General features: G+C 40.9%; 10 protein-coding genes across 19 annotated transcripts in view; 4 read left to right on the forward strand and 6 right to left on the reverse strand.

Annotated features, from left to right (window-relative positions):
* Positions 1–4,810: 4,810 nt before the first annotated feature.
* Positions 4,811–14,354, reverse strand: melk (maternal embryonic leucine zipper kinase). The gene is made up of 18 exons (XM_031728175.2): positions 14,214–14,354; positions 13,878–13,989; positions 13,683–13,768; positions 12,579–12,695; positions 12,101–12,244; positions 11,932–12,000; positions 11,267–11,359; positions 10,917–11,015; positions 10,691–10,759; positions 10,280–10,378; positions 9,547–9,633; positions 9,305–9,436; positions 9,019–9,180; positions 8,192–8,477; positions 6,272–6,365; positions 5,939–6,095; positions 5,700–5,803; positions 4,811–5,602 (listed from the first exon to the last, which is right to left on the reverse strand). Exons 2-18 carry the CDS (start codon positions 13,954–13,956, stop codon positions 5,425–5,427), a joined length of 2,055 nt encoding a protein of 684 aa, XP_031584035.1. The 5' UTR covers positions 13,957–13,989; positions 14,214–14,354; the 3' UTR covers positions 4,811–5,424.
* A 4,587-nt stretch (positions 14,355–18,941) lies between these two features.
* Positions 18,942–30,125, forward strand: adamtsl7 (ADAMTS-like 7). Of its 3 annotated transcripts, none has more exons than XM_031728140.2 (12): positions 18,942–19,089; positions 19,768–19,897; positions 20,068–20,243; positions 20,465–20,570; positions 23,201–23,377; positions 23,776–23,905; positions 24,808–25,030; positions 25,889–26,062; positions 26,184–26,357; positions 26,443–26,622; positions 27,272–27,416; positions 27,753–30,125. In XM_031728140.2, the coding sequence occupies exons 1-12, from the start codon at positions 18,955–18,957 to the stop codon at positions 27,905–27,907; spliced, it is 1,905 nt and encodes a 634-aa protein (XP_031584000.2). In that variant the 5' UTR covers positions 18,942–18,954; the 3' UTR covers positions 27,908–30,125. The 3 variants fall into 3 exon arrangements, with proteins under 3 accessions (XP_031584000.2, XP_039469821.1, XP_039469820.1); XM_039613887.1 differs by having other exon boundaries at positions 23,228–23,377; XM_039613886.1 differs by having other exon boundaries at positions 19,771–19,897.
* Positions 29,403–59,991, reverse strand: ptpn9b (protein tyrosine phosphatase non-receptor type 9b). Its single transcript, XM_031728176.2, has 13 exons — positions 59,888–59,991; positions 57,566–57,709; positions 56,639–56,728; positions 56,249–56,373; positions 55,708–55,813; positions 55,416–55,526; positions 54,461–55,323; positions 54,249–54,345; positions 53,930–53,999; positions 51,784–51,862; positions 51,518–51,668; positions 33,531–33,738; positions 29,403–32,159 (listed from the first exon to the last, which is right to left on the reverse strand). Exons 1-13 carry the CDS (start codon positions 59,918–59,920, stop codon positions 31,936–31,938), a joined length of 2,301 nt encoding a protein of 766 aa, XP_031584036.1. The 5' UTR covers positions 59,921–59,991; the 3' UTR covers positions 29,403–31,935.
* Positions 59,992–61,619: 1,628 nt separating this feature from the next.
* On the forward strand, positions 61,620–79,628 carry polq (polymerase (DNA directed), theta). Its single transcript, XM_039613883.1, has 35 exons — positions 61,620–61,900; positions 62,035–62,134; positions 62,212–62,675; positions 62,768–62,997; positions 63,631–63,807; positions 64,012–64,142; positions 64,245–64,401; positions 64,738–64,849; positions 64,951–65,152; positions 65,229–65,370; positions 65,537–65,683; positions 65,966–66,178; positions 66,282–66,424; positions 66,629–66,818; positions 67,099–67,241; positions 67,434–67,627; positions 67,977–68,101; positions 68,604–68,847; positions 69,472–71,017; positions 71,101–72,712; positions 72,877–73,017; positions 73,107–73,309; positions 73,848–74,055; positions 74,133–74,326; positions 74,435–74,563; positions 74,700–74,874; positions 74,988–75,111; positions 75,836–75,936; positions 76,063–76,145; positions 76,223–76,324; positions 76,409–76,520; positions 77,165–77,289; positions 77,386–77,521; positions 77,639–77,745; positions 77,822–79,628. Exons 1-35 carry the CDS (start codon positions 61,833–61,835, stop codon positions 77,933–77,935), a joined length of 8,394 nt encoding a protein of 2,797 aa, XP_039469817.1. The 5' UTR covers positions 61,620–61,832; the 3' UTR covers positions 77,936–79,628.
* uba6 (ubiquitin like modifier activating enzyme 6) lies at positions 78,259–89,304 on the reverse strand. Of its 2 annotated transcripts, none has more exons than XM_039613884.1 (32): positions 89,263–89,304; positions 88,703–88,795; positions 88,458–88,552; positions 88,342–88,370; positions 88,129–88,223; positions 87,268–87,379; positions 86,645–86,725; positions 86,420–86,542; positions 86,119–86,242; positions 85,786–85,889; positions 85,602–85,664; positions 85,136–85,212; positions 84,948–85,014; positions 84,673–84,816; positions 84,386–84,532; positions 84,226–84,306; positions 84,060–84,137; positions 83,789–83,970; positions 83,475–83,580; positions 83,290–83,379; positions 83,094–83,174; positions 82,863–82,991; positions 82,712–82,763; positions 82,526–82,589; positions 82,378–82,447; positions 82,223–82,294; positions 81,997–82,120; positions 81,654–81,847; positions 81,355–81,482; positions 80,738–80,825; positions 80,521–80,615; positions 78,259–80,190 (listed from the first exon to the last, which is right to left on the reverse strand). In XM_039613884.1, the coding sequence occupies exons 2-32, from the start codon at positions 88,741–88,743 to the stop codon at positions 80,049–80,051; spliced, it is 3,078 nt and encodes a 1,025-aa protein (XP_039469818.1). In that variant the 5' UTR covers positions 88,744–88,795; positions 89,263–89,304; the 3' UTR covers positions 78,259–80,048. The 2 variants fall into 2 exon arrangements, with proteins under 2 accessions (XP_039469818.1, XP_039469819.1); XM_039613885.1 differs by lacking the exon at positions 89,263–89,304 and adding an exon at positions 88,903–88,921.
* A 1,836-nt stretch (positions 89,305–91,140) lies between these two features.
* On the forward strand, positions 91,141–94,064 carry grhprb (glyoxylate reductase/hydroxypyruvate reductase b). Its single transcript, XM_031747078.2, has 9 exons — positions 91,141–91,384; positions 91,840–91,973; positions 92,055–92,127; positions 92,289–92,405; positions 92,519–92,607; positions 92,708–92,812; positions 93,096–93,231; positions 93,615–93,745; positions 93,835–94,064. The coding sequence occupies exons 1-9, from the start codon at positions 91,212–91,214 to the stop codon at positions 93,954–93,956; spliced, it is 1,080 nt and encodes a 359-aa protein (XP_031602938.1). The 5' UTR covers positions 91,141–91,211; the 3' UTR covers positions 93,957–94,064.
* An 803-nt stretch (positions 94,065–94,867) lies between these two features.
* Positions 94,868–103,751, reverse strand: LOC116325960 (zinc finger and BTB domain-containing protein 5). Of its 5 annotated transcripts, none has more exons than XM_039613846.1 (4): positions 103,680–103,751; positions 101,434–101,647; positions 100,487–101,347; positions 94,868–98,908 (listed from the first exon to the last, which is right to left on the reverse strand). In XM_039613846.1, exons 1-4 carry the CDS (start codon positions 103,694–103,696, stop codon positions 97,751–97,753), a joined length of 2,250 nt encoding a protein of 749 aa, XP_039469780.1. In that variant the 5' UTR covers positions 103,697–103,751; the 3' UTR covers positions 94,868–97,750. The 5 variants fall into 5 exon arrangements, with proteins under 5 accessions (XP_039469780.1, XP_039469779.1, XP_039469782.1 ...); XM_039613845.1 differs by having other exon boundaries at positions 103,665–103,699; XM_039613848.1 differs by having other exon boundaries at positions 103,390–103,699.
* Positions 103,752–103,859: 108 nt separating this feature from the next.
* polr1e (RNA polymerase I subunit E) lies at positions 103,860–109,246 on the forward strand. Its single transcript, XM_031747044.2, has 12 exons — positions 103,860–104,098; positions 104,332–104,435; positions 104,518–104,594; positions 104,675–104,760; positions 104,877–104,932; positions 105,017–105,161; positions 105,254–105,364; positions 105,538–105,634; positions 105,722–105,852; positions 105,944–106,025; positions 108,641–108,772; positions 108,962–109,246. Exons 1-12 carry the CDS (start codon positions 104,023–104,025, stop codon positions 109,125–109,127), a joined length of 1,263 nt encoding a protein of 420 aa, XP_031602904.1. The 5' UTR covers positions 103,860–104,022; the 3' UTR covers positions 109,128–109,246.
* fbxo10 (F-box protein 10) lies at positions 109,184–116,399 on the reverse strand. Of its 3 annotated transcripts, none has more exons than XM_039613844.1 (11): positions 116,065–116,395; positions 115,096–115,725; positions 114,136–114,960; positions 113,807–113,956; positions 113,365–113,501; positions 113,065–113,135; positions 112,799–112,951; positions 112,336–112,686; positions 111,934–112,241; positions 111,630–111,817; positions 109,184–110,592 (listed from the first exon to the last, which is right to left on the reverse strand). In XM_039613844.1, the coding sequence occupies exons 2-11, from the start codon at positions 115,678–115,680 to the stop codon at positions 110,412–110,414; spliced, it is 2,949 nt and encodes a 982-aa protein (XP_039469778.1). In that variant the 5' UTR covers positions 115,681–115,725; positions 116,065–116,395; the 3' UTR covers positions 109,184–110,411. The 3 variants fall into 3 exon arrangements, 2 of the variants coding, with proteins under 2 accessions (XP_039469778.1, XP_031602899.1); XM_031747039.2 differs by having other exon boundaries at positions 111,934–112,244; positions 116,065–116,389; XR_005613471.1 differs by having other exon boundaries at positions 110,456–110,592; positions 112,059–112,244; positions 116,065–116,399.
* Positions 116,400–136,901: 20,502 nt separating this feature from the next.
* The window catches only part of LOC116326003 (C-X-C motif chemokine 10-like), a 4,147-nt gene continuing 246 nt past the window's right edge, over positions 136,902–140,802 (reverse strand). The window contains exons 2-5 of the mRNA XM_031747090.2: positions 140,444–140,660; positions 140,156–140,273; positions 139,983–140,069; positions 136,902–138,150 (exon numbers count right to left, since the gene is read on the reverse strand). Coding sequence (XP_031602950.1) covers positions 138,138–138,150; positions 139,983–140,069; positions 140,156–140,273; positions 140,444–140,492 — 267 coding nt within the window. The 5' untranslated portion in view covers positions 140,493–140,660 and the 3' untranslated portion in view covers positions 136,902–138,137. The remainder of the gene's footprint in view (positions 138,151–139,982; positions 140,070–140,155; positions 140,274–140,443; positions 140,661–140,802) is intronic.

Genomic DNA, 140,802 nt, shown 5'->3' on the forward strand with positions numbered 1-140,802 from the left:
AAGCTACAAGTGCTAAAAACTAAAGAAACCAAATGAAGAACCTATTTCAGTGGGTCCTAATCCAGAACACACTGACCCTGTTGTGGAAAGCAGGTTCAGTAAAATCTGACTTGATTAACTCTGAGTTTCTAGATCATAAAGCTCTCTTCAATCAAGCTATAATACCATAATTTACCGTAGCAAAGGGCAAAAAAAGAGCAGAGCCTCCAATTTATTTCAGTGGTCTGAGGAATAAAAATGACATAGTGTGCATCTAATTATTCAACAGTAATTTGACAGGGACAAAATACAGGAGACAGTGACTGCAGGTTGAAAAATAAATCCAAGATAAGATAGTTTAATAATGGACATATAAATTAATAACTGATTTTGGTCATTTGCAGTGGAAAAAAAATGATGAGTTCAAAGTGCTCCAATTAGCTAATCAGAATTTGGTCATAGCGTTTTTTTTTTTTCACCTGTGAAATAAGCAAAGATTACACATTGAAAGCTTGAGAGACTGTTTGTTTCATAACGTCTTTTCCCATCCTCCTCCTCAGCAGTTTTTGGCTTTCGTAGTTATCTTTGCCATGTTCCTGTCATTCATCCATTTTCTTATGCTTATCCAATTCATGGTCTTTCACTGGGTGAGAAACAGGGTACAACCTGGACGCCAATCTATCAAAGGGGTAACAAATAAACATCTATGGTCAATTTAGAATCACTAAATAGAGCCAGAGTACCCATACATACACAGGGAGGACATGCAAACTCCACACAGAAAGGCCCCAAACTGGATTAGAAGCCAAGACCTTCTTGCTGTGAGGCGACAGTGCTAACCACTGCACCACCTTGCCATCCCAAGCTCCTATCATATCATGATTAATGTATCAGTTTTACACAAACAGTTTAAATTTAGACTGAAAGCCCTCTATCAAACTTAGCACTTAACATACAGAAGTGTCTGTCAAACAAAAGTATTTCAGACATCATCTTAAGTCTATTTTGCAATACAATCAGATTTAATCATTTGGATATGAACTATATTGTCTTGTATATCATTTCTGACCCTCATTTGCTCAGTCATGTAATCCCCATATGAATCTGAAACATTTGTAAGTCTTAAACATGAAACATTTCTACTTTCTATAATGTGAGCACTGAATTATATTGGAGATTTAAACAAATAGGAAAAAGCATCAGCTTGGCCTGAGATCAAATCCAACTAACACTTCCTCGCCTGCGTCTGCCAAGCTAATTTTCCTCCTTCAAACAAACATTTGATAAATGGCTTCCCCACTCTCTTCTTACAAAACAGGATAACTCTCCTCGTCCTCTTCCTCTCCCTCCTCTAGACGATCTCTGTCGTCCTTCCCCCTACACACACACACACACGAATCTCTGAGACAATTACAAACATCCTGCTTCCCATTTATCACCAACAATTAAACGACATGGACGCTCGCTACTTCATAAGCAGAGAGGAGAGGGCAAGGAAAGCGGGAGGAGACGAATGCGAGCGGAATGAAGTAGAGTCAACAGTGAGAAAGAGAGAGGAAGGCTGACAGCACAATTAAGGTTTTTAATTCTCTGCTTGAGTGGGCCAGTCCAGTCTTTATGCTAATTAGGATGCCACGGCCATGTAATAAATCTCTATGATCCAGCCTCATTTCCCTTCTGTCTCTCTCTGTCTCTTTCTCGCATGCTCGTACAGACAACAGCACAGAAAGTTCACCGGTTACTTTTTAAACGGCTAAACCCTCCGGCTGCAGTGTTGATCATTTTGATAAGATTGTTATTTCTGTGCAGTTTTAATGCTTCACTGTGATCAGGGAGCCACAGTTTGTCTGCATACGCTGTTTACTTGGTTGGGCAAGCATTTGCCGCCTTGGCTCAACGCCTCCACCACATGCAGTTTCTCTCCCTGTTAACTCGCTTTATTAGTGTTTTTCAGGAATGTGGTTTGCATGTCCTGCACCGTTGGACTCCGCTGCATAAACGTTACGAATGCAGAACATTTTCTCCTGGTCGTCTCGGTTCTTCTCTTATCTTCTCATCTCCATTTGACAGACACATCTAATGATAACGTCTGCACATCGGAAGCAAACAGCACAACAATCCGCAGATAATTGGGGGCCACGTTTAAAGACGACGAGAGAAAATGAGAGAGACCGATAAGTGGACAACTGCAGGCTGTTTGTTAAAGTAGCAACAAGAAGATATATTTTCACCCTCATTTAGGGCACGAGGACTCACTAGTGCCCTCATCCCTCCCCTTTTCTTTTTGCTTCCTTGTAAGGTTGTCCCAAACCCAGTAAAAAAACAGAAACACAGAATCTATGTAAAAATCAACTAAAAGTTTACTTTCATTAAATAAACAGGTAAAAATAAAAGGTAAAATCAATTAAATAAGGTGGATTTTTATTCACACATCATCATTTTACACAACTCAGCCTTGCTGGGCAGCTCTTTTACCAATTATTAGCCTGCTTTTGGTTTGCTGCCGTTCTACGCTCTTCTGTAGGCTTAATACTTTCTCACTGGGGGTGTCACCGTCAGCCATCTTGTGTTGCCTGACAGCCAAAATGGCTACCGCCCCAGCCACCAGCCCGAGGTGAAGTAGGTAGAGAGAGATATGGAGACCGGTCACCAGCAGAGAGAAGCAGACAGTGGCAACACACCAAGGCCCAGCCAGGATCAGCAGCAAGGAGTGATACAAGGAGGTGAAGACGAGAGCTGGGACGGACAGAAGGAACCTGAGCAACGTGGAGGTCATCCAGGAGTACAGAGACAGGGGCGACAAGAGGAGAGATACTGCTGCCTCACTCAGCGATACTGCCTAAAAGATACAAAAGGTGGGAGTTAAATACACACACTATATATTTCTTTATAGCTCTGCTTCCGGTCTCTACCAACTCCAACCCCTGGTCACATGTGACACTTCACTTTCATTATTTATTTTTGTCAACCTACCTCACAAGCATTCATGTGCAAGGTGACACTAGATGTCTGAGTCTTGTGAAGCCCTGAAAAGTTAGCAACACACAGACAAAACTTTACTTGGATAAGAGCAAAACACAACTACATCAAACAAAGCTTTTAAACCTCATCAGTGGTGGTTGCGTTCTTTCAAAGACATCTACTTACATAGGAAGAGGAGAATGAGACTGACAGCCAGCAAAAGCCTCATTTCTCCTACACAGCTTCACACTCACAATCCTGAAATCAGCAAACAAAAACAATTCAACAGCAACATTAAGCTACACTAGCCTTCACCAGCACTCACACATGAGTCCAGGACAGGCTTAAAAACAGCAGCACTGCTCCCACTGTGTATCAGCTCACTCCTGCTTCCTTCTGTCACACCGACCTTTATTCAGCAAAGTTTTCAGCTTTAATTAAGTAATCCTCTTGTGGAAGTTATGCAACATTCCCCCTTGTTGTGCCAGTTTTCCAACAAAAAAGAAAAGAAGCATGGCCTGAACCACTCCACACTGACTTTAGGGATGTCAGCGCCACCTGTTTGAGGGGAGGGGTGATATCAAGAATATTTTCAGGCACTTTTTACAGCTGAAAGATCACCTACAAGACTCTTTTCTCTGCATTTTCTGTGCATTTTTTGTCCTGTTTCCCACCTCTCACCTTCAACCAGTCACGGTAGAACGCTGCCCCTCCCTGAGCCTGGTTGTGGTTTCTTCCTGTTAAAAGGGAGTTTTTCCTTCCCACTGTCACCAAGTAACTGCACATAGTGGGTCATGTGATTGCTAGGGTTTTCTCTGTATTATTTCAGTCTTTACCTTCCAATATAAAACACACTGAGGCAACAATAAAACTGAACTGAATTATCTGAAACAGCAAATTCATGCTTTTGTGCCAAAACAGTAAAAAAATGACTTCAGCCCAGCAGGAAGTATTTACTGTCACTGGAATGTCATGGTATGATGTGACACTCTCCAACTCCAACCTTCACCCCTGTCTTTAAACGATCGTCCCACCCCCTACCCTGCATCGCACTCCATTAAGGTTAAACCCCTCCTGTTATTATCAGCTCAGCCCACCATTACCCTTCTCCTCCCCGCTGAGACACCAAGGAGAACCTGCCACATATAAATGCTGATCAGCTGCAATGTTGTCATGATTAAGTGGCATTTTGTCAGAGTAGGGGGGAGAGGGAGGTTTACTCAAAGGGCCGAAGCGCATTAATAGTCTTAATTTTACCATTTAATGTCTTCCAACAGGGTTTGTTTATTTAGTCTGTTCAAAATTGCAGGTAATGCTCATCATGACTTCAGCCTTTCACTCAGTCCTAACAATCATGCTCTCACAGGCATTCCTGCCATAAAAATGATAAAAATCATGATATACCAGGTCAATTTTTTTTATTAGGTTGACTCAGTGAGGGGTGGGGAGTATGTTTATACACCATTTTTTATCTGTATACTGTACACTGATTACTAATGCTTAAAAAAATACTGTAAGCTTTTTTTGTTTTGCTTTTGCAGCTTGTAGTAAATGTCGGTTGAAACCACAAGTCTGTTCGACATGTATTTTCACCAGTAGTCTTAAACTCAAAAGTATCTGAGGTGAGAAACGTTACAGACATTTGACACCTTTCACTGCTCATTTCATTTACGGTAGATGTTTAGAAACACTCACTAAAATAAACTATCACCATCAATCTTTCTACCAAAGTGAAGTGAAGCCTAGAGGACGAACAGAAGGCTGATGACAAGAGTGTAAAACACACCACTGCTCCATCAACTGCTGAATGAATAATAAACAACATTTGAAGTAAAGAAAGTAGCTGAATTCATCTCAATCATCTGTCTTCATGAATGCGAAAATCATTTATTTTTGCTGCTTTTGCATTTTCAGAAAAAACATACAGACAACATGTGACACAGAAACCAAGACAGAAAAAAGGGACATTTAATATAACCACATAAAAACATGATGAAAGCTGTAAACATGTGTACAGAGAATTAGTCATTCTTTACACTTCTTCATCCTATTCATAAAATTTTTGCATCTACAGGGGAGAACAACAACAAGAAGACATAAATATGTTAATAAGAAGCTGGAAGGTATAGCGTAAGAAGTCCTGTTTCATTTCAGACACACATACACACACCTCAACTCACTTTATATCAATTACATCAAGCTTACTCATTATGAAAATGTAAATTAAAAATTGTTCTACATAAAACAAGACGCACTGTACAGACAGGATCCTGAGGTGTAATGCTCATAAATTTAATGTAACATGTATTTTGGGGATTCCAGACTAGCCTACGGACAGTTTTAATATTCCAAACAACAATGAAGGACTGATCATTGTCCATGTATCTGCATCACTCATTGATTAGTCAGTGGTATTTCTTCAGCAAACAAAGCCAGTGCGAATTGACTTAAGACTAGTAGTAAGAAAGTGCTTTTTGTTTCCCTTCAAATACTGGATGTGGAGAGAATGTCCTCCACCAGATGCTTGTATACCCAAGCGTCTCCCTTCAGCCTCTGGCGGCGGACCCCGACAACTTCTGGCCTTTGCAGCAAGCACACCTCCAGTTCAAACGCCATCGTCACCTTCCCGAAGTCACCCCACGTTTGACACTTCAGAGTATACCTGGAGGAAAGGCAATGGAAACAATGTGGAAACATTAAAATTTGGTCCAAGAGTGAGCAAACCAGTCAGAAGACAGGGAGGTAACGTGAATTCTTACCCTTTCTGTGTGAAGTCGATGTTTTTCTCCGGCAGGATGGAGAGGATCTGGTTAAGCACCTGGTCTGGATTGGTCTGACTGGTCAGAGTCACGTTGTATTGTGCCTAGTGGAAAACACAGCCAAGCCACTGATCAGAATTTCTATCATTTTGCTGTAAATTAATTGTCTTTGAATTTTTTAATTTGTCTGAAAGAAACTGATGATAGATCTGCTTTGTTTGTTTTTGGCTTTCTTATACCTTAATCTTACGTGGACCATCCCGCAGAGCTCGTCGCTTGTTTGGCGTGAGCATGGTTATCACCTTATCCAGACCTCTCTCCAGGGAACCAAACATCTTTCCCCCTCGTTTCTTCTTCCCACTGTCTCCTGTGACAGCCAAGTCCAGTGACCTGGACCTTAAGAGCACAGAGGAAAGAGAAAAAAAAAGCCTCACTTTAGCTCGGGAATCCTGAACTGCCCTTCCCATTGGCTTACAAGGACTCAAGAACACATTTATGTCCCATTCTTATGATTAAAACTAAAGAATAAATTCTGTTGAAGGAAAAGCACTATTTTGGAAACCTTCACTCACCTCCGCTCTGGGCTGAAGGCTATGATTTCTACATTTGCAGGATCCTGGTTCTCTGCTGCTCTCTTCTTGTGCTCTTTGGATGAGCCGTCTCCACCTACCAGAAAAAAAAAAGTGCATTAAAAAGTTGAAAACTTACTACCTTGCAAACATAGAACTTCTATACATATTAGTGGATCTGACTGAGAAAGCAAGAAACACTGAATGCTCATTTGGTTGGCTAGCCTAAAGAATACTTGCTTTATTGTGCTTAGTGACACAAATAAAGACCACAGTTTATGTTTTATTCAGTATGACTTATCAGGACTGTCTTCAGCGTCTGCTGAAGAGCACTAGGGTTGTTTCACCATAGATTTTACACAGACTTTGTTTTATAACCAGTCACCACCCTGTGATGGCCCTGAGAAGGAATCCAGGTTTAATCCAATTTAACAAGCAGCAGAATTTTATAGTAAAATAATTTAACTATAAATTTGTGAGTATTTCATTAACCAATAAGGAAAAATCAAATCCACTAAAAATTGATAACTCTAGTCATTTTTGAGATTCTAAAACATGCAAAATTCAGTGTCAGATCAACCGCTCGTGGTCTTATAATACATTTTTGGCTATGACTGTTTTTGGCCAGATCATAGTGTTAGGAAAATTGTGCAAAGAAACCCCTCAAATATAATATATCTGATATAACCACGAAACTCCTGAGACGTATAGTCAGCTTGGGGTTTGAATGTTTCACTCACTGTCACTCAGGAACTCTGATCAAAGACGACACAAAAAATAAAGCATACTGCTAACACAACATGGATAAAGGTTTGTTTTTATCCAACCCCAAGGTCACTCAAGAGGGAAAAGTGTTTGGAATGAGAATAAATTTGAAAACGTTTAGGTAACAGCCCTGTGCTCTTATGCATCGAACTGGCTGGCTTTGACACTGGAGTTGTGAACACAAAGGAATAACGATTTTGACACACACGCACACACAAGAGAGAGCTAGGCTTTAGTGGCAAGAGAACACATGTCACTACAGCCCACGTGGGACAGTGAGCAAAGGAAAGAGACAGCTACACCTGTCACAGCACACGCCTAGGGACAGACACGCATAGACCACTGTGTGTGTGTGTGTGTGTGTGTGTGTGTCTCTGAGAGAGAGAGAGAGAGAGAGCGCGATATGAGGACAAGTAAGTCACAGGTAGCACGTTTGCACTTCGCTGTAGTTTGCAGAGCAGGAGGCTGTGAAGAGAGCGGGTCTGAGCCGTATTCCAAGGATTCAACATCAACTAGGTCAGCTGCAGCGAGCTGGTGGCTGAATTTATAGAGGCATCTAATGAGGCTGGACATGTGAGCAGACAAGTCGCTGTGACAAATAATTAAGACTTTAATGATTCTCCATTCATATTAGTGTCCTTCATTCACAGATAAGTGAATAGAATTAGCTGCTTCTTGATAATAACCTCACCTTTGAGTTGACAGTGATAAGTGTGTGTGTGTGTGTGTGTGTGTGTGTGTGTGTGTGTGTGTGTGTGTGTGTGTGTGTGTCTCTGTGTCCATTTTCAGTGGCAAAATGACAGCTAAATCATAGAAATATGAGTGGCTTTGGGATAAAAACAGACCCAATAAATGAGTTTATTACCAGAATACAATTTACTTGCAAATGTTTTGCATGTGGTTGTGGCACTTGTGATTATGAGAGCTGTATAAGACCAAGCGAGGGACGGATAAATGAAGGGGGGCGGGGGGTGAGTTGAGGAGAGGGGCAGCTGGTTAATGCAAATCTGATCTAATAGGCACTGCACTTCAAACCCTTGTTGAGAACAACAATTACAGTACAAATAAACTGTAAGATGCCCAGAGCTCTTTACTGTCTGTACTCAATTTTCTGTCTTTGGTTGAGTGACCAAGAATCTATTAAGAAATGATTCTTACCTTTAGGTGTGGCCACACTGGGTTTGGGGCTGTTGATATTAGCATTTTGATTGGGTGTGGTCAACACATTCTTATTGAGGCGTGCATTCTTCTTACTGGATACAGGCGTTCGAGGTGGAGGCAAGGCAAAAATGTCAACGTCTCTGTCTTGGACATCATTATTCTCCTTGTTCTCGCTGGCCTGTTCTCGGTTCCTCTCTCTATGGCAGCGAGGTGTCGCTTTTCGCACCCTCTCTGGGGTCGGGCTCGAAGGATGTCCTTTTTCCACCGATGGCGATACCAGCCTCTTTAAGAATACCAAAAGACAAATGTGCTGTCTCAGAAAAAAGCTGCATTTGGGATTTATCTGAACTGTATGTCAGATAGCCAGAAAACACCCAAAACCCCATCCCCCTGCTTCTTTCAGGTATCACCTGGAGAATTTCTTATTCTTTCAGTATCTGTAACTTCCCGTTCAGACTGTACTTTCTGACATACGGCAGTAAGAGAGAAGTCAGGGATTGGTCACTCTCTCTTTTGGATTTATTACTCAGTTATTTGGAATACTTTTCTATGTTTACCACCCTGGCGAGAATGTCTGAAAAAGTGGGTGTCCTTTCCATTTTTAAACAGTATCACGTCTGCCTCCCCCTCCCCACAACGGCTGGTTTGTCACTCTGCCTTAAAGCGTGGCCACTTGGAACGACTAAACGCATCCAGCTTCTGACGTGGTTGGACAGCATGTCTAAACAGAAGGTTTTCAATCCGAGTTTACCTTTTTCTTCAGTCTACTCATTTCGAGACATGAAAGAAGAGAAAAAACTATACTTATACCAACTTCCACATACCGTGTCTTTTTTTGTGATTCCATCTGGCTGACCTCTGACCCTCTGGGGTGTGTGCTGTGGAACTGAAACCCAGGGGCAATCATCGATGTAGTCTGAGCAAATGTCCAAGGAATCTACAATCAAAGCGTCTTCATCCTCACTGAAGTGCAGGGCTTTTCTGGTCTAACAGAGATAGAATAATAAAAAATAAAATCCATAACAGCCCAATGTATCAGTGCTAATAAATCCAGCTGTCAGCAGCTTTAAAAGAGCAGAGCATCATGGAAGCTCTGGTCCTAAATCTGACCTGTATTCCCTGATGCAGAGGAGAGCAGGAGTCCTCACAGACAGCTGGCTCAGGGCGCAGGCGGACAGGTTTTCCCCTCTGCTTCTTAGACAGCAGCAGCAGGTAGGTGGCTGTGATGTGGTCATATCGCCACTGTGGGAGATAATTTAAGATGTATTTAAGTAGATGTCTAACAGAAATTAAGTACAATATGATAAATACAACATAATGATGCTGAAATATGCATATACACGGACACACACCTCCTTCACCAGCGCTGTGGTGCTCTGTCTTGATCGCTTCATGTTTACTGCCATCTCAGTGATACAGTCTTCATCTATGTAGCCAAGCTACAAAAGACAAAACAAAGCAAAACTGTGAACACTCAAAGCCCCAAACACACAAATTTTATTACCATCACCAAGGAGGTTTTTCATTGATTCAGTTTGTTTGTTTGAAGGATTATTCAAAACAGCTGAAGAAGGTTTTGCATAAAAATGTTTTCAGAGGTTCAGGCTTGGCCTAATTTAGTACCAATTAACTTTGAGTTCATCTGGATCCAAGACTTTTTTTTGAAGGATTCTTCAGGATTGCAGCAGAGGGCAAAACTGGTCATTTCCTCACACATCCATATCACAGTCCTATCGTCACACATGCATATCACATCAAAATAAGAAAACTTGGAAGACATAATCTCAAGAATATATCACAAACTAATCTGGTTCCACATCATGTACGGTGTGGAATTTTCAGCCTTGGTGGAAATGTGCATTCGCAGACTGTTCTTGTTTCATACACTAATCCCGATCAAAAAAGAAAATGATGTTAAGGACTATGGTAATGTCACAGAACAATGACTTGTATGCTGACTGGAAAATCTAAAAGAAGGGAGAAAAAAAAAAGCCTGAAAAAGGCTGTAAAAGGGATGTCACAGCAAACGCTACCATTTGCAATTATGAGTTCTCTTATGTAGTTTTTTCGTGTGTCTGTCCATACCGGCTGCCTGCTGTACCACTCCACAGGGCTGTTGTAGTCTTTCATCACCCAGGGATGGTCCAGCAGCTGTCTAACAGTCAGACGCCGCTTTGGGTCCACCTGCAGGACACATGCAGAAACTACAACTCAACCTGCACAAAACTACATAGTCCACAATCTATATCAGAATTAGATTTGCCTTCAAATCTGTAAAATGCTTTTAGGTTTACTGAGAGCAAGAGGTGTTCTGTTATGATACATTTATGTGGCAAACGCATAACTGAATCTTACTCTAACTCAACCAAAAAAAGAAGATTTGTGCCTCAGTTTTAATGAAAAAGAATCAAGTTTTCTAGAGAACAGTAAACAAACGATATCACAGGTTGAGAGGGTGACAAGTATACAAAGACAAGAGCAAATAAACTGACTGACCTGTAACATTTGGTTGAGGAGGAGGATACTACCTGGAGAGAGCCACTTTGGGTTATCATATGTACCCCTCTGAAAATAAGGAAGACATCAAGAAACAGATTAAAAAAAAATAATAATAATGATGATAAGACAACAGCTTGCTGTGAGTTTCCTTGAATGCCCACAAAAATTGAGGAGCAGCACCTGGAACTTAGGGGAAAGGTTTTAAAAATAAGAGTGCTCTTACTGTAATCTTCCTGTAGAGGATCATGTAGTTGTCATCATCAAAGGGCAGGTGTCCACAGAGCAGAGCGAACAGCAGTACTCCCATACTCCATACATCAGCCTGGGAGGAGGGGGTTACACCACACAGCGGCATTTCAGCTTCATGCGTTACAGATAACATTTCACAGCTCAGTTGCGCTGAATCGCACGCCAGCGAATGTGATCAGGACACCATGAAAAACCCGAACCGTGGAACAGGCAGGTATTCATAAATCTTGGTGAAAGCCAAATGCAAATACTGCGACTTTAGAAAATTTTGAATTAAAACCCCAGCGTTTCTAAAAGTTGTATTTACTGAAGAACATGTCATACCTCTGATCCAATATACGCTTTTCCCTGGATAAGTTCAGGAGCAGCGTAAGCAGGGCTCCCACAGCAGGTCATCAGCTCATAACCCAACCCTCCCTACAAGAGGCAACCACATGATATTTAGGTCATGATTATACACAGCATGCATACACATGTCTGAGTTTTAGTTATGATGTGCTACACAACAGTGTTCCTTTTATGATTATTTTACTTCCCGTGCTTATGAAAAATAAAATGGATGTTTGTCTGAGATGTGTTTTTTTTCCTCATTGCAGCATCCATAAGTATCAGGATACTCTATAGCCTTATCCATAACTAACTACTACACTTTCCTAAGTAGATCCTGTAACTAAAAAAAAATCCAAACTCACGAATAACCTTTCAGAAAGATATTTAGGACCCTGGGTGGTTTTTCTGTGTTCAATATGACGGGAAAAAAGATATGCCTGGTAATCAAATTTTTCAAAAGTGCTGCTTTGTTTCATGTCATGCACCAGTGTAGCATGTTATGCATGCAACTAGTTTGTACAATAGACTGAGCAGTACCTTGGTAAACGGTAAAACTAATGCAAATGCCTTAAAAAAGTTTTTCCCTCGCCCTGATGCTAAATATTTATGATACAGACACACACACAAAGAGGGAAAAGAGGGAAAAGGAGGTAATATACCTTAGGTTTGGCACACAAGCCAAAGTCTATAAGCTTCAAGTTGTGGTCTCCATCAATCAATAAGTTTTCCTAGAGTTCAAAGAGAAAAACATTGAGATTCATATTACAGCCACAACTGATCTATGACACTTTTTGGTGACTGTTTTTGTTTGCCTTTTTGTTTTTTTACCGGTTTTAGGTCTCTGTGTGCGTATCCTTGGCTGTGGACATACGCCATTGCAGACACAATTTGCCTAAAAAAGACCCGGGTTTCCTCCTCAGACAGGCGGTCCTTAGCTATGATGTAGTCAAAGAGCTCCCCACCAGGGCAGTACTGAAAGTAAAATGAAAGATTGAGGGAAAGAAGAAAAAAGAATGCAGGATTTTTCTGGGTCAAAGCAGGTTTTGGGGATAATTAGCTCAACTAGCCCACATATAGTAGCGTTAAAAAAAACAAAATGTGTTGCCTTACTGAAAAGAAATTTGTGGCTTTTCATGTTATTTTAGATCATTTGATAAGCATAAAAGCCAATATCTCTTAAAATAAGTTAATAATGATAATATAGTTTTATTTATTATTAAAATTAAATATTGGGGGACAGGAGAACCCCAGAAATTAATCTTAATCTTATATTCACTCTCACATAACACATTGCTTATGCCCTTACCTCCAACACCATAAATATCTGGGTGGAGGTCTCTATGACCTGATACAGTCGACAGATATGTTGGTGACTCAGGTTCTTCATGGCTTCGATCTCCACCTTCACGCGGGGTAGGTCATCCTAGGTGAGACATGGGGATTTCTTTTGAATTATTTATACATATAAAAACCGTGTTTACTGCATGGTATACTTTCTTTTTTTTTAAAAAAACATTCATTATCTTTTGTTTGTTCTGCCTTTTTGAAGAGAATTGTACTGAAGTGAAATACTGAGTGATTTCAGAAGAACCACTCCCATAATAATGTTTTCTGAAACCACTTGTTCTAGACAAGGTCCAGTTTGCAGAGAAAAATGGGGTGTTAGAAAAGCTTCAGCATTGCGTGGAAGGTAACAGGACAAATGCCAGGACGTGACTTTTCCCCCCAGATTAAAGGCTCAACTCAGGGCGAGGTCATCTTACTCTTATTGTAAACAAATGACTGCTTGAGCAAACATAACAGTTGAAGGCCACCATCATTAGTTGTCCAGAAAACGGAATTGCAGTTCCAGCACATAGGTATTGAAAACTGAGTAACTGTAACATACTGAACTAAATTAAATATCCAATATATTATCAAAGTTACAAAATAAAGCAAAGAGCTCTAATATATACAAACAGCTCAATTGTAAATCTCCAGAACATTACAGAAATTAAATATGATTGACATTTTACTCTAAACTCTAAAACTATTTGTTATTTTTGTAGAGGATGTGGAAAAGGGTGTAACTATGGCAGTGTGTACTGTGCATTAAATGGAGGAGTTTTACAGGCGGGAATGATTTCCTGTGTAGTTCATAGCACTTTTAATACCAGTTTAATTGGTACATATTTGCAAATATTTAATCTTTTATTTGTTTACTGCTTGTCACTCTGTTTCACTATCAGATCTAAATAAAGACTGAACTGAGCTCTTACAAGTATAGACTAATGGCACCAACATACAACTAGGCTGCCTCACTTTTGAATGCAACAACTTGTGATAATTGTTTCTGAAATTTTATACACAGATCTGTATTTTTGGTTTTGACTGCCCTATTTTTCCGGTATTTACCGGTTTCATTTCTTACCCCAAGATCCTTTTTATTCATGATTTTAATGGCAACCTTTTCTCCTGTCAAGATGTGTCGACCCAGCTTGACTTTAGCGAAACCTCCTGGGGGAAAAAAAGGAAGAAAGAAAGAAAACACACACACGGGATTCAGACAGGATACGATACAGATAGTAACTGTTTTCTTAAATGCATTCATTAACTCTTGCATTACCGGAGCCGATAGTCTCATAAACCTCATAATATCTTTGGAGCTCGTCCGCTCCGCGATGCTCCGTCCTTTCTATTGGCATCTTCCCTGCTCCGGCGCACGATGGTAAACCTTCCTGGAAAGGAAAACGCTTCAAATTGGCAACAGACACGAAAAAAACTCTTCTAAGTTTGGCACTCACTGGTTATCCGTTTCTGATTGTTCAGCTAGCTTAACGTCAATTAATGAATAACTGCATAACTGTAGCCAACAAAAATCATTAATACCGCTTGCGGTTGGTAAAAGTAACAACAATAAACCTTAAATGAACTAAATCAGTACTCGATATTCTGAATTTACCTGAACGAAAACAGAGGAAGACGGCAGCGTCAGTTAACCACACGGTAAAGCCCTCCCGGCAGACCGATGTTTTGTTACAGAAGTTTGAATTTCGCACGTTGACGTGACTACATTTCCTGCTTCCGGTTTGCGCTTCGTGCTTCCCCCCTGCGGTGAAAACGAGTACTGCAGCTGTAAAACTTCATCCTGTAGGCTGGTTCACAATCAGAATTACGTTAATTGCCAAGTTGTTTTTTATGCAAACAAGCCAGCGGTAAGAAAAAGAAAAAAAGAAAAAAAAAAGTCGAACATGGTATTTATATGTGTTATATTGGGAGATCACACACTGCAGTTTGCCTTTGTTCTTAGCGTTGGCGGCAGCATATTAGATGGTGATGGAGGAGGTGAGGTAAGATTCAGTGCTAGGGAAGTAGAAGTGCACAGTCACTGACTTCAGTAGATTGAATTTCTTCACCTGCCACATCCTCTGTTGTGCCTTTGTGATGAGGGAAGTGATGTTTAGCTCCCACTTTAAGTCCTGGAAGATGAAGCAAAAAGAAAATCACACTGTCCACTGGGCAGGCCTTTGGGAAAATGGGGTCTGGTGGAGCTGGTGTCATCCTGAAGTCTACAGGCATCTCTCCTATTTTGACAGTATTGACGTCCCGGTTGTTGTCTCTGCACCGAGTCACCACATTGTTAATCTCCTTTGATGTCAAAGGTATTGGTTCACTTTACCATTCAGACACAATATTAAAACCACTGACCGGTTAAATGAATATCATTGATCATCTTGTTACAATTCATGTTCTGCTTGGGTTAATACACACTTAAGTTAATACACACCTCCCAGCCAGTCAGAAAGTATTCATTTGCTTTGGTATGCATACACTTATCCTTGTAACACTGAAATCTCTTTTTCCTAATACTGTGTAGGTCCCGCTTTTGCTGCCAAAAGAGGCCTGACTTATTGAGGCATGCACTCCACAAGTCTTCTGAAAGCATCCTGTGTTGTCAGGAACAAGATGCTAGTTAAAAAACTGCAAGATAGTGTCTCCACGGATGGTACTCAGACTGGATTTTAGGGAATTGAGGACAAGTCAACAACTTTAATTTGTTAGGTTGCTCAAACCATTCCTAAAGTAGTTTTCTTTCCAGAGAGGCAGACAATAGTGTGGAAGGCTTCTGCAACAATGGAAGGGTCTACCACAATGTTTAAGTAGAATCCACATAAATGTCAGGACCAGAACACCGTCCAGTGTATGGCACTATTCTTCTGCCAGTGCATTCTGGTAAAAGTGAAACCTGGTTATCCACATAATGTAGTATAATATAAACTATCACACCAACCAACCTATTCCCATTGGTCAACCATATCCAAGCCTACACTGGGTAAGACACAGGGTCCATCATGGACACATTGCCATCCATCACAATTTCCCAGCCCCAGCCAACGAGCAGATTCGGACCCAGAGACTACTTGCTGCAAGGCCATCGTTTTAACTACTGCATCACTATGCTGCCAGATTTGTTCATCTATTATTCCCATATGGAAAAAGAAATAGAAAGAAAACCTCCTGAGTTTCCAGTTACCTCCAATAGTAAATATTTATATTTTATGTATAAGTATTTACACCCAAACCAATATACTGTGGACGGATGATGATACTGGTAATCATGCTTTCATATACAGGTATATTACGACCTGCAGGTAGGAAAGCATTATATGTTTTTTGTAATATGGAAAGTGTTCTCTTTTGACCCTATAGGTATGTGATTGCAGTGGCTGACCAAAGAGGTGTATTTAAGGTGTCAGAAGAGGTTTCTTCAGCTGTGCCTGTCTTAAGTCTGTAATTAGGAACAGGTGAGAGGTGAACTATAAATGCATTTTAACAGAACCCCGTCTTCTGTCTACCACTTGTAATGCAAGCACTTTCACTGCAGATGATGTATAAAGGTATTTTCCCCCTGATTATTTTCCCTGATTAGTTTAATTGTAAAGGGACAACCACAGAGCTACAGAGCGATTCAGTGATTAATCAGTGACCATCCTGTGTGTCTCGTGGTTGTTAGGAAATGAGTCGGTTGTTAGGGAAGTAATCTGTGGTTAGGGGATGTCCAGGTGTCAGCAGGATGACAGAACCACTCATTTGGTCTGTGCGGCAGCTGGACGGGATGGGACAGAGGCACATCAAACAACCACAGCTGGAAGCAAACACAGGAGAAATTGAGTGTGAGGAGACGGGAGAGTGAAAAGGAGAAAAGAGAGCGGCGAGAGCAGGGTGGAAAGTGGAAAACAGAGGAAAATGGAGACCAGTATGAGGTTTTAAAAGAACGAAATCTTGAATGTCTTTTACCATTTTGTCTTTGTATCGTTTGTACTTTGTGGTCATTGTGGTCAGCATAGACACACATACACAATCACTTACACACCGACGAAAACATATTTTAAACACTTACATACGGTTGATTGTCTGGAAAGCAACAGCCATATTTTTTTAACAGATCTCAGCCAGTCTAAAATCTGCATGAGCTCATAGTTTTACTGCACATTTAAACATATTTTGAATGTATTGTAACATACTGCAAGGCGCGGGGTGTTCCCCCCTCGGGGTCCTTTTATAAGATACAACTCAAAGAATTAAAAAAAAAAATGTTATAATGCTGTTGAGAGCAAATTTTGTTACACCAAATGGTTTTAACAGACAGCCCGGGACTGCCAAGGCCATGTCCAGCCAGCAAAGTTTCACATATAAGCATCAGTAGATAATCATAACAGTCAGGCAAAAAAATGACATGAACAAAATCCTGGTGTGATCGCACGGAAACTTTTAAAAACAATAACAAACATCATGTTAGCAGGATGTGTGTAATATGCAGGCTGTGCATCCATGTCGTGCATTTGTTTATGGATGTATGCTGTTGTGTGCTGTCATTCAAGTAGATCTCTGCATTAAGGAGCTGCTGTATGAAGGTAAACATGTTGCAAAATGAGCTTGTAAAATGTGAGATTCTACAAGCTTTCACATTTTGCAAGATATTTACCTTCATACATATTTAGCTCCATACTGCTGTACCATCTCCAGCGAGTGTATAATGAGACATGCTGTAGCAGCTATAAAGGTGTCACAACCGAAAACAGACATTGTGGTCCTAACAGCTTCTGTCTTGTACATCTAGTATCCTCTGACAGATTCTTGGAGGTTCCCAGAATGCCTGTGTCATTAGTCCATGGCTGCTGGGTGTTCACTGCAGGGGACTGGCGTCTTAGACCTGGATGGTTGCCAGAGAGGGTTGAAGTAAAGAAAAAGAGGGGCATGTATGTCCGTGTTTAGATGTACAACATGTGTATGTAGGTGCATGCTATCATAAAGGTTGTTTGTGCTGCACTTTGCCTCGCTGTCTCCAGTCAGAGGGTTCATGCTAAACACTCAAAAGTAGAGATGTAAAGCTTTGCAGAACAACAGTCAGATTTTCGTTCTCACTCAAGCTCTTTAAACAGTGGCCCGATTGGCCATGTACAACAGACATTGCATCACAGCACTTTATCCACACATATGTGTCTCATATATCTTTTTAGAGTCCATACATAAACACGAGCGCATACACAATCACAAAGAAAGGGGCTCTCAGAGAAGTTGGGAAAGTTTTGATCCTGGCAATTTCACACCCATGTTGTGAACAGCTGCAGGGTCAATCGAAGGGCAGTCTGTGGGGGGGGGGGTTTCAGGTCTGAAATGTTGTCACTCCATTCAGCAAGACAGGTAAAACATGTTTTTATCTGCCCCCTACCTCCCGAAGTGGCTCTGTGTCATAAGTTTTGATAGACCTGACTCTCATTGCTCCTCTCTACGCAACATGAAACAGTGGAACTAGGCAAGCCTCACTACATTGTGTGTTTACAGGGCAAAAACAGTCCTCTTCCCAGAACTAAAACATTCAGCCAAGGTAATATATTACACCCATATGTGTTTGCACTCCTCCAAATCATTCATGTCCATCCAAAATATTAGCCAAAACTCTCAAACTGAAGACCTTGGGAGTGTGTGACAGTGGGGTTTTGAATGCAGGCCAGTGAATTTACAGTAATGTTAAAAGCAATCTGATCATCAACCGACAGAGCAACATGGTAGTAAACTGAGTCATGATAAAATGGCAAAATAATGTGTGTGAATCATTTATTCAGGGAATTTAAATCACCAGGGAACAATGCCACTCAGTGCTTGTGTGTGTTTGATTTTCAGTCCATCCTCTAGTAGTTTGCTGTAGGCTTTTGATTCCCCCCCCCCCCCCCAAAAAAAAATTTCTAAAGGTGTTTCCCATCATCACTAAAATATAATAAAAACAATAACTCAAAACATAACAAGCCTTATACAGCAAAAAGAAAAAAAAAGTGGGTGGAGAAGAAAGAAGTATGCATCTCCATAGCCCCACAATCCTGCATGATGATTCAAAGGGAGAGATATTGTCTTTGGACAAGCTTTAGGATATGCTGCAGGAGTCTGTCCATTTTTCTCGCTCACACACGCTCTCCATGAGCTGTCACAGAATTCATACCGAGGAGTAAAATGGTGGTGAAATCAACTTAAAAGGACACCTACATTTGTAACTTTCTTTCAGCACTTCTCCTTACATCCTTCCCAAACTGTCCTTTTTCCCTCCCACCCCTTAAGCCAACCCCAACTCTCAAACACACACTCCCCTCATTACAGATGTTTGTCTATGTGAGTGTGTGAGATTGTCCTCCTCTCTCAGTCTCTTCATGGCTGGATTGTGGCAGCAGCCCTGCTATCTGGGGCAGGGTCGAGTTCTGGCTCTGCTGCACTCGATCTGTCTTCTCTCCCCAGCCACAGGTGCTCTTTCTTGGGATAACGCAGTAGGCTTGTCCCCTCTGGAGGTAAGACGTCCACACTTTCATGGGGAGGGGGAGTACAGAGTATGAGTTTCAAGGGGAAGGCATGGCATGCTAAGTTATATCCTTACTTTGTAATATAGATAGTGCTTGTTCTGATGCAAAATGCAAGTAACAATCTTTCAAAAATGGGGAGGCAGGAGTGGGATTGAGTTTGGGGTCGGGGGGGTAGGGGTCCTACACTGCAGACGATCAGTTTGATTTATCATCTCTGTTTGTGCCACTCAGGCTGAGAGTAATCACTAACAGACTGAGTAATATCAGACTGTAAATAAAATTTCAAATGCGAAGAACCAGAGAAAATGTTGAAAGAGAGATGACAGGAACGGAGCAGATGAGCCAAACTCATTTGCAAAATGGAGATCTGCACTGTGGAGGATTGGAGAGGAAGACCAGAAAGGTTCCCCAATTCAAACCAACTGTTGGACCGAGTGAGCTATGGGATTTCCAGCAAGAGGGAGGGAGAGCAAGATTCATGAGTGAAAACGAGAGAAAAAGAACAGCAATGTGATCCAGCGGAATCTGTGATTATACTGTTGAAAATAATATGGGTGATGCTGAAACTATGGTAAAGAGAGTAAGCAGAAAGTGTCTGAACATGTACAAAAGTGCAGTGTTGTGGCTTTGTGTGCATAAAACATGTGCCAGTGTATGTGTTGGCAGCAGTTTGAGGTGGTGAAGGGGAATTTTTCTCGGACTTTCCTTCACGTTGGCTACCATAAGATTACAGAGATTCCTGCAGGAGCATGCAACATCAGCATCCAGGAGACCAAAAAGAGCCAAAATTATCTGGGTACACACACACACACACACACACACACACACACACACACACACACACACACACACACACACACACACACACACACACACACACACACACACACATAACCATATCTAATAGCACAAGTATTTCCAGAATGACAAGCACCAATGCAGTAAACAATCGTGGGGATTTTCCAGCTCTGCTCAGCCAACGTGGTGTCTCCATCATCAACGGAAACTGGCTAATCAATAGACCCGGGATCTACGCTGCTCTGGGAACGCATCTGACATATCGACGACCCAATGAGATCCGGTCTCGTAATGGAGAGTCCATCACTGCACCGGGGCCACTGACTGAGGACCTGCACGTCTATGTGAGATGGAAAATGAAAAACACTGATGTGACAAAGTTCATGAAAATTGAAAACAATTTGAGCTTCATTATGAGATACAAGTTTCTTTATATGACTGACAAATTATCAGAATTAAAAGTAGCAAATAAAAATACCTTCCAAGGAGGCCTATTAAGATTTGCAAAGACAAATAGTATAAAAAAATACTACTTATCGGATCTTTTTTTCTTTCTTTTTCACAGCTGATTTACCAACAACCATTTCCTACTGTGCAATATGAATACAGCATGCCTTTAAACCGATACCTAGCTCCTGAGCCAGGTACACCTTCTGCTGTTCTTCCCTTGGGTGAGTAAACTCACTAACATGCTTAAGCACACAAACTGTATTTGAGTTACTCACTTTGGCCACAGTGTCAGTATCTCATTATCAGGACTATGGTTTACCCTCAGACAGCATGTGCCCCTTTTTGGCTTCTCTTTGTGTTTGGTTAAGCTCGCACTGCAGGGTGACATCATTTCTTATCATTTTCAGCAAAACTGTTCATTTGATCATTTGATTAGGATTTCAATGACATTTCTGATACAGGTCAAAATTTCTCCTGGCAAAGAACCCTTTGCCACACACTGAGACAAGATAAGCTGTCACTTATGCCAGATTTGGCCTCAGGCCTCACCTGGCCATGAAACTGCTTCTCAGTCAAATGCGTAATATTTTTTGGATCCCCTGTAAATGTGACAGGGTATCAAAATGTCTATAATTCCTGAACAGTTGATGCAATATTTTCTTAAACTCCATGAACCAAAGCTGAAAGCCTGCACTTTATTCACATCTTGTTTGATTTAAAACCCACTGTGGTGATGTACAGAGGCAAAATTATGAGCATTGTTTCATTTTATAAATATTTATGGACCTAACTGTATGCAGTAAAGCCCCCTTGGACTTGTTGGTTTGATAGTCGTAACCAGATTAAAACTAAGAATAAGGTCATTTTCTGTATATTTCCCAAAAGTTGGTTTTAGTTAGTTTTGCAACTACAGAGCCTTTTGACATCTTTTTCTAGCGTCCAGTTTTTATTTTTATTTCAGTGAACTAAAGTGTTTTGTTCACACTTAGCTTTAGTTTTTAGTCTAGTGTTTGTTCACTATAATAGCCTACATACAAATTCACACAGTCCTTAAAACAGATCTTAGTAGCCATATTAAATAAAATCACCGGTGTGGCAGCCCTATGGTTGTACTTGTAACATTTTAAGTTATATTATACAGGGTGGGCCATTTATATGGATACACCGTAATAAAATGGGAATGGTTGGTGATATTAAAGTCCTGTTTGTGGCACATTAGTATATGTGAGGGGGAAAACTCCTCAAGATGGGTGGTGACCATGGTGGCCATTTAGAAGTCGGCCATCTTGGATACAACTTTTGTTTTTTCAATAGGAAGAGGGCCATGTGACACATCAGACTTATTGGTAATGTCACAAGAAAAACAATGGTGTGCTTGGTTTCAACGTAACTTTATTCTTTCATGAGTTATTTACAAGTTTCTGACCACTTTCTGACCACTTATAAAATGTGTTCAATGTGCTGCCCATTGTGTTGGATTGTCAATGCAACCCTCTTCTCCCACTTTTCACACACTGATAGCAACACCGCAGGAGAAATGCCAGCACAGGCATCCAGTAACCGTAGTTTCAGGTACTGCACATCTCGTATCTTCACACCATAGACAATTGCCTTCAGATGACCCCAAAGATAAAAGTCTAAGGGGGTCAGATCGGGAGACCTTGGGGGCCATTCAACTGGCCCATGACGACCAATCCACTTTCCAGGAAACTGTTCATCTAGGAATGCTCGGACCTGGCACCCATAATGTGGTGGTGCACCATCTTGCTGGAAAACCTCAGGGAGCGTGCCAGCTTCAGTGCATAAAGAGGGAAACACATCATCATGTAGCAATTTCAAATATCCAGTGGCCTTGAGGTTTCCATTGATGAAGAATGGACCCACTATCGTTGTACCCCATATACCACACCAAACCATCACTTTTGTTGTTCCAACAGTCTTGGAGGGATCCATCCAATGTGGGTTAGTGTCAGACCAATAGCGGTGGTTTTGTTTGTTAACTTCACCATTCACATAAAAGTTTGCCTCATCACTGAACAAAATCTTCTGCGTGAACTGAGGGTCCTGTTCCAATTTTTGTTTTGCCCATTCTGCAAATTCTGTGCGCCGATCTGGGTCATCCTCGTTGAGATGCTGCAGTAGCTGGAGTTTGTAAGGGTGCCATTTGTGAGTAGCTAATATCCGCTGAAGGGATGTTTGACTAATGCCACTCTCCAGTGACATGCGGCGAGTGCTACGCTGTGGGCTGAATGAAGCTAGGACAGCCACTGTTTCTTCATTAGTGACAGTTTTCTTGCATCCACATTTTGGCAAATCCAACACTGAACCAGTTTCATGAAACTTAGCAAGCAGTTTGCTAACTGTAGCATGGGAGATGGGTGGTCTCGTAGGGTGTCTTGCATTGAAATCTGCTGCAATGACCCGGTTACTGCGTTCACCAGATATCAACACAATTTCGATCCGCTTCTCACGTGTTAACCTCTTCGACATGTCAATGGCTGTGAACAAAGAGAAACTTGTACATAACTCATGAAAGAATAAAGTTACGTTGAAACCAAGCACACCATTGTTTTTCTTGTGACATTACCAATAAGTTTGATGTGTCACATGGCCCTCTTCCTATTGAAAAAACAAAAGTTGTATCCAAGATGGCCGACTTCTAAATAGCCACCATGGTCACCACCCATCTTGAGGAGTTTTCCCCCTCACATATACTAATGTGCCACAAACAGGACTTTAATATCACCAACCATTCCCATTTTATTACGGTGTATCCATATAAATGGCCCACCCTGTATTTTAAGTTACCCCACTTCTTCTCTGGCACCTCTAAACTCTAACTTTCTTGTAGCTGAGACAGTAGATTTCTCCTATCCAGATGATGATGGCAACACCAAACAAAGCATCATCAAGGAGGCACGGCATCCCAACCAGGTTCCCTCTTACCCTACTGTGAACTCTGAGTCTCACGTCACCTACACCTGGATGAAAACTGGGCACACAGAGTGCAGCACAACCTGTGGCACTGGTAAGAAGTTAGTTAGTTAGTTCCCAAATCTTAATCTGATAGCACTAACAGTATCTACGCCTGGGGCCATCGGGAATGGCAAGTTGTAAAGAAAAGAAAAGCATATAATAATAGCTTACACAATCAAAGATGGCCACAGTGGGTAGCTCTGCATGTCTGATTTGGCAGATATTATCTCACGGATTTGTATGTCCTCTCAGGATGAAACCAGGGATCTCTCATTTGTTTGGTAAATGTGTAAACTACTAAACCATAGAGCCACTTAAATAAAGAAATCAAGTCACTAACTGAAACAGTCTGTAAGACAATGGGCTTCTCCATAACTGTGCATAAGCACACATATATTTCACTCTCCTATTTAATTTTTTCCCCTGGGTGTTTGTCTATGTCTTTGCCAGGCAAGCATCAGGTGGTCTGGGAGTGTGTTGAGAAGGATTCCCAGACGGCTGTTCCCGCTGACTTTTGTCACTCTGCCATTGAAACAACAACGTGGGAAGAAGACTGCAACATACAGCCCTGTCCTGCATAGTGAGCGACACCCACAGACACCTGATGTCCTATTCTGTTAGATGTGGCTAATGCACAGACTGAGCTACATATAAACTACACATGACGCACACAGTATTACTTCCACATGGTGCTGTGACTCTCGGGGTGAACCCTGATCACTTGCACACGTCCTAGCCGTAAGTCAGCCAGTAAGTCGCACTAAATCTCTTTGGTGTGGCTTCATTTTTCATGTCGTGCGGTAAATACCACTCTGCTTTACTGCTGCCAAGATGTTAGGACATTAACTTTATGTTTGGTTGTGGGTCTGTCAGATATTTTGCCCACAGTGTCAGTGATCCATGATTGCTGTCATCGTGAAATATATGTTTATGTTTTTACTTGGAATGTGGCAGAAACAGAGGGTTCTAAAACCAAGACATGAGTAGTAAGAAAAGTAAAGACTTCTGAATTTGAACAGCACTTTTTGGGCTCCAGCGATAGCCTTTTGTATGATCTGTTTTCCTCTAAAAAGAAAAACTAACAAGTAACCTTTAAGACCATGGTGAAGTGGTCACACAAAATTTTTATTTATACAGTGCTGAATCATAATAACAGTCCCCTCAAGGCACTTTATATTGTAAGGTAAAAAATTTATAGTGATATGAGAGAAAACCCCAGCAATCAACTCCCTATGAGCAAGCACTTGGCAACAGTGGTAAGGAAAAACTCCCTTTTAACAGGAAGAAACCTTCACCAGAACCAGGCTCATGGAGTGGCTCGTTGGGGGTAAAGGGGAGGAAGATACGCTGTGGAAAAGAGGAACTTAGTAGTTGTGGTCACCAAGAAGACAGAGCTAAGACAAAGACAATTTGGTGAAGGTCTTTAGTAAACGTATGCATCAACATTAAAGCACATCACTTCTCTATTCTCTTGGTTAACAGCTGGGACGTAGGCGAGTGGTCAGAGTGCAGTAGAAGGTGTGGACCTGGGACCCAGCATCGCCAGGTCATCTGCCGCCAAGTCACCGACGTTCACGCCAGTGGGACAGAAACTTCAGTTACTGTGACGTCAGAGCTGTGCGGTTCATCTGACATGCCAGTGACCCAGTCTACATGCCAGCTGAAGATCTGCAGTCAGTGGGATATACGATCAGAGTGGAGCCCTGTGAGAAAACACACATTTCATGAATACTTACGAACAGCTGTAGTATTAGGAGTGTAATTTTATCAGTCGTGGGGGAAGTCTTTAGGTATTTAAGTAATCCAGACAAGTCTCCACTGCTGTTACGTCCCCAGCTCTCTAGAGGAAAAGCGGAGCAACAACAATTAGCTAGTGTGGAATAGGCTGGGGCTTAGTTAAAATGTTTTACAACACAAAACACCATGAAAAAATGGAAAGGAACAGGAAAAAAAACAGAACCAACCAAGTGTGGTACAGGTGATGTTCGTTTTACTCTGGGCTATACCTAGCTCAGTCTCTAGAGTAGGAAAACCATCCAAAATGGTAATATAACACTTCTTAAGATACATTTAATTTTAACACACATATCAGCCAACAAATAACATGTTACATTTGCAACAAACAGAAAACTAGTCAGACAGCTAAAGTCACAGCTGCCTCTTTTAAGCCAGTAGTTGCAATTAGTGGGGCCTGACTGCAGCACAGGACTGAAGCTTTGAATCAATCAGCAGTGGTGGTAGGCAGGCCAAAGAGCAGGCGCAGGGACCAATCAGGAGAAGGAGAGCATATGAAACAATTAAATCATACAAGTTGTAAAGAGTGGGAGACCCAAAGGAGTAAAAATGAAAAGCACTACCACTAACCAGCAAAGTATAACTAGCTAACAACGTTGTGTATAATGTGTATCTTATGCCATTCATTTCAGCAATACAGCCATGAGTGGGCATTTAGGAAAACAAACATGCTACATAGCTGCAGAAAAGGAATTTACATGTCACTGAATAAAATGAACACAGTGATTTTCATGAGAAACAAATCTAGCTCTCTCATCTTCTCCTCCAGTGTTCAGTACCCTGTGGAGTTGGCCAGCGCACCAGGGAGGTGGTGTGTGTGAGCAACCAGGGCGATGTGGATGATGATCAGGAGTGTAACATGAACCTGAAGCCAGACACAATACAGAACTGTGACATGGGACTTTGTGCACGCAGCTGGTTCACCTCTATCTGGAGCCAGCGGGTAATATTGAAACTGTGTGTGTTAGATGTTGTGTTTGAGGAGACTGTGACAGGACTTGCAAATAAAGTTAAATTTCAAAATGGGACCAAATAAAATGAAATGTGTGTGTGATGCTCCTTAGTGCTCTGCAGAGTGTGGTAGAGGCAGTCGAACCAGGTCTGTAGTATGCCTGATGGATCATGTGACAAATCTGCCTTTGGATAGCTGTGAAGGGGAACGCCCGCCAGAAGTGACATCATGTGATTCAGGGCCATGCCAAAATCGTCTGGAATGGTATACAGGACCTTGGAGTCAGGTAATTCACAGACACACACAAATCATTGCAAACTGTGCAAACAACATCCATTTGAAGACTCACTTATGTGTGTGGGTAATTTAAGTGTTCTACAGAGTGTGGGAATGGCACGCAGACCCGAAGTGTGGCTTGCATTTTCAACAGCGATGGTCAAATGGAAGTTGTGGACCAGTTAAAATGTTCCAGTCTTTCGAAGCCAATCACAGCTCAGCCCTGCAGACTGAAGCCATGTGGTGTCCAGTGGTATGTTACGGAGTGGAGTGCGGTAAGTGTACCCAACGTCTAAATCAGTTCTGGCAGCTCCAGATTCAACATAATTTATCCAATATATCCACTATTCCTCCTCTGCACACATCCATCTCAGCCTTGTCTCTCTGACTTTGTCTCCAAACTGGTCAACATGACCTGCCCTTATGATATAATAATTTCTAATCCTGTCAATTCTGGTCACTCCCAATTAAAATCTCACCATCCTCAGTTACTCCACATAAACCTTGTCATTGCAGCTATGCTTGTGGCTATCCTTTTGTCACAAATCATCCCTGACATTCATCTTTACCCACTCCACCCTGCCTGCCCTCTTTTCTTCACCTCTCTTATATACTATCCTTTGCATTGGATGTTTGGCCCAAAGCATTTAATCTCATCTACGTTCACTAACTCTACTCCTTGCAGCATCTCTGTGTCCCCTTTAATGTAGAGTGGTCTATGTCTTTAAGTCATAGACCACTCTAATTTTTACTGAGACTGTTTCCTCATTAAAAAGTGCAAGATCTGCAGTTATCCCAAGGGCAACAGGAGACCATTAAAATGTATTTTTCAGTATCTAAATTTTTTTTTTTTTTTTTTAAATGAACCAATTTGTGACAAACTGGTTAGTTTGTGTGTAATCTGTCTTGATCCTATGACCTCAGTGTTCACGGACCTGTAATGCTGGCTTCCGCGTGCGCGAGGTCCGTTGTCTTGCTGACAACATTGTCCCAAGCGATCGCTGTGATCCCAGCTTAATCCCAGAGAGTCGAGAAGAATGCAACGAACAGCCTTGTGTAGCTGAAATAGGTAAGCATGCCAAGCAGTGTTGTACGACAGCAGTTCAGCTGCATACTGCGTGGTCAGTGTTAGACCCCTTACATCACAGAAAGCTCAGACGATGAAGATGCTGATTCAGGTCCAACTGCCTCAAACAAAAAGAACTCAGAGCCTAATGTGGTCCATATACAGTAAATTTGAGTCTTTTGCCTTGGTATTTTGTAGGATGATTAAATTAGTCCCATCTCTTCTATCAAGGTTAGCCAGTTTAGTAGTTGCTCCAAGCAGATGAGTGCACTAAACAACAGACAGAAAATACAATTATCTAAAATATCTTTACCCTTTTTCCCCTCTTTTCCTTCACAGATCCATTATGCAGTGATAAGTATCATAACTGCATGGTGGTGGTTCAAGCCAGACTGTGTGTTTACTCATATTACAGAAGTGTCTGCTGTGCGTCCTGCTCTCGTGCCCAGGAAACACACCCCAACTCTTTTCAAAACAATCACATACGCAGGTGATGCTGCAGTGAAACTCAAGGAACAAACAGCTCTGTGATGACATCAACTTATTGTTGAATAGTGCTTTAATATTGGGATGCCTGAAACTTTTTTATCCTCACAACAACACACAGACAAACACACATGCTCTTTCATAGGACGTTCACAATGTTTAAATCTGCAGTCCAAGTGTAACATTAAAGTGGACACATCCAATGTTTACTTGTATATTTATTCTTAATAAAGTTTCTGTAACTTCTGGTATTCTACTGCTTTGTTTTGCTTTTTATTAAATAAACATTACAAAATTAAAGAATATATTAAAGAATATATATAAAAAACTGATCAAATATACCTGCTTTCTATCAAATGTATTCACTCTGTAATAGCTGTTCCTGGTTTAGGTCTGTGACTGGTTGATATCATTAGAGTTTAGTTGTCTCGATAAATAAGGAGCCAGCTGTGACATGATCAGGTGTGAAATGAAGCGCCAGCATGAAAGGATCGGGCAGGCCATCGTTACCTCTTTTTTTTTTTTACTGATCTAATGCTGCTGCACAGCAAAATGTCTGTGCCCAATGCTGGAACCACTGACGAGTTTTGCCATTAAAGGGTCTATAGCAAGAAATTAATCTACAACTGGCAGATTTTGCTCAACATGGTTTTCTTTCCACTTAAATGTCTTTAACTTCTGTTAGTAATACTACATGATAATGGCTACATCGAAACACTTATGCTAAATTAGTGGTGATAACTTTTCATTTTTATAAAGATGGGGTTCTTAATGGTGACGCTCTCTGTGCAAAAGGTTTTGGTAGTTGTACTTTATTTTTGCAGCATGTGGAAGTTGTAGTTCTTATAGTTTTTTCCCCCTTGCGTTTTCTCCACATACTTAGGTATCTAATTTACTATCTTAGTTGTCACATCATCACCCATTCTTTACGTCATACTGTTTTGAGCTGGCAGTGTGAAGGGATCTAAACAGAATCCTTAAAACCTAGTCGTGATTCCAAACACTGTGAAAATATTTAAACTGTAACACAGGATCTCAGATAACTTTGCAAGACCTCAGTTGGTTTAAATGTTTAACTGGAAACTGTTTTTTAGATGGAGTAATGCCTAAGGTTTTTACTATGATGCATTAATGTGGAAGATAAGTAGGTTGAGCTGGATTGAACTTTTACTTTTAATATAAAGTTATGCCTCATATTTTAGAATCTCAGTCTCAGTTACATGCCTTAATTAAAATATCTGTGCCACACCATAGCCAATAAATAATGTGGAGTGAAAAGTAATGGAGGTGTGAAGTAGAACTATGAGGGAATTCGAGTGCATTACATTTGCACTGGAGTAACGAATACTTACACTGTCACATTTCTGCACTAGTGCAAAGAGCAGACCACAGTCTACAGACTGTCAGCTGAATGCTTAATACTTCAAAGATCCCATCAACCCATTTCTGTATGTGAAAGCAATTTTGTAATTCCAATTTCAATGAAAGAGAAAAAGGTGGACATGTTCTTACTACACATTTAATCTTTGCAATACTCTTTTTCAGCCAAGAGATCACATTAGCTTTGTAACCATTTAAGATAGTAAGACCATTTCTTTAATGGGACAGCTGGGCTGACAGCATGTAAAAGTCTGTAATTCAATCGCATGAACTCCAAGCACAAGAGACATTAAATGAACACCAGTGACAAATGCACATTGCATTCTCAGTTTCTTACAAAACAAATTAAATGTAGCACGGGGATCAAAACTCTTGCATACCCACTCTCCCATCTTGTAGCTATACATATTTACTAGCAATGTTCCCAAGGTGCTCCAGGGTCTTTCGGTGTCCGTGGATGCAAGACTGCACCAGTAAGTCCATGCTTGCAGGCTGTTGAGGATGTGTGACAGGAAAACACTTTCAGATTGAGCCTAGGCCTTTGGCATTGAGGGATGCAAGGTCCACATTCACCAAAACAAAAACAAAAAAAGTCTTCACTAAATTGCTCGGACACCAGTACCCCAAAAACATTCAAGGCTCTCTCTCCATGCTGATAAACTTTATCCCATAATAATATATAGATATATATTTATATGAACAGAAATGCAGCCACGTCTTTTTTTTTTTTTTGCCGTTTTCTTCTCTTAATAGCTTTTTTGTTTGTTTTTGCTTTGTCCTTGGCATAAGGGGACCAGACAGTTGGATGTTAACATTACCGTTTCTATGATAAACTCTCTAAAAACACAAGTTAGCTTACCTGCTCCCTACCCCACCCCAACCCACCCCAACCCCTTATTGTCCTAAACTTGAACAATCACCATTTATACAAGTCAGTTCTGAAAATACTATGGCAAGTGACAGTTTCCACCTCAATGTCATTGTGAACAACAAAGAAAAATATATATAGTTCACTCCTCGTTCGATTTGTTCAGCTTATCAAATGCAATAACTGGTCTGTTTTTCCTTTGTTGCATCGTACCAACATTCACGGATTTTCAATAATGTAGAAGTTGTACAAAGACATAAATACAGTAGGATACAATACAGTAAAAAATACAAAATAAAGTTGATATAGATTTTTTTCCTTAAATGATAATTTACCAGAGGCAAACCCAGAAATGGATCTTTGACACTAGGCAAAAACACCCCCTGAGGTCAAATGATAAAAGAATAGCCACGTCTCAAAGCTAACTCCCAGATAACTCACTTTGTCATTTATACATAGTGTGCTATGTACAGGACTTATAGGCAAAATGTGGGGGTCCTGTGTGGCACAAGGTTAACGTGTTTTATGCAAGTGCACTAGTTTGGGTGTTACTTACTAGCGAGACATTAAGCTAAGGAAAACGTGAAGGCACAATTATCTGAGGGAGAGCATACCTCAGGAATCAAACAACAGTTGTGGTGTCAAGAGTCAGATTGAAAAAGAGGAGAACCAAGGGAGGAAATAAAAGCGTACAGTTTAAAGGTATGGTTCAGGGTCTTAGAAGGACGAGGCAGTGAATCAAGTTAAGGCCAAATTACTTAAGATCGTCCAATCAGAACGCTCCAACAGTAAAGACGATGTTAGACCTGACAAATCAGAGATTTGAAATACAACATTAGTTTAAAACCAGAACTCTTCTATATTTTTGTCATAGCCTGGCTCGCTACACAGGAATTCTTTCCTCAAGGTTAAGTCAATTATATTAAACAAGGCTTTTTTTTGCTGTTATTTCAGAAATTGTTATTATGCACAATAATGTATAAATGTATGTTACAAGAATATACATGGGCTTCAGTCTATAATATCTCAGTAAGGAGTACATCCAAGCATTCAGATTGCGGACTTTGGCTTTTAAAAGTTAGTCTACATATGCACAAATATGAAACTCACATAGAAAATGCACCATAGAAAAAATTAACATGGGAAAAACAAACAAACAAAAAAAACCCACATGGAAATGGACTAAATGGCTCACACACTGATCTGTCACAAACACTCTCTCAAAGAGAACCATTTCCTCTAAGAAAAAACAAAACAAAACAAAACTGTTTTCAAGTTTCACCTTTTCATACCCCGCACATTTTATCTGCAGTCACAGATTTGTTCAGAGTTGAGCAGAAACAAGAAATACAAAAAAGGACCAAAGATTCAGGTTTGGAGGGCTTTTAGGGGTAAAGTTCAAGTTTGTCATTCTTCATGTGCAAGTCAATATAAAAATGCTACTCGTACACTGCTTTTGTCGACAAGACAGGTTCGGGGCAGGCCAAACCCCCTGTAGTTTGCTAAATTTTTAAAAAAGGGGGCTTGGAAATTGGCAGGCCAGCTTGCTCGTCAATGCAGAGTTTCCACTGCACTGAATTTTCTTCTCCAGCTCTTTGCCTTCTCAGTTTATCAACTCGTGGGAAGAAGGAAGAGCAAATGCGGGAGTCTGCCATCTTGTGCCTCTTCTCTGTTATGGCTGAAGAGTCATCTCCTTTATGTACTCAGAATTGCCACTCCTCACTCTCATTCCTATGACTTCTGCTTAGATTGACTGTTCCGTTCATCTAATTACCCTCCGTATGTCTCTCACTCGCTGTCAGTCTCTAGCTCTGAGTCAGACCACTGCACTGGGCTCAGCTTCCCATTCCGCTGGGCATACTCAATGATTGCTGTGTAGCAGAAATAGTACTGGTCCCAGGTCTGGATGCTGAAAGCCCTCTGTGTACGCATCCGCCGCACCGTCTGACAGACATCTACTGTGCCAACATCCTCCAGCTGAGACAGGCAGATGTCCAGTGTGCAGAATGTGCCTAAACAGACATGAGGGATGAATATCGAGAAGTTACACTTAAAAGAACTCAATTACAAAAAAGGTTTTTGTTGGACACAAGACAACAGATTAAAACCTAAAAATAAATGCAACAGGTAACTGTACCAATCACAGAAAACACAAAGACTACAGCTCAGCAGAAGGAAAGAGGTTAATCAAGTAAAAGTCATCGTCTAAATAATACAAGGCAATACGACCTGCACACACAATACCTTACATTTGTTTACCAGATACACATTTGGTGGGATTTTAATTTTGTACATCAACTGCATGAATTACAATTAGGAAGGCAAGGCAGTGGCACTGATATATAAAGACACAAAGGTGGCTCACACACTGGTGAGGTACTTTTAAAATAACAGGTTGAAGATTGACCAACGTCCTCCCGCTTCATTGGCTGCAGGGATTTCCTTTAACTTAAAGAGAAGCCTTTGGCACAGTATAAGCCCTCTGAGCTAAACAGGCACTGTAAAAATCAGTTATGAGTTATGGGACAGATGCAGATTGCTTTACCGTCTTCCGTGCTTTAAACCTAATAACCAATTTCTTGGGCTATTTAAAGGTTAGCTACCATTTATTTAAAGTGGCACCGGCTTCAGGTTCAAACAGTAAAGTAAAACTCTCAGATGAGATTACTTTAAGATGCATAAGAGCCCTATAAATCTATACTTAAAGTATTTAAATCAGATAACGATGTCTTTACTAGGATGTGTGCAACTATTCAACTACACAACTAATCATCCCTAGTGTTACTAGCCGGTACCAGACGTGCTAGTAGTATAATCTAATTGTAAACATTTGAATTGATGCCCAGTGCTGGTAAATTGCTATGTACTAAATGTTATGCAGCCATCTGCCACTAGATGGAGCATCAATATTGAGAAATACTATAAAACTGTTGCTCTAGGCCTGATCTTTTGTTAACACTCTTATTCTTTTAAAAGCAAAAGAATGAGATCGTAAATACAAGCACCATAAATGATCTTGAAGGGTGGATGGGCTCTCCCTTAGCAATAGGGTGATGAGTTCAGTCATTCAGGAGGGGCTCAAATTAGAGCCGCAACTCTAATTTGAAAGGTTTATTTTCAGTGTTTTTCCCTCTTCGTTGTCTATTTAGAATACAATGTTCAATGTTCATAATGTTAGGTGCTGCACAGTTAAGCAAGATTCATTACTGAAGAACAGAATTAATGAAGTCAATAATGGTTTTAATGGTTGTCCATTAAAGGGTTCTCAGATTTAACTAGATATCTGAGTGTTTCTTAGTTTTAGATTAGTCAGTTAGTCCAATTTTTTTCCCCTAAATTAGTCGATTAAGAAATTAGCTGCCAAGAGCATCCCTAGTCTTTACCTGTACGGCCAATGCCAGCACTGCAATGCACAACCACAGGGGGGCCCCCTGGTGGCCCTCTCCAGGTGGATCCCAAGGTCTGGACTGCAGCTTCCCTCCTTTGCAGAACATGTTCACGGAAGTCCAACATAGCAGAAGCACTCTTGGGCACTCCGAAGTCCGGCCAGCTGACATAGAGGTAGTGGCACACTTCCCGCCTCTCTCCTGACTAAAAGGTCAGACCGTTTCACAGGAGAGCAGATAAAGACAGAAGATAGTCACTTCTTTCTTGTAAGTTGGCATGTTTAAGCAGTGTTGGAAAATAAATGGTGATTTCTACAGTTTCCACTGACAAAGCATTCTCACAATTTAAAGATTGAGAAACTCTAAATTAACTAGAAAAATTTGCATTTCCTGCGAAAATGCTGTGTGGATGCCTTAACGCTGAAGCTGTCTGCTGAAAAGCTGAAAAAGCTGAAAAGTTGCAAAAAGTTGTATGGTGGTGTATAAAAACATGTCGCCCTGAGCAGGATTGGAACCTGGCCCTCCTGGTCTCAAGGCAGCTACTCATCTCACTGAGCTAAACTCATTCTCTCAAAAAACAGGAGGAGAGACCGACAATTCTGCTAAAATGAGCAGAAGCTGCTGAGAATTGTGCTGAGAAGAGGTGAAAAGGTTGAAAATTTTGCAGAAAACAGGTAAATCAGCAGAATTTCTGCAGAAAAGAGGTAAAGAAGCAATAAGTTGCGCTGAAAAGAGATGAATCAGCAGAATTTCTGCTCAAAGGTGGCTATTCATTTCCCTGAGCCAAAGTCACCCTTACAAAGAAGAGGTGGAGAGACGGACAATTCTGCTGAAATGAGCAGAAGCTGATAAGAGGTGAAAAGGCTGAAAATTTTGCAGAAAAGAGGTGAATCAGCAGAATTTCTGCAGAAAAGAGGCAAAGAAGCAGAAACTTGCGCTGAAAAGAGATGAATCAGCAGAGTTTCTGCTCAAAAGAGTTGTCTTTTTTCTGAATACAGCCAAAAAAGCTGGAATTTGTGCTGAAAAGGGGTGAAAAAAATGAAAATTTTGCTGAAAAGGGGTGAAGAAGCTGAAGAAGCTAAAGTATACTAAATCAAAGTATTTGTGCCAAAACATAGTGTTTCTGCCATATTGTGGTACTACTACATTACAACATGAATACGGATTAAAGATGAAAGAAACTGGCAACAAATTCCTCCACTACAAACCAGTCTGATACCACTTCTTTGCAGTGTTCACTAAGGCACTACCCAAAAGGCGCCACAAGAGGGCACTCCAACACAAGAGATGAGCAGAATTTCTGCTGAAAAGAGGCAGAAGGTTCTGTATGTAGAAAAAGAAACACTGTTGAACCATGTGTGAAATAAATAAAGAAATGAAATGAAAGAACAACCTGGTTCTGCTCAAATTCACCAATCAGAGGTACTGCCTCTGTCTGCTTCATCAGGCTGTGTACTTGTTTCTGCCATGGGCGTTAACAAGAATCTGAGGTCCATATTAGAAAAGCTGCTAAAATCATAAAACTTTGCAGAATTGTAATAAATTAGCAATATAAATTACAGGTCTGTGATAGTGTATAAATTTGTAGTGAAAAAAAAACGTGGACCAAGGTGGGATTGAACCCACGACCTTTGAGCTGCAGAGCCGTGTCATTACTGATTGCGCCACCTGGACAGGGGGCGGCAGTCTGAAAGACAGATACTTGGGCAGTCAGAAAATAGATCGCGGTGAGGCTTAAAACGCGCGCTTTTTGGAGTTACAAACGCGTCGTGTAACTCAAAAACTAGGAGGGCTAGCAGCATAATTCTTGGACTGGGTGAATCAGCGGACTTTGGTGTATTTTGACTGCGATTTTCATAGCTCGTTCTACCTTCGTCGCGGAGATATGACGAGAGAAAAGCGGCTTCATTTCAGAGTTTGAAGACTGAGAGAAGGACAGATTTCCACCCCTCAAACAAACGTAATTCATTGCTCAACGGTAAGATAATTGTAAAACTGCTTCCACTGTGAGTGTCAGCAGTGTCTGAAGATATATTGGCACAAGCCTCATGTCCTAACTTTGCTTTGTTAAAGAGATATGGCGATTTTAAAATGCCTCCGTTACAGAATTTCAGCTCTGAATTTCAAAACCTCCCCATAGACTTTGAATGGGGAGTATTGAGACCTTGTGTCACTCCGAGGCAAATTGCGAAAAAACGGTAAATCTCACAATAAAGATAGTGACATTGCCTGAAAGCCAGCAAAAATACCTACGTTTTGATGTATAATTTGTGGGGTTGAGTGCAAATTGAGCCAGTAGCAAGAAGTTGTTTAGACATGAAGAGAAAATTCAGAACGGACCAGCACTCACTCTGACTTAATTGCATAGCAACCATAGCAACGCATGTATTTTCTGAAAAATCACAATTTTGCAACTGAAAACTTAAAAGAGATAAGATTAAACGGTAGAAGATCTGAAAAAGCTGAATCAGACAGGAATAGCCCAATAATCTGAGAACATTTTAAAGTTTGAATGGAGTTTCTAGGTGAAAGTATGACAAAGTAGTTAAGTTTCAAAAACAAGCAAGTTTTAGCAGAATTGTGGAAGTTTTCCATTCATTTCAATGGGACAAATTAAAGGAAAAAGTGTAATATTTTAAAAAGTATAACAGTAATAAACACCAAAAGTCATAGCCATCATTAGCAGAAAGAGCAGAACAGTATAGAGTTTGAACTGAAAAAATCGGCTGAAAACTGAGAAAGTAGTTAAGTGCCAAAAAGTGTACGGAAGCAACTAGAGGAATAATAAAGAACTAGAAAAATTTGCATTTCCTGCGAAAATGCTGTGTGGATGCCTATACGCTGAAGCTGTCTGCTGAAAAGCTGAAAAAGATGAAAAGTTGCAAAAAGTTGTATGGTGGTGAAGAAACTGAAAATTCCGCTGAAAACAAGTGAAGAAGGAGAGATTTTTGCTTAAAAGTGGTGAAAAGCAAAAAATTCTACTGCAAAGGGGTAAAGACGGCGAAATTTTGCTAAAAAAGTGGTGAAAGAAACCCCCTATGTTGCCATGAGCAGGATTGAACCCGGCCCTCCTGGTCTCAAGGCAGCTACTCATCTCACTGAGCCAAAGTCATTCTCCCAATGAGGAGGTGGAGAGACTGACACTTTTGCTGAAATGAGCAGAAGCTGCTGAGAATTGTGCTGATAAGAGGAGAAAAGGCTGAAAATTTTGCAGAAAAGAGGTGAATCAGCAGAATTTCTGCAGAAAAGAGGTAAAGAAGCAGAAAGTTGCACTGAAAAGAGATGAATCAGCAGAATTTCTGCTCAAAAGTGTTTTTTTCTGAAAACAGCTGAGATTTGTGCTAATAAGAGGTGAAAAGGCTGAAAATTTTGCAGAAGAGGTGAATAAGCAGAATTTTCAGCAGAATTCTACCGAAAAGATGTTTTGCTGAAAATACCTGAAAAAGCAGGGACTTGTGCTGAAAAGTGGTGAAAAAAAAAAATATTGCCGTGAGCAGGATTTGAACCTGGCCCTCCTGGTCTCAAGGCAGCCACTCATCTCACTGAGCCAAACTCACTCTTGCAAAGAATAGGTGGAGAGACTCATAATTCTGCTGAAATGAGCAGAAGCTGCTCAAACTTCTGCAGAAAAGAGGTGAATCAGCAGAATTTCTGCTGAAAAGAGGTAAAACAACCTGTTTCTGCTCAAATTCACCAATCAGAGGTACTGCCTCTGTCTGCTTCATCAGGTGGGTACTTGTATGTATTTCTGCCATGGAGCATTAACAAGAATCTGAGGTCCATATTAGAAAAGCTGCTAAAATCATAAAGCGTGCGCTGAAAAGAGATGAATCAGCAGAGTTTCTGCTGAAAAGAGTTTTTTTTTTCTGAATACAGCCAAAAGGCTGGAATTTGTGCTGAAAGGGGTGAAAAAATGAAAATTTTGCTGAAAAGGGGTGAAGAAGCTAAAGTATACCAAATCAAAGTATTTGTGCCAAAACATAGTGTTTCTGCCATATTGTGGTACTACTACATTACAACATGAATACGGATTAAAGATGAAAGAAACTGGCAACAAATTCCTCCACTACAAACCAGTCTGATACCACTTCTTTGCAGTGTTCACATTGACTAAGGCACTATCCAAAAGGCGCCACAAGAGGGCACTCCAACACAACAGATGACCTATGTACACTGATGCACTTAGTAACAGTCAGCCTCCTTGAATTGGCAGAAATACTGTGATTTAGTAGTAATACTATAACATAACAGATATACTGTGATGTTGCAGACAGACATAGTATGTTTTGCACTACTCATTTGTAGTGAAAGAAATTAGCAATATAAATTAGAGGTCTGTGATAGTGTATAAATTTGTAGGGAAAAAAATGTTGACCAAGGTGGGATTGAGCATACGACCTTTGAACTGCAGAGGCGTGTCATTACTTACTCTGCTGAAATTAGCAGAAGCTGCTGAGAATTGTGCTGATAAGAGGTGAAAAGGCTGAAAATTTTGCAGAAAAGAGGTGAATCAGCAGAATTTCTGCAGAAAAGAGGCAAAGGAGCAGAAACTTGCGCTGAAAAGAGATGAATCAGCAGAGTTTCTGCTTAAAAGAGTTTTTTTTTTTCTGAAAACAGCCCCAAAAATGGAATTTGTGCTGAAAAGGGGTGAAAAAATGAAAATTTTGCTGAAAAGGGTGAAGAAGCTAAAGTATACCAAATCAAAGTATTTGTGCCAAAACATAGTGTTTCTGCCATATTGTGGTATTTGTGCCACAAAAGTTACTACATTACAACATGAATACGGATTAAAGATGAAAGAAACTGGCAACAAATTCCTCCACTACAAACCAGTCTGATACCACTTCTTTGCAGTGTTCACGTTTACTAAGGCACTACCCAAAAGGCGCCACAAGAGGGCACTCCAACACAAGAGATGAGGTGAATGAGCAGAACTTCTGCAGAAAAGAGGCAGAACAAAAAGAAAACTGAAAACAGCTTTTGCCATGACCGGATTTGAACCTGGCCCTTCTGGTCTTAAGGCAGCTGCTCATCTCACTGAACCAAACTCATTCTCACAAAAGCAAGAGATGGAGCAACTGACAATTTTGCTAAATGAGCAGAAGCTGCTGAGAACTGTGCTGAGAAGAAGTGAAAAGGCTGAAAATTTTGCAGAAAAGAGGTGAATCAGCAGAATTTCTGCAGAAAAGAGGTAAAGAAGCAATAAGTTGCGCTGAAAAGAGATGAATCAGCAGAATTTCTGCTCAAAAGAGTTTTTTCTGAAAACAGCTGAGATTTGTGCTGATAAGAGGTGAAAAGGCTGAACATTTTGCAGAAAAGAGGTGAATCAGCAGAATTTCTGCAGAAAAGAGGTAAAGAAGCAATAAGTTGCGCTGAAAAGAGATGAATCAGCAGAGTTTCTGCTCAAAAGAGTTTTGTTTTTCTGAAAACAGCCAAAAAGCTGGAATTTGTGCTGAAAAGGGTGAAAAAAATGAAAATTTTGCCTACAGGGGTGAAGAAGCTAAAGTATACCAAATCAAAGTATTTGTGCCAAAACATAGTGTTTCTGCCATATTGTGGTACTACTACATTACAACATGAATACGGATTAAAGATGAAAGAAACTGGCAACAAATTCCTCCACTACAAACCAGTCTGATACCACTTCTTTGCAGTGTTCACGTTTACTAAGGCACTACCCAAAAGGCGCCACAAGAGGGCACTCCAACACAAGAGATGACCTATGTACACTGATGCACTTAGTAACAGTCAGCCTCCTACTTAGCCATTACGTAATACAGCGATATTACAGTGTACAAATTCACATAAATTTGCAGGGGAAAAAAAAAACAAAGCAGGAACGAGCCCAAAACAATAAAATAACTGGGCTGCCATAGCTATTGCTAACTAGCACATCACGCTAAAGGTAACTAAAACCAATACCAACCAATGTTTTTGCAGAAACACTGTAATTTCACTCAAATACTATGAAATAGCAGTAATACTATGATTTGGCAGAAATACTATGTCTTTGCAGAAACACTGTAATTTCACTCAAATAATATGAAATAGCAGTAATACTATGATTTGGCAGAAATACTATGTTTCAGTACAAATACTATGACAAAGCAGAAATACTATGACTTAGAAGTAATACTATAACAAAAGGGATTCCTCAAAATACTATGAAATTGCAGTAATTCTATGATTTGGCAGAAATACTGTACTTCATTACAAATACAATGCTTTGGTACAAATACTATATTTTGATTTCAATACTATGATTTGCACGAGTAGTATGATTTAGTACAAATACTACGAATTGGCAGAAATACTGTGACTTAGTAGTAATACTATAACATAACAGATATACTATGATTTTGCAGACAGTCTATGTTTTGCACAACTAGCACAATATGGCAGAAATACTATGATTTGGCACAAGTACTATGATTTAGTACAAATACTCTTATTGGCACAAATACTATGTTTCAGTACAAATACTACGATTTGGCAATAATACTGGGTTTTAGCACAACTACTGAGATTTGGGTGAAATACCATGATTTAGAAGAAATACTATGACTTCGTACAAATACAATGTTTTGGTTCAAATAATATGATTTGCAAAAAATACTATGATTTGGCACAAGTACCATGATTTAGTACAAATACTACGATTTCGCTCAAATACTATGGAATTGCAGTAATACTATGATTTTGAAGGAATACTATGATTTGATAGAAATACTATGCCTTAGTAGTAATACTATAACATAACAGATATACTATGATTTTGCAGAAATTCTATGTTTTTGCACAAATACTACAATTTGGCAGAAATACTATGTTTGGGCAGTAATACTATGATTTGCTATAAATACTATGATTTGGCACATATACTATAATCAGCAGATATACTATAACATAACAGAAATTCTACGACTTAGTAGTAACACTATAATATAACAGAAATTTTAACTGGACACAAATAACATGATTTGCCCCAAAACCATGATTTGGCAAAAAAATACCATGATTTGGCACAAATACGATGATATTGCAGAAATACTATGATTGGGTACAAATACTATGATTTGGCACAAGTACTATGAATAAGTACAAATACTATGATTTGGCAGAAATACTATGACTTAGCAGAAATACTATGTTTTAACATAAATAATATCTTTTGACAGAAATTTCTGCTAAAGGTACTATTTCTGCTTTTTTTAGCAGAAATACTGTAATTTTGCATAAACACTATGATTTGGGATAAATACTATGATTTGGCAGATATACTATATTCAGCAAATATACTATAACATAACAGACATTCCTCCACTTAGTAGTAATCTCATAACATAAAATAAATATTATGGTTCTGCCCAAAAACCATGATTTGGCACAAATACCATGATTTGTCAAAAATACTATGATTTAGCAGAAATACTATGATTGAGCAGAAGTACTAAGATGTAGTAGAAGTACTTTGATTTAGCACAAATACTATTATGGAGGAGTAATACTTTAACATGGGAGAAATATTGATACTCACACACACATACACAGAGAGCAAAGTGTACAGTGGCTGTTAAGAGTCTGTGCTTGGTATATCTAGGTCAGCTAAATTGGCTGCACCTGCTGTAATCAGCACTTACACACACAGACACAGACACAGCTATGAGTTTTCTGCAGTGTATTTCTCACATTCAGGATTCCCCCCCTCGAACAAATGGCCATAATTTCCTAACCGTAGGGGCTAGAGCGCTCATTCTGACACCGATTTGTTCAGAAGAGATGGGGAAAACTTCAGGCCTTCATAATTCAGAGATAAAATGTAAATTATTGAAGATATATGACTTGTAATACACTGTAACTGAGTAGAGGCGAAGCAAAACTGCCTTGACTTGCCCTCAAACAACGTTTTGTAACTCTAAATCTATATGGAGCATCAAAATCATTCTTTCACCGTAAGAAACAGCAGGCTTTGGTGAACAGTCATGGAAATTTTCAGGTCTCTGTTGAAATCAATCAAAAAGATATGACGAGAGAAAAAAGTGCCTCATTTCCAGAGTTTGAAATCTGAAGAAATCTGAGCGAGGAAAAATTTCCTACCCTCAAACAAGTGTAATTCATGGCCAAACGGTAATAGGTGAGGAAAAAATTCTTGAATTGTGAGCATCAGGGATGTCTGAAGATATATTGGCACAAGCGTCATGTCTCAACTCTGTTTCGTTAAGGAGATATGACGATTTGAAAATGCCTCTCATTAGAGAATTCCAGCGCTGATTTTGAAGAAACTCTCCATTGACTTTCTATGGAGAGTTTTGAGACTTTATGTTACTCTGAGGAGATTTGCAAAAATCTATAAGTCCCACAACACTGATAGTGACATTTTCTGAAAGCCAGCAAAAATACCTACGTTTTGATGTATAATTTGTGGGGTTGAGTGGAAATTGAGCGAGTAGCAAGAAGTTGTTCAGACATGAAGAGAAAATTCAGAAAGGACGAGTGCACACTCTGAGTTAATTGCATAGCAACCATAACAACGCATGTATTTTCTGAAAAATCACAATTTTGCAACTGAAAACTTAAAGAGGTATAAAAATAAAACGGTAGAAGATCTGAAAAAGCTGAATCATTCAGGAATAGCCCAATAGTCTGAGAACATTTTAAAGTTTGAATGGAGTTTCTAGGTGAAAGTATGACAAAGTAGTTAAGTTTCAAAGACAAGCAAGTTTTAGCAGAATTGTGGAAGTTTTCCATTCATTTCAATGGGACAAATTAAAGGAAAAAAGTGTAATATTTTAAAAAGTATAACAGTAATAAACACCAAAAGTCATTGCGGAAAGAGCAGAAAGAGCAGAACAGTATAGAGTTTGAACTGAGAAAATCGGCTGAAAACTGAGGAAGTAGTTAAGTGCCAAAAAAGTGTGCGGAAGCAACTAGAAGAATAACTAGAAAAATTTGCATTTCCTGCGAAAATGCTGTGTGGATGCTATATAACGCTGAAGTTGCCTGCTGAAAATGACTGAAAAAGATGAAAAGCTGCAAAATTGTATGGCGGTAAAGAAACTGAAAAATTATGCTGAAAACAAGTGAAAAAACAGAAACTTTTGCTGAAAAGAGGTGAAAAGGCAAAGATTCTGCTTCAAAGGGGTACAGAAGTTCAAATTTCTACTGAAAAGAGGTGAAATGGTTTCCTCTGAAATGAGCAGAAGATACTGAGATTTGTATTGATAAGAGGTGAAAGGCTGAAAATTCTGCTTAAAATAGGTGAATCAGCAGAATTTCTACTGAAAAGAGGTAAAGAAGTAGAACGTTGCACTGAAAACAGGTGAATCAGCAGAATGTCTGCTAAAAAGAGATTTCTGTTGAAAACACCTGAAAAAGCTGGGATTTGTGCTGAAAAGGGTGAAAACACTCACAATTCTGCTGAAGCAGGGGTGAAGAAGAGGTGTTGGGCTGTTGAGAAGAGTTAAATAAGTTGAACTGATATGTTTGAGTACAAATACTATGATTTGGCAATAATACTGCGTTTTAGCACAACTCCTGAGATTTGATTGAAATACTATGATTTAGAAGAAATATTATGACTTTGTACAAATACAATGTTTTGGCACAAATACTATGATTTGGCACAAATACTATTATTTACCAAGTACAAGGTTTCTGCAAAAATACTATGATTTTGCAGAAATACTATGCATTAGTAGTAATACTATAACATCACAGATATATGATGATTTTGCAGACATTCTGGTTTTACACAAATACTATAATGTGGCAGTATACTATGTTTTAGCACAAATACTATGATTTGCTATAAATACTATGATTTGGCACATGTACTATATTCAGCAGATATACTATAACAAAACAGAAAGTCTATGACTTAGTAGTAATGCTATAACATAATAGATATACTATGATTTTGCAGACAGTCTATTTTTTTGCACAACTAGCACAATATGGCAGAAATACTATGATTTGGCACAAGTACTATGATTTAGTACAAATACGATGATTTGGCAATAATACTGGGTTTTAGCACAACTACTGAGATTTGGGTGAAATACAATGATTTAGAAGAAATACTATGACTTCGTACAAATACAATGTTTTGGTTCAAATAATATGATTTGCAAAAATTCTACGATTTCGCTCAAATACTATGAAATTGCAGAAATACTATGATTTTTAGGAATACTATGATTTTGTAGAATTACTATGCCTTAGTAGTAATACTATAGCATAGCAGATATACTGTGATTTTGCAGACATAGTATGTTTTTGCACAAATACTACGATTTTGCTCAAATACTATGAAATTGCAGTAATACTATGATTTTGAAGGAATTCTATGATTTGTTAGAAATACTATGCATTAGTAGTAATACTATAACATAACAGATATATGATGATTTTGCAGACATTCTGGTTTTACACAAATACTATAATGTGGCAGTATACTATGTGTTAGCACAAATAATATGATTTGCTATAAATACTATGATTTGGCACATATACTATATTCAGCAGAGATACTATAACAAAACAGAAAGTCTACGACTTAGTAGTAATACTATAACATAATAGATATACTATGATTTTGCAGACAGTCTATGTTTTTGCACAACTAGCACAATGTAGCTGAAATACTGTGATTTAGCACAACTACTATGATTTAATACAAATACTCTTATTGGCAGAAATAATATGCCTTAGTAGTAATACTATAACATAACAGATATACTGTGATTTTGCAGACATAGTATATTTTTTCACAAATACTACGATTTCGCTCAAATACTATGAAATTGCAGTAATACTATGATTTTGAAGAAATGCTATGATTTGGTAGAAATGCTATGGCATAGTAGTAATACTATAACATAACAGAAATTTTAATTGGACACAAATACTCTAATTTGGCACAAATACCATGATTTGGCAAAAATATACCATGATTTGGCACAAATACGATGATATGGCAGAAATACTATGATTGAGTACAAATACTATGAATAGGCACAAATACTATGATTTAGCAGAAATACTATGTTTTAACATAACTAATATCTTTTGACAGAAATTTCTGCTAAAGGTACTAGTTCTGCTTTTAGCAGAAATACTGTAAAATACTATGATTCGGGATAAATACTATGATTTGGGAGATATACTGTAATCAGCACATATACTATAACATGACAGAAATTCCTCCACTTATTAGTAATACTATAGCTTAACAGAAATGTTATGTTTTGGCAAAAAAAAAACCATGATTTGGCAAAAATACTATGATTTAGCAGAAATACTATGATTGAGCAGAAGTGCTAAGATGTAGTAGAAGTACTTTGATTTAACAGAAATACTATTATGGAGTAGTAATACTTTCTGCAATCAGAGGTACTGCTTCTGTCTGCTTCATCAGGCTGTGTACTTGTATGTATTTCTGCCATGGAGCATTAACAAGAATCTGAGGTCCGTATTAGACAAACTGCTAACATCATAAAACTTTGCAGAATTGTAATAAATTAGCAATATAAATTACAGGTCTGTGATAGTGTATAAATTTGTAGTGAAAAAAAAAAACCATGTGGACCAAGGTGGAATTGAACCCACGACCTTTGGGCTGCAGACCCGTGTCATTACCAAATGCGCCACCGGCAAAGAGAGCCAGAGTCTGGAAAACAGGAGATGAGCAGTCAGAATTAGATCGCGGTGAGCGGCGTAAAAGCGCCGTTTTCTGGAGTTACAAAATGTCGTGTAACTCAAAAACTAGGTGGGATAGAAGCACAATTCCTTTACTGGGTGAATCAGCAGAATTTCATGAACTTTGACTGCGATAGCTCTTTTGTACCTCCGTCAGCGGAGATATGACGAGAGAAGAAAGCGGCTTCATTTTAAGAGTTTGAAAACAAACGTAATTTATGGCTCAAGAGTTTGAAAACAAACGTAATTTATGGCTCAACAGTAAGATGACAGTAAATACTGCTCCAACCGTGAGTGTCAGCAGTGTCTGAAGATGAATTGGCACAAGCCTCTCATCTTAACTTTGCTTTATTAAAATTATTGTGGCATGCAGATGAATCTTGCAAAGAAACTCACAGGGAGAGATTGAGCCTGTATTTCCACCCCAAGCTGGTAGGGGAGTTTTTATTGAACATACTTGCTTGTGCCACAATGTGCTTCAAGGGTCAATAACAGCATAACAGAACTCACTTATGGTACTGCATTCTTCCTATAAAACAATAACTGTCAGTGACTTTGTACCATAGTATAAACACAACATTCAAGACAACAGTTAAAAGTAACGTAACCATAAACAATGAAACAAGAACATCTAAACAGCAGCACATGTCCCAAGGCATGATGGGAGAGAACTAGCTGTTCCCCAACACGCCACATTATTTATGATTTATGATTTGGCAGAAACACTGGGACTTGGTATAAATACTATGATTTACATGAAATACTTTGACTTAGCAGAAATTCTGTAATCTAGCAAAAAGCACTTCAGCATAGCAGAAATTCTATGATTGAGCAGAATTACTAGGATTTAGCACAAACACTATGATTTGTCTAAAAAACCCTTTATTTTGCAGTTATATTGTGATTATGGCAGAAATACTATGCTTTGGAAAAAATACCAAGATTTGGCAGAAATACTATGAGCAGTAATAATACAACATAGCAGAAATACTGTTATTTTGTGGAAATACTATGCTTTGGCACAAATACCATGATTTGGCCAAAAAATACTATGATTTAGCAGAAATACTAAGATGTAGTAGAAGTACTTTGATTTAACAGAAATACTATTATGGAGGAGTAATACTTTAACATGGGAGAAATATTGATACAGACACACAAACATACACATAAACAGAGCCTAAAGGGAACAGTGGCTGTTAAGAGTCTGGGCTTGGTATATCTAGGTCAGTTAAATTAGCTGCACCTGCTGTAATCAGCCCTTACACACACAGACACAGAGAGAGGTATAAGTTTTCTGCAGTGTATTTCTTACATTCACATTCAGGATTCCCCTCGAACCTCCTGGTCTCAAGGCAGCTACTCATCTCACTGAGCCAAACTCATTCTCACAAAAAGAGGTAGATAGACTGACAATTGTGCTGAAATTATCAGAAGCTGCTGAGAACTGTGCTGATAAGAGGCAAAAAGGATGAAAATTTTGCAGAAAAGAGGTGAATCAGCAGAATTTCTGCAGAAAAGAGGCAAAGAAGCAGAACGTTGCATTGAAAAGAGGTGAATCAGCAGAGTTTCTGCTGAAAAGAGTTTTTTTTTTCTGAAACCACCAAAAAGCTGGAATTTGTGCTGAAAAGGTGTGAAAAAATGAAAATTTTGCTGAAAAGGGGTGAAGAAGCTAAAGTATATCAAATCAAAGTATTTGTGCCAAAACATGGTATTTCTGCCATATTGTGGTATTTGCGCCACAAAAGTTACTACATTACAACATGAATACGGATTAAAGATGAAAGAAACTGGCAACAAATTCCTCCACTACAAACCAGTCTGATACCACTTCTTTGCAGTGTTCACGTTTACTAAGGCACTACCCAAAAGGCGCCACAAGAGGGCACTCCAACACAAGAGATGACCTATGTACACTGATGCACTTAGTAACAGTCAGCCTCCTACTTAGCCACTCACGTAATACAGCGATATTACAGTGTACAAATTCACATAAATTTGCAGGGGGAACAAACAAAGCAGGAACAAGCCCAAAACAATCAAATAACTGGGCTGCCATAGCTATCGCTAACTAGCACATACGCTTAAAGGTAACTAAAACCAATACACACAAGTAGCAGGGTAAACATCTTAAGCATGGAACATTAACTCACGTTTATGTGACACACACCATCCCCAACAAATACAGGATGGGCTATTTGCTCCCCTTCCCAGCAGCTCTCTCCTCAATCGTTAGCCCAGGAGCGAAGGAAGACCATCTAGCTCAGAAGTCCCATGAATTCCCTCACTGCTCAGAGGCTGCTGGGTAATGTAGCTCACACTAACACAGGTTTTTCTACAAGCACAAATACTATAACATAGCAGAAATACTGTGTTTTTGTTGAAATACTATGCTTTAGGACAAATACTATGATTTGGCAGAAATACTATGTTTTAGGACATATACTATGATTTGGCTCAAATACTATGATATAGCAGCAATACTATGTTTTGGTACAAATGCTGCGCTTAGGCACAAATATTATGATTTGGCAGACACTATGATTTAGCAGAGATAATATGATTTGGCAGAAATACTAAACTTTGGCACAAATACTATAATTGAGTGCAAGTACTTTAAGATAACAGAAATACTGTGATTTAGCAGAAATAAAATGTTTTTGCAGAAACACTGTAATTTCACTCAAATACTTTGAAATAGCCGTAATACTATGATTTGGCAGAACATAACAGAAATTCTACGACTTAGTAGTAATACTATAACATAACAGAAATATTAATTGGGCACAAATACTATAATTTGGCACAAGTACCATGTTTTGGCAAAATCCCATAATTTGGCACAAATACTATGATTTGGCAGACACTATGATTTAGCAGAGATAATATCATTTGGCAGAAATACTAAACTTTGGCACAAATACTATAATTGAGTACTTTAAGATGAGAGAAATACTATGATTTAGCAGAAATACAATGTTTTTGCAGAAACACTGTAATTTCACTCAAATACTATGAAATAGCAGTAATACTATGATTTGGCAGAAATACTATGTTTCAGTACAAATACTATGACAAAGCAGAAATACTATGACTTAGAAGTAATACTATAACAAAAGGGATTCCTCAAAATACTATGAAATTGCAGTAATTCTATGATTTGGCAGAAATACTGTTCTTCGTACAAATACAATGCTTTGATACAAATACTATATTTTGATTTGAATACTATGATTTGGCACGAGTAGTATGATTTAGTACAAATACTACGAATTGGCAGAAATACTGTGACTCAGTAGTAATACTATAACATAACAGATATACTATGATTTTGCAGACAGTCTATATGTTTTTGCACAACTAGCACAATATGGCAGAAATACTATGATTTGGCACAAGTACTATGATTTAGTACAAATACTCTTATTAGCACAAATACTATGTTTCAGTACAAATACTACGATTTGGCAATAATACTGGGTTTTAGCACAACTACTGAGATTTGGGTGAAATACTATGATTTAGAAGAAATACTATGACTTCGTTACAAATACAATGTTTTGGTTCAAATAATATGATTTGCAAAAATACTATGATTTGGTACAAGTACCATGATTTAGTACAAATACTACAATTTCGCTCAAATACTATGAAATTGCAGTGATACTATGATTTTGAAGGAATACTATGATTTGGTAGAAATACTATGCCTTAGTAGTAATACTATAACATAGCAGATATAATGTGATTTTGCAGACATAGTATGTTTTTGCACAAATACTATGATTTCGCTCAAATACTATGGAATTGCAGTAATACTATGATTTGGAATACTATGATTTGGTATACTATGATTTTGCAGAAATTCTATGTTTTGCACAAATACTACAACAACTACTACTACAAATACTACAAGAAATACTATGTTTGGGCAGTAATACTATTATTTGCTATAAATACTATTATTTGGCACATATACTATAATCAGCAGATATACTATAACATAACAGAAATTCTACGACTTAGTAGTAACACTATAATATAACAGAAATTTTAACTGGGCACAAATACCATGATTTGGCAAAAGATAACATGATTTGCCACAAACACGATCATATTGCAGAAATACTATGATTGGGTACAAATACTATGATTTGGCACAAGTACTATGAATAAGTACAAATACTATGATTTGGCAGAAATACTATGATTTAGCAGAAATACTATCTTTTAACATAAATAATATCTTTTCACAGAAATTTCTGCTAAAGGTACTATTTCTGCTTTTTAGCAGAAATACTGTAATTTGGCATAAATACTATGATTTGGGATAAATACTATGATTTGGCAGATATACTATATTCAGCACATAAACTATAACATAACAGACATTCCTCCACTTAGTAGTAATCTCATAACATAAAATAAATATTATGGTTCTGCCCTAAAACCATGATTTGGCACAAATACCATGATTTTTCAAAAATACTATGATTTAGCAGAAATACTATGATTGAGCAGAAGTACTAAGATGTAGTAGAAGTACTTTGATTTAGCACAAATACTATTATGGAGGAGTAATATGTAACATGGGAGAAATATTGATACAGACACACAAACATACACATACACAGAGCCTAAAGGGAGCAGTGGCTGTTTAGAGTCTGGGCTTGGTATATCTAGGTCAGCTAAATTAGCTGCACCTGCTGTAATCAGCACTTACACACACAGACACAGAGAGAGGTATGAGTTTTCTGCAGTGTATTTCTCACATTCAGGATTCCCCTCGAACAAATGGCCATAATTTCCTAACCGTAGGGGCTAGAACGCTCATTCTGACACCGTTTTGTTCAGAAGAGATGGGGAAATCTCCAGGTCTTCATAATTCAGAGATAAAATATAAATTATTAAAGCTATATGACTTGTAACACACTGCAACTGAGAAGAAGCGAAGCAAAACTGCCTTGACTTGCCCTCAAACAACGTTGTGTAACTCTAGATCTCTATGGAGCCTCAAAATCATTCTTTCACAGTAAGAAACAGCAGGCTTTGGTGAACAGTCATGGAAATTTTCAGGGCTCTGTTGAAATCAATGAAAAGATATGACGAGAGAAAAAGTGCCTCATTTCCACAGTTTGAAATCTGAAGAGATCTGAGCGAGAGACAAATTTCTATCCTCAAACAAATGTAATTCATGGCCAAAGCGGTAATAGGTGAGGAAAATACTCTTGAATTGTGAGCATCAGGAGAGTCTGAAGATATATTGGCACAAGCGTCATGTCTCAGCTTTGTTTCGTTAAGGAGATATGACGATTTGAAAATGCCTCTCATTAGAAAAAATTCAGCGGTGATTTTGAACAAGCTCTCCATTGACTTTCTATGGAGAGTTTTCAGACCTTGTGTTGCTCTGAGGAGATTTGCAAAAATCTGTAAATCCCACAAGAATGATAGTGACATTTTCTGAAAGCCAGCAAAAATACCTACGTTTTGATGTATAATTTGTGGGGTTGAGTGGAAATTGAGCGAGTAGCAAGAAGTTGTTCAGACATGAAGAGAAAATTCGAACAGACCAGCCCTCACTCTGAGTTAATTGCATAGCAACCATAGCAACGCATGTATTTTCTGAAAAATCACAATTTTGCAACTGAAAACTTAAAGAGGTATAAAATTAAAACGGTAGAAGATCTGAAAAAGCTGAATCAGACAGGAATAGCCCAATAATCTGAGAACATTTTAAAGTTTGAATGGAGTTTCTAGGTGAAAGTATGACAAAGTAGTTAAGTTTCAAAAACAAGCAAGTTTTAGCAGAATTGTGGAAGTTTCCCATTCATTTCAATGGGACAAATTAAAGGAAAAAGTGTAATATTTTTAAAAGTATAACAGTAATAAACACCAAAAGTCATTGCCGGAAAGAGCAGAAAGAGCAGAACAGTATAGAGTTTGAACTGAGAAAATCGGCTGAAAACTGTGGAAGTAGTTAAGTGCCAAAAAGTGTAATGGAAGCAACTAGAAGAATAATAATAATAAAGAATAAAGAGAAACAGGAAAACAATAGTGTGGAAGCCCTTTAAGGGCATCCACACAATAATAATAAAGAATAAAGAGAAACAGGAACTCAATAGTGTGGAAGCCCTTTAAGGGCATCCACACAATAAAGAGAAACAGGAACTCAATAGTGTGGAAGCCCTTTAGGGCATCCACACAATAAATGAAACTCCTATCTCAGTTTTATCATCTCAAAAGACTTAAACTGAGTTAAAGAAATGTAAACTACACATGTGCTCTACCTGTGTGTTGTACAATTCAAGATGGGAAAGTTTGAAGTCCTGAAACACTTGGATGTGTGTATTCCTGACCAAGAAGTATCCATGCTGTTCAGTCCTGCCCTCCTCAAGAGGCCAGTATTGTCCACATTTGACACGTCCACGCTCCACCACCCTGAGAGACACAGTAAATCCCTTTTCATCTCATTCATAACACATCAATAATGTGCCATCATTTGTACAAATCCTTACATTAAAGTTTACATCAGCAATCCAAACTGGAGTCTCACCTGGTGGTCATTACAATGATAAGTACCATCTGTTCCCAAACCATCCTCCAGAAGTCAGCAAAGGTTTTTGGCAAAGGACCTGAGGGACACAAGATGATAATAACAACACATTTTATTTTAGGCATCTTTCAAAACACTAAAGCTCAACTTACACAGAACTATTTTACAATATATAAGCTAATTAAGAACAGAGGGTTCATGTGACAGTTAAAGGTGAATATGCCACTTTAAAGAAAAGAGTTTTGAGAGGAAATTTAAAAGTGGATTAATGCCAATATTACAGATGTCTGGTAAGAGGGAGTTCCAGAGGCACCGTACAGGACCTGAGAGTAGAAGAGAGGTACTGCAAAGCAAGTTTATGGAATAGCTTAAAAGGTGAGGAGCAGAATCTTGATATGACTAAATGACTAATGGGGGGAGTTCTGGTTATAATACGAGCAGTAGAGATTGGGACCAGCTGATGTTTGTGGATGGACTTGATAGGGACACAAAAGAGAAAGAAGTTACAGTAATCAATGCGGAACATAACCAAGGAATAATACTGGCTGTGAGATGGATAACTGAGTGGCATTACTGTAGTGAGCTTGGAAAGAAAGTGTACTGTTAAGGATGACACCCAGCAGCAGAGGGACGTTTCAAACTAAAAAGGGAACGAAAGTGAGGGAAACAGGAGGAGGAAAATTACAGGAAGTGTTAGTGATCAGCTGCTGGTGAATCTTGTCTATTTTAATATTATAAAAATGACATTAAAGAATAATAAGAGGGTGGGTAAGGATGAGGCAGCAGAGCTAGGTTAGTATGTTCCTGACCATTCAGAAGAGGGTCCTTTGCTCCCTTGACCTGAGCTGATTAGATCTGTGTACCAAGTAGATTTTTCTGAAGATAGAGTGCATCCTTCTAATGAAGAATGTGGTTATTGTACATTTCTTTGTGAACAACAAAATCCAGCTCTTTTGTAGTGGTGTTTCAAGAGATAGTTCTTTGCTACCACTTTGCATAATTCAGAAGTAAACCATGATGGGGAGAAAAACAGCCCATGTTTTTAAAGCAAGGGCATCTAAAAGTCCAAGAAGACCATCAGGGGTAGGTTAAGAGTTTATGGTGGGAAGGCTGTCAATGACACCCGAAAGACTATTTAATGCCCTTAAAATGAAGTGACATGTTGTACATTTGTCTTGGATAGAGTTAAATAATCATTAAAAGATAATCAGTCAAACACTATCTTAGTAAAATGTAAAGTCCAGCATGAGAACATTATCCATCCTCTTCTGCTTATCCTTATTGGTATTGTATGATATTATCCATATGGAAATTTTACACTGACTACTGATAGAGACTGCTGTATTTTAATATACATATAGATAATATCCATACTAAAATCTCCCAGCAGTCAACGTGAAATTTCCACTGGGATCTAGCATGAATACATCTCTGACAGACAGAGATATGTCCAGGTAGAAATGTAATAGTGATAGAGAGTCGGAAAGGTAAAACCACAGCTGTAGGAGCTAAGCAGCTATGTACTAAAGAACTGCTGTTGATGGATTAAGTATGAAGGACCGGGAAGTCCGGGCAAGCACAAACCATAAAAACAGCTTGGTAAGTCACATTATTGCTGGTGATGAAACAGAGTACGGCTCTAGACTAAAAGAGGTGAGGAGTGGGAGCAAAGCTGGCATATGTAAAAGGTAAATCTGACAATGTGGACAGCTGAGATTCCAAAATAATGAAAGTCAGTAAAGTGAAAGACTGATCAGTTGCAGTCAGTAGAGATCAGACAAAACAATAAAAGAACAAAGAGAGCAACAGCGCTAATAGCTCATGTACTATTTATAGTATTATCCATACTGTAGTTCTTCACACAGTATGGAGAACTACAGTATTGCTCAAAGGGGTTGAGGCACTTTGGATCTTCGCATTCCATTCAGTCTCACAATCCCATTAGAGAGGCATCTGACGTACATCACGACCAAAGCATAATAAACAAATATCTGAAGGAGTCCTGCAGTTTTCCAGTTAAAGCACTTAGAATTACATTCATTGAAAGATAAAAGCTGTTCAAGGAATCATGTCATTACATCATAAAAATATGCAAAACTACAAGCAATAAAGAGTAAAGCAGGAACTTATGTGAACAGCTTCTCACCCTGAGTAGCGATGTAGGCGTTGCTCCTCTTGTACCCATCCATGAAACTAGCATTGATGTAATCTGATGTCTACAAAACACAGCAGTGGGATTCACCATTCAGTTATTTTGCCTTGTGTAAGAGGATGCTACACATTACAGTTAAAAAAAAAAAAAAAGATACTTTCAGTTGCCAATAATAAACATGTATTTCATCTCAACTAAATGCTAATGCAATCTCCACTAATTCCCAGAGATAAACAATTATATTGTATTAACAACAGACACTGTAACTACTTATAATTTATTGATTGAAATGTATCTACAGATGAATTATTACCTCATCCTCATCATTAGAGAGCGGGCACAGTCGAACTCGTGACTGGTCGAGGCAGAGAACATCACTGTACCTGTTCTTGACCTGATTGGACAATTTCCTGCAAAGATGAGTCTAATGTGAGGCTACATAACAAACCGAAGCTCTGGGTTGATGTTATACATTTAATTCAGACTGACAGACACACAAAATATAAGGAGTTTGACAAGTCTTACTTAGAGTAGTCAAAGGTGCCTGCAGGAGGCTCCTTGCGGATCTCCTCATACTCCTGATAGATCCCCCTCTTCTTCTTCCTCTTCACATACTCCACCAGGTCATGCACCGTCATGGCTCCCTGCTCTGGCATGTGAACAGACACCTCCATGCAGTGGTTCTCATCATCAGGACCCCAAGATGAGGACAGCGGTGGGGATTGTGAGGAAGGCTGGTTGGGTGGACGAGGCTGAGATTTCTGAGGCAACGGAGGCACTCCTTCCTCCTCACCCTCCTCATACTCCTCCTCTACACCCTCATTGCCACTCACCACAGCCCCATCAGTTTTCTTTGAGAGGGGTGTATCAGGAGGAGTGTCCGATTGGGGAGGAGCCTGGCAGCCACTACCATTAATGTTAGCATTGGCGCTGGAGCCAATGACAGCCATGTTGGCTCCGCTCACTGCTGAGCCATTCCAGTGTTGGTGGTTCACTTGCGATCTGTCCGCAGCAGAATTTGGACTATGTTGGTGCTGGCCTTGGCCTCGAGTCCTGCTCTCCACAACACAGTGGTTGTGTGGGTTTGCGTTGCTATCATCATAGCAGTTAGAGTTAGCCACAGCTATCTCAGGACCTATTTGTGTATTTATATGCGCGTGGGACAGTGTTGCATCTACACTTGTGTTGCTATTCTCTAAGCTATAAGAGCGCAACAGGCTTCCCACGCAGTCATGTTCTTTTGTGTCACCCTGAACAATGTTTGTGTTTACATTAACACAGGATTGAATCCAAGCCACGTGGTTATACTGGGATGTCCCACCCAGGTGTTCGGGGAGGGAGGAAACTGGGATATGACTTGCCAACTCATGAGCTTTCACTGTGCAGACCTGGTGAGGAGAAAAACGAAAGTAAATATTAAATAATGAACAACAAACATCTTATACATGATGCAAATCCTTGATGAAACTAAGAGACACACCCTTTCTCTCAGCTTCTCGCGTACAAAGAGGCGAAGAACCGCGAAAGGTGCTCGAAACCAAAGAGGTGAGGACACAATGAAGACACATTTTAGACGAGCTGGAAAGGCCCCCTGCAAAATGAAAATATTTTTATTATATATTATATAATATATAATTATTTTTCATTATATAAATATAATGAAAAATTTAAAAAAAAAAAAAAAAAAAAAAAAAAACAATCGTGAAAAGCATTTTTGAATTCCAAGATCATCAAACACAGCGTGAGAAAAAAAAAATGCTCCTTATATTTACCTTGAGCAAATTGAGAATCTTGACACAGAGCTCATAGTCAAAATTTCCATAACTGGAGTTGGTCATGTCGTAAATAAATATGAGCCCATCCCTTTGAGTTTGAACACTATAAAGAAATGAAGATCTTTAAAGTTAAAGAGCAAAATAAATGTGCTTAAAAATACACTTTTATCTATTATAATTTCTGTGTTTCACTTAGTTATTTAATATTTCTAAAGGTACTTTCAACTGATCCTTTATTCCAACCAATCGCTAAAGCACGAGATTTTCATGCCGGATGCTCTTCCTGGCACAACCCTCCCATTTATGTGGGCTTAAGATCGGCATTTGAAATAGACTAGGTTGTGACCGCGTGAGACTGTGTTTATGCCTCCTGCTCTTCAACCAGGAACTTTTTATGTTACGCTAATGATTAACCCATTTATCGATATTTCTATCTTTATGAATTAACATCAGAGCACAGGGGATGAACTGTTGTACCAGATCAAAATAACATGATAAAGTGTCATAGGAAACAGTTTATGTATGGTTCACGCTTCACCTCTCTATGGCTTTGTCTAGCTGGTAGATGATGGCCTGGAGAACAGCTTTATGGGTGGTGAGGTCTGGTCGATGAAGTCGAGCGGTGAAGAGTGCTACAGCAGCACCTTTTGCGTCACGGCCAGGCTGGGAAAAATATTAACAGATCACCATGTTATACCAGTGCAAATGAATTTATCGAAAATGAAAACTTTACTTCATTTCTATTCATAGAAATACAAAAATAAGCTTACATGAGCCCCGTGACATGCACATACAGAAACACACAAAACTCTTCTTTAATGACCAGCACCACCTTGCGTTATTTTCTGTGTATTCTTAGGTGTTAATCCAAAATGATAAGTTGCAGTTCCTTTTTTGTTAAGTGACTTATTATTGCTTTATCACTCACCAGGACTGTAAATTTGCCACTCAGCAGCTCAGAGCGTAGGGGCTCCTCGTCAGGGTTGATATTGATTATGCCCTCTTTGATTCTTGTGTTCTAATTTTCATACATGAAGATAGACACAGGAGAGACAGGGGAAAGTCATAAGCTTATAGATGACTTAGTGTGTAAACAAACACTTAACAGTATAAGAAATACTTAAAATTTGGGATTCAGTTGTTAGTCTGTGTATTAAAAAAACCTGTTTATTAACTTGAAACTCAAGGGTTGTTTTTGTTTTTTAAACAGAACTCAATTATTCCACTAAAGTGCTAGCATGTATTAGATTAAAATACATTTTTTAATCACACTGTATTATACAAGTATGTTCAGGCCATTGTGATTCATAGGTGTGTGAGAAGTAAAAAGCATTTAAAGACATAGAAAAAAAGTGTAGTATGAAAGTGTTAATTAGTGAATGCTGGTTGTGGTGCAAAAGCTCTCTGAGTGCTCTGTTTGAGTGCTATACGAGTACCACTCCAGTTCATTTTTGTTTTACTTTAACAGATAATAGATAACTATTTAAGTGTCAATAATTACATGTTATAACTATAATTATATTTTAATGTTTAACATTGAGAGATGTAATAACCTGTGAACTAACTTGTGTTTTTTTTCCAACAGAAAACCTGTCATTAGATATACTTATAGGGCATTAACGCTGTGCATTTTAAAGATTTCCTGCATTTACAAACAAGCCTATGATTATTTTTAAGGATCACTATATTTTATATCTAAACACCACTTAAGAAATTATTATAAATTCAATGTGTGATATTTATCTGAGAAATTGGAACTATATTGCTATTCAAAGTACAAATTAAGCCCGATGGTGTTCTTGTGACGACAGAAGGTAAACAGATGTTGCCGTCACTAGTTGAAACAATGCCATACCTTGTATGCTTGGAAAAGATCGATGGCTCGGGAGACGTCAAACTTGCGGGCCATAAGAAACTTAACAGCTGTAGGTTGAGAGACAAGCCCAGCACTGTGAGGCTGCTCCCTGCTCCGCACCTCACTCAGGAACTCCTCTACAGCCTGAAGAGACATGGGAAAAGATGGGTACAAGTTAAGAAAATAAAAAAGAGAAATTGTGTGTAAAACTTTTTTTTATGGCTTTGAAAGATATCCATAAAAAACAAAAGATAATATGGGAATGATTGCTGACATGACAAGAAAAGTGCACAATTCTGTCGAAGATTAAATAATGTGAAGTGTGTGCCACTGGAAGATACTATCAACAATAGCACTCATGTGCCAAGAGACAACAGTCAGCTTGTTTTGGTCCGAGTACTCTGCATCCACCCTCCAAATTTGAAGGCACCAGGAGAAAAGTATAAAAATGGGGACAACAATTAACTTTTCAGCTATACACAAAGAAGCTTTATATATGCACACAAATAAGGACAAAGAAATGGACATCCATTGTAAACATGATTCAAAATACCGGGTTTCTTTTGGCAAACGTAACCCATCCAAATGCTTAAGCACCTTGTCTCATAATCAAATTTGTTATTAGTTGCAGCCCTAAACAAAAGATATGCTCATTCAATATGTGGCACTATCCATGTGAAAATGTCAGTGCAGGGTTTCCTTTGTTTTTTTTGGGGGGGGTTTAAATGGCTCGTGGGATTTTGGAGAGTGATTAAACACACGAGTCTGTTTCTCTTATTTAACAGAAATGTATGCATTTTCCCTTTTTACAAAAAAATAATTTGATAAAAATATCTTTATTATACTTTTTTTTAATGGAACCATAAGTAACAAAACTGGTTTTGCTGGTGTTTTTACTGCCTCTGTTTATATCTTTTGCCTATGCAGAAAATAGATGAATTGTGACAAATGACTATATAATTGATGGATACTGGAAATTATCCAGAATGAAGACTTTAATTTTTTCTAATCCAGGACTAATATTTGGAAAAATGTGTGCAGTTTTCTGGCACAGTCTTAATTATATGCCAAGATGATGCAAGGTCTTGACTGGCAATAAATATACCAAAGTATTAACACATCAAGAGAACTATCACTATGGGCCTAAATTTTTAAGTGGGACAAAAACTATTGAAAGACTCATATGATTTAGGGAGCATATTTAAATTACATGACCACATGATTAACCTAGTACCCAATAACCGAACATCAACACCAGGATGACCGCTTTCCCTTGGTTGAGATGTAATCCAAGACGACAATAAACACGAGCAGCCTAAATCTACAGACGTTAAGTGGTGCGGGCAGTTAGTTGACAGACGTTACTGTGTGCGCGAAAGTAATTATAGCTATCAACAGATAAGATCTGCAAATCTGGGGAGCATCCAAAGAATGCCCTGTAACTTTGCACAATGATCCGTTAACCTTGTCTTAAGTAGATGAAGATCAGGCCAGAAGCTGTAACATAAAGCTGTAATCAGAAACGCAGCATGACATTTCATGTTTGCCATTTATCTCAGGCCCACCCCTTTTACTAGAAAGTGATTGCAACAACAATGCTAGGAACCGGAGGATCATTTCTATGAACTGTCCACCGTAAATCCGTTAGACGGGATATTGCTAGTTCGTTGGCTCGTAGCAAAACACTCGTCCAAAGTCGCGGTTTTGGTCATTCTTAACTGTGTCATGGTATAAAATGACAATAAATAATAAAGACAACAATCGATTTATCTTTTTTAACCTTAATGCTCAGCCCAAAATCATTTATAAAGACTGGTAAGACAGCAGTCTAGGAAATTCCCTGCAAGTCAACAATAGCCACTGCCATTAGCTAGCGGCTAGGTTACATGTGGTAGCTGGACGGCTAACGATAGCCGTTAAGTGACTACAAGCTCTATGAGTAGGGCCAGCTGTAAAGAATTATGGGTCGCTAGTTAATTTACTTTAGAATCATGAACATATCGATGTGGTCCGCATAATGCCTAGTTATCAGGAAGTGAGCATTGAAGGCAGACTGCCGGTAAAATGATACCTTCCACTACTAGCAAGCGCCATCGCGCTAACACACATGCTAACTACTGTCAGTCACACCGGAGTCGGTCGACAGGAGGCTTGTGAACGGGCCGGGGCTGTTTACTACACCGCCCCGTTCCCAGAAACAACGGCACGACAGAATCAGATTTTTTAAAAAACCTCCTTTAGAGAAGAAACTGAGGGTGGCGACTGTACACAATGAATACTACCAGAAAAAGAAAAAGGAAAAAATCACGAAGAGACTCTTACCAGCTGCTCCTGAGTTGTCAGGGCTTCCGCCATGTTGAAGCCTCCGCAACGTCGCAGCGGGCGCGCCCACTAGCCGCTCGCTCACGCCATGCAGCCAGAGATAGACTTCTAAGCCCCGCCCACATCTCCTCCAGCTCAAACCGCTGGCGTTTCATTAACTGAATAACATGGTAGTGTTTTCCCCATGCTGCATCTGCCTTTTGCTGTCCAGTAACTCTAGAGCACAGTGTTCCAAACACAGTCAGTAAAAATAACTATAGACTATATTAAAGCAGAATAGTTAACATACAGGGAACTTTTTATGAGCCTATAGTCAGAAAATATGAACTGATATGTAAAACAAAATCCGTTAAGTGCAAGTAATTTTAGCAAGTATGGGGTAATCATTGTTTCTATGATACAGTCACACACAGGCTCGCCAATCAGCCACAAATGGTCCCTAAATAATATAATATCTATCTCCTGCAATTTTTCACAAAGGAAATATTCACATTGAGCAATTTTTGCACAGAAGATCAAGATTTGACTCAAAATACGTCTTTTTCTTCATAACCGTGACAAACATAACCGTGACTCTACATATGAGTTGTAAACAGTTCAGAGGATCTCGGCACTACTTCCTAAGTATTTCTCTGAACCACGGAAATAGCTCCTCCCAGAATTTAATATGCACTTACGGGAAAGAAAGAAGACTTGAGTAAAGGCCTATGCTCTGACTGACAGATTTCACTTTCGTGGCAAACAGAGTAGATCATACTCATCTTAAGTTCTGAATTGAATATTCAGCTTTAAATATTATAAATGCTTACTGTCATATTTGGTCTATATTTTATTCCTCCCCACTGAATAGGCAGACTTACTTTCACTGTAACAGGATCAGACTAAATAGATATAAAATATCCAACTTATAGTAAAAGAAGAGGGTGATATTGTTCTATTTATACATTATTTCCAGAAAAGAAATGGAAAGAAGTAGCACTTCATAAGAGACACAACACCTTCTGGCTTAATTTTGAAAATTTTACCATGTAGTAATTTTTCTGAATTTAAGGCATTATGTGTTTTTCAGTAAATACCCTGGAGCATAATTAATTTTGCCAAAACATAAAACATCAACTTTCCGACATGTATTAAACAACATTTTATTTAATTTGTCAATTATCAGTATTAGTTTTATTTACACTACACATACATGGTAAATTAAACTAATGTGTGTTCTTTGCATCATCAGCATGAATACGGTATGGTCAAGGAAGAATAGCTAAATTGTGGAAAAAGGGAAAAAAGAAAAATAAACTGCTGTACAGTAAATGAAACCACGCAACAGTATATACACTTACTTCAATCACCTCTGCCCTGGGCATTTACAAATATGAAATACTTGCTTGTTCATTTATAATAATTTGATAATAGACTATAACATATAAGAACAGCTATGGAACCCATTTTGTGTGTAATGGATAGTTTTACTTTTATATTGTAAGGTTCAGTAAGGTTTAGAATGTATTACTTTTACTTTTACGTAAGTGGTAAAGTAGAAAGTAAAAGTACCACTGTAAATACACAATCATTACTCACTACTGTATGCGTAGTTAAAATAAAAATCCCTCCTATTAATAGTCAAAGTAGAAGAGATAGTAGTAGCAATAGTGATGCTAAGTGGAACTTTGCTTAGAAACAGCTTGTATTCCATCGGACTGTTTTAGCGAAACACCGGGGTGGCGCTCCGGCGGTCTTTTTGATTTGAGATTTGTTTATCAAACTAAAGTTTTGTTATTGTTTCTTTTTAACTACTAAAATAATTACTTAAGAGTTGGCTATTGCTTTCTTTTGTTTTGTAAACATCAAATTGAGTTTATAAGCCTGTGTCGAGGGTAAATTTATGTCATGTTAATTCACATCCATTTACTCGGGCGTTCACTAAAACCTCTGCAGTTTGTTCAGCATGAACACCTCGGGTCCTCAGAAAAAGAGGAGCTACATGGGACAGCACCAGGTCAAAAAGAAAACAAGGCGAGTAACCTGTTTCACTTAATTTATCTGCAATGACATTTATGAACAGTCAGCTGTTGCTTGGAGACACCAATATTAATATAATCGCCAGTCGTACGTGTTGTAGTAATGAATGTACTTATTTCTGCGCACAGCTTCCAAGCTCATGATGAGCCACCAAACGGAGACAGACAGAAAACAAGCCTGTCAGACAAAACAAACGGATCACAGAACAGCAACAAAGACAACCGCAGGGTGAGTGTGACAGCTCATTGTACTTTCTCTTTCCTTCTTTGATTCAAATAAATCATAAGTATTGTTTTTTGTCTTAGAACGGAGGAGCTGTGTTTCTGCTGGGAGAGTCCACTTTAGCTCTCAGTGAAGAGGTCCTGCAGGTGCTAGACGCTGTGGAGCCCGCAGTAAACAGACGTGCCCCGGAAAGACCATCGTCAGCATCAACTCCCTTTGCCCCTTTACGCCCCCTTGCACTAGTTGCACAAAATGAAAATGAGAGAGATTTGGTGCAGGTCAGAGATGGAGCATCTTTTCACCCCTCAGACAAAGGATCCCACAGACACCCTTGCTCTCTGGATGGAGTCTGTGAGCTTAGAGGGGATAGCAAGCGAGCCAGATGGAGAGCTGACTGCAAAGAGCTTGCTCAAAAGCTTCTCTTCAGTGAGGACTCAGAGGAAGTGGAACATCCACAGAGCACTACTTCAAAGCTTGCTTCTGCCTGTGTCAACGTTGTAGCTTGCCAGAACACACAAAACAGTCAGCAAGCAGGCAGATCCAGCATGTGTGTTTTAACTTTTCTAGCTTTTGTATTATTTCTTTAATGTCCTCCTGAACTGCTTCTGTCAACATATTCTCTCTTGCTCTGTTCCACAGCCAGAAGCTTGTGTCTAAAAGAAAGAGTTCTCCTTTTAACGAAGACAAAAGTGGGTCAAGTAAGAAAGGTCATCTATCCAGGGACTACATCTTGTTCAGCCCCACCCGTCTTGCGGCAGCTATGAAGAGGGCCAAACTCCAGCGATCGTTACAGAATCAGTCTGCTTCTGTGCTCACAGTCCCCAGCGGCTTAGAGCTCAGTACTCTCAGTGACACGTTGCCTCATCCAGGTAAAGTACACCAGGCACTGACATAAAACCGTCGAGCTAGATAAACCATTCAGCTGGCTGCTGGACAAAACACGGAAGAACTATTGTTTGTGTTACTGCATACAGCTCAGGAATGTTCACAGAAATAATCAAGGTTGTAAAATTTGATATGATAAGTAAACCCTCTTCAGAACATGGTTTCAATATCAACGTTCATAGCATACATATCATAGCAACATTTCCAAGCTGCTTCCCCTTAGATGAGAAATGAGGTAGGGGATTTTGTTTGTGTAGCACCAATCACCAACAAAGCAGTTAAAACTGTTTTACATAAGACAAGGAAAGGCATGGAGACAAGAAGAAAAAGGCCCAAATAAAATAAAGTTGCCTCATATTGAATATAATCAAAGACAGTGGTGTGATCAGTGAACACAGTTTTGAGGCCCTGCAGCAGGTGCCTATTTTATCCTTTTAGTAAACCAGTTTTGCAGCTTGTATGAATGGCTTTCCTGTTCATGTGTGCCCAGATTTGGACTGTTTCATTAAACTGCATTTATATTTTACTTGTGTGTGACATGATCACATATCTGTTTTAAACAAAGCATTGAAGATTTTGATTCAATACAATGTGTAATACCTTGTGTCCTACTGTAGGTCCTGCCTTGTGTGCTCCTCCTGACCAAGCTGAAAAGCTGTTGCTTTCCAGCTGGGGCTTACCAAAACCTGTGCTGGATCGATACCAGAAACATGGAGTGACTCGGATGTTTGAGTGGCAGGCACAGTGCCTTGCTGTTGGACAGGTGCTGCGGGGAGGTAACCTGGTGTATTCTGGTAAGAATCTCACCATTTTATGTTTTCTTTATTCTCTCCTCTATGATCTCAAACTGCCCTCTTTAAGGTTAAAGGTTTCTAAAGTGGGTCTTGGGGAGAGAGGAGGAAAAAGGCATATCAGTTGGGAAAATCTTTTCAATTATTATTATTATTATTATTATTGTTGTTGTTATTATTATTATTGTTGTTGTTTTTTTATTTCAGCCCCTACTAGTGCTGGAAAAACTCTGGTGTCAGAGCTGTTGATGTTAAAGCGTGTGTTGGAGACAAAAAGAAAAGCTCTCTTCATCCTGCCATTTGTCTCCGTTGCAAAAGAGAAGATGCATTACCTTCAGGTGCGCAAGCAGTGAACAGAGAAATTCATGCTTATGGTTATGGACAAAGTGTTTTCTGTGTATATGTCTCAGTCTAACACATTTGTGTATCTTATCTTGTAGAGCATATTTGAAGAGGCAGGAGTTCGGGTGGAGGGGTACATGGGCAGCACCTCTGCTGCTGGAGGGTTCACAGCTCTGGATGTAGCTGTTTGCACCATTGAAAAAGCCAACTCTCTTATTAACAGACTTATTGAAGAGAATAGTATGACTCTTTTAGGTAATATATTTGTTATAGCTGCTAGTACTGAAACAGTTGAACTATTGTGTCGTCAGTTGACGGTCATGTCAAACATTTGCTTAACTGCAGCTTTTCAAGTTTAAGAAGTTCCTTCTTTTCTCACTTTTATCAGTGTAAACCAAACGCCTTTGGGTTATTTGTAGGTATTTTATAAACTGAAATCAAAGAAGTAATTTAACAAAGTCAATACACTACAGTAAATTACTAAATACAGAAATACTAAATTCTAAAAGATATTATTGCTTTGCAGTCCTAATTGTTTTCATTCATTGATATAATTTATAGAAAATGAGTTTGTTATTTTTGTGCTTCAAGGTATGGTGGTAGTAGATGAGCTGCATATGGTTGGAGATTCTGGAAGAGGATACCTGCTGGAATTGCTCTTAACTAAAATCCGCTACATTGCACAGAAGCAGAACAGCACAGGGTCTGTGCCATTTATTTTTATTTTTTGCCTGACCTTTTCTGAATTTGCAGTCTTTAAAAATCATACTCCTCTGCCAAAAGTGTTAATTAGTCTTTCTGCAGGTCTCTTTCTGAGGGCATTCAAATAATCGGTATGAGTGCCACTTTGCCAAACCTCTCGCTCCTGGCTAGCTGGTTAGGTGCAGAGCTGTACCAGACAGACTATAGACCTGTACCCCTGCAGGAGCACCTCAAGGTGGGCTGCAACATCTATGACCAGAGCCTCTCTGTGGTCCGACATTTTACCCCTGCACTCCACGTTAAGGTAACTGAGTAAAGTCCAGAGATGAGACGTAGTTTGTCATGAATAGTAGTATATTAACAGATTCTTTCCGTCATAGGGTGATGATGACCACGTAGTGAGCTTGTGCTATGAGACAGTGAGAGAGGGCCACTGCGTGCTGCTATTCTGCCCTTCAAAGAACTGGTGTGAGAAACTGGCAGATACTATCGCGAGAGAGTTTTACAACCTCAGACATGCTGGTTTGTGAAGTTTAAATACATATTTCAGAATGAGATAGAACAATAGCCTGTTTTTGCAGCATGTTATGATATACACATTCAGTTTTTTAATGAATTTATTATATTTGAGTCATAGAATTTTATCTAAAATCTTATGGTGTGGTATGTTTGGTATGTTTTTTCTCAGAGCGTCAGAGCGAAGCTGAGCCTCAGCCAGTGCGTCTGGATCAGGAGGGACTAGTAGATGTAATAGCTCAATTAAGACGAACTCCAGCTGGTTTGGACCCCATCCTGCAGCGCACTGTGCCATGGGGCGTGGCCTTCCACCATGCTGGTGAACACATTTATGCAATCCTTTTAACCACAGCTGAGTCTAGACCACTGGATCTTAAACCTTTTCTAGCATGCCCCACTTTGTAAAATAATTTGATGCCCCCACATTCAACAACTTTTGTCAATAATTCCTTATATCGTTATATTAAATCAACTTAGTTTAATTTCTTATTGGTCACCTGGTTGGTCCCCCATTGGGGCCTGCAGTTTGAGAACCATTGTTCTAGACTAAATGCAATATTTTTTTTAGTATGTATATATGAGTTAATGTTTGACTCTGCAGGATTAACATTTGATGAACGTGACGTGTTGGAGGGAGCTTTTCGCCAGGGCATGATCAGAGTCCTGGCTGCCACCTCGACCCTCTCATCAGGGGTTAATCTCCCAGCGCGCAGAGTCATCATTCGAACTCCCACATTCAACGGTCACTTGCTGGACCCGCTCACATACAAACAGATGGCAGGACGAGCAGGGAGAAAAGGAATTGACACTACAGGTGTGGGAAGTCTTTCATGAATGAATGAAGTTTATTTTGTTTGCAAAATTGAATGAAAAATAGAGTTTTTTTTGTGTTTTATCATTTTGTCCTTTCCTTCCAGGTGAAAGTGTGCTGGTGTGTAAGGAGGCAGAGCGTCAGAAAGGTATCACTCTGCTTAAAGGTGCTCTTCAGCCAATCAGCAGCTGCCTGGTGAGAAGAGAGGGTGAAGGTGTTACCACTAGCATGCTACGGGCCATCCTGGAGGTATGATTATTATTCAAACTGGTAGAAATAGTAACAAGTTATGCTTAAAGTAGATTATTTCCTTCTTTTATAACAGCTATTGGACTAGTTTAACTGATGTACGGTCAATGTACTTTACCTAACCTCACAGTGACTAAACCAGCAGCTGCGTCAAGATGTCTGTAATTGTTTTGTCTTCCTTATTCCCGTCATTCTGACACACAGATAATCGTTGGAGGCGTAGCCAGCACTCCACAAGATGTGAGATTGTATGCTTCATGCTCACTTCTGGCTGCCAGCATGAAATGTCACGGCAAAAAAGTCTCCAAAGAAGAGACCAGTAAAGGCTCTATTGAGACCTGTGTTGAATGGTTGATGGAGAATGAATTTATTAACATTCAAAAAGATGGACAAGGTAAGGCCACAGTTTTGATAATATTCTGGAGTATTCATCCTTCCCCCTTTCATATCACTGCTAAACTGGTGCATGATGAATAGGCCTTCAATAATATTATGTTCTGGTAGAAACATATATTTCAAATAGTTGTTTTCAAGATTTAAAAAAAATTGTTTTCACAGTTAATTGATAAGACTAATTTCACTGTGATTCCTTTACTTTCTTTGATCCTAGTATCATTTTCTTATCAGATTTTCAGTGAATTATATGCTCTCTGTCCATGTCTTTGCATACCCAGATGAGCGGTACTGTCCAACTCAACTTGGCACCGCCACCCTTTCTTCCTCCCTATCTCCTCCTGAGGCTCTAGGAATATTTGCAGACCTGCAGCGGGCCATGAAGGGCTTTGTCCTGGAAAATGATTTGCACATTTTGTACCTGGTACATATATTAAAACTTGCTGGAACATTTTCTGTTGGCTACCTCTTAAGGTTGTTGATACATGCCTAATGGTGCTTAAATCCTAACTTTCTTATAGGTAACAAAAATATTTTGAGAGGACACCTCTCTTAAAATTCCACACTGCTCCTCCAAATCTAAATATTTGAAATACTGTGTCCAAATTCTCCTCAGATCACTCCACTGTACGCAGAGTGGACCACCATAGATTGGTATCAGTTCTTCTGTCTGTGGGAGCAGCTGTCATCATCGATGAAGAGAGTAGCAGAACTGGTTGGCGTCCAGGAAGGCTTTTTGGCACGATCTGTCAGCGGGAAACTTGTTGCCAAGACAGAAAAGCAGCACAGACAAATGGCTATTCATAAACGGTAAAGCACATTTATTATAATTTCAAAGTAATGTGTATAACATATACTTGCTGAATATCCTTTACATTTAGTTTTCAGTTCACGTTTTCAGAACCTCAAACTGCTGCAAACCTTGAAATGTTATTGATGAATCAGGGTTTAGTACTGGATTGCATTATATTGTTCATTGTGTGCATAGTGATTCCCAACATTGCGGCCCTTGTTTAAAAGCTGACTCATATGAGAAGCACGGGGAAAAAAACAACCCTAAAACAAATAAAGGATATATTTAATTACTGGAAAAGGTATATTCTTTTGTTTGATTGAATGCTTTGTAATTCCCATCTTCTTTTCTTTCACTTGCTCTCAGGTTTTTCACAACTCTTGTACTGCAGGATCTGGTGAATGAGGTGCCTTTGGGAACCGTTGCAAACAAATACAACTGCAGTCGTGGCCAGTTACAGTCTCTCCAGCAGTCCGCTTCCACATATGCAGGTAGATACTTAAGAGATTAAGAAAAGTTGTTCCAGTGCCTCTGGAGGCTTGAGCGTAAAGCTTTTCTGAGGCTTGCAGCAGAGAAAACGTTACACTTTAGAATATGCACCCTTTCAATTTGTGACAAAACTTTACCTTTAAACAGAACATTAACAAGAATATTAACTCAATACAAAAGGCAGGAACACTTCTGAGTGGTAGATATGCAGGAGAGACTTATCTCCACTACAACTTAAATGTGTTTCTGCACCTATATACATAACTTATAGACATGTATCCATCATTCATAGATGTCCATGTTTTTCAGTCAGGTTAGTATGAGATTTTCTAAGGTAATTCATGTTAACATATTTGGTCCCAGTGTGCCTCAGACGTTTCGCTGGGTCAGGATGGATCTAAATGCTGTTGAATCAGTGATCAGTGTAATCACAACAAGAAATGAAAGAAAAACGGAACGAAAAGCAACATGTTGGTAACTAATCGTGTAAATGTGTTCCCTCAGGTATGGTAACTGTGTTCTGCAAGCGTCTCGGCTGGCACAACATGGAACTGCTTTTATCCCAGTACCAGACCAGGTTGAGCTTTGGAGTCCAGAGGGAGCTGGTCGACCTGGTCAGAGTTTCCCTTCTGAATGCAACTCGAGCCAGAGCGCTCTACGCCCAAGGCCTCTGCACTGTCGCAGAGCTGGCCAGGGCCACCGTAGCTGATGTTGAGAAAGCCCTGCGGAATGCCATCCCATTTAAGAGGTAGGTGTGTATTTGTGTTAAAGATATGAAGTCCCTGATAGGTCCCTGAAGAATGGCATTTATTTGGTTCTGCTGTCTAGGCAAATAATGGCATTGCTTTTGAAATTTTTAATCAGCGAATCTGATACATTTTTTCAAATGTGCTACATACTGCATAAAAGGGATTTAAGGATTAAATGGGAAAAAAGGGGTGGGCGGAGCATCTTAGTGGTGCATAAGGCACGTAAGACTGCTTCCATCAAGGCCAGTGCATTTTTCATTTTTTGGCAATTTTAAAGAAAGCGACCTGGGTCTGCAGAAATATTTATTGGGCTTTTCCTTTGCCTGTGCTCCATTTCTCAAGAACTGTGACCTGGTAAATGTTGCAGAACGCTGCTGGAAAAACAGAGAAAAATAATATTGCTGAGATATTAATCAGTGTAATCTGAACTTGATTAATTTTTTTATTAATAACTTTTAAAGTTAATGCAACTAAATAATCCTGATGCGCTTACAGGAGGAACATAATTATATGCACGTCAGTCTAAAAAAAAAAGGAATAACAATTGAACAACTGCACTGTGAATCAAATCTCCTGAAAACTTTATAACCTATAACCAGTCTTGTACTGTCTGCCTTCATCAGCTCCAAGCGTGCAGTGGATGAGAGTGAAGTGGAGGCAGCTGAGAGACGAAGCCTCCGATGTGTCTGGGTGACCGGTGGACGGGCTCTCACAGAACAGGAGGCAGCTGTTGAGATAGTGTCTGAGGCAAGGCTCCTTCTTCAAGAAGACCTGGCCCAGTTAGGAATTCAGTGGGATCCTACAAGTCTTCCTCCTGGGGCTCCTGCTGTAAACAGCCCTGATGACCATCACTCTGGGGATTCAGACACCGCGTCCTCCTCGTGTCTCAGTGCACAAGAACCAGAGACAAACAATGATCATGGAGAAGAGATTAGGGAAGGCTTTAAAAGTGATGAAAAGATGTCTGAAGTGAAAATGGAGGGAAGGAACAGCAGGCAAAAAAGGGAAGCAGGCAAAGAGCAGGGGAAGTTAGGAGTGATGGAATCAAAGAAAATATTGGAAGATCCCAGAAAGGAAGGCAGATCTGACCCAGGATTCGGGGAAGCAAAGATTGAAGTTAAAGTGGAAAGAAAAAATGAACCATCAAAAGCAGTGACAAAGAAATCAATAACAAATGCCGCAGAAAATCAAGGTGAAAACGCAGAGAACATAGGGTCAGAGCAGGAAGAGAAGGAGTGCCACAAAACAAAGCGAAAAGAAAGAGACGCAGATGGAGTCACGGTCTCAATCAGGCCAAAGAATTATCAAGTAAATCAGCCTGTTCCTGAACAGAGCCTAACACAGGAGTTGGCTGAGATTATATCTAGCCCCCTGCCTGTGCCTGCACCGGGACCACAGCCTCAGGCCTCACCTTCTCCAATACTGCTTCCACGTTTTAGAGCCCCAATATCACGGGCAGAACAACAGCAAACTGCTTCCACAAGGACAGTGAAAGGAGACTGCACCACAGGGCTTACTGTTTCACCTGTGCAGCCTGGTATACTGAAGAGAGCATTAAGAAAAGTCCTGCACTCCATACAGACTGACAAAAATCTGCAAGATGACGTTGAGACCGCAGAAACGTCACACTCGAAACCTGCAATAGTTTCTTCAGTCAAAAATTCAGCTCCTTCAGGTCAGCTGCTAGTAACTATTCCTGCCCCTCACCCTATGCACGAAACCCCTCCTCGCACTTCTGCACCTACAAATCCAGACTCATTAAACTCTCCCCTCTCTGACTCCTCTGCCGCTGTTCCTGAGGCCAAGCGAAGACGGATGGATGGCAGAGAGAAGTTTTCATCTCCTGAGCTCTACGGAGGAGATAAGACAGATGATGAAATTGAGGGGGATGTTAAAATGGGAGAAGAGAGTTTTGGTGACAGCTTTGAACTGGACACTCAGACAGAGAGAATCATTGTTCAACAGACAGATGAGGAGGTCAGATGTATGGATCAGGCAGTTGAAACAAAAAAGAGAAGAGAAGATAAATTGTTGGAAGTAGCTGCAGGTCTGGAGGAAAATGGACATGAAAGAACAAATGGACTTAAAGGGCCAGACAGAGCACACCCCAGCTTCAATATTTCTCTCACAGATAGCCAGATGGAGCTCATCCTCAATACCAGCCATCAGGTAAGAGACTGGAAACCTATATTATGCTAGAATTGTGTGAATATGATCTTCTTTATAAATACTTGTTGGTTCCTTTTTCAAAGATTTCCCCTGAGCCAGGAGGTGGTGATAACATGGATAAAGATGAAAATGAAGGTGCATTTAATGATGAGGCCCCGGATCCTAATCAGACCTCTTCTGTGAGTCTTAACAGAAGCAGTAGCTTCCTTTTTGACAGCTTATATCACAGCCCTCTGCTGGCAGATCTGAGCCCACACCAGATCCCTGACCAATCAGATGAGGAGGAATCTATAAGCCAGGAGGTGAAAGGAAAGCGTGCTTCATCGACCCAGGAGAGACGACGCAGTGAGCTTCTTGCCAACCAGGAAGCAGAGAAGCAGGAGGCTATCCAATGGGGCGAGTCTTTCTTTAACCTGTCAGAGTGGGGTGACTCGCTGCTGATCGGTGAACACTATCTGGAAAGGCAGAGTTTGTTCAGACAAGCAGACGGTACTGAACAAGAGCATGAGCAAGTGAACCCAGAAGAGAATGTTCTGTGTGAAGGACATCCCTGCCAGATGCAGCCACAACTCACTACTACACCTCAAAATGAACATGATGAGAAAAATCGAGGTCATCTAAAAAACATTAAACAACGTAGCACACAAGAAAGTGTTAAACCAGGAGGGAGACAGGAAATAGGTTCTGAAGATGTTGAAAATGCAAAACATGTAGAGACTAAAGGAGAAGAGAGGGAAAATAAAAAGAAAATGGATGCCATATTGTCACATAATACAGTTTTTAAACAACCCTTTCTGCAAAATGCTCCAGAAAGTGCATTTGATTGTAGCCCTGGTTTACAAGAGATCTTTGACCGCTGGCCTAGCATGTCTGACCAGCCCTTGCAAAACACAACAGAAGGCCTCACAGTCATTCAAACGCACGCTGCTGCTGCTGCAAACACAGCTGGTGCTCCACTGATACCAGAGTCCTCGAAGCAAGCAGGCAAAAAGAGGGAGAAGTTACAGCCATCTGCTGCTACAAGTAACTCTCAAGAAGGACGACCTTTAAGAAGTGACAGTGAAAATTTACTAGAAAGACCAGGCTCTGCTGGTGACCTCATTCCCCCAACTCAGGAAACACCACCTGTTACACCGAGAGTAAAGCTGACCACCTCGTCCATCCAGTCGCCACTGAACCAGTCGACTCCGTCAAGCCGCTTTCAAAAAAAATTGGCAATTGCAAAATGTCCTAAAACTCCCACAGGAAACCATAATCTTCGATCAGTAGTTTCTGCTTCTGACAATAAGAGTCTAGAATCAACAACTGATCACCACCAAAAATGTGGAAAGGAACCACAGACGCTACCTAATCCTGAACTAACAACTGTTCTGCAGTCAAATTTGAAAACCACATCCACCAGCGAGACCCTCGGCCCTCCCCGACACTCTGCTCCTCCATCCTCCCCACAGCCACAGCCTCTCTCTGATACAGAGTCACCTGTGTTTCACAAAAGCTTCACACTTCAGCTGTCCCAGGATGCATCTGTCTGTTCTAGCAACTCCGGGACTTTCTCCATCATAGACGTGGCAAGCGACAGGCGCCTCTTTGAAACGTTCATTAAAGAGTGGAAAACAAAACAGCGCTACTCTCTGGCTTTGGCCTGTGAAAGGACAAAGCAGCCTGAGGGGGAAATAGGAGGGAAACAAAACAGAGGTAACTGAAGAGTCATTTAGGGTGAAGCAGTTCCAAGGCACTCCATATATTTGCATCATCTGACAAGATTTCTTTAGCACCTGTATTTTTTTCTCGTCAGCATAAACACCACTAAATTAGCCTGTGATGAGATCAGTGACTTCATCCATTTATTTTCTGTGCAGGGTCAGAATCTCAGCACAGGCTGAACACGCCTGATGGATTTCCATTAAGGAACAGCGAAGGGCTTGTTCTGATTGGATTGTCTGTATGCTGGGGAGGAAGAGACGCATACTATGTATCTCTGCAGCAAGAGCAGAGCAAAGGTAGTGATCGAAAAATACATTCAGGTCGATGTTACCAGCTCGCTCTTTAACAGTGTTTTCTCAGTTGACCTTGTTTGCGTTTCCCTTAGGCCTGAGCTCCAGTCTGGCCCCTCCTCCACTGGATAATGACTTGCCAGTAAATGAGAGGCTGGAGCAGGTGAAAACTTGTCTGAGCAGCCAATCAGCTGGTCATGAAGTGCGTGCGGTAGTTGTATATGACATCATACAGGTGTACAAGACGCTTGTACTGAGCTGTGGAATCAGCTTGGAAGGAAACTGTGAAGACCCAAAGGTGAGAAAACAGAAAAACACTGAAGTCACGTGTGCAACCTGAAACTTCTCCATTCAAGTGCAGTTCATATTAGACTTTCATTTTGATCTCAACCTGTAAGGTTTTGTGATTGCACCTTGGTAATATGTAAGGCTGACACTTTGAGACTTTTTGTATTTATTATAAACGATAAGAGACGATCCATCCATCCATCCAGCTCCTATTGCTTATCTGGGGTCGGATCGTGGGGGCAGCAGTATGAGCAGAAAACCCCAGACTTCTCTCTCATTTCGGACACATCTTCCAGCTCATCCAGGGGGATATCAAGTCTTTTCCAAGTCAGCTGAGAGATACAATCTTTCCCATGAGCAATAAGAGACGATCTGCTTATACTTATCAACATATTTTCTCAGCAATATATAAAAATAAATGTCTATTTTGTCTCAGATACACTAATAACATTACAGGTTTATGTCAATAAATACAGCTGCCATGCTTGGAGGGAAAAAACTGATAAAGAAAATAAATGTCATGCTGAAGTTGTGAATATCTATCACAGGTTGCGTGTTGGCTGCTGGACCCTGGCAGTGAGGAGAGGACTTTACCCAACATGGTCACTGTCTACTGTCCAGAAGAGTTACCGCTGCTGGACGGACTTGGAAATGCACATTCACACTGTCCCCGTGTTAGGGCGGCAACCACAAGCGTGCTCATACACGCCGTCATGAACCATCTGACCGGCATGCTAGAGAAAGAGGGCACACTGGGTATAGAGACTCACACTCCATGTGTTCAGAAATATGTGTTTAGACATTTGTTTAACAATAATGTACATATATGTCAGATTTCTTCAGGAGCATAGAGATGCCTTCCCAGGTTTGTTTGGCCCTGCTGGAACTGAACGGAGTCGGCTTCAGTGTTGAAGAGTGTGAGCGACAAAAACACGTCATGCAAGCCAAACTGTCTGCGCTGGAATCTGAAGCTTACGCTCTGGCTGGACACAGCTTCTCCCTCACCTGCGTCGATGACATTGCACAGGTCAGACACTTCTTCTCGATCCCGGCTACGTTTTCGAGTAAAATTGCCAATTAGTCTGCGCAAAGCGTAAGACTTCTGAACTTGTGTGTGCTCACATGTATGCCACAGGTGTTGTTCTTAGAACTCCACCTACCTCCAAATGGTGATGTAGGTGGATCAAAAAGTAAGAAAACCCTGGGATACACGAGGAGGGCAGGTGGCAGAGTGCGACTTGGGAAACAGTTCAGCACCACGAAGGTGAAGCAATTTCGCATTTCACCAAATTAATGTTGCTGCTGCACCTAATTGCTGTCAAGAAACTTATTTATTATATTATAAAACTGTAAATCATTATTTTGGCTTCGTAACTCTTAACATTTATTTCTCGAAGCAGGATGTTCTGGAGAAACTTCGCCCGCTGCACACGTTGCCAGGTGTAATTCTGGAGTGGAGACGCATCACTAACGCCTTGACTAAAGTGGTCTTCCCTCTGCAGAGGGAAAAACGATACCACCCCACACTGGAGATGGACAGGATATACCCCATCGCTCAAACACACACAGCCACAGGTAAAACACAAACACCAGCACACGAAGACTTCTGAGATTTCACTGCTGTCAAATACATTTTCCCTTTAGGTTAAATATGAAGCCTGCAGTGACTCGGCTCATTCTGTCCTCAGGTAGAGTGAGTTTCACCGAGCCAAACATACAGAACGTCCCCAAAGACTTTGAGATTCACATGCCCACCATGGTGGGTGAGAGCCCACCTTCACAAGATGGCTGTTACAGGACGACCAAAGCAGGGTAAGGTTAAACTTGATCAAAGTGTTTTGTTTTTAAAAGGGGAATTCATCAAGTTTTAATTATATAAATATGGGCTTTGTTTTTTTTTAATTTAGCATTTTCTATGTTACAAAGAAACAAACAGGGAATAGAAAGAAACGAACAAGAGGTCATGAGATGCAAAGACAGTCAATAAAAAGAAAATAAAAAAAATGAAAAAGGCAACTGTATATGTAAGTGAGAAAATACGCTTCTCACTAAATAAATTCAGTTTCAGATTTTCTTTAGAAATGAAGTTGGCAGCTGTTACTATAGGCCTGACTGCAATTTTTTAATTTATTTTACAGTACATGTAACTGTGTTAAAAATATGTGTTAAAATATGTAGTTTGTTTTATTTGCCTCCCTTTAAATGTGGCATATTACTTAATAATAACCTGTAAAGTATTTTTCAGTGGAAAAAGTCAATAAATTAAATGAAAAGTTAATTTGCACTGTGCTCATCTTGTTTATTATGCCGAATGTTCTGTTCATATTCATACGTCTGTCTATGAAGTAGAAGTAGAAATAGGCCAACAACAGAGTAATAGTATTACACCCCTAAAATAATGCAAAACTTCCATTTTTACATTGGATTAATGTGGGTGACAGGTTTTTCCAAAACTAACTGCTTTAAAAGTTAAGTAGCTAGGAGTGATGCAGCAGGGCGGACTTGCTATAATGATTTTCTTACACTGTTGTTACAGAAAGAGGAGACGCTCTGTGGTATCTTCAGTCGCAGCTGGAACTTCAGAACAAGGCCCTGCCTTCTCTGTTAGCATGAGACATGCTTTCATTCCTTTTTCAGGTTAATATAATAATTCTCTAATAATAATACTGGTACATCCACGTATAGTTCATATAGATGAGTGGTCACCTATCCTTCCTGTAGCTTTGCATCAGGCGCTTCTATAAGCTTTGTACTGTTGTGTAGGTGGAATGATATTAGCAGCTGATTACTCCCAGCTGGAGTTGAGAGTGCTAGCCCATCTTTCAAAGGATCAGCGTCTCCTGCAGGTCAGTGAAATTTAAATCTGGTTAATGGAAAGAAAACAATATGTAAACTCAAATTGTGAACTTTGCATGTTCACCAGGTGCTGAATGGTGGAGCAGATGTGTTTCGCTGCATTGCAGCTGAGTGGAAGAGTGTCGAGCCGGAGTCAGTGAATGACAGCCTCAGACAACAGGCAAAACAGGTACAACTAGGCTGGAAAGGGTAGACAGAAAGGACATGCACACATGCAAGATCACCAGGGGAGTACATGCTTCTGTGTTTGCAGATTTGCTATGGCATCATCTATGGGATGGGAGCAAAGTCTTTGGGGGAGCAAATGGGAGTGGATGAGAATGACGCAGCATGCTACATTGAGAGTTTCAAAGCCAGATACAAAGGTATACACTGGGGCTTCCCCACTACACATATCTCAATATTAGTAATATCACTAATATTAGCTGTGTATTTCCGGTTGTTGCCACAGTGTCTCTTACACCCACGCAGATTGCTGCACACACGCATAATGTAGCTGTTCCCATGTGACTTTTTCTTCATCCAATTTGAGTCCATCTGAAAGACGCACGCATATTCTCTGCACTGTTCTGCATCACACTATACTAAAACACAAATTCTGCATATGGGACAATCCAGTTCACGGGATGTGCTGCAGTATATAGGTTGGAATATTGAGGGGTTTATAGCTACAATGAGATAACAGGGAAAAAAATAAAGACATTAAATGGAAATTATGTGTCTTTACTTGAAATAAGAGACACAAGATCGAGAATGTTTGGTTTTTTTTTGGTAGTATGTGAAATGTTTTTTCTAATCTTATCAGTGTAAACTTCTTAACGTCGTTCGGTTATTATCAGTACTAAAACAAGCTGAGGAGCATAATAAGACCAAGAGTTGGATTAATAATCCAGTATAGCAGACCATGGTCAATTGTAGAGGGGGCTTGAACCACCGACAGGTTTGCTTTAAACTGCTTAAACTTACTTCTACATTCTCATTTTAAAACATTTTCTTTCTGACATTTCAGGGATCAGTGCTTTTCTTAAACAGACTGTGAGGAAGTGTATAAAGGACGGCTATGTCCAGACGCTGATGGGTCGCAGAAGATATCTACCTGGAATAACCAGCAGCAACGCACACATCAAAGCTCACGTGAGCACGAGTTCTTTGTCAGAGTTTAGATGTGAAGCAGGTCATTTAAAACTCATCCTTTTTTCACCTTTTCCTTAAAAAACAAAACTTGTTTAGGCAGAGCGGCAGGCAGTGAACACAACCGTACAGGGCTCTGCAGCTGATATTGTTAAACTTGCCACTGTCAACATCCAGAAACGGCTACGAAATACGTATCCTGCAGCTCCTCCGTCTCACCAGCACACAAATTCAGGTGACCTGAACATAAATTCTTTTTTTCTTTTTTTTTGCATTAATGCAACATGCAGGGAGCGATAACCCCTGCATCATGTTTAAGGCTGTAAATTAATCACGTCTGTAATCTCATCAGTCCGTAATCATCGCAGAGCTGGAAGATCTCAACTCAGAGGAGCTTACTTCATCCTGCAGCTGCATGATGAACTCATCTACGAAGCCACAGAAGAAGACCTCATACAGGTACATACAGGAATTACTGTTTGGGTTGCACACAGCTGTATGAAGTGTCTCTCACACGAACCTCTGCTTCTGTCAGGTCGCACAGATAGTCAAGAGAGAGATGGAATCAGCAGTGAAACTCTATGTGAAGTTAAAGGCCAAAGTCAAAGTGGGACCCAGCTGGGGGAACCTGCAGGACCTCGATATATGAAATGTTACAGTTTGATATTTAAACCAGACACAATGCACTTTTCCTCAGTTATTAATATGTAGATACTGTGTTATGTTTTTAATCACTACAGTGGCAATGATGAAATGTAACAGTCACACTATGAGATCTGAATGAACTTTTGAATGTATTTATAATTTAATTTCCCAAGGTACTGTATCAAATTGTTTTAGTTTAAAAAAAAAAAAAAAACCTCAGTTACATGTAATATTTTCTCTCTATAAATATCTGATGTAATAAATTCAAATCATAGTGTCTGTATTTGTTGTAAAGTTTGACTTCGAAGAACGAGTCAGCAGCTTCAATTTTGAAGACATCCTGAAATCTCACATTTTATTGGACCACTAGTTGAGCTCGTCTGTCACAAGAACATACATCAGTATCTGTCATTAACACTGCTTTGTTTTAAAATGATGAATTCACTGCACAAGAAGTGTTGTCAATATGGGTAGACATCTGCTGTAGAAAGGAAATTTCACCACCTCTGGTTTTGAGCAGAGAAACAAAGGAACGCTGAGGAAGCATCTCGTTGTGGTGTTCAGCCAGAAGGTCCAAGACAGATGATAAGATGCAACTTAATCTTCAAGACAAAGTTCAATTTAACTGATTCCATTCAAATCTACACTGACGTTAATGCCACTGTAGGCACTACAGACTGATCGAAAGCCTTCTTTTTAACCTGGAACTTAATGAAAGGGAGAATTGTAAACCTGGAGAAAGACTTTCTGGATGACTACTATTCATTATTGATTATTTAACCAGTGCACCATTACTCAGAGCTCATCAATACAGGCTCAGTCTGACCCCCCCAAAAAGGCATAACAAGTAAATAAATACATGTCACAGACATTCATGAACAAATACAACAAATCATGAACAGCAAAGATTTTCTTTTAAAACAAATGTGTTATAACACAGGAGTGTGACCCCAGATGTTTAATGTCTGTCAAAATAAGGCTTTTCTATGTGTGAAACAGTCATTAAACTCACGCCAGTTTTTGTATTGTTAATGAAGAACATCTTGTTTGCTCAAACTAATGTCAGTGCAGTCATTACTCAAGTATTTATTAAGGTAGGTAAGACTAACGGCTACAATTAACTTTTTTTTTTTTAACCCATTTTTTGTTTTTAAGTGCACCACACACTGACTGTCATTTTACACCCGAATGACTGCAGAACAACTTCAGCTTAACCTTTAAGTGAAACAGCTTGTGTGTTGCTCTCAAATGCTGGGTGATATCCATGCCCTGTGTTTTAAACATGTTTTATAATGAGGCAGTCAAAGTGATGGGAAAAAAAAAAAAAAAAAAAAAAAAAAGAACAATCTGCAGACAAAATGATAATCACTATCTTTGGTGGTTTTGCCATTGTTCACTTAACTTGTCGCACCTTAAAATTATACAACAAATTTTGATTCTTTTATTTTATTTCTATAGAGGGAGACAGAAAATAATTGGCAAATTTGTGGTTGGCAATATTCTCAAAGAACTCAGAGGACGAAGATGTTGCGAAGCCTACCAACTGCTTGTCTTTATTGTGCCAAAAGTTTAACTCACAAAAAAAAAAAAAGTCAAACACAAGAACTGAATGGGTCTGTGTGTTGGGAGTTTAAAGATTCCTGTAAAGACAGATTTCAGTCAGACTCGTTGCCACAAACAGAAAAAAAAAAAAGGGTTAATAATCAATTAAGGCATCGACACAGCCAGAGCTGTGCATTTCACCACAGTAAAAAAAAAAAAAGAAAAGAAAAAAAAGAACAGAAAGTATATGTACACAGGTATAATTATAAGTGCTACTCCTTGTGTTCCACTGGCTAGATCTTAGGCAAGGGGAAAAAAAACAACAACAAAAAAACAAACAAAACAAAAACAAAACAAAACAAAAAAAAAAAAAACCAGAACTGGGACCACGACTGGCCTTTCTTGCTCCATGAAGTACAAGAGGGGTTTGTGCTAAGGCAAGGAGTTTTGACTTTGTCAGGTAACATCCTGAGGGAAAACTCTTGGCCCATGCCTAAGCAAGTGGGGTGTAACAATTTACATAAAAGAAGGGAAATAAGGACACAAGAGGCTTAAGGATGACATTGAGGGAGGTGTCAGGGAGTCTCGCCATCGGGGCTGAAGTAGTACCTGACCGGAGGACCAGGGAGGTCCTCGTCTCCGTCTGCCTCTGGAGCAAATGACACAGTAAGGTCTACGTAGCGGCGGTCCACTGATGGCTTGATTAGTTTATGCATCCTGTGAAAAATCAGAGGCAGAGACGAATATATGCACTGTGAACATTTCAGCAAAAAAAACAAAACAACAACAACAAAAAAAAAACAACAAAACTTTGTAATGAGCACAAGTACAGGCACACACCTGGAAATTATGCTTAAGTTTAGACCAGGAAAACACTACGTAGGCAGTGTGAGGGAAGTGTGAGTGTCTCTGCTTTAATCTATTGTTAAAGAGTATCCACCCTCTCGATTCTGATGTGCCCTTAAGCAACACATTCATTGCCTACTCCACACTGTTTTTATAAAAAGAAAGAAAAAAATAAGGAAAAGTTTGGAGGAAAACACATACGTCAATTTGAGCCTCTTGGAGTGTCCAGGCATAACAGGCACATAGAGCATCTTTACACCGTGGACGACCATAGTGGGTTCAATTCCATACTTTTCCTATAAATAACAAAACAGCCCATTAACAAACAAAATATTCTCAGTAACAACAAGAATCTGAGGAAGAATACAATAATCTGACAGCTGCAAATCACTGGATAATGGGAGTAAATGCTTGATACCCTGACAGCATTCATGAAGTCAGAGAGAGTGAAGTCCTCGTGGCCAAAGACAGTCCAGCAGTCCCAGATGGTGTAGTAGATGTTGTTCCTGGAAGAGATGCAATGGAGCTGTTACTACATGACATTATAATAATAACAACATGGTAAATGTAATTTCCCCATGGATGCTGAGATAGTGCCACAGTAAGTGGTCAGTAAGAGTGCGGGACTTGAAAATTTCAGTACACAGAATCCAAAAACAGCAACATCTTGTTGCAGAACAGTCCACTGGAAGTCGGAGCTTCATAGCATCAGTTAAAAATCTGAGATCCCCTTATTTCACAAGAGGTCACTGCTGTGGATGGAGCTGCATATTTGGCACAGACATTTACTCCGGATGCAACTCTCCGAACCCTTCTTCCAGGCATTAGCACTGCACTGTCTTATGACCCCGTGAGGCTGGATTTGCGTTTCCCACTGGGATCTTTCGCATGTGAGGCGAACATGTTAACAACTAAACCATGGAGCCACAAATCCCTTAGGAGGAGTTTCAGGAAGCGCATCCGGCATATTAAAATTAAAAGAAAAAAATAACGGTGACATGAAACGTGTAGAGCAAACGTGTATGATGAGTGTACCTGATGAGTGTCTGTTTGACTGCAGCAGGCTCAGTGAGAACGACTACAGGTATGGCCAAGTTAAAGAAGCAGTTTTTGTGTGATTCAAACCCGAAGCCTCCAACCACCTTGATCAACTCCAGCGCCACCTGAGTGCATCACATTAATACACAAGGTTACCATACCATTAAATCAACATTTTAAAAACATCTCTGTACACCTTATTCTTCAATCAAAACATATAACCTAATGGATGATGAGCACTATCTGCTGGATGCAATCCTTAAAAACCACATGAGTATCTCAAGGTCTGTGCTCACCAAACCAGCCACTGCAGCTGTTGCCGTGGCAATGGCGGGGATTATCTTCCCAGCAATGCGTTTGGTCTTAAGTCTGTCAGCTGGCTCAATGGAGTACATGATGGCTCTGAGAGAGGATGCTGATGCGACAAAGTCCATGTGACCGTTGCTGTCATCATCCTTTTCAAACTGAAGTGGACTCATCCGTAACCGTTCTGCACAATTTACAGGACACACGCTCCAATCGTTAATCACAAATGTAACACTCCAGCTTTCACATTTTCAATTTGTCAGTCAGCTTGTGTCTTCTTCAGACGAAAAAAAAAGGAAAAAAAGAAACAGGATATGTTGAGTATTTGCATACCTGGTGTGACCCTGTCAGTAGCAATGGCCTGCTCCAAATGAGCGATGGCGTCCCTTTCCTCTTCACTGCTTAGAGGCATCTTTATCTGATCAGGCTTCTTTGCTGTCTCATCTGTTTCTATGCACTGGCAGGGAGAGAGTCACATCAAAAAGATTAGGGTGGGTTTTTTTTGGGGGGGGGCACACTTGTTTGAAAGTCTAAAGTTCAGATCAACAGAACAGCTTACTTTTTCTGAGGGCCTGTACTCTGGAATCTTGACATCTGTGAGAATCCTGGTAATAGCCTCTTCAGAAAGATCCTGAAAAACACAATCACACAGTCAGTAAGTGATTACGTATGTGTGTTTTTGAGAGAGCTTAGATTTAAATGCTTGCCACCCACCCTTTCTGAATAAGGGATGTTATAAATCCCTGCGAAGAGCCGGGCAGTGCTCACAATGAAAGCAAAGTGCCTGATGGGAACAGAGGAGAGTTTAAAAGCCAAGATCTGAGTATATTTGGCTTATCGGTTAGCAGAAGGGCATACTCACAAAGAGTCTTTCAAGTCAAATTCAAGAGGTGTTGGTGGTCTTTTTGGAGACTGCCAAAACAAACCTGAGGAATTGGGAGACTTTTCACTAAATACTTTAATTTTACATGCCATTTATACATTAGCTATACCTGTTAATTTGCTTGATAACTTGATTCTGGTTTCCATCTGATTATTTAACACTTACTTCCATCTTTTAACCTTGTGTCCAGTGGGAAAGAATGCAGCAGCTGTAGGGCCTACATGAAAACAGCGGTAAAGTGAAAAAACTGAAAAAAAAAAAATATCACATAATCGTAAACCACAGCCCCTTTGATAGGAATGTGTATTTTCATTACCTTTCTCTTGAAATATTTCTCAAATTTCAGACGAGCAATAGCGACGCATTGGTCCCACTGAGTGGGCTGTCTGCTCAGCAGCTTTATGACCTGGAATGACCCTTCCAGACTTTCCCCTGCCTGCATCCTCTACACAGACAAACACACACAATCATCAAAGTTGTTTTTATTGATTAATCAGCTGCACTGCTGGGATGATTTTCAACAGTGAAAACTGCACTGGTGCCTTACCTGCAGCACCACCTCAGCCGAGGAATGGGTCTGCCAGAACGAGCTGTACATGGAGGGCTTGTGGACAAAGGCACTCTCAAACTAGAAAGCCAAAAATTTAAAAAATAAAATAAAAATTAGGAGGTACACTCAGACTTTCAAAACAATAATTTGCAGTGTGGAAAAAGAATACTGTTGGGTCTTTCAGCTGCCTGACCTTATCTCTGGCCCACTGGATGGTGTGCTCTATAACAGAAGGGAAAGACTTGAGAGTGCAGAATGGGATCTCCTCTTCTGGGGGGTCCCTCTGGGAGGCAAAGGAAAAGCGATTTTAGGTTGGTGATGGGACTGCACATGTCCAGCACAGAAAACCAATAACTTGAGCCTCTTCCTCAGACTCACATGGCTATTGTAAGACTCTGTCAAGTTTGGCACAATGATTTCGGTGTGCCCTTTAGTTCCCATGGTGCCAGAGTCTAGGAGAGGCCTCTGATTGGATACACAGCGGCTGAAAATACATAAATTGCAAAAAAGAAAATTTTTTTAATGACAACAAATACTTTATCAAAACGAATCTACGAGATTCATGTCATGAGAATGGTAATCATGAGGACAGGGGTCACAATAATCACACATGGATTCTGCTTCACTGCGGTTCATTGAACATCGAATACTTAATGAAGTGAAGCTGTGATCGTCACAATGTCTTCACCAACCTGTCCACATATCTCCGTGCCTCTACGTTGTCCAGCGCAGTGACCACTAGGTTTAATGAAGAGTAGAATGAGTCATTGTAGATGTTCTCAGTAGCCGGAAACACCTTGTTGAGGTGAGCTTCCACCTGTAGGTCTGGGTTAATATCACGAGTAGCCTCTGCTGCTGTGGTACTTTTCGGTTTCTAAAGCAGAGAGGAAACAGATGGCTTAAATGCAGCAATGCATCGATCAAGCCCGAGCCTGACTGGTGCAGAAATGCACGTCTATTCACCTGTATATGATGTGGCCTGAAGAGAAACTGCCTGTTGAGGTTAGACTTTTCTATGAGGTCTGGGTCTGTGATGCACACCTGAGAAGTTAAATATGCAAATGAAATTCCAGTAAACTTTTCACAGTGAGGTAAAACTTAGATAAATGCATAAAGAATAAATACCCACCTCCCCTGAGCTCTTGGCCAATCCAATCCCAAGCAGGGCAAAGTTTTTCAGCATCTCACAGCCTATTGCTCCACAGCCAACCTATAAAAGAATGTATTTTGGGGTAAACTAGCATAATTCAATAAAAACCTTAAACACATTGAGAACTTCTAAATCTTACCATAAAGACCCTTAGCTTGTGTAGTTGTAAACACAGTGAGTCACCAATGCAAGCTCGTAATCCATCATATCGATCACCCCTAGGGGAAAACTCCTCAGCAGAAAGAGGTTGAAGTGGCTTGACTACCTCAATAGCATCAAGATAAAACTAAAAATGTGATAAAACAAAAGAGAAGTTTAAAAAAACAAACAAAAAAAACAAAACTGGATAATAAAACATTTTCTTTCAGGGTTGGAAAAAGGCTTACAGTGAGCTATAAAACCACAGCTTCAAATTTAGTGACCTACCCATTGCTGCAGGGGTGCAAACTTCCCTGTGATGGCCTTAAGAACTTCCTGACTGGCTAAACCTCCAACAGCTGCTGCTAATGGAGGGAGAATACCCCTCGCTGTCCTTGAAAGGCAGCGTACTAGCTCAGTATTTACAGACGCCTGGGAGGAAGGAGTCACAGATGAGAGGAAAAGACAGCATAACGTTATCACACCAGCGTGCATACAGTCATCTGTCAGACAATGAGTGCCTGCCTTTGCAGTGATGAAATGAGGAAAACAGTAAAGCTCACTTTGCTCTTGAGAGCTGCATTCACTTCCTCAGTCAGCTTTAGTAAAACCTCAGCATCCTGTAAACACCTGATGACATCAAAGAAAAGGCGCTCTTCAGTGCTTAGCAATCATATTGTACAGAGAAAGCAGAGCAGAACATTAGACTGGAAGGTAAAAAGTACTGATCTGATATGGAAATTTTACTTACCCAGTGTTGGGGAGTCTACTGTGCTGCTCCTGGAAGGTGTCCAGTGCCAACATGCCAGCATGGATTTGAAGTGGGGCCTGAGAAGCACATTTAAAACAGGACTGTGAAGAAATTGGCTTCTTAAACTCAAAGAAAAACAGGCATTTGTGAACTTGGCTAAGAAACACTGGGTCTACATTAGTTTAACCTGTTTTGCAACATCAATGTGAACTCGAGAAAGAAAGGGCATCTCTGCTCTGTACATGTGCATGTTTCTATTGTGTAAACGTGAAGGCAGTATGTTTAAGCATGTGGGATACTGTCAGGAGAACCAACTGTGTAGCAAGAGATCCATGGGAAAGTTTTGATCAGTTTCTAACTCACACTGTTCTCAGCCATGTGAGTCATGAAGCTGCAATAAAAACGATGTTTAAATGTCACACAATTCCCCTCTCTGTAGGATACAAGCTTCATAGTTTTCTCTTACCTCTGGTTTACTGAAGTCCGGAGTCAGGACCCGAGGGTCACACAGCTGTCGCTCTAATGTTTCCTGAAATAAATATTGTGAGTTATTGTGAGCATACACACAAGTGATGGTCATTTAAACATATCTGCATGTTTTTAAATCATAATTGGATGACACTGTTAAATATGAAAACTAGTCTACTTACAAATCTGTACATCTTAGGGGTTTTCACCATGACAAAGAAACCTCCATGTGTGTATGGTTGTAGCTGAGATGTGTCTCCTATTGCAAAGCTATGAGAAGAAAGGACTATAACCCCCCACACACACGCACACACGCGCACACACAAAATCATATTATATTAATTTATATGAACATACATATAGAAAACAAGTCACCAAACATGACATTGCCAGATACATTTTTGCATTTGCGTCCAGCAAAATAAATAAAAACACCAGTTTGAGTTTGTACAAATAATAATATCTTGGAGACGCCGCTGTTATGCATTACAGTAATAAATTTGTAACCACAGTACCTGAAACCTGCCGAGAAGTGCCGTTGAGCTCCACCATGCCGCCGACCTCTCTGAAAACAACACTCTGCCCTGTCTGTAGGCCGTGGGGTTGGTTGTCCATGCAGGTTACCACCCCAGGATTATCCTGAAACAGTTTGCAGAAAAGTTCACCAAAGTTCACTCATTTACTGACTAAGCAGACAGAAGATTAACAGGCAAACTTTACTGCAAAGTGTATGTGTTGAATTTTTTGAAGAAAAGCTGGAACAATTTATTTATTTGTAATTTTTTATTTTTTGTGGGGTGTGGTCGGGGGGAATACCTGAGTGATACTTTGAATGAAAACCTCCTTGGGCTCCTCTCCTGTGGGATCGAACACCTCAAACTCTTCTCCAAAATCACAAAACACTCGTGCACAGATACCGTACACGTCACAGCTGATGAACTGAAGCAATACACACGCAACAGGTTTGGTTAATATTTACCCATCTGTGAGCTCTCGCAGTGCAACTGTAATGCATAAGCACAACAAGGAGAGCAGACTTACTCTGATGGGGGGTTGTTGTGAGTGGCAGAACTCATTTACTCTCTTCTGTAGGCTCAATCTGGCCTCAGTCAAAATCACACACTAGAGGAGGAAGCAGAGCAGACACTAAACATTACCTGGAGTCCATAGCAGACTATGCAGTAGAGAAGGAAAGCAGTTACGTACAAGCATTTTATTTTAAATTGAATGCCAGTTGGTGGCCAAATACATGATCGCCATAAAAATGTCATCGACTTCTGCTGTGCGAAAGTCGTGAAGGGTTCATAACTGTGCAGCTATGAAATGCTGACCTTTAGGTTCAACATTCCTTCAGACCAGGGGAGAAACATAACTAGAACATCTGTAAGAGGCAGCTGTGAAGTGAATCACACTGCTGGGGTAGCTTCATGAGTTTTTATTGAGATTCAGAAATGTTTCTCTATGATGAAATCTTTCTATTGGAAACTCTTGTTAAGCCACATTGGTCTTCAGGGAAGGGGCGGGTGTCTTCATACTTCCCTACACCTCATATTTTTAATCACTAGGGGGTTTCTGAGGGCGTGGGAGCAACCTATAAAAAAAAATGTCTGTCCTATTACCAATGAGTTAGCTTACAACCCGGAGTCTGAAAGGTAATGACTTACCTGGTACCTTCTGAGAAAACCGAGATCAGTGTTGTCGTCAAGAGCAGAGGAAGACATGTCAACGTGGACATAAGGGTTCAACTCTGCAACGCGAGGGCACACTGCCTCCACCCTGTGGGAAAAACACAAGGGAGTGGGTAAACACGAGAGAGTATCTGAGTAAGGATGCACCAGTCTTAATGTTTATACCACATATCACTCTGATACCTACTCAGAGCTGTATTAGGTATGCACTGGTCAATCACAATTATATTCAGTTAAACTGAACTAAAGTGTCATTCTTTATTTAGCACATTATGAAACTAACAAGAAAGGATCGTCACTTTGGTGGCTTTTCACTGTTGCTATGTCAGCAAAATGTTTATAGCAGCAGTTTGTGACCTAATTATAATTCAACAGAAACCAAACAGTGGTCAGTTGAGCTGATCACAACAACAGACAATGGTGCTGTCCCTGTCAGTGTCACTATTTCTGTATTGTTGTGTAAACTTTACAACTGCACTTTGAGCAACTGAACAACTTGATTAGTGCAGTCCTTAATGATCTTGTGCAAGCAAGGAGGGTATGGTTAAACAGACATACACAGTAACAAAGGGGAGCAGCAATAGCTTAACTGTAACAATTCAATTTAATCACAGACCAAGATGAAAGGAAACAAGTTTAAATTAATTAGGTTTTGGTCCTGTTATTTTGTCATTTTAATATTAACTTTCACATAAAAAGAGATTGGTTTGTAATGTACTTATTTAGCACTATTATCAGCCCACTCCTTTAAGGTATCCTCATGAGGAATGAATAAGCTACACTGGTGCATGCCTATTTAAGAGCGTAAGGAGAGTCCCGCCCCGTGGGGTTCATTACCTCCTCCTCTGACTCAAAACATCCTCTTTGCGGATGAAGAAGTTGGAGCCAAGATCCCAGGTCTCACACTGTTTTGTGTCATGAAGCGTGACTGCCTGTACACACAGAGGACAAACATACTGTATAGGTTCGAACAATTATGACTACAAGACCTTTGGACTTGCAAGATGCTGGGAATGACACATTGCTGTAATATTAAGAGAGCGCACCTACCTTTACACCAGCCAGGACAATATTTTTTGCTGTGAAACCAAACCCAAAAGGTTTAGAGTCATGTTAGAGTTGCTTGCGTGGCTCATACAAACACCAAACCATTAAATATTGCCTACCTATCTCTACTCCCAGTCCTCCCATTCCACTGAGAAAGACTGAGGACTGGGCCATCTGGTGCATGGCACTGTCTCCAAGCACATATCGCTGGCGGCTAAAGAGAGAGAGAGAGAGAGAGAGAGAGATGAAGAGTCACTGTGAAGGAATGTGCTAGAAGGACGAATGGAAACACCACGAACAATAACTGCGCTTGCTGTAATATAAACCATTAAAAAGGCAAATTATAAGTGATGGTGAGGCTTGCCTGTAAAGAGAGTCGTCAATCTCCATCAAGTCTGTAGCCATGATGGGAGGGGAAGGGGGGGGAGAGCAAGTGCCTCACAGATAGAGATGCTTCCTGTTAAAAATATAAATAGAGTAATTAACCTTGTCTGATTGAGCGATATAGATTTAAAACCAACGCCCTGCTGTTAATGAGCCGCACAGCTAACTAACTGTTGATACCAGTTAGCTGTCAGCAACGTGGTTGATCCCACCGAGCTGAGCTGACCTGAGCTGAATTAACCAAGCGGCTTAAAAAAAAGCCCGACATTAAAGTGGTTAATACATGTGCCTTAGTAAAGCTAGATGACTTATGAAGTTGCTGAAGCTCAACGCTAGCGGCTACAGCTAGCTAATGCTGCTGCCCGGTGCCGGTTGCGGAGACACTTCTCATAAACTCATTAAAAGTAGTGACACAAACACGAGGCTACAAATAACTCCAGGGAGTAGACAAATGGTTTAGGAATAGTTGTTTCTATCAAGCAATATGTAAACACTGCTATAAATGTGGTTAAAATTAGTCAGAATATCACACGCAGGTACCTGTCAGTAAGCCCAGCGAGCTGCAGCGAATGAATGGCTGTGACTGGTTAAAAAACTTGGAGTGTTTCCGGGTTATCGCACTCACGTGGGCAACGTCAACCAATCACTTCACGGTAACTTCTAGGACTATATTTGTGAATAAACGTTAGTTATTTTTGTGTTGTTGATAAAATAACACACATTTATGATGATTTAGTAGATTTCGGGTGACATTTTTCTAAAGAATAACATTTCACCATTTTGTTTTCAAAGGTATAATCTTGAGTCACCACCCATTTCTTTATATTTTGCCTCAAGGAACCAGACTTTCTTGTATTTCTTTAAAGTGTATTGAGCAATATACATATATATATATATAGATAGATCAGTGTTAGGTTTTTTAAAAAGCAAGTAAAAAGAAATATATATATATCTTTTTGCTTTCTTTCTTTTTGCTATATATATATATAGTCTTAAGGAGGGGAAGCAGGGAAAAAAAGCTCATCAGTATGTGCAGAGGAGGTCGGAAGAGAGGTACAACAGTTGGTGTCTAAGTGAGTGTTTACAAATTATAAGTGATGGTCTGTAAAACACATTGCAGGCTCTGTCATGGTTTCGATCTGCATTTCAGCCAGTGGTGTTGGGGATTTTGTCAAAACAAATTGAATTATCAACACAGATTTTGAACAACTACCATCAGAAAAGCTCGTGATTGGCAATGGCTAATGCAGTAAAAGCATACCTGGCTAGAAAAACACACACTATCAGTCATGGATTGGCCTCCTCAGAGTCCGGACCACAACATTACCGAAGCAGTGTGGGATCATGTTGACAGAGAAGGGAAGAAAAGGAAGTCAACATTCAAAGAAGAGCTTTAAGTGTCCTACAAGAACCCTGGAGAACTATTCCTGAAGACTACATAATTAAAGAAAGAAAGGTTAAGAGTGTCCAGGCTGTGTTAAAGAATATATAACACACTGTTCTACCAATAATACTAAATACTGACTTCCGAGCTCATTAGAATCATACAAACTCTATTTTTTCCCCTTGTATACTGTATTTCTATGTGTGTTTGCACATTTCAATAAGTTGCTGAGTCTATTTCCTGTTTTCCTACAAAAATATAAAGTGATAAAGCGTGTCTTAAGACTTTTGTATATTGTATATGTGAATATGGTGACAACAATGCATTCTACTCATAAAAGAAAAGAAGTAACACAAAAGTAATACCTGTAACACAATAATGATTTTAAGGTCCATCTAACTGAAAGCAGGACAGAAACAGCAGAAACATGTCAGAAAAGATTGCCTTATCTTAAATCAACCTTGTCGATGATGAGTCTGCTTTATCGCTTTGGATTTGAGGTGTGACAATACCTCCTCCAGCCATTTTACGGGTTAGGGGTATTTTATTTTTCAGTTTGAGAAAAAATAAGCAATCAACCAAGCAACAACTCTTCTATGTTCACGACAACGCAGGCAGGCTCAGGTTGTAAAAACAGAGATATCAAAACTAGTCGCAGCCAGTGAAAACAGAAGATAAAAAACAATGTTCAGCCCCCCCCCCATTTAAAGAAACAAAGTTCACCAGCTAAGTGAAACATTTACACCACAACTCGCTCCAGTTCTGGATGGAAAACACAATTCTGGTACTGTCTTTGTCACAGCGGTTAGTTATGCTTGTGTCTCTTTGTTTTGAATATAAAGAGCCTCTAGTTCCATAATCAGAGACAAAATTGGACCGATTTTTGCTTCTCTGGGGGGGAACTAGGGATAAGTATCTCTAACCTTCAGACCTTCAGACTTTTCCCCTTTCAAACCTTCAGACTCCCACCCTTTTATCATATTGGTTAGTTCACAAAGGAGCCTCCCCCTTGAACTGCAGCCAGAATCACACACAAACCCCACAACAGTCTCCAGAGTTTACTCATCCTACACTGTGGACACTCTGCCCACGCACTTACGCTGCAATGTGGTGCAGTCGCATGGCACTCCGTCGGCTCCAGAAGATCGCCGTTACTCCTTTGAACATTACCGGGGTTCTAACAAGCAACATCCAGAGGGAGATGTCAACCCTGCCGCGCATCTATGTCACACGACAGATCCCACCTGAGGGCCTGAAGATCCTCCGCGAATCCGGACAGTGAGTTATTTTTAGTATCCTGTTATGTCACTTAAAATAACAAATTTTAGCGTTTTAATGTAACTTTGCGATGTGTGCCGCAGGAGATTTGACACTGATCACTTTAAGCAGTTTGAATATCTGGTCTGAGAGGTTCATCATTTACTTTGAACAAACATGACAGCTAATGTTTGCCTTAAGGTCTCGTCAAATAAAGCACATAGTCTAAAGGGTATTCCCTGAGAAAGAGAGCTGCACAAATGTTTCACTGCACCCTAAAATCCCAGGATTTCAATGAAAGGCACTTTGACATTGTGTATCTCTAAGAAGAGCCATTATCTGTATAAAAATGTGAAACCTGTGCTCATGTATTTGGGATTTTTTTTCATCTTTGACCAGTAAATTTCCTCCAGGTGACGATAGAGGAAAACTGGATTTGATTTAAATCTTCAGTCATGTGATTTCTGTTTCCCTAGGGTGCAGTTTGAGCTGTGGAACTCAGATGACATACCGGTGCCCAGGAAGGAGCTCCTTCAGAAGGTCAAAGGTGTAGATGGTCTGCTTTGCACGCTGACGGAAAAAATTGATGCGGAACTGTTGGACGCTGCAGGTCTGCCCTTTGCCTTTGACAAATAACCTAAATGCAACAAACAGCCTTGCATGTCTTTATATGTGTGACGTATTCCTGCAGGTCCAAACCTGAAGGTCCTCAGTACAATGTCAGTGGGATTCGATCATCTGTCTTTGGATGAGCTGAAGAAACGGTGAGTTCCCTCTTTCTGTTTTATTTTATTGTAACACATGTGAATGCCATTCATGGCTCTACTGAGAGTGATTTTCCCTTTAAGAAAAAAGGTTCTTAACATGCAAACAGGCAGTGAAATATTCATGTAACGTTGTATGCAATGTTTATGTTTCCCTACAGAGGAATCCGTATAGGTTATACCCCTGAAGTCCTGACAGATGCTGTTGCTGAGCTGACAGTAGCTCTGCTGCTTGCGACCTCCAGGAGGCTCATAGAGGCCACACATGAGGCCAAGACGTACTGTCATATACAAAATAAGATCACACATACGTGGAAGATTTACTAAAACATACATGCACAAATGCAAATTGTGCAAAATAAATTCTCTCTCTTTCTCTCACTGACGCCAGTGGTGGCTGGGGCACGTGGAGAACGCTGTGGCTGTGTGGTTATGAGCTGGCCAACAGCACTGTCGGTATTCTCGGACTAGGCAGAATCGGTAAGCAGCACATCACTAAGACAACCTTTACATCAGCGTATCGTCAAACTGCCATTTCTGTCAGTCATGAGCTTTTTACAGTGTGTGCTTGTACTCAAAGGTGTGGCCATTGCTGAGCGTCTGGCACCTTTCAAAGTAAAGAAGTTTATCTACACAGATGTGGCCCCCAGGCCTGAGTTGGCGAGTGCCATCAATGCAGAATATGGTAAGGAAGACCCAGCAAGGACGTTACTCTATGATATGTGGACAAAAGATCCCCTGTCAACAGGGCAGATGGGGCTAGTCAAAAGATAAGGCTATTTAAAACCTTTTGACTTTTCATAAGTCTTTCTTGAAGTCCTAAGAACCACCCACAAACTTAATATGATAATAAAAGTGATATTAGTGCATCTATTGTAGTTTTCATCTGATTCCTACCAGCTAAAAAGGTTTGTTTTATTTTAGTTTTCAGTTTATTTTTAATAACTTTGCACTGTATCTTGTTCTAGTCTCTTTTGATGAGCTGGCAAAGCAGTCAGATTTCCTGGCTGTGTGCTGTGCTCTAACACCAGAGACAAAGGAGATCTGCAATAAGAACCTCTTCTCCAAGATGAAAAAGACTTCCATCTTCATCAACACGAGCAGGTACCCCTACCTGATACATGCATGACCCAAGACCCCAAGAGTGGTCTGTGAGTGTTGTGCTCATTAATTACTGATTAACCTGATGTTTAACAGGTTATTTTCCTTCACTGATCACCATTTAATACACAAAATGCAATGTAATGGTTTTAAGAAATGACCATTGTGTTTCCTCAAATCCAAATATTCATATTTGAGATATTAGGATTGCTCGCAGTTTCACAAAATGACCTCCACAGTTGATTAGTTGACTAATAGAAAGTTAGAATGACTAATCATTTAAGTTCTCGGTGACTTGCATCTGGAGAAATGGATATGTACTGTAGGCAATCAGCAGCGAGGATTCTGCCCTTTGAGTCTATAACTGTGCTTTTGCTGTTGCGCAGAGGCGGGGTGGTGAACCAGGAAGACCTGTATGAAGCTCTGTCCACAGGGCAGATCGCAGGAGCTGGATTAGATGTCACTGTTCCCGAGCCACTGCCAACCAACCACCCACTGTTTACGCTCAAAAACTGTGGTGAGCATTCTGCTACTTTGAACAGGTTTTTAAACCACACTTGGTCCTCTCTGCCTATCATTTGGTTTTAATATTTTCTCTTCCTGCAGTGATTCTACCCCATATTGCGAGTGCCTCCTATACTACCCGTGATGCCATGTCTTCCTTGGCGGCAAACAACCTCCTCCTGGGCCTGCGAGGGCAGCCGATGATCAAAGAGCTCAAGCTTTAAGAAAAAACAGCTTCCGCTCTGAAAAAATGATCAAATAGTGGATGATTAGTTCTACTTACTGTTCAAAATATGTTTTGCTGACTGAAGTAAATCCATGCAGTGTTGCAACTGTCTCCTTTTTCTTTAGTCTTCAGTTTCACATTTTTTAGTTTGGCATTCTAGAGTGCTGTGAAAAAGTTTTTGCCCACTTCCTGATTTCTGATTTTGAAATTATATGAAAAAAAAAAAAGTGATTCAAACCTAGTTGGCCCTGGGTGAAAAAATGATTGCCCCGATAAACCTAGGAACTGGTTTCCCACCCTTGGCAGCAAGAACTGCATAGAGTTTTACTCATCGCTGTGGAGGAATTTCAGCTCACTCCTCTTTGCAGAATTGTTTTATTACAGCCACATTGGAGGGTTGGCGCATGAACAACCTGGTTCAGATCATTGTACTGCTGCATAACCCAAGCGTGGGGAAAAACTGATAGCCGGACATTCTCCTTCAGGATTCAGGATCAAGCCTAAGAAATGGCTCTGTAACCCTTTCCACCCTGATAGGTGTCAGTGACATTGCTTCTCAGCTGTTCATGGCATGTTGCGTTGATTTTTGGGATCTTTTAGCCTGGTTAGCTTTGTGAGACAGCTTCTTATGTTGGCAATTTCTTGAATCAACAGGTCTTGCAGTAATCAGGCCTGAGTGTAGATAAGGAAATTGAACTCAACTGATTAACCACACTTTTTTTGGAAAGCTATTTCTTAATTTAACAAACAAAAAACAATTTTGTATTTACTCAAGTTATTTTGTCTTATGTTAGAATTAGTTTGATGATCTAACACACGTGTGAAAAATATTTAAAAAAAAAAAGAAAACAGGAAGGGGGCCAAGGCTTTTTCGCAGCACTGTATATGATAAGAAGGTTGCACGCAAACTGAATTTCATAGCATTTTTATTCAGCCTATACAACACCTGAACATACTATACAATCTTCAAAGTCTTCAACAGTAAAGAGACAAACATTTAGCCACCCCATGGTTACACTACAGACGTTATACAGAAAACAAAAACGAAAGAAATCCCCCCCAAACCTTTCAATTTTGGCATATCAACAAAAGCCCGGCTTTACAAGCTAGAGGGCATAAGGCAGTGACTTTAATAATCAATTCAGACTTTTATACACATTTCTTTCTAAGAAATCAAACATCTTCATACAGAGGGTAGTTCAGTCAGTGCAGTTTTAATAATAATTTAATAATTAATACAACAGCCGTAGAAGACAGCACCTAACCTGCTTGTGTGGCATGTAAACAGTCAAACCTTTGCCTGATCCCATATCTACCTTTGTATTTTTCAAAAGCCTGCTACAGCTACCTCGCTTCATGATGAGAGAAGAAGCTGAATGTGAGTGAGAGTCAGAGCAACAGACTAAATTTTAGTCAGATTAAAGACTAAACCATCACTGGTCATTTTAAATGACTTTAATAGAGTTCTGAATTAAATTTACAGGGAAAATAACTTTAAATAACTTTTTTCTTTTTAAAAAGTGTCATTTTGTAAAGGGCTAACAGTGTGATGACTCTACAGTACAACAAGGTGCCAACTAGGATTGAAAGCAATGATCCTGCCTCACTGACAGCTCAAGTGTCACAATACACCAATCATTAAAGTATACAAAAAGCAAACATGTTAATTAATGTATTTTTTTTTCCCATTCCAGTTCACTAAAACAGAACTCTACAACACAGCATGAACACGGTTTCAAAAAACATACTGCCATCCAGAGAGGCTGTTTTTCAACCTGCAGGATGTCTGCTAGAAAACCTTCATGTGATATTATTTTTGTAAATCCTGTCCATACTTTTATTTAAGCTTACACAAATCCTCAGTTGTAACATAGTTGACTTGTAACTTACAGCATTCCCCAACATTTATCAAGTTACATTAAAATACAGCTACATAAAACACAAAATTTCTTGTAATTAACAAAAAATAAAAACATTAAAATCTTTTTTTTTTAAATTACTTTCTCCATGTGAAATATTCCTTTAGTGATGTTACATTTTTCTAGACTAGTGGAACTTTGTTTTCATTTCCAGCACAACAGAATAAGAAAGGAAGAAGGAAGATCATAAGAGCTGGGTGAGCCGGATGGTTGGATTACAATGAAGATGTCGTCACATAGTTCAACATTCCAGTAAACATTATTAGCTGTAAAAAAAGACTGATTTGTCTCAGTGTTTTTGTATCAGGCGCAACATTATATGTAAAGAGACACGTATAAAGCACTCATATCAAGTACAGTAGCAAACATACACACAATGTTTACATCTTTAGGAGTTGTTTTGTCTCCTCTCCAAAAGACTTACCAGAAATGTGCAATACAGTATTTACATGTTGAAATATTTTTTTTCCCCCAACACATGCTGAACTCGTCACTGAAACTTCGCCGTTCTCTCAATAAACACACAACACCGAGAAGCTACGGCTGAACGTCACGTAGTGCCATATTTTTACAATCACAATAAACTGTTTTATGAATTTGGACAGAAAAATACGTTTGTTTTTTTTAAACCTTTCTCCTGATTGCCGTAATAATTTTACGTCAGTAAACAATGAAACTTCACTCTAAGGTAAACAGTTGTGGTGGAAGGGTAATCAGGGTAATTCAGAATTTTCCCACAACAAGTATAAATGTTTTAAAGTGAGGCTGTTACTCTTGCAGACATATGTCACATGAAGGCCTCCATGAGTACATTTTGAATTATTTGGCCTTTTACCAAAAACATTTTCAACATCAGCAACAACGTCAGTGACAGACTGAAAATCAACCATAGACGACGATCATGTCACGTTAATTTGACTTGAATTAGTCACTGCTCGATTCCTCATGATGACTATTAATTAACAAAGTACTGATGACATTTCACCGCATGACAGAATACAAACACTGTTACAACACTACATACTCTGTCGCCTTCTCTGCTGGTTGAACTGTTAAAATGCTACAGATTTCAGCATTACCCAGGTCTCTCCCACACACTGGATTATCTCTGCCTTTTTTTGCTTGCATCTAATAAACCATTAGATTTTAGCACTTACACGCATAATGGTGACCAATGTGGATGAATGTGAATGGATGTGACGGGCCGTGCACAGAACAAGGCACAGTCAATAATGTCAGCTGCTACATGTTTTTACAATTATGCACTGAATATGAATTTAAATACAATATTTTACATGATGTCAGTCTTTAGTGCTGATGTTGCACAGCTGCCTCTGAGTGTTGCAATGACTGAATCGAATTTACTTCCAAGTGTACCACTAACAATGAATCGGCACTAAAGGATCACCTCAAATGGTGAAGACACTCATCTTGAAGTTTCATAATGGGAGTTCACTAACCAAAGGGTGATGTCACAGCAGCTACGTCCATCTTTTATGCTGTGTTATGCTCACAAAATTGTTAAAAGGTGTTTTTTCCTTTTAAATTTTTCACTTATTGGCCATTATCAATGCCAAATGGTAAATAGCCAGTATTGGCTGATATATCGGCCTACATCCCTATAATCTTTCTATGGGGTTAATTTTTTAACAGAAACTTTATCAACTGGTCTTGGAGAAGATAATGTTACACATTCATATTAAGTTACCTTTTCATCCCCATCTTTGGTCTGTGATCAGGATCAGTTAGTTTAGACAGAGCGGATAACAAAACTGGCCGTTCAGTCAGAGCTTCAGAAACATTTTTATAACAGCTTTGTGACTTTAAAGGCAGCTACACTGATTCCTAGTGTTTTAATCTCCACACTCTGCTCCTACAGCAGGGCATTGGACATGTTACTGTTCTGCCAGCGCAGACAGGTGGTCTTGGAATGCTTGTATAGGTGTGAAGACTGGCTGAAGCGTTTTCCACACTTCAGACATGCGTAGGGTTTCTCTCCCGTGTGGACACGGATGTGTTTCTTGCAGTCAGTCAGGGTGAGGAATGTTTTGCAGCAGATTTTGCAGGCATATTTTCGTGCCCCTTCAACCACTAGGACATTGTGCTCTGAGAGAGCCTTTTTGCACTTGGACAGAACGTCTGCTGAGGCCCGGGTGAGCTGAGGGGGGAGGGAGGTGGGCCTGTTGCCACTCATCTCATACCCTCCGTTCTCATTGAGGAGCAGGGGACCCGCTAGACTTGATGAAGAGGAGGCAGCATCCTGAAGAATCCCCCCTACTGCCTCTTCTCCTCCCATGCCAGTGGTCATTTTTGGAGCAATGCGTCTGTAGCCTGGATAACTCAGACCTGTGCCGCTGACTCCTCCTGTCTCTCTTGAGGGCCGTCCCAGTGAATGAAGCCCCAAACTCGAGCGCTGGAATTCCAAATCAAAAGGATCCACTCCTCCACGTCCTCCTCTTGAATTTCCCCCATTTCCTCTGGGGTTTCCTAAACCATCATGCAGGGGGCGGAGGAACAGAGAATCGGCTTGCAGATTATCTCCAAAACTGCTTCTACTCTCACCACTGAGTGGGCCTGATTGCAAAAGAGAGGAAGAAGCAGAGCCAGAAGTGCCAGCAGCTTCCTGCCTCAGCAGAAAGCGATGTGCTACTGCATCCCCAGTTGTTGTGTTCGGAAGGTCGTCCTCTCCGGCAACCATCCCTGAGCTGCCAGTCGCAAAATCCTTTTGGCTGAGGAAGCTGGAAATGCTGAACCCAGGTTTGCCACTCAGTCCAAAACCACCTCCATTCGTGCCTCCTCCTCCTATACTGCTCTTGAGGATGAGCTGGGAGCTGGGCTGGAGAAGAGAGTCGGAGCTGGGCTGGGGTTCAGAAGTGAAGCTGCGGTCGCTGCTCTCTGGGCTCAGCTCCACCTTCTCTTCGTCCTCCTGGCACCCAGGCTCAGGAGGATCACTGCCTTCGGCCTGCGATGTGACGTCGCTAATTTCATCAGCTGGCTCGGGAGAACTTAGCGGCTCACGTTTAACAACCACCTAAGAAAAGCAAGAAAAGGAAAGAAATGTTTCATCTAAGGCCAAGGGAGATAAGACCTCAAATTCTAATGTAAGAATTAATATTCACAACACTGCCTAAAGGTCTCACAGTTGGACAGAATTTTATTGTGGGGACACTTCTCACAGAAACCTCAGAGCCAGCTCCCGAATGGGTAACATCAGATGCTGTAAAATAATCTCTTGAACAAGCGCTTTGCCTTACCAAGACATTGTATTTTTTCTAGCATTTCATTTCGAAATAAAGAGTTAACATCCAACCATTTCCCCGTTCTTCTGTCACAGTGCGATGCTACTTTGTTGACGTGTGTCGTCTTAGCAGCTGTAACAGTAATTTGCAGGTCCAGGGTGGCGTATTAAGCCATGGTGATAAATTCCTCTATATATGTTGTAAAACTAATAAAACCTCTAAAGTTAATCATAAATATTTTTTTCTAACTCTAACCTATAATTGGAAATATTTAGTGGAAAATTAACAAGTTAACTTTTGCAAGAAATGGCTTCTTCGCCATTACTGCTACTGCTGCAGAGAGTGTGTGTGTGTGTGTGTGTGTGTGTGTGTGTGTGGGTGGGTGGTATCGACAATAGTATGGAGCTTCGAGTAGTGTTCTGATGATTGGTATCGGTAGTGTGGAATTCTAGTACCGTGACAACCTTACAATTGACACTTGATATAGATATTCAAAACTTGGAATTATTGTTATAATCTGTCCTTATTTGACTTATTTAATCATTCCATACTGTTAAATGACAATTTGGGGTTATTTAAAATCTATACTGGACAGTCTTTTCAGGCTAAAGTAGGTACTCTGCAGTGCTGTGGTACAGTTTACAGTAATGAAGTGCAGGATGGGTGTTCACGATCACTGTTAGGACTGGTTATGACAGCTAGAAACTCGATGGCCGAGTTGTCCCTCCTGTTTATACTTCTTTGAAGTCTGCTGGAACTCTTCTGCCTGGGGTGTGTGTGTAGTTCATGGACTGTAATGTCAATTATCTGCACATTAGTTAACGAGGCCACAAAAACGCTGGTCAAATTTATGTCTGTTGGATCCAAGTGGATGCGGAAAATGTAATCAAGGCTTCAGGGTAACAGTCATTAGTTTGAATTTAAGTTGATGACATTCTTTACTACCCTTCACCTGCCAATCTCCACCTTCTTTTTCGCGTCCATGACCTCACCGCCCAAAGGTTGGAGAGTGGCCACGACAGCTCATGTAACATCTGCTAATATCTCGTAAATTGCAGCAAGCAAAACCCACAAAGAGCAGTGAACCTCAGAGCCAGCACAGGTCAGCTGTCACAGTTCATCCGCAAGGAAATCAAATCCTCACAACAGAAATTATGTGTGACTTATTTCTAAGTGAGTCATTTTCCCCTGCTGCATTGCTACACCCGATCTTATGACTTCCCTCTTCTGTCCAATCCCTTAACCCCTGGTTGCATTAATGACATTCAAACCAACGATTTCTGTTAAGTTTGTTTACTTCATACAGACAAGCCTGAGAGGTCTGGAGAGTTTTATCTATGGAAATATTCCTGCCCACTGAAGAGACAAACCTGTAGCTTTACCTTCTGCTCCTCCTCTTCGTTCTCCTCCTCCTCTGTTCCTGATTTTATTTTCACCCCTGCTCTGCTGTCCTGCTGATCCTGGTCATCCATGTCCTCTTCTTTGTTTACTCCTTGAATTCTCCCCAAGTTCTCCTCCTCGCAGCGTCCACTATCTGACTGACTCGGCATCTGAGGGTCATCTTGGGAAGCAGCTGCTAACCCAGTGATCGCAGGGTCAAGTTTAGATTCGTCCCCCATCTTGTGGGAATCTGGGGAGAGAAGTGCTCCATCCTCCCGCTCTGCGTTCACCCCTTCTTCTCCTAACAACCCGAGGTTAGGCGCCGAAGGACGCTGTCTCTGTCTGGGTCTCTCCTCTGAAAGCCCCAACGCCAGAGAGGGCTTTCGTTTGTGGAAGCGTCGGATTGGGAAGGAGGCCCTCTGGTCAACCACCCTACTGCCAACTACATTTCCCGCCCGGTCGTCTTCCATCCCACCCAAAGCAGAGCTCACCAAGCTGAGCCCCAGCTGCTGCAGTAAGAAGGAGCGCTGCAGCTTTGAAGTGGCAGCATTTGCTGCAAGGTTAGCATTAGCTGCTAACGTCGGGTTCACTGCTAAATCAGCTACTTGCTGATGCTGCTGCTGTCTGTGCCTCTGCTGCTCCTGCTGTGGGTGGTGATGGGCAGCTCTGTCGGATGAGGGGGACATGGGCAGCGTGCGTGTTGTCAGGTAGTGTTTGCAAGCCTTGACCACATTGTTGAGGTGCAGATGCGAAGCTGCGAGGAGAACATCCATGACATTGCTTTCCCCGAGCATCAGTGTTGACGTGTACATCATGTCCACGAGAGCGGCAAAGGCTTCGGCCGTCACCACCTGCAGAACGCACACAGTGGTTTCAATCACCATTAGAATGACTAAAAACACTTTTTTCGCTTTTTTGACAGCGTTTTCTTTCTAACCTCGCTGTCCAGCTGGATCATGTTCATGCTAGCATCTCCCTCTGCGACAGTGAACAGCGCTCTGAAGTGGGTGCTGCAGGCCGCCAGCACGGAGCGGTGGGCTTTAAAGTGTCGGCTGCCTACCACGATGACACAGTCGCAAAGCTGACCATGGACACGCTGATAGTTCAGCTGCTGGAAGATCTGCTCAAAATGGCCTGGGAAATCCATGGCCCTGCAGACAGAGGAGCAGAGGGTAGGTGAGTTATGCAGAACCACAGTCAGTTAGCAAAGATCAGGTGACCTACTGATGTCACTGCATCTGACCAATCAGCAGCGACCTGGAGCTTTTCAAACTTCAGTGTTCTTCCACAAATTGGGAAATTCAGTTTACTGCCCCTACGTACTCTTACCCTTATCATCATAATGCCCAAACCAATAGTTCTAAGTTAATTGCTGTATTACAAGAAACAGACTATGTAGTTGCCAACTTGACCCCATTCAGTAGCACACTGACTGCAGCTTGCTTGCTTGACAATCCATTATGCATTAAAAAAAGAATAAAAAACTTAAGTAAGATGACGTTATCTTACTGGATAAAACAATTGGGGACAAAGTGATAAATCACAATATGTGTCACTTCAACACTTGTCACACTTCAAAATGTTAAAAAAAAAAAAGTTTATTTATCGAAGTAAGACAGGAGAGGATGGAGAGAGGTTAGATTTTAAAAGGTAAGGACTGCTCCGTGACATTTAACCGACTGGGAAGTTAAAGCTGAAACATAACATCCTCATTCATTTTAGACACTTGTGAACTGATACCAGATCTATACCTGATGTGTCGCTTATGTGAAGTGTATACTAACTTTTTGCTATTCCAAGGTTGCATGAAAAGGCAGTGTATGGCAGGGTAAACCAGTTAATCTGCGGTACTGTGGAGAAGTTTACAGATGTGGCGTTTATGGTCACTGTAACAAGGAAACATGTCAATTTAAAGTTATACTAAGGAGATTAATTCACTGAATTCCACCTTTATAGTGTGTAGGGGTGTCAGAAATCTGCCCTGACAGCCAACAAGAGCAGAAACTCAGGTCAGCTGATCCCAGCCCGAAAACAAAGAAAATTTCATTGTGCTTACAATAAAAATTACTTCCAAGTGATGCTGCACTACAAAACTAGAGATCTCACACCTACTCGAGTCAAACTTAAACCCACGATTATGCTCATTTGCATCAGTTTGCATCTGAATTTGGGCTGAAATAATGTTTGAACTCCCATAATATTATTTTATTCTTATATTATTAATGAAGTTAAGTCAGCTTTGCACAAAACAGCTGATAGAAATGTCCTCCAAATAGCTCATTTTCACTGTATTTCGGAGTCTGAATCCAGCACTTCATTATTTTTTGAAACAAGTATGTGTATTTCTACATTTCTGAGTACCTGTGGATGCAGTCTACGATGTCTGAATGGTGATGGGGGAGAAGTTGGATCAGTTTTTGTATTTACTGGCTAACAGCCAGGATGCCGTGGTACTGTCATTTTATTTCGCTTACTGATTACTGTGCACCAAATGTTGCGTTTCCCACTGCCTTTGCCTTCTTGCTATAAAGTCATATATTGACGAACAGGTCTAACTTTATTGGACCCCATCGTCTTTACACACATTTAACGTCACAACTGCACTGGAACACAATAGCATGGGATGCGACTCGGTAAAATGACACAAAAGAAGCAGTCTGCTGGTACTGTAAGTCAGAGCAGAGAGCCAGCAGTACTTTAGGTTACCTTGAAAAATCCGGAAAATGCAGGTATCGAGAGGGAGAACAGGGCCCCGATTAGCCAAAGTTAGCTGGCTGCAGCCCAGCAAATAGCCCGTTAGCTAGAGTAAAAGCAGCGGCATGCGGTCACCGAGACTGGCCCACAAAATGTCCCCTCAAGCCGAGCTGTGGATAGCTAACATTTCCGCTGCTACCTCTCGCGTCCCCCTGCGGTCGACTTCCTGACGGTTTGACCCCGAAGCGGCTCGTTTGGTTTTGGCCGTGGGAACGTAAAGCTGGCCGCGATGGACGGTGCCGCGGTGTCCGTTGATCTCCAGCGGCTGCCAGGCTGAGCACACAGCCACGGCGCCAGAATAACCGTTAGAATAATATTAATGCCTTCTATCAATTGGTAAGCGCTAGCGTCATGCTGTGTTCTGTTTTCTAATATTTCCCCCCGCCGACAGACGGTTTTTCCAACCAGACTCACGGGGCGGCGCTGTACCTCTTTTTCGCGTCCATGACCTCACCCGAGGTGAAAAGCTGCAGTTTTACGGTTTCACCACAAGGTGTCACTGCTGCCTCCCCACACACAGCCAGTTAGCCAAAGATTATAAACAGCATCGAGATGGTAAATGCTTTGGCATTTTTATTTTTTTAAAGCCCGTATAAAGGATAATCCTATAATCCAGTGAACAAAGACATGGCAGAAGGAACAGTACAGGCAAAATAAAGAAATGCACCAAGTAAAGTATCCACGACAAAACTGGAGAAATTAGACCAGCGGCTTGGCGAAGCGAACACGGAAGTACAGAGGAGTGAACTCTTGCCCTGCATGAAAACTCATCATGACAACAGTCATGGCCGCCTCCTGCTCGTTTGTGTGCTGCGGAGAGGAGAGAGAAGCCGATAAAGCTGTCGTCGGTGAGTATTCCTCATTTGTTTATTATGTAGAATTTTTCACGAGGATAATGATGATGACACATGACTCTGGGTTGGGCTTTGTAGAGTTTATATTTTTAAAGCATTTAGGTGCACACGTGGGCACTATACCGTGTTGTTGTGTCCGAGGCTCTCACGTGTGTCACTGTACAGTCACATCGGTCATTGAGGTTTGATCACGTATAATTCCCGGTGTTTCTGTCTCAATCCCACAGTCCGCTTTTCTAACGGCAGCGTCCAAAATGCAGACAAGCTGGATTTCAGCATGTTGAAGAACACGGAGGAAAGTAACCCCAGGAAAAAGACCAGGCGGATACTGGTGAGGAAGATGAGGAGTGTGTCTGCACTCTCCGGGCTGTGTTGGTATACTCTCAGTGTTCTTCCTGGTTTATTTTATTTAGGTTGCCGAGTCAGACAGACTGTCCTATGTGGGGCAGAACTTTGGAGTGGGGTCCATGAAGTGCAATAATCTTTGCAAGTAGGTCTTTGCTGCACATTTTGGCATGTTATGGTCACCGAGGAGGAGATTGATAAGGAGGATGTTTGGCATCTCTTTAGATATTATGTGGGCGTGCTGAACAAGCAGACCATGACGATGGAGGTGCACGAAGCTCAGCTGTTCAACATGCAACCAGTTATACCAGGTAAGAGAGCTATAACATATCTGTTGCTATTTTTAACTGCCCACAAAGACCAGAAGCTGTGGAAGGAATGCTTTGTGTGCCTTCTGAGAGTTGCTTTTTATGACTTTTGTCACCAGGAGAGACAACAGACAGTGCAAAACCCCAGGACACTACTCAGACCTACAGAGAAAAGGTGCATTTGCTGCTGCTGTCTGTGCTTAATTATGTGTAATGTGATGTGTATATCCTGTTATTACCTTTAATGTTTCCCTTTCAGGTTGACTTATTGATTGAGGCCTTTGGTACCAACAAGCAGAAGAGAGCTCTGAGCTCTCGCAGGCTGAATCAGGTGGGCAGTGAAACCCTTCAGCAAGCAGTGGCAAAGGCTGCCAACACTGTGATTGGCGAGAAGGGTCTGGAAGGTAAGCTGCACAGTGGATGCCTCTCTTCGGAGAAATCCGAAAGAATGTTTCTCTTTCCATGTTTTTTTTCTTAACCTTCCCTCTCTGCACAGCTTTGCAGCAAGAAGTGGCTGACGCAGATTCGCAAGGAGACCTGGCTCTGCATCTTCCCCCCTGCAATGCAAACGCAGACAAACGAGAGGACGTCTATCCATTTGATGAGCGTATCTTTTATTCCTGTGCTGGAGGAAGAATGTGTTTATGGAAATAGGAAGGCAAGGAATCCATTTGAATCCCAGATTACAAGATGGGGTACTAGCGTATGCATGTGTTTGCAGGTTTTTATCTAGAGCTGTACCAGACTTTGTTCAGGTGACCCTTAACCGAATATCTGCAGTCTTGAGCCCAGTGGAGTTTGGTGCTTTGGAGCAGGGTGGTGCCAAAATGGCAGCACTCACCCCCGAAGAGCTGAAGAAGATGAAAGATGATGGAAGGTAGGGGCAACAAAACCTTCAGAGACATTTTATTAATGTGTTCTTGCACTTGAGGTTGATCTTGTGCTTTTTATCTTTAACCTAAAGGTGCCTGAGTATTGTGAAGCATCTAGAGAATCTGCCAACTGAAAGTGAAAGCCGAGACAAAACAGCACGCTGTGCTTTCTACCTCTCTCTGCTCCTCAAACTGGCTCGGGAGAGGAACATCACCCGCAAGTGTGAGTGAATTTTGTTAGTATTATGATGTGGAAAGTGGTATACAAACTTTCACCATTAGAGGGTTGTAGTAATTCATGTTTGCATGTACAGTTGGGCAAGAGGAAGGCTGCCCTCGCATCATCCAGGGCAAACTCTTTAAAACGTTCACCGTGGAGACCTTCAACAATGGCAGGTATGGTGGTTAAACACATATAGCTAATGAAGAAAAATGTTTCTGGAATTTGATTTTGTTTCACTAAATTAATAATTTCATTAGTAATTCAAAAATTTACCAAATGCTAAACTGAGACAGGGAAGCTAAATAATATATACAGTTCTAAGAAGTTTACATACACTCATCATGAGCATGAATGTCGTGGTAATTTTGGGCTTTTAATTGTGTGAGGCATTCACACTATTGAGATCCTGTTTCTCTTTAAACTTTATTCCTCTATGTCTTGATGCATTCTCAATCATCCAGGAAAGTAAATCTCCAAAAGTTGAATGGAGCCTTTGGCCATTGATCAGTGTTCTTTGATCAGTGGGTTTTGGTCAGTGATTGTTGATCAATGGTCATGGGAATTTGCATAATTATGATTAAGGAACTGACCTCACAGCCCATTGTTCCTTCAGTGGGCTGGTTTCAGTCATTATGCAAATGTACTGTTTATAAGGTTTGGGGAAACCTGCAGTCAGCTGAGACTGAAGAAGTCACTTGGATGAGTGACGAAACGTTTCTCCCACAAAATGCTACGTCCAGATGGACAGATTCAACTTTTGGAGATTTATTCCTCTACCTTATTCTAGTTGCTCCGACCTTTGCTGGTTAATTACTCCCCCAGTTTTCATCCGATTTTCACCATTCAAATTTCCAACTGTTCTGCTCTTTCTGCTAATGCCAGCTATATCTTTTGGTGCTCATAACTTTTATACTTTTTGAGATATTAAGCTTTTTATGCCATTTTTTTGGCCCATTTTGCTGAATGGGACCACATTATCAGTGTGATCACCAGTTTTGCTTGCCGGGCTGAGCTATGTTTTGGCTCAGTGAGATGAGCAGCCGTTCTCAGACCAGGAGGGCCGGGTCAAATCCCGCTTATGGCAGCATTTTATTCAGTAAACAGTTCAACTGTTTTAACTCTTTTCAAAACAGTTTTCAGTGTCTTCACCTCTTCAGCACAAATTTCATTTTTTTCATCTCTTTTTTGCTGAACATTCAGCTTCTTCACCTCTTTTCAGCACAAATTTCAGTTTCTTCACCTCTTTTCAGCACAATTCAGCTTCTTCTGCACAGTGCACATTGTTTTTCTCATTATATCTCTGATTGGCACTAGAACTGGTTTAGCTCAGTGGGATGAGCAGCCGCTGTGAGATCCGGTGGCGAAGGTTCAAATCCTACCTGTGGCGGTTGCCACACATGTTCCCCCGCTTGCATGCACTCAGCTTTCTTGACACTCTTCACTGTACCCTTTCAAATTCAGCAAGCACTTCAGCTTCTACAACTCTTTTCAGCAGATAGTTCTGCTTCTTCTGCTGTTTTCAGCAGATTCCACTACACGCCATTCACACTGCATTTTCCCAGGAAATGCAACTTTTTCCAGTTACTTCTTTTAACTGTTCTTTTCTCAGCATGGAATGATTGTACAGCATACACCTTTAATGATTTGAAAAACCAAGAATTGGGTGCACAGGTTTCAATTTATTTAGGATTTTCTCTAATCCACACGGGGTCAAATATATAGATACACTCACTTAAATAATTTAGTAAGTGTTGTTAAAGGTTCTACAATGTATTTTAACAAAGTTAAGGCCTATTAGCTTCTCGATAGTGGTCGTGATTGACTACATCTTTTAGTTTCTCTTTGCAGCATAAGAAGGGTTTGTTTGATAGCACCAACTGGATTGAATAATACTCAGAATAATACAAAAGTCCAAGAAACTAATTGAAGATCTAAGAAAGAGAACTGTAGTTTCTTGGACACCCTCGAAAGAACTACAGATTCCAACATCATCAGTTTAAACAGCTGATATGTCATCACTTTTCCAAAAATGTCACCCTCATAGGAGAGAAGGTGGGCTAGGACAGTCAGGAACAACCCAGAAACCACCATGGCTTAAGCCTGCCATGAACTGGAAACCGCTGGAACACCTTTTTCATTGCCATGGACTGAGAGGGTGCCAACCAACAAAGAAGCCCCAAACACACATTAAAACTGGTTTTAGAATGAATAAAGCAGGCTAACATTAAGCCTCTGGAATTGCCTTTCAAAAAAACAAAAAACAAAAACCCAACTCAACCCTGTTTAATTTTGTTCAGTGTGCTTTAAAGCCAGGCCTATGCCAGGAAACTAACAAAGTTAAATGAACTTTAACCAAAAAGAGTGGTCAAATATTCAGCCAGAATTACACCAGAAGCTTCTTGAGGGCTGCCAAAAAAATCTCATATTAGTACAACTTACTAAGGGACATTAACCAAATATTAGTGGGGATGTGTGTGTATGTATTTGAATCTGTATGCATACATTTGACCTGTGTGGATTTCAGAAAATCCCAAATAAATTTAAACTTGTGCACCTAATTTTTGTTTAACTATAAGTTATTAAAGGTGCATGCTTTACTATCATTTCACTCTGGAAAACAGTTCAAATAAATAATGAAAAAAAAATTTAAAAAAATTGCCAAATTATTTATGGCAGACATTCATGGCCATGATGAGCTTATGTAAACATCTGACCACAACAGTGTATTTGTTGCTGCACTGATTCTTTTCAAAAGATGCACTTTCTTTACTTTAACTTTTCTGTTTAGAATCCATAACATGGTGTCATCGTCAATGCGGGTCAAACTAGCAGCATACTGCTTAGCTCTACTGCTGCATATGGGTAACATGACAGCTGACCTCACATTACTGCATCGTGACCTGGGAATCACTGAGGCAAGGTAAGCAGGGGAATAAAAAGGAAGCCTTTAAAAATTATTTCTTACATTTCATACATTGTTTAAATAAAGAGTAAAATCATTAATGAAGTCAATAATGTGGACTTAACCACACATACTACTATCCTCCTTCTTTACTCTGTAGTTTTTGTTTAAACTGTAAACTATTGTGATTCTTGTGCTCTCCTATAGGATGACTGAAGTCGCAAAGTCAATGAGACTGACCTTGGTGAAACCAGCCCGAGGCAAGGGTGATAACATTGAACTACAAGATGACAGCAGATTGGCCGCCCTCGTTCTGCCTCTGATCAAATACGATCACTTCACTGAGAGACGGAAACGCAAAAAGATGCACTGAGGACGCAAAGGAGAACCGAGAACTGGACAGAAAGAAATGAATATCAAACAAATGGCTGCATTAAACAAGGCTTGTTTATTAATGCTTTTGTAGACAAATAAAGTGAACTTCAAGTCGAACGTGACACGCTTACATTTAAAGATAGAAAAAGAAAAAAAAAAAGACTAAAGAGCTGTAAACAAATTCTAGATGACAGAACATCTAGCAGGAACGTATAGGCACGTTTGTAGACATCACATATTGCACACTACATATCTTCCCCTTCTCTGAGTGTGTGGACAGGATATCTTGATAACGGACTTCCTCTTCTGTCTGCTGGTCTTTTTTTTTTGGCTTTTTTTTGTTTGTTTGTTTTTTTTACAAATGCAGACAAATTAAATAAGCTGTTAAAAAAGCTAAACTGTCATCAGACAATAGTGGATGGTTGTGAGATTATATTTCGGCAAATGCAAACCATCAAATGTGATTGGTTGGTCGAACTTAAGTGCAGGTGGACTACAAATGGAACTATAAAGCTTAGACTACCAACAGTTTTTTTTTTTGCATAATCATATGCAGATATCTGTTTAGTTTTCTCTGCAGCATGTTGACAGGATCTGAAATAATGAGATGTCTCAAAAAGCGAAGTGCATTAAGTTTTAAAAACCACAAAGGACATTACGCAAGAAGAGACCCGCCAACAGACAGGACAGAGACAGAATCTTAGTTTTGGCTTAGTTGCATAAACGCCCTCACGCTATGAACACACCTTCCCTCGCTACAGCCATCCCTTAAATAGTCAACCAAGGCACAGCTTTACTTTGACCCACTGTCAAAGCCAGCATTTCTGAAGCCTTTGACTCCTGCTAGGATTTAGAAATGTGCACTTCCTAACCAGCGAGTCCCTATAAGCAAAAATAAGACTACCAAACAAGTCTGCAGTAAATGAGCTAATGATAAACTAGGCAAAGCTCTAGTCTCAAACAGATTCCAAAGATGTATGAATGTCTTGTACTCCAGCTTCGGTTTTCAATAGCCCACGTTTTATGAGCACAGTAGCATTTTAATCGTAGAAGTACAAAAGTCTAATTTCAGATTTTCAAAATCTTCTTCCATCTTAATAAAAATGAGGGTGGATGGCTCCTTTAATGTTTCAGTTGCGGTCTCCAGCTACTTGGACAATTAACCGAACCCTTATTTTGACAGTCAGTGCCCCACGTGTATGGTTTACAGTAGTTAAGGAGCAACCAGATGCTGACCTCCTGACCCTGGCTATCATATTGGTTTGTAAGTTCTTGCCAGTATTCACAGAATGCTGCAAAACATGCTGCCGCTGTGGCAACCACTTTCCACAGTTGCGCCGATCCTGGTGGTCACGGAAATTCCAAGTCCAGAGGGATACTGGGATGAAGAGAGACCTGCAGGGGAGCTGGCCAGTGGGCGAGGAGGAGGGTTTTCCATAACCCAGGGGGGAACAGATGTACAGCTATGAAATGAAGAGAGGAAAAAGGGTAAGCAGCAATTAGGAGGTGCCCTTTAAGATTATTTTTCACCCCACCCGTATTTGTTTTTTAAACCATTTTCATCTTCACCAGCTCCTGAGGGAAATAACTTTTAAGCTGCAAATCATGCCACTAGCTAGCTGTCACTGACTGATTGTTATACAATTCTGAGCAAACAGCACACAGTGAATTTTTAGAGCTTTTTCTTCTCATAAAAACTGCTTCATTCAAAAACGTTGCTATTAGAGTAAACTGTAGCAGTACACGTATGGGTCCAGCCCAGCAAAGCAAATGAATAGAGAGGAAATGTGATTACAAAAAACAAGCACTGCTTTCCACTGAGGTAATAAAACCAGTAAAAAAAAAAAAAAACTAGTGTGGTGTGTTTACCAACACGGTAAAGAACCAAGGACTAAGAACTTCTAAGGAGCCAAACGCAGAACTCAAGTTAATAAGATGAGGCAGCAGCAACTGATTCAAGCGGTATCCTGATATTTAGATGCCCTTCCTTAGTACTTCATCAAGTACGCCATTTTCTAACCTCTGAGGTTGGGCCCTAGGTCTTGAACTGGGGGATCATTTCACATGTAAGGAAAATGTGATCACTACACAGCGGAGCCACTGCTTTCCTACTAAAAGCAATGACCTCAAAAAGTTCTTTAAGTTAACCTGCAGATCTGAGTAATTTTTTTTACTCAGATCACTTACTATTTATTACAGACACTGCGCAGACAGCAGAAGCGATAGAAAGTGACAACACTAATTCCACTGATGGTCTACTGCAGGGGTCTCCAACTCCAGGCCTCGAGGGCCGGTGTCCTGCAGGTTTTAGATGTGTCCTTGATCCAACACAGCTGATTCAAATGGCTAAATTACCTCCTCAACTTGTGTTGAAGTTCTCCAGAGGCTGGTAATGAACTAATCATATCTAAAACCTGCAGGACACCGGCCCTCGAGGCCTGGAGTTGGAGATCCCTGGTCTACTGAATGTCTGCCAGTTTTTAATGGGCCGACTGATTACCTGTCATCATGCCTTAGAATGCTATTGTTCCGCAGCACACAGCTCTCATTGCCAGGATCCATATGTAGCAACGCTTTTCTGTTGTCACGGTGACCCTGGAACAAGATGTTGTCATGGACAACACCTTTAACTGGCCCTAGCACGGCGATCCCACAGCCTTGTGAGGGTTGGACACGATTGCGCATTACCTAAAGACAAAAAATTATTAAAAACTCGAATGTAATAAAGTTACGGTTAATATAAAAGTAAACAGCTACAATATGCAGGTCTAATAGCAGGTTTGGAGATCTTCAGTCCATCCCACCTTGATATCGGCACTTCCACAGACCTGGATTCCACATCCACGGTTCCCAACAACATCATTTTCCACAATCTGCCCATTACCACTGAAACTGACACCATAGCCACTGTTTTCGTAGATGCCATTACCACGAAGCTCCACTCTGCAGTCTTTCTCCACCGCAACACCACCTCGACCATTTTCCAGAATGCAGTTTGTAGCAAGTCGGGTCAGCTGACTGCTTTGCAGCACGGCAATGCCAAGGCCACGGTTACAGTTTATCAGGTTAGCAAAAACATTCAGGGCCTCGGTGCTCTTCACATACAGACCAACTGCTATAGAAAGGGACAAACAGATGGAGAAATGACAAATAGTCTTTCATTCTCCCCCTCTATCAGCATTTGATGAAACAGATCAATTTAGTACCTCCATTGTAGCTCATGCAGTTGCTCTCCACCAGGGCCACACTAATAGAGCGGCGAGCAGAGTGGCGCTCATCTTCGCTGTCCAGGTCACTGTCCCAGGCAAACAGTTCACCTTCTTCATTAAAGTTCTCCTGCCCTTCACGTCCCTCTCCTTCTACTCCCCTCCTGTCTGCTCCGCCTCCTTCTCCAGCGATTCCTTCCTGCCCAGGCCAGTTTCCGTCCCTGACCTCAATGTTCTCTGGGTCCTTCCTGCAGAACACTGCCAGCCCATACATACAGTTATGGATTATGTAATTGCTTAGGAGCTGTGGGAGGCTGGACGACATAACCCACACACCGCAGCCTTTGTTACCTGAAGGAGTCAGAGAAAGAGGGAAACTGAAACTGTTCAAACTGAGTCAGGGGTGTTGAAAATGAGCTATTAAGCACAATGAAGCCTTTAAGAGATAAATAATAATACATACAAAAAACCTGGTTTCCCTCAATAAGTCCACGTCCTCTCTCTCCCACCACAACACCATCTGAGTAGCCGTAACAAATGTAGTTGTTCCGTAAGATAGGGTCGCCTCCTCTGCGGATATCCACACCGCCCCATTGGTTCTCTCGAATCACATTCTCTGGAATTAAAATTAGTTTTTATCTGTGTACATTAGTGGGGAAACACGAAGAAGCCATTTGTCATTTTGTGTGTTCATCTGGATAAGATAATGGAGCAGATCCACTGACACACCTGTTATCATTCCTCTGCCGTTCTCATTTATAGCAATCCCTGCAGCCTGGCCCTGGAAGATGTGATTCCCACTGAGAAAGAAAAAAAAAAGGGGAGGGGGGAGATAAAAGTTCCCACGGAGAAAATGATGGATAGGAGAACAGAAAATTGGTGTCAAAAGAAAAAAAAAGGAAGCTAGCTCTGCTGTAGGTTTTCTACAGAAATCCAGATTTATATCTTTTTAAACAAATCCAGTCTCAAGATATAAACATGAAAAGAGTGAATAATATCCAAATTAATTGCTTGCAGACTCCAACCTACCTTACCACGGGATTTCCACTGAAGAGAATATATACCCCAGCTTCTTTGTTGTTGTAAATCTGATTGCTTCGAATTGAACCTTTTCCATTGCCAAGGACAACAACCCCAGAGCGCAAACCACTGTGTATTTTGTTGCACTGTGGATTAATAGTTGATAGTGGATAAAGAGACTGAGGAAATTAGTTTCATCTGGAAAGCCTGAATAGATCATTTCTGGAAATCATAAATATTCATACTCTGGTTCTTTTTGTTTTATGCACGCAAGAACATCTTAAGCTCTTAAGTTGAGTAAGTTAGAAGAGTAGTGAACAAAATTCTCCTTATCCATGATATCTGGGCATGCTGCTGAAAGGGTCTGGGACATGCTATCACAGGAAATTTTTTGTTGTTTGCTTGCATCTTTAAAAAGTTGGAATCCAATCAGCAATTGTGTTGCATTTACCACAATGGTTGGGTTAGCCCCCTTTCGGATATCCAGCCCTGCCTCCCCGTTCGAGTGGATGTTGTTTTCTGCTATGAGGCCCTGAGCAGAGAGGCGCAGAAACACGCCTGATGCACGACATTCACAGACCTCGTTTCTCAGCATTACGATCTGAAGCAGGAGAGAGACAGAAAAGGAAGGTGATCAAGTAGCAGCTTGAATAGGACACTGATGTTAAATTACTAATGACCCGAGCTACTTTAACTTGATATGTTTCCCGAATACACACAATACACAATCACAGATTCATGCCATTTGTATGAAGCAAAGTTACTAGGAACATTATTAACTGTGGAGTTTTGGATGCAGCGCACGGCGTAGTTCAGCCCACGAAAAACATTCTCCTCCAGTCGAGCTTGTCCATAATTGGACAAATGTACACCGCCCTTCCCGTCCCTGAAGAGGCATCGTCTGAGGATGCAGCCAAGTGTCGATGCTGCCAACATGTGAGCCTCTGGGTCCCTGTCTAACTCCTGCTGTAGGGTGAGAGGGTCAGGGATCATGGATGGGGGATCGGGGGAAGAGGAAAGCGGAAGAGAGCCATCTGGCTGGGGGTTGAGCAAATGCGATAGGCCATGATGGTCACATGGGATTTTGTACTCCAGTGTAAAATGCTTTTTGGTGTTGTTGGCCCCCCCCTCGTCTCTGTTCTCCTCTCCTTCACTGCGCTCACCATCACTCCAGCCATCTTCAATCACTGTCCTCTGACATACCCCATCTACCCCTGTTCTCCTCTTCCAGTCATCTATGGTTATGCTCTCCTTTTTAACATTAGCACCTGGAGGTTGGTGTCCACCAGTGGAGGCAGCCGGATGTCCTTTGGGAGAACTATTATGCTCAGATAGGCCACATGATGGGAACGTCCTAGCCAGAGCTGCCAAATGTTTACAAGCCCAGTTCCTTTCTGAGACCGGGGGACCTTCCACAGTCACTGAAGCTGTGTCACTTCCTGAGAAGTCACAGCTGTCAAATAAACTCAGGACAACTCCCAGCAAGTGTGCAGAGCTGCCCTGGGAGAAGGAGCAAAACCGAGCCTGGCAGGTTCCTGGCCCGCGGACTTGCAGCTGAGCTCCCTCAAAGTTGCAGTTATCTAGTTGGACATGTCCCCAGGATGTCTAGAGGAGAGCAAGACAGAAAGAAACAAAGAACTATAATTAGATTCTATTTTCTCAAGAAATTTGTGTTTATAGGAGTGTATAGACTAGGCCAATCTGACTCTGAGACTCTTAGGAAACAAGCTGCTACTTCACCTTGTAGACAACCGTGGAGAACCAGGGTGGCATGAACACCAGATTACACAGCCTGGCAGTAGGGCACTGCTGCTCCATACACACTAAGAGGGCCACCTCGCCCAGTCGGCCTAACCCAACCAGCTCCACCGGTACTTTCAGCGCTACCTCAGCCTGCTCCTCATACACCCCTGGATGGAGCACCACTCGGTCGTAAGGCCCCACCACCCCAAGGGCTCCGCGCAGGGTCTCAAACTCACATCCCGGCCCCACATGCCAAACCCTGCGATCTTTCCGACGGCGGAAGAAGAGGAGGCAAGCGGAGGACTGGAGCTCTGGACCATTTTGAGTCCAGGTGCGGGTGGCAAGGGCATGCTGTTTCAGGGCCTCTCTCCACGAAGGGGGCTCCAGATGAGGTTGACTAGGCCAGTTGGGATGTCGGCACTCAGGGCAGCCCAGGCAGAGCTGTCTCCAGCGGGTGTTATCCAGAGAGAGGATGAGCTCCCGCCAGGCACGGCACACCTGGCAGCAGCGGCCCAGGTCAGGGAGAGGGAGATAGGCTAAGATAACCCTCCACAGCTCCACGGGGAGGCTGCCCACCTCCATGGCAGCAGAGACGCCGGCTGGTTAGCACCGCGATGGGCGGGATACCTAGAGACAGACACACATGCACGCGCATTTCAGGCAACAGGAAGCGCAAACCGTTACACAACAATTATGAAGACGCACAATATTACACAACAGGATATTCAAGTGCGTTTTGTTTTTAATATTCGCACATCAACACCAAATGGCGCCACGACCAGCGTTAATTTTAGCCGAAAAACAAAATACAGCGAAAACTAGATATGAATTATATAACCTTACTGTTCATTTTGCGTATCGGTAAACGATATCTCCACTAAGGGCCTGCAATATTGCCCTGAAAGTTTGCTGCAGTTAAACGCGGTTAGCTAGCGGCGTAACTAACGCTAGCCAAAACGTCCTTACCTTTTACCAGTTTGCCATAGTCAACACATGTCGGCTCGACGTTTAGACAAGCCATCCATCCGGCGTCGCATGCCTGCGACACTGACTTTGTCTTCGCATTCTTCGGGAGTTTACAGTTATCATAATTACTGCAGATGTACCATCGAAATAAATGGAGTTCAGACGGTTGCTTACAGTTTACAGCAAGAAACCCAAGATCCCCATCTTCCGCTTCCCAAAAGTGGGCGTTTACTTCAGTTTCCCCTTGGTGCATCCGAGGGGAAGCTGAAGTATAGGGAAGAATGTTGTTAACTAGTTAGACTCCAAATTCAGAGGCGGTCCAAGGTTCTATGGTGCCTTAAGTGGAATTTAATTTGGTGCCCCCCGCTAATCCCACCTCAGCACCCCAATATTAACTATATATTATCAATTAAAAAAAAAAATCTATGTACATCCTACATTTACCAGAACTATTATCATGACTTTCTAGTGTACTGGAGAGAAATAAAAAAAAAAAAACAGTACCTGACAGTGTATTTTTTTAAACATACTAACTGTTTAATTGTTGTTGAAATGTGTAAAATGACAGAACAATCATAAGGAATTTAACATAGGCCTAAATATGATCATTTTTATACAACGATGCAAGTTTTAAAACAGAACAAATTAAACAGAAAGCTAGCAGTAGGTTACCAACCATAATGCCTGTGGTTTCCATTGCCTAAACTCAACACACCTTTAGCCAATTTTGTTACAGTAAAATAAATAGTGAAGTAAATGTGAGACTAAATGCGCTTTTCTTTTCTAAAACAGTAAAGTCAGCATTTATTAAGTTATCATTTTACTTTGTTTGAGTCTGGAATCTGGAGTTTTGGTCACTCTGAACTTGCATGGCTTCTCTGTTTATATTACATTTGGACACTGAGTGGAAAAAAACTGAACTGTTAACAAATAGGTCATCTCTAATTAATGGATGTTTTTCTGGTAGCTTCTGGCTGCATAGAATGTGAGTAACGGGTTAGCATGAGGATGAAAGGACTTAATACAGTAAGTACATTATCTATTTCCACTCAAAAGTAGAAAAACCTTTCATTTTGTCTTTCTGAATGCATAGGCAGTTTCTATTAAAATAGGTTAAAATAGACTATCACAATACACAGCCAAAATAACAGTGAAACACTCCATTGTCAATATCAAAATCCAGTGCCAATGCTAAGGCAAAGAGGCCTGCAGCTCTGCCACAAAAGCAGCACTTTCCTTCCCACAGCAGTGCGTTTTTTGCTGATGAATGTACCCTTCAAAATCCATTCTCTCCTAATTTAACAGTCCTTCGCAGCTGTTAGAATAAGTATTAGCATGGAAAAAAACGGAAGTTCATTATATTAATGTAAAGGATCACATCCTGAAGAGGTGAGAGTCCTGCTGATTTCTTGTCTGCACAATCACATGGATTGCCCTACCCCATCTAGCCAGCAGATGTCACTGTTGAAACATTTTGATCAGAACCTCAGCAGTGAATACTTAAAAACAAATAGATAATTTATTTAATAAATTATTCTGACATGTGGTAAATATTAATTTCAGTCAGTTACTCAATGTTGACATTTAATATTGCTCTTGTCTTTAGAAAGATAACCACTTTTAACGCCCTTTCATCTGCCACCAATCTGTTACATCATTTACTGTCTTTCATTTCATACCTCTAAATCAATGATGTGGTTCTTATGTATACCTCAGAATCTCTTGCAAATCTCTTCACCTTTGTAAGCTATTTAATTCAGCTTCTTAGCGTGATGGCTCTAGTCAAACTGCAAAGCATTCAGGACTCAGGGGCTTTTATTGTGAAAGGTAAGGACATGAGCACATGGCAGAACGGATCGTGTTTCTCGGGTCTGCTTTGGCCCACTTATCAACCAATCAGCGTTCAGCCTATGCCAAACTATGCGTTGTTGGATTTCAAGAGAACGGCACGGGAGCACGCGTGTGTAAGCCGAATACCCGTCTCCATGGGGTCTACATACATATGGAAACGGACAAAACTGCGGTATCATAAAATAACCCTGAAAGAGAAAACGTGACTTCACTGCACACCTGCGGGGACCGGTTGCTATGACGACTAAAGCCACTGAGAGGAGTGTTAGGAAGGCAGACGTGAAGGTTTCAAAGAAAAGCTTATCAAGTGAAAAGTGCAAGTCGTATTAAATAATTGTTTCAGCCTGACTGGCAGCAACTTTCCTACTACAAAATATGAATTTTTCACATCCATAGTTGAATTCAGTTTTATTTATACAGCGCCAAATCACAACAGGTCCCTCAAGGCGCTTTATATTGTAAGGTAGACCCTACAATCATATGACTCCCTATGAGCAAGCACTTCCCACTGGTGACAGTGGGAAGGAAAAACTCCCTTTTAACAGGAAGAAGCCTTTAGCAGAACCAGGCTTAGGGAGGGTCAGCCATCTGCTGCAACCGGTTGGGGTGAGAGAAGGAAGACAGGTTAAAAGACATACTGTGGAAGAGAACCAGAGATTAATAACAAGTATGATTTAATGCAGAGAGGTCTATTAACAAATAGTAATTGAGAAAGATGACTGAAGAAGAAATACTCGATGCATTGTAGGAATCCCCCAGCAGCCTACACCTACTGCAGCATGACTAAGGGAGGATTCAGGGTCGCCTGATCCAAAAGACTGAGCATTGTGCAAAAATTCCTCACCAGCACGTCATTCTGAGCATCAAACCATGCATAGAAGTTGCTAAGTGCATCTGGTAGGGAGGCGTCACCATTACAGCCAGGTGTCTTCTTCCTGTAGTTGATGATGGCCTTGATGGCCTGCTACATGCGACGCGTGTTGCGGCTGTCTGGGAAGTGGCCATGGATTCTTCTGCCATGTGCTCGCTTCGCTGAACTGATGACTCCAGACAGTTTGGCCCTCGCTATTCCCAGGGCCGCCTTGTCGCTGGCTCTGAAGGAGTCTTGTGTTTTTAGCAGCTCACACACTTCTGAAGTCATCCACAGTTTCTGGTTAAGGCGTGTAATCTTGGATATCATCGATGCACTTGCTGATGTAACTGGTCACAGATGATGTGTACTACTCCAAGTTGGTGTAGTCATCATTTGTTGCTGCCTCCCTGAACATATCCCAGTCTGTGTGCTCAAAATAGTCCTGAAGAGCAGAGATTGCTCCTGCAGGCCAGGTTCTCACCTGTCTCAGAACCAGTTTGCAGTGTCTGACGAGCGTTCTGTATCCTGGAATTAGCATAACAGACAAGTGGTCTGAGTATCCGAGCTGGAGGTGGGGCTTTGCTCGGTACACCCTGGGAATGTTTGTGTAAACAAGATCCAGCGCATTTTCCCCCCTCGTCACAAATTTCAAATGTGGATGGAGGTCCACGTGTTCTATGGAAGCTGGTTCCATAAAAAATGGGCCGGAAAACCGAAGGCTCTGCCTACCTTTCTACTTTTAAATACTCTGGGAACAACAAGTAAGCCTGCAGTGCAAGAGCGAGGTGTTCTAATGGGGTGATATGGTACTATAAGGCCATTAAGATAAGATGGAGCCTGATTATTCAAGACCTTGTATGTGTGGATTTTGAATTCAATTCTGGATTTAACAGGGAGCCAATGAAATGAAGTCAATATAGGAGAAATATGATCTGTCTTTCTAGTCCCTGTCAGTACTCTTGCTGCAGCATTTTAGATCAACTGAAGACTTTTCAGGTAGTTTTAGGACATCCTGATAATAATGAATAACAGGAGTTTAGCCTAGAAGTAATAAATGCATGAACTACTTTTTCAGCGTTGCTCTGAGACAGAATATTTTGAATTTTAGAGATGTTGCGCAAATGAAAGAAGTCAGTCCTACATATTTGTTTAATATGTGCATTAAAGGACATATCCTGGTCAAAAATGACTCCAAAGTCCCTCACAGTGTTACTGGATGCCAAGGTAATGCCATCTAGAGTAAGTATCTGGTTAGATACTATATTTCTAAAATTTTCAGGGCTGAGCATAATAACTTCAGTTTTTTCTGAATTCAATAGCAGAAAATCACATCCATGTAAGTGGACATGGTCATACCATGAAGTCACCCCACGCTTATTGTCTGTACAAGTGTGTGTGTGTGTGTGTGTGTGTAGTATGTGCCATATTTTGTAAGATAAGATGGAGCCAGTAAGCAGTTTTTCTGCTTAATTTTCCATCTTCATTTAATTATCTTATTAAATTATTGTATGTTAAAAGATTGATTGATTATACTTTATTCATCCCGAGGGAAATTGGATTAAGGCTGCCAGCCGTGCCAGTGCCGTCTTACCCGTCCGACCATACATACATTACACAAACATCACATGGGGAAGACAGGTCAGAGGGGTATAACATGGAAAAGCACAACATGAGGAAAGATAAGGAGAAAAAAATAACTCCCCCCAGACTGAGCTCCAATAGGGAGATCAGTTTGAGAACAGAAAAAAACACCTCTGCACATAGCACATGAAAAAAACTCTAATACACCAAAGAAACACATGACAAGCAACAGGGATGGGTAAAGGGTGAGAGACATCCAATGTAGAGAGTACATCCGGGCCTGCAGCCTATGCGCTGGTCTCCATGATCCACCGTCAGCTTCGGAAGCGTCGAAGGCGTTTGGAAGGGGAGGGGGGATGAGTGTATATCTGCATGTGTATATGTCTATGTGTGTGTGTATGTCCAGAGTTCAGCTGAGACAGTGTCCTTCGCCCTGCCAGGCTAAGTAAATAGTCTTCCAGCCAACCCAGGTGGCCTTGCATAGAATGGGAAGAACAGTCTAAACACAGTCTGTAATCAGGGTGTTGTTGTACAGCTCCAGTCTTGAGACCACAGCTGGCGCCGAAGGGGTCTCCGCATGAAATGATGATGGTTTTTACTTTAGTGCGAACAACTCATAAGAATTTCAAAGCTGTTCTAACAGTCCAACACTGGTCTCTCAATCTCCCGTTGGAGAGCTGTGAGCTTTCTATGATGTTATCCAAACTTAAGTTCCGTGGTGTTGTCATTCTTGTGGTCAAAGAGCCGATTCTGAGAACTCACGACCGCGGTGCGCTTCCCAAGATGTGATCAATTTGCGCCCAGAGGTGTTATTCCGAGCGAGCCCCTCCAGATGTAATCAGTTTGCACTCAGAGGTCTTGTTCTGAGTATTCACGGCAGCCGTGCGGTTCTCCAAGATCTCATCCGTGCTGCACTCAATGACCCATTTCGAGAAACTCACGCCTCGTCCCATCGTTTCAATCCCAGCGGGCAGCCGCGTGGGGGTTTGAACAGTTGAAAGATACTTTGGGAGTTACAGTAATGCAGACATAGACTCATATCATTTTAGATGTGGAAAAAGTCACTCATCTATTTATAGTAATAAATAGATGAGTGACTTTTTCCACAATTTATTACTATAAATAGATGAGTGACTTTTTCCACATCTAAAAATGATATGAGTTGGCAGTGGTTCTTAACTTGTAGTAAGTATTTTGACAACAGAAAAAAAACTGTGCATCAAAGAAAAACTCGAGTCTAAAATCACCCCCAGATCTTTACATGAGACTTAAATATGAGGTAAATTTAGCTAAATTGCCAGAGAAAGAGATCTGGAGGGTGTAGTTGCAAGTTTTGTAGTAGTTTTGTCACTTTTTAACTGGAAGACATTATTAGTCATCCAATGTTATTATTTTCAAGAAAAACCACACGGAATTAAAAAAAAAGACTTCAGTGGAAGTTCAGTGAAGGCCCTGCCTTTAAATCCTTTAAATCTCCAAATATCAGTAGTAAGTTGAAGCAGATGCAAAAAGAAGAAAACAGGTTCCAGGATGGACTCCTACACTGTAAAATCTAATTAGTTCCCAGAACTCAAAAAAATTATGGAAACTCGTTGCCTCAAAAAAATTGAGTAAAGCTTAGCTAAAAATGACTAAGTTAGGACAACTTATTTACTTTGAGTACTCTGTACAAGCTCATTTGTTCCCAGAACTCAAAAAAAAATTGGATCAAGTTTACGTAAGATGACCAAGTTAGGGCAACTTACTCATTTTGAGTACACTGTACAGCCTTGTTAGTTCCCAGAACTCAAAAAAATTATGGAAACTCGTTGCCTCAAAAAAACTAAGTAAAGCTTACTGTTAGGACAACTTATACATTGCAAGTATGCAGTATTAAGAATAACTTGATATTTCTGACTGTACAATACTATTTGTTTACCTACTGACAAACATTTCAAGTTTAACTAAATGAAAAAACAATTTGTGTAACCTGAATGTGATTAAAAATAATTAACAACACTTTTGTAATGATGTTAAAAATCAGCCCAACTTTTATTTTCAAACACAAAGTACAACAGCCAACATACTGGACACTGTTCTGCTGAACAACAAACAATTATATTGCCATCACTGTTTTAATCTTACAATGAAACAAAGTCTCAGATGTAATTATTCTGAAAATAAGTTTAGGTCTACCACAGTTTGTTTTGTACTTACTTATATAATCAAAATAAAATATTTATTGTTCTGTCACAAGTGCAGTCTCTGATTTAAACAACACATTTGTTTTCTATTCCAACACATGAGCTGGAATGTTGTATTATTTTAAGGATGGCTTGTTTCCAGTCCAGGCATTACTGCCTGAATGACTGTCATGGATCGAGGTGATCCAAATGTAGGTGCAGAAGAAAGTCTTTAACTTCCCTTAAGTACAGTGGCAGTGGATGTGGGTTGAAGATGCAATGAGCTTGAACCTGCAGGCGACCATCTTCACTGACCACACCATCTGTGACGGAGGACTCATCTCTCCTGTTGTCCTGCAAGCAAACAATCATATTTTTGGAGCATGAACTTAATTGCTTTTTCTTAAAACATTTTTTCTGCATTCGGTATAGAACAGACTCCAATTTAGACGATCTCAGGCCCCTCCCCACCGGAGAGGTGACATTCAATGTCCCAAATTGTCAGTCTGCATAGCCCTGACCACCACCCAACACACAATAATGTCATGAAAGCATCATTTTAAAAAGGCTATGCAAACATGGTCAATAACTTTCATTCTAATGATGTGCAAAATGATTTTGGGCACAAAACAGATTTTGCTGTTAGAAAACTTGCAGACTACACTATATACAGTGTAGACCCTCTAAACTAAGTTTGGGGATGTGATCTTTCAAGAAATGCAGACCAAACTGTTGTTGTTTGTTTACTTACACAGCATGTCTTGTAGAATTAACTGTGGTCACCAGCAACAGCACAGTGCAGTCATATCTCAAGTCTAATAACAGAAGACAGGAAAAGATCAGTAAAGAAACAACTTCCCAAACCAAAGCACAAATAAAACAATAAGTAAAACAGGCTGATCTAAAGTATGATTATAGTTCAGCCTGATTAATATAAATGTCACCGACAGTTGCTAATATATTGGAAAACCAAAATACTTACTGATGTCTTTCTGTCCAACAACAGGAGTGCTGGTCCCGAGCCTCAAAGACAGTAAGAAGCCAGCAGAGGGAGAAAAACAGAACATTTTTCAGAAACTGATTTGATCCTTAACGGCTGTGCAATCATTGTAACATAGAGTTTGCTTATGTTGTTAAATAAAGGCTAGATTTGACATTAATAGATGCCACAGATGTTCTAAAGCTGCCACAAAGCATGAAAAAAAAATAGACATCTCACGAAAACGTGAGACATTTTTGCAAATATGTGATGTCTTGATAAATCGAACAGATATTTGAAATTTACACAGCTACATTCTCGCCTGAAAATATCTTAAAAGTTTATTTTGTGACCCAGAAAAAGTAATAAGTTTTTCAGCGGCGCTCCTCCGCCATTGCAGCGCTTACAAGCACGCACAGGCTCCGACAACCGTGGCCGACAAATGCGATCCTCCTTTTCCCGGATTACCCTTTCTGGGTCACAAAATAACCTTTTAAGATATTTTCAGGCGACAATGTAGCTGTGTAATGCTCAAATATCTACTTAATTTATCAAAATATCACATATTTGCAAAAGTGCTTCCACGTTTTGGAGAGCTCTGTTATCCACCCCCACATCCCACACCTACCCCACCCCTAACGGCTGCACCTCCCGAAGAATTTTGTCTGGGCTCTTATCTCACTTATTTATTTCAAACAATCAACAGAGAATTTCACCACATAGCTTTATGTAAGGTTTTTAAGGCTGTGGTGTTAATTTTTAAGTAACATGAGCCCAGCGCAGCAGCAACGCTAGGCTAACACTAACTAGCTAGCAAGATTTTAAACCTGGTGCTAAACTAAGAGAAGCCACAAAATCAGTTTGAATAAGAGTAAACATTTACTCACCAAGTCAGTGTATCAGGTAAAGATCCACAGCAATGACAACAATAATATCTTGAGCTGACGCTTCTCCAGGTTTGCTCAACATATTCCATAAAAATGCACCGTGAACATGCGGACTGATCCGACAGGGAGGAGGACGGTAGTCACGTGGCATTTTCAAAACACATCTTTCATCCTTCCGCACTGAGAAGCAAAACTTCCAGCTTACTTAGTTTTTCTAACTTAAGACAACTTAAATAAATGGAGTTTATCAGCGTTTTTGCATAAAAAGTACTGGTAACTTATTTAAATTGAGTTCTAATAACAAATTGATAATAATTGAGTTCAGCCTATTTAATATTTTTAATTAAACACAATATTACATTTTACAGTGTAAGGGACTCACAAGAAACTTGGACAAGGATGAGAAAAAACAACCAGCAGACAGAGAAAGACTAATAAGAACGGAACCAGTGAAGACGTGTACTCTTAAAGCCAACCCAGTATTCAAGGCAAGCCAAAACAGTGTTGTCATCCACAGTATCAAAAGCAGCACTGAGGTCCAACAGAATCAGGTCTTCATAATCACCTGAAACTATTGTAAATAACAGATCATTAGTCACATTCAACAAAGCTGTTTTAGGGGCATCAATGCCTCTGAAGTCTGACTAAAATAGTATAGCATTGAGTTCATGAAAGCAACAGTTGTGACATGACAACTTTTGCCATTATTTTTCATTTGAGTGGTAATTTAGAGATAGGATGGTATGTTTTTTTTTTTTTTGGACACAAGCATCCAGGTTTGATTTTTTTTTTAAAGTAAAGGCTGAGCTTCTTCACAGATTCTTCAGATACTCGATTGAAACTAGTATCTAAACTATCCCTTATGATATGAGAAGACCCAGCATCACAGGGGCAAAAGGGTGTTTTCTTGCACAATGTCCCTCAGCTCAGAAAAAGAAACCTTACAGAACCGGTTGAAGGTGAGTCAGTGCAACACCCAAGGAAGAGAGGCTGTGATCGTTAATCTTATCTTGTCAATTTTATCTATAAAACAAACCAGTAGATGCTTCAGTGACTGTAAATATGAGAGGTTTGATGACTGAATTGATAATGCTTAACGATATCTTAGATCGGTGAGAATGTGCACTGATGCATCAGCACATTTAATGGAGGTTGCAGTGGGATTTCTCCAAAATGTTTCCAAATGCAGTGAGAGGTAATTATGGCCATGGGTTTGGATATTACACAGATGATTAAATAGCGACCAAAATAGGCTCACAACAGGAGAAGACAGCAACCTCAATATAAATATTATTAACTGGGAACCTATAAACCTATAGAATAAGGTCAAGAGTATACATGAGTAGCCTCACTTATGTTGGAAGAAATGTAACAGAACTTGTTGACAATGGGTCTACTAGGGCAAAAAAGTTTAAAGCACTGAAACTTTACCACGTATATACTGGAAATATGTACTCATACTGCAATATTTTTATGTGATATACAGAAGATGGTCAGAAATTATTATTGAATAAAGAATTTTATAAATGAACCCATTGTTCCTTCAGTGGGCTGGTTTCAGTCATTATGCAAATGTACTGTTTATAAGATTGGGGAAGCCTGCAGTCAGCTGACACTAAAAAAGTCATTTGTATGAGTGACAAAATGTTTCTCCCACTGAAAAAGCTACGTCCAGATGAACAGAATCAACTTTTTGAGATAAATGAATGTGCTTCTTTGGTGACCCCATCCAGCCAGTCTGTGAGGACCTGTGGTTTAAAAGGGTTTCTCTCTCTTCGTGTTCCAGGCTTGTGGACATTACAGTTGTCTTTAGGTTACCTTATCAATGTTGAATCTGTTTGGGACTTGTGATAGCCTAATTGAAGAGTGGTGTGAGTTTATGGCTTAAGCTTCAATTAATTAGCCTGTTGCCTGGCCTCTAACTATGGCTGTTGTCCATAGTGCACATCAAAAGCCAGAATGATGCTGCTGATATTGATTATTGCTATTTAATATTATTTTGCATTTACAGTGTACCTGTATGTGTGTGTGTGTGTGTGTGTGTGTGCGCGCGCGTGTGTGTGTGCGCGCGTGTGTGTGTGTGTGTGTGTGCGTGTGTGTGTGTCAGAGAGAGAGAGCGAGAGAGGGAGAGAGACTTTGAGGCGCCCAGCAGTTTCAGTTCTGCACTGATATAACCTCCTCCGCTAATTCCAAGTAAATGAACACTCTTAATACTCTTCATTTAACTCCTAACTCCTAATGTACACTAAAAATGTTATTGCTAAAACTTCCAATGAATATATAAGAGCTGAAAGTGTCAGCCTCCTCTAACTGCAAATCACTTTTTCCCTCCATCTTTACTGGATGGTACATTTAGAGCTTAGACTTTTAGACTTTGGCAATAAGTCACTTAAAGACCTGTATAGTGATGATTCTTTTGTTTTTGTTTTTTATTCTTTGTCTGGTAAATTTGGATTACCTAAACACTTCTTTGATTCTCTCTCTCTCTCTCTGTTTGTATGCTTGTTGCTCTGTGTGTGGTTATCTGCTTTGCAGGGGCGGGATCCTCCTGGGATCCCTGGCCTCTCCTGCACACACCTCAATCAATCAAGCACCTGTGTATCACCTTGCAATCACCTGTTGGTATTTAAGGTGACTTGCAGTCTCTGCCTGAGTGTTGTTTAACTGTGGTAGTCTTCACTGTGCCTCTCTGTAAATCTTTGTTTCCAGTTTACTTGGTGAAAATGTCTAATGTGTCTCTTCTCGTGCGTAGGACAGCTCAGCGGAGTTCAGTGAGAGTGCTGCTTGGCCAAGTTAGGCGATTCTGTACATCTGATTTTGTACATATTGGACTTTTGAACTGAGCACTTTAAGAAGACTTTGCATGTAGCACTATCTGCACCAACACTATAAATAATCTCACTGAACCTTTATTCCTGAGTCCTGTGTTTGAGTCTGGCACGACAAACCATAACAGAAATAGAAAGAGATCCTTAATCAGTCAAAAGTAGTCAAATACTGTAGAGCAAGTACTAAGGAAAGTGATAAGTAGACAGCATCAGCAGACTGGTCAAATTTTTTTATTTCCTGGCATCTCCAGTCTGCCATCTTAAAACAACCCTGGTTGTCAACCTCTCACTTGTTCTATACAGAATTTTACACACACCTGTGTAAATTCAAAAGACACGACGTCGTAGTCTCACTGCAAGCGCTTTATTCTTTACGCCATCTTACACTGCGTATTGTCTCATCATTTTCAACTGTGTCTTTGTTGTCAGTGTCATCATCAGTAGTACTCTGTGGTATTTGTTTATCTCCACTCTGTGCATCCACTTTACTCATCCTTGACTGGTGTACTCTTACAAGAGTCCCCCCATGTCTTACAAATACAACAGCTCCATCCTGCCCAATAACTACACCTGGACCCTTCCACTCTGTACAGTCGGCTCGTTTGTAGTATACTTTATCTCGTGCCTCATATTTGTCATCTGTAGGCCTAAGTTGCTTGCGTAGTGCTCTTCTGATCCTTTCTGAACATTCTGCCTCAGTAAATGCTTTCCTGGAAGCATGTAATGCTGATATATGTTCAGCTACTCTTGCACTTACAGTTGTGCCCTCTAAGGCAGATGGTTTATCCATCAACACAGAAGGAAGGTTGGGTTTTTGGCCAAACACAAGTTGATGTGGACTATAACCATGTACATTGAGCATACTGTTTTTGGCCATAAGGGCCCAGTCTAACGCAGTGTGCCAGTCACATCCTCGTTCCTTTTTTACCTTCAGGAGGATTTCTGTAAGTGTCATGTTATGTCTCTCCAGTAGTCCGTTGCTCCAGGGACTATACCCCGCCGTTGTCTTTACCTCAATGTTGAAGTTTTCAGCCATGTCCTGAATCTCTGTGTTGTTGAACTCTCCGCCGTTATCCGTGTAGAGCCGCCTGGGGGCACCGTGAATGCTTATCCAGGTGTAAATGAAGGAGTTGACGATCTCTGCAGCTTTCTTTGTCTTTACGATGCTGCCGGCGCTGAAGCGTGTGAAGTGGTCGAAGGTAGGTACCACACATTGGGCTCCAGCTCATGTAGATCCATCGTTACTGTCTCATTATACTCAGAAGCCAGGGGTAGACCAACAGCAGGTCTCGGCTTGGTTTTGCAATATCTCTGACAAATGTCACAGTCACGAACTATCTCTTGTAGAATAACTGCACATTGTTTGTCTGTATTGCCAGAGCTTTGGATGAGCCTCAATAACCTCTCTGCTGATGCATGGCCAAACTGCTTATGAAGCTTCACAAGAACTTTCTGTTTCTCTTTTGTAGACATTTCAGCAGTTACAATGAGAACCTCATTTTCATTGCAGGTCATGCAGTATCAATAATGGCTGACCCCAGTGCTTCAGTCAGGAAGAATTCAGAGTCTGTGATTGAGGCTTTAGTGTGCAGGGTAATGTTACACTCCTCCACTTTTCCATCTTCAGTTAGCTTTACTTGGTCACCATTCCGATGAGGAAAGTCTGTAGCCCAGTGGTAAGTACTCTGACAAACAGCACATCTTGTTCGCTTGCCAAACTTGTCAAGTGGTACCTTGTAGTGGTTGTCGCTGTCCACTCCGTGACGAAATACCGTTGTTTTGTTTGTATTTAGAACCCTTTTGCTCTGTAAGGAAAACTGCATCTTGGTTCAGTTGAATTCCGCTGAAAACTCCGGCTACTTTCCCTCCAAAAATCCGTTTCAGTGCAGACTTCATAGACGCAAACGTTAAGTCCGTGCACGCTGTCAGTGCAAGTTGTCGAGTTTTCTCATCAAGACAAGCTGTATCTAAAAGCTTAAATGCTAACACAGTGTCAGGCAGCGTCATGTTGTACTTTTTCATCCGGATATAATGTTGTTCAAAGTCTAAAATGTAGTCTGCCATGGACACACTATGGTCCTTTGCAATGGAGTCAAAACATGAGTGAGCTTCATACGCGCGGTCTTTTTCTTCTCTCTGAAACACCACGTCCAGTTTTGTAAGTAGTGTTTCCATATCCAGCTCCATAACTCGTCTCCAAATATTAACTTCATTCTTCCAGCACTCGTATGGCCTGGCTTCATCAAGCTTTGGTGGTACTTTATAATTGGTAACCATCCTCTGCTACCAATGTAAAGTCAAAAGACACGACGTCGTAGTCTCACTGCAAGTGCTTTATTCTTTACGCCATCTTACACCGCGTACACAATAACAACAACTCACCGTGGGCAACAGTACTCTCGCGATATAACAGAATATAACACCTGAACCTTATTAGTCCCTACCATTAAGAAATAGGTTAGACCAAACAATACAATCTAAACAAAGAAAAGGGAATAACATTATTTATCCAATTGACAAACTCATTTATGCAGCTAAATGGTTTCAAAGGTAAAAAACTGCATATAGTACAACTCGAAAGGTTACTTTAACAGTAAACAGTACTTTACAAAAGGAAAAAGCCTTAATTTGGTTGTACCTAGTGATGCAGCCATTAACATCATGACCCACACACTTGTTTTGGATATAGGAACAGAGCAAAGGGACAATCAATGGTAAGTACAAACAAAGCAACATAAGCAAACATAGGTAACTTTACCAGAAAATTATATGTCAACAGAAGAAAGATTAAATCATCTGATGGTTCACAAGTATTTGCTTTAAAAGCATATTTCTGGATGTAAACTGTAACATAATGCTACCACAAACAAACCCGGGATAATATGTAGAACAAAGTTACACCAGCAAAGTCTAAACCAGGGGTCTCCAACTCCAGGCCTCGAGGGCCGGTGTCCCGCAGGTTTTAGATATCACCCTGGGTCTACACACCTGAATCAAATGATAAGTTCATTACCAGGCTTCTGGAGAACTTCAACACAAGTTGAGGAGGTAATTTAGCAATTTGAATCAGCTGTGTTGGATCAAGGACACATCTAAAACCTGCAGGACACCGGCCCTCAAGGCCTGGAGCTGGAGACCCCTGCACTAAACTAAAGCATTATGGCCGACTGTAAAATAACATGGGATAAATTATCATTATGTTTAAGGGACAAGTGTTAAATAAGTTCAAGCCAACCACTTTTTCCACAAATACCAGCAAGCAATTTACACGTTTTTGTTCAGTTCAGTTCATTTCTTTTTTTTCTTTTCTTTTTTTTTTTACTTTCTAACCATAATTCAACATAATCAAAATCAAATCAAATCAAAATTTATTTATATAGCACATTTAAAAACAACAGTTTTGATCAAAGTGCTTCACAAATTATGAAAATAAATAAATAAAATAAGACAAATACAACGCAAGACGAGACAAACATAGAAACCAACCAAATGATAATCAAACTATCTTACATCAAAGCCAGAGTAAAAAGATGGGTCTTTAAACGAGATTTAAAAGACTGAACAGTCTCAGAAGAGCGAATGGCAATAGGGAGGTTGTTCCACAGTCTAGGAGCTACAATAGCAAAGGCACGGTCGCCTCTGGTTTTCAACCTAGACTTAGGTTGCATTAAAAGCATCTGGTTAGAAGATCTTAGTGCTTTTATAGGATTATACAAATGAAGAGTTCTGTTAAATAGCTAGGGGCAGTGTTATTTAAGATTTTATAAGTGAATAAAAGAATTTTAAAATCAATGCGAAATTTCACAGGAAGCCAGTGTAACTTGGCTAAAACTGGAGTCATATGATCATGCATTCTGGCACCTGATAAAAAGGCGTGCAGCAGCGTTCTGTACTAATTGCAACCGGTGAAGAGAGGAGTGAGGGAGGCCTAAATAGAGGGAGTTACAATAGTCCAGTCTAGAGGTAATGAATGCATGAATAAGCTTTTCAAGGTCCTTGGGGGAGAGGAAAGGCTTAGCTTTAGAAATTTGATGTAGCTGATAGAAGCTAGATTTAACCACAGTAGATACTTGTTTCTCTAATTTGAAGGAGCTATCCAGGAGTACCCCAAGGTCTCTTACAACGTTGGAGAGGTAGCTATCAAGTGGGCCAAGGGTAACAGTTAGTTGGTTCAATGGAATATGGCTGTCAAAGACAATAACTTCAGTTTTACTGTCATTCAAGGTTAGAGAGTTTTGAGATAGCCAGGTTCTCACATCATGAAGACAGTTAAACAATATATGCAATGGATCTCTGATATTCAAACCCAAAGGGAAATAAATTTGAATGTCATCGGCATAACAATGGAAAGAAATATTATATCTTTGGAAAATAGATCCCAAGGGCAACATGTACAGAGAGAATAGCATAGGGCCCAAAACAGACCCCTGGGGCACACCACAGAGAAAAGGAGCAGAGGAGGAGGAGTATTGCCCCATTGTGATAGAGAATGACCTCTCTGATAGATAAGATTTAAACCATGATAAGGCTGTGCCCTTAAGGCCAACTATTTGCTCTAACCTTGATAATAAAATGTTATGATCTACTGTGTCAAACGCAGAAGTCAAATCCAGTAAGACTAGAACCATAGAGCAACCTGAGTCTGTGGTTAAAAGGAGATCATTAAAAACTCTTAGCAAAGCTGTCTCAGTACTATGTCGAGGCTTGAAGCCCGACTGGAATTTTTCAGAAATACCATTGGAGTCTAAGAAGGTCTGAAGTTGTTTATAGACCACTTTTTCCAGGATCTTTGACATAAAGGGAAGCTTAGAAATCGGTCTATAATTTGAAAGAACACTGGGGTCAAGATTAGTCTTCTTAATAACGGGTTGCACAACAGCATGCTTGAAGGCAGACGGTACGCAGCCCGAAGACAATGATGCTGTCACGGTTCCTGAGTCGGTGACCCAGTGTTTTCAGTTTTGTCACGTTTTGTTTCTGTTGCCATATCAATGCTTTCACTTCCTGCTTTTCCTATGTCAGCTCACCTTGTGTCGTTAACCTTGTGTCGTTAGCCAGATTATGTTCAGCTGTGTACTCACCGGTCTCTCATTATCATCCTCATCAGTATTTAAGTCCTCAGTTTCCTCCCGTTCTTTGTCGTGTCATTGATGTTCCTGTGATGTTGTTCCTGTCGCGTGTTCAGTTCAGTAAGCCAGCTAGTCTACCAGTCCATTAAGTTCAGCCAGCCATCCTGTCATCTTTTGTCTCCGTTTCCAATAAACCTCCTCATTCTGCACCAAGAGTCCTGCGTGTGGGTCATCTCTTCCTCGCCTCCGCACACGACCCCTGACAGAATGACACGACCCGCTTTTGACCCAGCGGACTCGGACCTTTTTGAGCGGCAGGAGGCAGCGCTCTCCGTTTGGACGGAGAAGCTCAAGGAGAAACAGCGGCTCTTCGCGGAGCGAGAGCACATCTTCGAGGGAACTCGCCTGGCTCTGGGCGGGCCTCGGAGGCGCCGCGTTCTCCCACCTGCTGCCCCACCTGCACCGGAGCATCCGCCGCGGAGAGTGGGCGTTTCGTGCCGCGCTTCGGCGGCTCCCTCCCTCGCCGCTCCGCTCCTCGCTCACACGCCATCTGCCTCATTCACCGGACCTTCAACCTCGCCACGGCACAGCGGCTCCGCCTTCCACCTCAGCTCAACAGAGGCTCCCGCGCCAGAGGCTCGGATGTGTACCCCGCCCGCTTCCTCTTCCCGGAGAAAGCGGCGCACACGCCGCCATAAAATGGACTATTTCCAGCCATTCCCGGTGGTGAGTTCCAGTGACTGTTTTCCACCCGCATTTGATTCTTCACCTAAAACCACTAATAAACCCATCTCTGATTCATGGGATGTTTCCCTCCTGGAGGATTCTGTGGACTGGGAAGATTTGTTCTGCTCTGCATCCCCAAAGACTGTAAATAGTGGTGGCAGAAAGACCAGAACAATCCCTGATAAACCCTCCAGCATCACACACCCAGTCACTATTTCCACACCCATCACTCAGCCATTTCCTACCAGCACGGTGGCCCAGATTCGGCCTTCCTCTTCAGCCGTTTCACCTCCTCAGATGACCAGGGCCCAGCCTACACCCACACCAGTGCCAGCTACCAGGAGGAGGGCAGCTGCGACCCAGTCTACCTCCACACCCGCTCCTGTTTCTCGGGTGGGGGTGACTGGTGTCCAGCCACCTCCCGTGCCTGTCCCAGCGCCCAGGCTGAGGGCAGCCAGAACTCAGCCTGACCTCCCCAAGGGCTCAGAAGAGTTAGCCTCTCCGCCCGTCAGTCCACCACTTCATCCACCTCCTGATCCAGCCTTTCACGCCCTTGCACTTTCCCTGGTTAGGCTAGCTGAGGTGTCCCCTGCCCAGGCACCAGCTTTACTGGCCCAGGCTGTAGCTCTATCTCCTTCACTAGCGCAGTCTGTAGCTCAGCCGTTAGCCACACCAACCACAGCTCCATCATCAGCCTCGCCTACCTCTGTTCATCCTTTAGCATCCCCACTCCAGTCAGTTCCCTCTCCTGCTGTTCAGCCTCCAGCCCAGTCAGTTCCCTCTCCTGCTGTTCAGCTCCCAGTCCAGCCAGTTCTGTCACCTGCTGTTCAGCCTCCACTCCAGTCAGTTCCCTCGCCTGCTGTTCAGCCTCCACTCCAGTCAGTTCCCTCGCCTGCTCTCCAGTCTGCTCCTGTCCAGTCACCCGTAGCTCAGGCTGCTCCTGTAGCTCAGTCACCCGTAGCTCAGGCTGCTCCTGTAGCTCAGTCACCCGTAGCTCAGGCTGCTCCTGTAGCTCAGTCACCCGTAGCTCAGGCTGCTCCTGTAGCTCAGTCACCCGTAGCTCAGGCTGCTCCTGTAGCTCAGTCACCCGTAGCTCAGGCTGCTCCTGTAGCTCAGTCACCACCCGTAGCTCAGGCTGCTCCTGTAGCTCAGTCACCCGTAGCTCAGGCTGTCACCCGTAGCTCAGGCTGCTCCTGTAGCTCAGTCACCCGTAGCTCAGGCTGCTCCTGTAGCTCAGTCACCCGTAGCTCAGGCTGCTCCTGTAGCTCAGTCAGCTCAGGCTGCGTAGCTCAGGCTGCTCCTGTAGCTCAGTCACCCGTAGCTCAGGCTCAGTCAGCTCAGGCTGCTCCTGTAGCCAGTCACCCGTAGCTCAGGCTGCTCCTGTAGCTCAGTCACCCGTAGCTCAGGCTGCTCCTGTAGCTCAGTCACCCGTAGCTCAGGCTGCTCCTGTAGCTCAGTCACCCGTAGCTCAGGCTGCTCCTGTAGCTCAGTCACCCGTAGCTCAGGCTGCTCCTGTAGCTCAGTCACCCAGCTCAGGCTCTGTAGCTCAGTCACCCAGCTCAGGCTGCTCAGTCACCCGTAGCTCAGGCTGCTCCTGTAGCTCAGTCACCCGTAGCTCAGGCTGCTCCTGTAGCTCAGTCACCCGTAGCTCAGGCTGCCCTGTAGCCAGTCTGCTCCTCAGGCTGCTCCAGTCCCCTGTCCAGTCCAGTCTCTCCAGTCTGCTCCACTCCAGTCTGTCCCCCAGTCTGCTCCAGTCCAGTCTGCTCCAGTCCTGTCCAGTGCCCCTGCTCCAGTCCAGTCTGCTCCTCCAGTCTGCTCCCTCCAGTCAGGCCAGTCTGCTCCACTCCAGTCTGCTCCACTCCAGTCTGCTCCACTCCAGTCTGCTCCACTCCAGTCTGCTCCACTCCAGTCTGCTCCACTCCAGTCTGCTCCACTCCAGTCTGCTCCACTCCAGTCTGCTCCTGTCCAGTCCCCTGTAGTCCAGTCTGCTCCTGTCCAGTCCCCTGTTGTTCAGTCTGCTCCTGTCCTCACCCCCTGTAGTCAGTCTGCTCCTGTCCAGTTCCCAGTAGTGCAGCCACAGCAGTCCCCCTGTCCAGAGCCAGCTCTCCAGTTGCCTCCTGTCATCAGCCAGGGGCCTCCAGCCTGTCCAGTCAGTCCTGGCCCGGCCAGCATCCTGTTGTTCAGTCATCCGCCTTCTCTCACCGCCTGTAGTCCACTCTCCTGTTCAGTTCCCAGACCTGCAGCCACAGCATCCAGAGCCAGCTGTGAGCTCTCCCGCTCCTCAGCCAGGGGCCTCCGCGCCTCCTGGCCCGGCCTGTCTCCAGCCAGGGGCCTCCGCGCCTATTGACTCTGCAGCTGTTGCTCCATCACCGCCGGCTCCCATGCAGTCGCCTGGCCCAGCCTTGGCCTCGGCTTCTGCTCCGCCTGGTCCAGACTCAGCTTCGTCTGGTCCTGCGGCTGCCACGCCACCGCCCGAGCCTGCACCTCGGAATCGCTGGCCACTTTCCAGGCCACCAGCTGGACGTCATCGCCAGCGTGGTCAACCACCGGACCTCCTCAGCGGCCGCCGCCGTCTTCCTCGCGGCCGCCCACCGGACCTCCTCAGCGGCCGCCGCCGTCTTCCTCGCGGCCGCCCACCGGACCTCCTCAGCGGCCGCCGCCGCCTTCCTCGCGGCCGCCCACCTGAACTGTCCAGGCTCAGCCACTGGCCGCGTGGCCGCCCACCTGAACTGTTTTTGTTTTGGACTCCGTCCCTCCGTCCTGGGCCCCCTCCGCCCTCCCTGTTCTGGTTTTTCATTCTTTTGGCCGTCGGGTGCCGGCCTTTGAAGGGGGGGGTACTGTCACGGTTCCTGGGTCGGTGACCCAGTGTTTTCAGTTTTGTCACGTTTTGTTTCTGTTGCCATATCAATGCTTTCACTTCCTGCTTTTCCTATGTCAGCTCACCGTGTCGTTAACTTTGTGTCGTTAGCCAGATTATGTTCAGCTGTGTACTCACCGGTCTCTCATTATCATCCTCATCAGTATTTAAGTCCTCAGTTTCCTCCCGTTCTTTGTCGTGTCATTGATGTTCCTGTGATGTTGTTCCTGTCGCGTGTTCAGTTCAGTAAGCCAGCTAGTCTACCAGTCCATTAAGTTCAGCCAGCCATCCTGTCATCTTTTGTCTCCGTTTCCAATAAACCACCTCATTCTGCACCAAGAGTCCTGCGTGTGGGTCATCTCTTCCTCGCCTCCGCACACGACCCCTGACAGATGCATTCAAAATTAATCAAATAAAAGGCCCAATAGTATTCAACGCTTCCTTAAAAATACGGGCAGGGAGAATATCATGTGGGGAATTGGAGATTGTTAAGTGGTCAATTATTTCCTTTACATCAGAAAGAGTCACAGGCTCAAACTGCTGAAAGACAGCAGAGCATTTAGAAGCTGGAACTTGATGTGGAACTACCAATAAAAACGGGGCTCTTAAAGTAGTAATTTTTTCAATAAAATACCTTAAACTTTCACAAAGAGCCGGAGAAGCCTCCTTGTGTGCGGTAGCACGAGGATTAATCACAGAGTTAAAAATCTTAAAAAGCGCTTGGGGCTGAGAAAAGCACTGGAAGACTGAGAACAAGATTGCAACATTATTTACTTTGGCAGTAAATCAACATGACATCCTAATGTGTTAACATTTGCATGCAAGTCAGTGGGAAAAGTAGCAAAACAAGACTTACAGAATGATAGAGAAAAGATCTGAAGGGAGTAGAGAGTTAGGGCAAGTCAAAGGGGGAATAAAAAGCAGATGTGTAAGTGGGAAGTGGTTAATATTGTGACATACTGTATGGCAGCATAACTTTCATAGGCTAAGATCAAATATCTGCTGTTACTTTTGAAATCACAGTGCCAAAAAGAGGTGACTGTATTTCCTTTATTCATAAGCCTTTATTCAAAGCAGCAGTGATGATACAAAACAAGCACATAGTATATTTTTTTATTCTTAACTTTGTTACTGTGTTCAAAACTAAAATACTAGTTGTTCTGCAGTCAGCTCAGAAGAAGCTGACTATGGTTATACACCGGCCAAGGATTCTTCTTGAAAAGGGCACAGTAAAAACTGTTTAATTTTGAATGGCTTTCAGCTACTATAGAAGTATTCAGTAAATGAGACAATCCTAATGGTATGCATCTTTGTCCAAGAAGTGGCAATCTCCTTCCACTGAAAATGTAGTCTCACCATGTGCCACAGTCTACATGACACAATCCAAGAAATTCTCCTTTTTGCTTTACCCTGCAATGGACGATATACCTGAACAGAGTGTACATGTCAACCTCTCACCCTATGACATTTTGGGCAGGATTCTAGCCCCACCATGACTCTGCATTGGACAACCAGTTAAGAAAATGAATGAATAGATATATTTTTCCACATTTTTTTTCCTGACATTGCAAAGACAGCAAAAATGTCCTTGACAAAATGTATAGTATGTAGCACAGCACATGTAACAGTCACACAGTGTTTATATCTTTGCAAAAGGATGAAAAAAAAAAAAACTAGACAGAAACAAGGTTCAATGTAACACAATACTTTCCCAGGCAAGACTTCCTCTTCCTCTTATTATTTTTTATTAATATGCTTTAAGAAAACTGAATTTGGTGAGTTATACTGTATGATGAGTTTTAGATGTATAGCATGTTATATTCAGAGATGGAGAAATGGGACAGTACTAATGTGAAAAAAAAATACTATTAATCCCTTTATTGCTTAAAAAACCTTACAAGCAAACAAAAACAAACCATTAAATGCCAACTCTTCTAATAAATGTTTAAACCCATTTCATGACTTGCTATTGCGCTCTGACCTCATTGCCCACTATCTAGTCCCTCCTTACCGTTAGTTAATAAGGTTTTTCCCCACAATGTATTAAATGAACATGTAATGTTTATAAGGATATATTTTTAAGGAAATACAAACACCGATAGTTGACAAGAATAGTAAGAGAACACAGTTAAGTGCTGTAAAGTGAAAACAGAAGCACAGACTGCAGTTATAGAACATAAACTGGGTTCTGTTTGAAGGTGTAGAAGCAGGATTGTTTATACCTATTTTCCATGTGTCTATCCTCTGTCCATCTTAGCCAAATCAGGGAAGGTATATTCTTCAAGGTGTCTGCCTACAGAGAAGAAAATGTTCATGTTTTAAGGGGAACACTATTTCCCTTTGCTCACAAAAAAAAAGGACAAAAAAATTAATCCAACTTTTTTTATTACTTTGAATGCAATAGAATGACCAATTGTATTTTTTTTAATATTTTCATTAGAACCAACAAAAATGTAGGTGCCACTTCCTGTTAACAAAAACGAAAACTGGAAGTAACACTCCTAGTGACAAGTTAATCATTAATGATTAACTGTCTTCCTGGTATCGTAAATATCTTCCAGGAATTGTATATATTAAGGGGAAGCGGGTGCTTTTAATTCCTTTTGTAAGAAATCAAACCTTTTCCTGATCCACGACTAAGCATGCAAACACAATAGCCACACAAGATTTTCAGTTCACCCTAATGTAAAAACTTAAGGTAGGGTTGTGTTAAAACATGTTTCTCAGTCATTGCAGACATCTTGCTCTCCCTGCTTATCTGGATTCTGAAAAAATAATGCGCTTCTTGTTTAAATAAGGTTTTATATGCATTGGTATCTACTAACAGTCACTAAAGTAGGGGAGACCGGGGATAGTTGTAACATTTTTGACATTTCTGTCTGTAAATTGGAGCTCTTTTAAGGTAGTGGATTCAAAATGTAATGCAAAGTATTTACATGTCTCTGCTATTAAATAGTGCAGCTATTTTCTCTGCAGCACAATTACCCATTGCATGGTATGGTCTCAAACACAAAGAGTGAAATGTTACAATTAACCCCATAGTCTGGGTTAGTTGTAACATATCCTGGGGTGAAATGTAACACAATGAAATAAGGGTACTGACAAAACATTAACATGTAATCTTTTTTATTCAACACATGAATGCACTTAGAGCCATTTATGTAGCTGTGTGTGTGTGACAGAATGCAGAAATCTAGCTTTTGAACATATTCCAACCCCCCAAAAAAGACAAATGATGGAATTTTCTGCAACTGAATATTTCATTAATTTTGGTTGGTCTTCCTTAAGTTTGGCCTCATTGGCTCAGTGGGCATTATAACCTACAACTCTTGCACCAATTTTGAACATAACAATGAAGCTGAAAAAATGTAGTTGTTCACCAGCATCGCAATTCCATTACTTTTTATCATGGCTTACCTTGGTGTGGTTTGCAAAGTGCTTCAGAAAGATGAGGAAATCTGTTTCTTGCACCCATCCTGATTTATTTCCAATACCAATACTTCCTACTGGCCCATCTCTGACACAGTGGTCTGCATAATGTATGTGTGGGAACACAAACAGTGGAGGAATTGTGTTGCCAATGGCATTAACCGCATATACAAAGGCGACCAGTGAACCTCTCTCTGCTGATGTCGTTGCCCCAACTTGTTTAATATAAGTTAAAGTAATAGTGTGGTAAGTTGTAACATCTGCATTATTGTTACAACTAACCCAGACTGTTGCTGTTACAACTGACCCAGACTCCTATAGCCATGAACTAGCTAACATTACAGCCAACGGCTAAAACATTAGCACTAAAGACCTACACAGAATATATCCCCATAGACATACAAATAACATAATTTAAGTTTGATGAGTTTAACTGCAAAGCAGATAATGCTATTAGAAATTGAAATAAAGTAGAAAAACTTACTTTTTGGCATAAAAATTACTTTTTTTCGTGTTACATTGTCTGTGTTTGACAAAATGTGCTGATTTTTCACATGTGATAGCAGAACTGAATTGGGCATGTACAGGATGAGTCACATCATTTGAAACTTAGCCCCGATTGGAGAAATTGGAAGTGTTACAACTGACCCACGTTACAACTATCCCCGGTCTCCCCTACAGTAAAGTTACACTCACCTAATCTTTTTACTTTTAAGCACTTGTTTGACCCATGGAGCATTGGGGTCCAGACAAATCTTTTGCCCCTCCTTCTTGAGAGTGGCACTGCAGGATCAAAGACAGATACAAGACAGCAGACATATGCATATGGTTCAAGTGTTTTATGAGGGCAAATCAATAGAAATACTTACATAATCTCAGTGCTTTTGCAGTAGGAGTTTGCAGGGTAAATCTCCACTGTGCTTATGAAACGTCCAATTGGCCTTTTCTCCTTAAAGAGGCATTGGCATCTAGGACTGATACCTGAGGCTTTTAAATGAGTTAGAGAATGATTTTAGTGTCTGGACACAAACAAGGTAAGGCAAGCATCTACGTGCACGTGACAAAAATGAAAATTCTGTTGCTGGCATTAGGTGTCAAACGCACATTTCTGAGCAATAACTGTTTTGTATTTTCATCAGTTGTTCAGCTATACTTACCTCCATGGATAGTCAGGAAAACCAGGAGTGCCACAATGATGGTAGACATTTCTTCTGCAACTGTAAACTAAACTATCTCAGAGATACGATATATATCTGAAGGATATGATTAGTGAGTAGACTATCAGCTCAGCCCTCTCCTTTGAAAGATTGTGATGAAGTCTGCTCTGCAAACCCCCTTTCTCTCTTCGCTCCCTCTTTCCAAGGAACTCAATAACTACAACAAAAAAAAAAAATAAAAAAAATGAGACCACAGAATCACAATTATCGCTGTGTTATTGCCCATGCTGCAGCAGCAGGCTTTTGGCAAGGAAATATCTGGAATCTGTCCTAAGCTAAGTAGAGAATTGATTTCCATG

This window comes from Oreochromis aureus, linkage group 6 (assembly GCF_013358895.1).
Source record: "Oreochromis aureus strain Israel breed Guangdong linkage group 6, ZZ_aureus, whole genome shotgun sequence".
NCBI lineage: Eukaryota > Metazoa > Chordata > Actinopteri > Cichliformes > Cichlidae > Oreochromis > Oreochromis aureus.

Bases quoted from the DNA above. Each gene is read 5' to 3' on its own strand.
- melk (XM_031728175.2), bottom strand. From the start codon at position 13,956: ATGCCAATAGAAAGGACGGAGCATCGCGGAGCGGACGAGCTCCAAAGA. The intron at 13,769-13,877 runs GTAATGCAAGAG...TTTTTCCCCCAG, and splicing joins TTATGAGACTATCGGCTCCG to GAGGTTTCGCTAAAGTCAAG. The intron at 8,478-9,018 runs GTATGTGGAAGT...GTATTCTTAAAG, and splicing joins GAATCACAAAAAAAGACACG to AGGCTGGTATCGCCATCGGT.
- adamtsl7 (XM_031728140.2), top strand. From the start codon at position 18,955: ATGGCTGGATTGTGGCAGCAGCCCTGCTATCTGGGGCAGGGTCGAGTT. The intron at 26,358-26,442 runs GTAATTCACAGA...GGGTAATTTAAG, and splicing joins ATACAGGACCTTGGAGTCAG to TGTTCTACAGAGTGTGGGAA. The intron at 26,623-27,271 runs GTAAGTGTACCC...CTATGACCTCAG, and splicing joins ATGTTACGGAGTGGAGTGCG to TGTTCACGGACCTGTAATGC.
- ptpn9b (XM_031728176.2), bottom strand. From the start codon at position 59,920: ATGGCGGAAGCCCTGACAACTCAGGAGCAGCTG. The intron at 55,814-56,248 runs GTGAAGCGTGAA...ATTTCTTTATAG, and splicing joins CTAGACAAAGCCATAGAGAG to TGTTCAAACTCAAAGGGATG. The intron at 51,863-53,929 runs GTGAGAAGCTGT...TGTGTCCCTCAG, and splicing joins CGCCTACATCGCTACTCAGG to GTCCTTTGCCAAAAACCTTT.
- polq (XM_039613883.1), top strand. From the start codon at position 61,833: ATGAACACCTCGGGTCCTCAGAAAAAGAGGAGCTACATGGGACAGCAC. The intron at 73,310-73,847 runs GTGAGAAAACAG...TATCTATCACAG, and splicing joins GAAACTGTGAAGACCCAAAG to GTTGCGTGTTGGCTGCTGGA. The intron at 74,327-74,434 runs GTCAGACACTTC...TGTATGCCACAG, and splicing joins GCGTCGATGACATTGCACAG to GTGTTGTTCTTAGAACTCCA.
- uba6 (XM_039613884.1), bottom strand. From the start codon at position 88,743: ATGGCTACAGACTTGATGGAGATTGACGACTCTCTTTACAG. The intron at 84,533-84,672 runs GTAGGTCACTAA...TCACATTTTTAG, and splicing joins TTGCACCCCTGCAGCAATGG to TTTTATCTTGATGCTATTGA. The intron at 82,448-82,525 runs GTGAGTATGCCC...TGTTCCCATCAG, and splicing joins TTTGACTTGAAAGACTCTTT to GCACTTTGCTTTCATTGTGA.
- grhprb (XM_031747078.2), top strand. From the start codon at position 91,212: ATGTGGTGCAGTCGCATGGCACTCCGTCGGCTCCAGAAGATCGCCGTT. The intron at 91,385-91,839 runs GTGAGTTATTTT...CTGTTTCCCTAG, and splicing joins ATCCTCCGCGAATCCGGACA to GGTGCAGTTTGAGCTGTGGA. The intron at 92,128-92,288 runs GTGAGTTCCCTC...GTTTCCCTACAG, and splicing joins TTGGATGAGCTGAAGAAACG to AGGAATCCGTATAGGTTATA.
- LOC116325960 (XM_039613845.1), bottom strand. From the start codon at position 103,696: ATGGACGCGAAAAAGAGGTACAGCGCCGCCCC. The intron at 101,348-101,433 runs GTTAGAAAGAAA...TGCGTTCTGCAG, and splicing joins TGATCCAGCTGGACAGCGAG to GTGGTGACGGCCGAAGCCTT. The intron at 98,909-100,486 runs GTTTGTCTCTTC...TGCTTTTCTTAG, and splicing joins AGCAGAAGGTAAAGCTACAG to GTGGTTGTTAAACGTGAGCC.
- polr1e (XM_031747044.2), top strand. From the start codon at position 104,023: ATGACAACAGTCATGGCCGCCTCCTGCTCGTTTGTGTGCTGCGGAGAG. The intron at 105,635-105,721 runs GTAGGGGCAACA...TTTAACCTAAAG, and splicing joins AAGATGAAAGATGATGGAAG to GTGCCTGAGTATTGTGAAGC. The intron at 108,773-108,961 runs GTAAGCAGGGGA...GCTCTCCTATAG, and splicing joins CTGGGAATCACTGAGGCAAG to GATGACTGAAGTCGCAAAGT.
- fbxo10 (XM_031747039.2), bottom strand. From the start codon at position 115,680: ATGGAGGTGGGCAGCCTCCCCGTGGAGCTGTGGAGGGTTATCTTAGCC. The intron at 113,957-114,135 runs GTTAATAATGTT...CTCCTGCTTCAG, and splicing joins GCTGCATCCAAAACTCCACA to ATCGTAATGCTGAGAAACGA. The intron at 112,952-113,064 runs GTGTGTCAGTGG...TTTTAATTCCAG, and splicing joins CGGCAGAGGAATGATAACAG to AGAATGTGATTCGAGAGAAC.